At 29.3% G+C, this 116730-nt stretch overlaps 12 protein-coding genes across 13 annotated transcripts; 8 read left to right on the top strand and 4 right to left on the bottom strand.

The window, feature by feature from the left end:
- Window positions 1-13919: 13919 nt before the first annotated feature.
- On the top strand, window positions 13920-18663 carry LOC113869315 (alpha-xylosidase 1). Of its 2 annotated transcripts, XM_027505582.1 has the most exons (4): window positions 13933-14182; window positions 14345-15027; window positions 16410-16856; window positions 16992-18415. In XM_027505582.1, exons 1-4 carry the CDS (start codon window positions 13950-13952, stop codon window positions 18272-18274), a joined length of 2646 nt encoding a protein of 881 aa, XP_027361383.1. In that variant the 5' UTR covers window positions 13933-13949; the 3' UTR covers window positions 18275-18415. The 2 variants fall into 2 exon arrangements, with proteins under 2 accessions (XP_027361382.1, XP_027361383.1); XM_027505581.1 differs by having other exon boundaries at window positions 13920-14182; window positions 16410-18663.
- A 10193-nt stretch (window positions 18664-28856) lies between these two features.
- LOC113869446 (ethylene-responsive transcription factor ERF118-like) lies at window positions 28857-30936 on the top strand. Its single transcript, XM_027505768.1, has 2 exons — window positions 28857-29168; window positions 29260-30936. Exon 2 carries the CDS (start codon window positions 29473-29475, stop codon window positions 30472-30474), a length of 1002 nt encoding a protein of 333 aa, XP_027361569.1. The 5' UTR covers window positions 28857-29168; window positions 29260-29472; the 3' UTR covers window positions 30475-30936.
- Window positions 30937-33270: 2334 nt separating this feature from the next.
- LOC113869783 lies at window positions 33271-38215 on the top strand. The gene is made up of 3 exons (XM_027506255.1): window positions 33271-33444; window positions 37184-37389; window positions 37811-38215. Exons 1-3 carry the CDS (start codon window positions 33343-33345, stop codon window positions 38076-38078), a joined length of 576 nt encoding a protein of 191 aa, XP_027362056.1. The 5' UTR covers window positions 33271-33342; the 3' UTR covers window positions 38079-38215.
- Window positions 38216-56571: 18356 nt separating this feature from the next.
- Window positions 56572-57745, top strand: LOC113870349 (LOB domain-containing protein 40-like). Its single transcript, XM_027506943.1, has 2 exons — window positions 56572-56761; window positions 57267-57745. The coding sequence occupies exons 1-2, from the start codon at window positions 56572-56574 to the stop codon at window positions 57743-57745; spliced, it is 669 nt and encodes a 222-aa protein (XP_027362744.1).
- A 5945-nt stretch (window positions 57746-63690) lies between these two features.
- Window positions 63691-65762, bottom strand: LOC113870348 (zinc finger protein CONSTANS-LIKE 16-like). The gene is made up of 2 exons (XM_027506942.1): window positions 64914-65762; window positions 63691-63927 (listed from the first exon to the last, which is right to left on the bottom strand). The coding sequence occupies exons 1-2, from the start codon at window positions 65760-65762 to the stop codon at window positions 63691-63693; spliced, it is 1086 nt and encodes a 361-aa protein (XP_027362743.1).
- A 2781-nt stretch (window positions 65763-68543) lies between these two features.
- LOC113869761 (homocysteine S-methyltransferase 1) lies at window positions 68544-72494 on the bottom strand. The gene is made up of 7 exons (XM_027506225.1): window positions 72348-72494; window positions 72164-72220; window positions 71268-71473; window positions 71022-71151; window positions 68995-69198; window positions 68835-68906; window positions 68544-68687 (listed from the first exon to the last, which is right to left on the bottom strand). Exons 1-7 carry the CDS (start codon window positions 72492-72494, stop codon window positions 68544-68546), a joined length of 960 nt encoding a protein of 319 aa, XP_027362026.1.
- A 4046-nt stretch (window positions 72495-76540) lies between these two features.
- Window positions 76541-78919, bottom strand: LOC113870347 (3-ketoacyl-CoA synthase 6-like). The gene is made up of 2 exons (XM_027506941.1): window positions 78915-78919; window positions 76541-78161 (listed from the first exon to the last, which is right to left on the bottom strand). The coding sequence occupies exons 1-2, from the start codon at window positions 78917-78919 to the stop codon at window positions 76541-76543; spliced, it is 1626 nt and encodes a 541-aa protein (XP_027362742.1).
- Window positions 78920-80525: 1606 nt separating this feature from the next.
- On the top strand, window positions 80526-83991 carry LOC113868502 (tetraketide alpha-pyrone reductase 2-like). Its single transcript, XM_027504140.1, has 6 exons — window positions 80526-81701; window positions 81972-82144; window positions 82626-82811; window positions 82917-83079; window positions 83292-83481; window positions 83713-83991. The coding sequence occupies exons 1-6, from the start codon at window positions 81596-81598 to the stop codon at window positions 83852-83854; spliced, it is 960 nt and encodes a 319-aa protein (XP_027359941.1). The 5' UTR covers window positions 80526-81595; the 3' UTR covers window positions 83855-83991.
- Window positions 83992-86332: 2341 nt separating this feature from the next.
- Window positions 86333-89656, top strand: LOC113870346 (zinc finger protein JAGGED-like). The gene is made up of 5 exons (XM_027506940.1): window positions 86333-86394; window positions 87420-87511; window positions 87873-88004; window positions 88448-88535; window positions 89245-89656. Exons 1-5 carry the CDS (start codon window positions 86333-86335, stop codon window positions 89654-89656), a joined length of 786 nt encoding a protein of 261 aa, XP_027362741.1.
- Window positions 89657-94613: 4957 nt separating this feature from the next.
- Window positions 94614-100146, bottom strand: LOC113869455 (caffeoylshikimate esterase-like). The gene is made up of 8 exons (XM_027505778.1): window positions 99794-100146; window positions 99372-99401; window positions 99082-99211; window positions 98843-98989; window positions 98601-98731; window positions 96813-96950; window positions 95261-95359; window positions 94614-95074 (listed from the first exon to the last, which is right to left on the bottom strand). The coding sequence occupies exons 1-8, from the start codon at window positions 100139-100141 to the stop codon at window positions 94856-94858; spliced, it is 1242 nt and encodes a 413-aa protein (XP_027361579.1). The 5' UTR covers window positions 100142-100146; the 3' UTR covers window positions 94614-94855.
- A 3792-nt stretch (window positions 100147-103938) lies between these two features.
- On the top strand, window positions 103939-104946 carry LOC113870345 (adenylate isopentenyltransferase-like). The gene has a single exon (XM_027506939.1). It carries the CDS (start codon window positions 103939-103941, stop codon window positions 104944-104946), a length of 1008 nt encoding a protein of 335 aa, XP_027362740.1.
- A 7803-nt stretch (window positions 104947-112749) lies between these two features.
- LOC113870344 (VQ motif-containing protein 8, chloroplastic-like) lies at window positions 112750-113376 on the top strand. Its single transcript, XM_027506938.1, has 2 exons — window positions 112750-112899; window positions 112930-113376. Exons 1-2 carry the CDS (start codon window positions 112750-112752, stop codon window positions 113374-113376), a joined length of 597 nt encoding a protein of 198 aa, XP_027362739.1.
- The last annotated feature ends 3354 nt before the right edge of the window (window positions 113377-116730 follow it).

The following is a 116730-nucleotide window of genomic DNA, read 5'->3' as shown; positions in this document are numbered from 1 at the left end:
TAAGTATGAAAAGACAAAATACTTTCGTCGGTCAACGGTCAAAGATGGAGATCACCGACACTGTGTCAACAATTTCCTGCCTATGTATTATATTTTATCTTATTGCTCCTGCCGCTCACTCACATGTTTTTTTAATATAATTCTTTTTATTAATTAAAATTATAAAAATATTAAATAAAAAATAACCAATTCAAATTTTTATAATCATATATTTTTTATTTTAAATTAAAAATATATATTTTCTGTTAAAAATTGTAAAGTCTATCAGTTTTTTTTTCAAATTTTATGTTATTCTTAAATATTTATTTCATGATTTTTCAGTTAACTATGATAAATTTATTTTTGACAGTAAAATGCATTTTACTTTTTATCACAATCATATATGTAAAATATATTTTTTATATTTATTATTATATCATATTTAATTAATTATATAGGCATGTAAAAATGTATATTTTTTATTATGTATAATATATTTTGATATTTGTATTTATAAAATTTTATTTTTAAATTATTAAATATTATATATGTGTGTGTAAATTATATGGATTATTAACTTAATAAAGTTAAATTCAATTATTTTAAATATACATAAATTATTTTGTTATAATATTTAAAAAAAATTTAATCTATACTTAAAAAATATTATTATTGTTAAAAATTATAATATTTAATAATATTAATGCAAGAAAATTAATAAATTATATAACGAATGTGTCTATTACTTTCTGATGTCATGTGCATGACATTATTCTTTTTAAATATAATGTTCTACACGTTGATTTGACCGCGAAACGTTGATTACGGAAAGAAATAAAAAGAACAATAAACAATTTTACTTTCCAGATATTATTTTCATACAATAATAATAATAACCCATTGAGTTTGAGAAGCCATTATTTAAAAGATATTATTTTTACGTACATTACCTTTTTATTGATAATTTATATATGTGTAAATTTTTTATTTTTATAATACAAATTTATGCTATTATTATTATTATCTTTTGCAAGATTTTTATTTGAATGCAATTAAATATTTATTTTAACAATTTAAATTTTAATATATTGTAAATTTTATTTTATTTGAGGTTTTCCTGCTCGTGCCATGCTTATATTTGTCTTGACGAATAAAATATGTTTTAGATATTATTTATTTATTTATTTATTAATAATGCATTTACCTGTAATTTATATGTTAAGCAATATAATTCAATATGATTTTCCCTTGCGTCGTGAAAATATTAACTCGTGTGATTTGGATCTTGATATTCTCACTGAAAATGCTTTAGATAGGCGCATATTTATTTTTTAAAGCATAATTTTCTTAAAAATAAGATAATAATCTACTATTTAATATTTTTAATACAGTCTTAATTTTTAATTAAAATTTATAAAAAATTACCAATATATCATATGAATTTTACCTTTTTTCATTATTGATTTAATATTTATCTATTGTATTTTTGTATTTTTTAACAAAATTTTGCAAATGCTTTTTTATTATCTGATTTTTAAATAATTTGTGAATTTTAAGTGAACTCCTAAATTGTTCAAGGTTCGTTAAACTCAAATCTCTTACTTTATTTATGAAGACGATGATTTTTAGCTCCCAATCAATTAGACGACTCCCTAAAATATTGAAATTATTTTCTTTAATTAATTTTTTTAGGATTTGTTTTTTTCAAACCATATATTTGATGGCCTCTCTATTATTTATTTTCAATAATTCATCCTGAGTGACAGTGTTTGTTTGTTGGCATTGTTGACTTCTTCAAGTTCTAAATTATTACATTATGTGTTAATTTTAAATTATTCTATAATTAAGTAAAACATTTGTATAATACAACATCATTTTTAAGTTAATTAAAACATATTAAATAAATTCAGATATACGAGTAAATAGTATCTAATAAGTTGAACAAAAGGTATTAATCTTAGCTTATAAAAAAATGCATTTCAATTTACTATTTATTTTATATTTGTATAAGTATTTGTTGATAAATCTATCTAACTTAAGTTAATTTATAACTTATCTATTTATTCTAAATGTTTATTCGACTATAATAGATTTTTTTATTGTTTCACGCACCATTAAACACGTGTTATCTCGGTCACTTTCGAATTTGTTCACAACATAAAACTATCAAAATTATAATGTAAATATATTTTTAGTATCTTCATTTTAGTTAATAAAAAATGTAAAAATTGTCTAAAATTAAAATATATTATTCTATTGTTTAAAGTGAAAATTTTATTGAAATAAATAAAAACAAGAAAATATTAAATTTAAAAAATATATATATAATCACCAAATTTTAAAAAATGATACTAATTATTTATCATTCCATTTAACATACTTAAAAGAGCAGTTTCGTAAAACAGTGGTCTCCTCTCCACACGACCTTTTAAAATATAATATTTCATAAATAATTAGTAATTTTTCATATAATGCATTGATATTATTAAAACTGATTTTTTAAATAAAAAATTTAAAGATATATTATATGGCTAGTTTAATTTTGATAAATTTTACAAATTTAAAAAGAATAAATGTTTTTATTATTCATAATAAATATTCTGTTTCGTTAAGCATGACTAAATTAAGAGATGGAATTTTGAAAATTAAAAATGCATAAAAATTTAAATTTTAAATGAATAAACAGTAAAAAAAAGATGTAGCATGATAAAAATAGATAAATCTCAAAAATACTTTATTTAAAATAAAAACTTATATTTAATACATGCAAATATATATTCTTGTAACTTTTGTTTTTCACATCCTTAAGCAGGCGAAGTAAAGGGCAAACGGCTGAAACTTGGCAGTTTAACCCAAATTGGATAGTCTTCATAATATTTATATTTGCATCCCCAAAACCAAAGTGCTTTCAGCCAACTAAATATTAAGGGTGTGTTTGGATAAGTAACCGATTTAGTTTGCATTATATAAGAATTTATTACATAAACTTGATTATAAATATTTTTTAAAATGTATTTTTTATGAATTATATTAATAATTTAAAAATGATTAAAATTGTAAATTACTTTCATAAATTCTTCAAGTCACGTTAAGAATTTGAGAGAGAACATGAAGATAATTAATTTTGTATTTCAATTCAACCAAATTAACCACTCTTCCGGGCAATGATAAAAATACTAGTAAAGAGAGTGACCAATGAAATAAGAATCATACATAACAAAAATAATCAAACCTTCATATACGGGCATAATTGATGATCGTTAATTTGTTATTAGAAAAACAGCAACATTTAATCAAAATTAAAATCATGACATAAAATTGGTACTCAACACAAACCAAATGGGAAAGCAAGAAACAAAACACGCATATATGTATATGAACATTGTAAAGCGAAAAAAAAATGGATCACTCTTGTTGGGGACTCTCGTTCAGATCCAAATCCAAACTCCGAACATCCCCTTTGTCCTTCACCTGCCTCATGATCTGTTCCTCCAGCGACTCACGCCACCGTCCCCGCTCACCGCCGCGCTTGAAGTACTTCACCGTCGTGTTCATGCGGCGGAGGATGGCGGAGAATTCCTCAACCTCTTCATCCGTGACTTCCCGCGCTTGCTTTTTCTGGCTCCCCGAAACGGCGTCGTTGCCTGCGTGCTTCCTCTTCTCTCCCTCATTCGACATTGGCATTGTGGCTTGGTAGGTGCTCATAGCTTCCTTTAATCAGATACTTTCGAATGTCAAAATGGCCGGTGCCATTGCAGTGATGTTGGAATGTTTATGTCGGTAAAAAGAAATTCGATTCCCATTATTATTTTTTTATTGTTCATTATTTAAACAACTTTCGTCTCCCATTATACGACGCTTTAAATTTTATTAAATGTGTCCCGTAAGTTATTTTTTAATTTTAATTTCTAATTTTGACTTGAATTCTTATTTAACCAGCATATAACGGTTTCTTTATTTAGAATGTCAACTCACCTCTATCCAACGTTATTTTTATGTAAATTATAATTACTTAATCTAAAATGTAGTTGAAGCATTTGTCGTTAGAGATAATATTATACTTGTAATTTAGTTGAATATCTGCCTAATTAGTTACATAATATATGATATTATGTCTCTTATTTGATAGATGTTTCTTATTTTAAATTAAACGTTATAATTTTTTAAGTTTTAATAGATAAAACACTTAATTTATGTTAATTTCTCCTCTCTCTCTCTCTCTCTCCATATTCTCCCTTATTTCTAGTTTTTTTTAATATTTTAAAAAATAAAGGACTTAACCCCCTAAACAAACAATGTTATTTTCGTTTTTTATATATACTAATAAGTTTCATAGTCTAATTTATGATATATTTTTTTATACAATAAGTATTTATCAAGTAATATTTAATTAAATTATCATCCTAATGCATTTTTAATCTATTTAATTTATAAATATTTTAACAAAAACTGCGAGTTTGATAGTTTATGTAAAAGAAATTTAATTAGTAAATTTTAAAAGTAAATTGTCTCAAAAAAACAAACTTGACAAAATAAAGTCACTCGTAATTTAAATTAGAAGGACTAATATTTCCATTAAACTTAATAATTACGTATAATAATAAATTTAGCAAAAAAAATATCTTACATAATATAATATTATTCATATTTTTATTAATATTTTCAAAAAGGAAAAAAATATTTAAAACATATAACTCAACCATTTTGTAATAATTATTTAGTAAATTTCTTAACTTACCCCTTTATTGATGGATTTCTCTTTAATCTTTAAACTACTTAACTAGTTAAATGCTTTTATGTATATTTAAAATACATTAAAATAAATTAAATATAAAAAATAATATATCATAAATCTCACACATTAATAATATTATATGTTAAATTTTTAATAAAAATCGTTGCTGATTAATTTTGTAATAAGAATATTATTAATTAAATTTTCATTATATGTTCTTAATTTGTATTTTTTTTAAAAACTATGATATTATATTTGAAGAATATTTATGTCGGTAAATATATTCCTCAAGAAAATCGTCACGACTGCTTTAAATAGAGTCAATCACAAGACAATATCTGTTCGATTAATATGTGTTTAGTGTATTGAGCTGCTACGTAATAATTGACGGTCTCGTAATGTTTTATAAAATAAGATCAAAATCGACTTCATGTATGTGTATCGTGTAAACACATGTTTAAGCTTTTTTTTTTAGATATTCAACAGGGCTAAAAAGTCCAAGAAACAAAAAACAAACTAGGTAATTGTCCTAGGATATCAAGTATCAACAACATCTAAATGCAAAAAGAGAAGTAAAGATGGAGGAGTCTTGTCAAAACAAGAAAAAGGACTTTCACACACAATCCAACTTTAGCCGGCCAATTAGTAATATTAGTTGGCCTCCCTCAATGTATGGCTAAATCTAATAAAACGAATACATTTGACTAAGTTTCAATTTTCACTAATTATAGTATACAACGAATGATTATACTTAAGAAATTTAACAATTAAGGTAATAACTTCATTTAAATCACATTCAACCCAAACAGATTGAAGCTTATTAGTAATGACAAGATAGAGACACCAATAAACTCCTCAAAGTTCAGTAGCTAAATGAGAGCAAGAGTCCAAAATACTATAGTAACCTGCTATAAATCGACCTTAGTTATCCTTAAGGAGGCCTTCACAACTAGCTGAGTCATGACAAAGAGAACCAGCTCCATCCACATTCAATTTCAGTTAAGAATCTAGAGGTGAAATCCATCTAGTAAGGCACTAGACTTCCATTCCAGCCAAAACAACCTTTTGATTGGACCTGCCATAAAGGAGATAAAAATCAAAATCAAGTTTAATTCTATGAACCAGAGAGGCAGAATCTAAAGGAGAATTCTAGAAAATATCATGATTCCTATTCTTCCAAAGGTTCCAAATAACCATTCCAAATAGAATATTCCAGTGAGAGTAATTAAACTTATTATGTTTATCTAAATTAAATTCAAGCCAACTATCAAGGCTTCTACTAAAAAAAGAGGACCAAATTTCAGGGAGAACAAATTGATTCCAAATATGCTTTTGCGAACCAATAATACCTAAGAACATGCATCATAAATTCATCTCCATCCCTACACTTAGAACAAATAGAAGAGTTAGACATGCCACGAATACACCTTTTAGAATTAGTTAGCAGTCTATCATGAGTAACTTTTCATAAAACAAGATTAATTTTAGGGGGACCTTTCCAGTCCCAAACAAATTTAAACAAATTACTAGCAATATTATCATGATTGGACAAAAGGGAGTAAGCAGATTTTATTCAATATACTTAACATGTGTTAATTTTTAAATAATATCAATTATTTAAAAATAATAATCTATTAAAATAATAATAATAATTTATTATCAATTATGTACAGATGATATTGTTGCTAACAGGACTAAAAAAATACCAAATAGAAAATCAATTTTAAAAAACATTATTTTAAAAATTTATTTTAAAAAATATATTATTTAAGTAAAAAAATCTATTAAATAACTAAAATAAAAAGATGAGATAAAAAAATTTTCGAGTCCCACAGAATTTACCATCATTCGACTTGGTATAAAGAGATTAAAAGGGTGATATAGTTTTATTCTTTCTAATTTGTTTAGGGATAAAATTAGAGGAAATAATTTTAGTCAACTTGTGTCGTTCTTAGGCAAATATAACTGCTGATTATCTTTCGATAAAGACTTATTTTACGCTTTGTAAGATAGATGATTTGATTGTCGTAAAAAAACAGCCAATTATTGTCATTCATTAATAGCATATAAAGGATAATCAAATGTTCGTATAACATAATTAACTGATATTATATTAGAATTATTATTTATATAAAAAAGGTTGACATTAATTAATTAGTGAACTTTCTATACTTCACTAAGTATTATTAAACTAAAATAATTTAATTATTATTAAAACTTGTTTTATACGATTAAACTATCAAAACTTCTACTAAAAAAAGAGAACCAAATTTCAGGGAGAACAAATTGATTCCAAATATGCTTTTACGAACCAATAATCCCTAAGAACATGCATCCCAAATTCCTCTTCATTCCTGCACCTAGAACAAATAGAAGAGTTAGACATGCCACAAATACACCTTTTAGAATTAGTTAGCAGCCTACCATGAGTAACTTTTCATAAAATAAGATTAATTTTTGGGGGACCTTCCTAGTCCCAAACAAGTTTAAACAGATTACTAGCAATATTATCATGATTAGACAAAAGGGAGTAAGCAGATTTTATAGAGAAAATGCCATTATTCGAATACATCCAAAAAAATAAGTCCTGACCCCTTGTCCAATTAGGAGGGTTAATTTGGGCAATGGAGTCACACACGGATTCAGGTAACATATTCTTAATATGGGACCAGTCCGAACTATCATGTAGAGAAAAAAATGGCTACAGAATCATTCCAATTCTCTTCAGGGATAGAATCCAAGACTTGACTATGAAAATTTTGATGATTTATTATCCAATTGTCTTCTCAAAATCTAGTAAACATCCCATCTCTAATAATCCAACCTAAACCTTTAGAAAATGAATCCCAAACAGACAGAATATTTTTCCATAAGTGAGATTGGTTTTGACTATTACTAGGAGAATGAAATTTTCCAATAGAAAATTTATATTTATGGCAAACTACTTGAACCCAAAGGTTATTTAGAGAAGTTGTGAGTCTCCAACATAATTTTATAAAGTAAGCCTAATTAACCAATCTCAAAACCCTAAATCCTAGACCCTTATTTTCTTTAGGTTTGCAGATCTTCTCCCAACTAATTAAGTGGCATTTCTTGCCTCCTAGAGATCCCCAAATAAATTTTTTTAAATAGAATCAATTTCCTTACAAATAGATTTAGGGATAATAATAAATTGCATAAAGTAATTTGGGATACTCATAATACAGGACTATGCTAACATGACTCTACTAGCCATGGATAAAGAATGCATATTCCACAAAGATGATTTTTTCCTAATTTTGTCAATTATAAAGGAAAAATCTTTTGTAACAGGGCTCAAGTGGCTAATGTGAATACCTAGGCATTTATGAAAATTACTAGTCTATTTAATTCCAAAATAGCTGCAAATTTCTTTGGAATCGCAGGATCACAATTTTTTGAGAACAAAATAGAGGATTTCTCCTTGTTAATAGAGAGACCAAAAGCAGAACAAAACTCACTCAGGACAACACATATAACATCAGAGTTTTGCCTATTAGCTTTAGCAACTAGAACTAGATCATCAGCAAAAAATAGATGGGAAATTTTAGGACACTGATTGCCAAAAGAGAATGGGTTCCAGGTCTTATCAACCACTCTATCTTGGATTAAGTGAGCCAATCTTTCCATACACAAAACAAAAATATAAGGAGAAATTGAATCTCCTTGTCTTATGCCTCTACTAGGATAAAAAGTCTCTATTTTACTATTATTCCAATTAATAGCCATAGAAGGGGTAAATATACATTGATATATTAGATTTATTATCTTAGTACTGAACCCAATTTTATAAACTGTATCATTAATAAACTCCTAGCTTATTCTATCATAGGCTTTTTTTAAGACAAGTTTTATTGACATTTAACCATTCCTATTTTTCAGGTTATTCAAGGAGTGAACAAGTTCTTGAAGAATCACAATGTTATCTATCCTTTGCTTACCTTGAATGAAGGTAGTTTGGTTGGCTGAAGCTAAGTGGAGCATAACACTCCTAAATCTATTAGCAAGAAGCTTAGTTATAATTTTGTAGCTGATATTACATAAGGAGATAGACCTAAAGTGTTTTAAGTGTTCAAAGTTGGGAGTTTTAGGAATCAGAGAAATTGAAGTGTCATTCACAGCAACAATACTAGGAGGGTTATTAAAAATCTAAGAAACAAAATTAAAAATAAAAGGAATTAAGAATTCCTATTAATTTCTAAAAAACAAAGCATGAATTCCATCTGGACCAGGTGCCTTAAGGTTGCCTATACTAAAAATAGAAGCTTTAACCTCTTGTAAAGTTAAAACAGAATTTAAAATGGCCTTGTCAAAGTCCCTAAGAGGAGGAAAGGAGGAAATAATAAAGAAGTTAGGACTTATAGAGGAGGAGTCATAGTACAGGGACTTGAAATAGTTTATAGCAAGGGCTATAAGTTGAATATGATCATACACCCAGTTATTAGAATCACCCTTAAGGGCTTTAATTAAGTTATTTTGCCTGCGAATTAGAGCAGCTTTGTGAAAGAATTTATTATTTCTCTCCTAATTTAAGCAATTTAACTTTATACTATTGATACCAAAAAACCTCTTCATGATCCAGAATGGTTTGGTATTCGACCCAAAGAGATTTCATTAGCTTAATTAGATAAAGGTTATTCCCCAAGGCTAAATTACAAAAATACCCCTAATCTTATTCATAAGTCTTTTTTCTTATTAAAAATATTCTCAAAGGTATTTAAGTTCTAATCAGCCATAACTTTTTAGAAATTAGATATGTTTTTAGTCCAAAATCTCGAAATATTCCAAGACTTTTTAACTTGACTAAAGAAGTCACTATAGAAAATCCAATTGGCAAGTAATTTGAAGGGTTTACTAGGAGGGCTAAAGTTATTCTTGTCTCTAGTCTTTAACCAAAGGCCATTATGATCAAATTTAAGAAGGGAGAGGTGAATAAGTGTGTTGTTTTGAAATAACTCTGTCAAGCTTCTCTTTAATTTTTTCACTATGTCAAGTGAACGGATTTTCTTTAAAACTCAATCTGCAAATTATTGGATAAGCCACAATACATGTTTAAGCTTTGTTTTTTAACAAATAATAGTTGTTTATAAAAATAATTTTTACTTTTAGATCTAAATTTTTCATATTAATAACTTTAATTTTATGCTTTCTTATTAAAGACACTTTTAGTCTTCTGGTACACTTTTCCAACGTAAAAAGAATTAAGCATTAAATAAGTTTTTTTATTTAAATAATATATTTTTTAAAACAAATTTTTAAAATAATTTTTTAAAATTAATTGTTTGTTTAGTATTTTTTTAGCTATGTCAAGAGTAATATCACCTATACATGATTGAAAATAATTTATTATTATTATTATTTAAAAATTAACTCGTAATTTTTTTATTATTTTAATAAGTATCGGAACACGACGATAGTAAAATTTTTATTTTTTTTAATATATTATCGGTTAGGAAGATGCTGCTGATCCAGATAGCTAATCCTTTCAGGGGACGAAAGAAAGATGTAGCTGAGGCCACAGCCACGGTAAAACGGACTAATGATCCTGTCATTCTGAGAGAGTTGCTTACTATGTCGTTGCTGAGTGCATTGACTGTTCCCCCTCTCTAAGCGGAGCAATCAGAGTGAACCCGTGGAATATTGATGCAGTAGCTGAAGCAATGGACTCTGCGCTGGAAATAATTTACCATCATTCGACTTGGTATAGTATAAAGAGATTAAAAGGGTGATATAGTTTTATTCTTTCTGATTTGTTTAGGGATAAAAATTAGAGGAAATAATTTTAGTCAACTTGTGTCGTTAACTGCTGATTATCTTTCGATAAAGACTTATTTTACGCTTTGTAAGATAGATGATTTGATTGTCGTAAAAAAACAGCCAATTATTGTCATTCATTAATAGCATATAAAAGATAATCAAATGTTCGTATAACATAATTAACTGATATTATATTAGAATTATTATTTGTATAAAAAAGGTTACATTAATTAATCAGTGAACTTTCTATACTTCACTAAGTATTATTAAACTATAATAATTTTATTATTATTAGAACGTGTTTTATACGATTAAATAAAATTCAATTAAAAACTATAATTTTTTAATTTAAAATATAAAAATAAATAAATAATAAATGCAGGAGAATTTGCATGACATAAGAATGAAATACAGTAGATTTTAAAAGTGTTTTCATTTATAGAACTAATTATATTTTCTAATAACTGCTTTTAAAAATATAATTATTTATTATCTTTAAGTAGTTATGACTTTACTATTGAGTAATTACAATTCTTAAAATGAATATTAAAGAAAAAAAACTTATGTTGTGTAATAAAAAATTATCTTAAAATTATTTTGTAATTCTTACAAATTTTTTTATTTACATTATTTAAGAAAATTTGTTCATAATGGTGAAATTACTCTTATTAGTCAAAAACATTCTTCATTCTTTCCAAAACAAAATAAGTGTTTATAATTTTGAAATTATGTGTTACACAAAAATTAATAATATTTAACTTTTCAATATCAAAATGACTTATATTGAACCTTGTAAAATTTCATAAAGCATTGTTTTTAAAAGAACTTGTAAACTAACTTGTGGAGATACAAGTTACATGATGTATAGGGATGCACACTTACGTCATTCATTATAAATTTTATTTATTTTTTGGTTTTTTCATACTCCTGTCTACCGTCTTGATTTCTCGTTCTGTAAAAGTGTCTTTGCAATTGTTTATAAGAGATATTTTGACAGAAAATATATAAAACTATTTGTTTTATCTTCCGAAATATATTTTTTATTTTTAAATATTAAAAATAAATCATCAAATAAATTTGTTTCTAAAAACAGAAAATAACTTTTTTTAATTTTTAATTTTAAATAAAAATTAATATACTTTATATAATATTTATGATTAGACAGTAAATTAATAACGACACGATAAACTTTTAGACTTCTCAATGAAAAATAATTTAACTACGTATTTATTACTTTTAACTATTTATATAATAACAATTATTTTATTTTCTAATAACATTCTTACTTTTCATCCTCAATCTAAACAATCATATAAAATATTTATATAATATTTTTATTATAAATTATAAAATAGAATACTATCTATTAATCCTTTATTTTTTTTTTATAAATTTAGCACCACCGACACCTCCTTGCAGTGTAATGCTAGAGCCTAAAACCTAAAACCTAAAACCATGTAAAAGCAGTGTTGTTGGATCGGACACAACAATCAATGTGGCTACATTTATAAAATAACATATTACATTTAATGCATTATTTTTTAACGCCAATTATGTATTAATATAAACAAGTAAAAAATATTAATCTCAATCAGATATGTTAAAAGAATAGAATGATTATTATTTGTTTCATTATATTTATAGTAATTTTAAACGTACAAACGTATCTTATTTTACTTTTAGTATTAATTTTAATTTATTGGATGTCAAAGTTGAAAATAAAAATGATCTTTTTTTATGTTATTTTATTTTATCTATTCTTATGTTTTATCATATTTTATATATTAAAAGAGTTCTTAAAATTAATTTTAAACAATTAAAAATAAAATTTATTAAAAATATTTATTATATTATTAATATAAAACTATAATAAATATCGTTTTTAATATAGTTTTTAGATGCTAAAAGGTTAACAAAATCGAAAATTTTGTAGGACTATTTTTTCTCATGTTTAAGACTAGTTTTAGATATAAAAAATAATAAAATTTTATTAAAATAAAATTTATTATGTTTTAAATATAAACGTATAATAAATATTGTATTTTCAAACAATATTTTATTAATAAAATATCAAACTTTAAAAACCAGGTAAACACTTTTATTATCTTTAAATTTAACTTTAAAACTTAGGTAAACGCAGGAAGGACTCGGAACAGCTGACATGAGCCTATAAAAAAGTGACTTGTAGCATGCTTGAAAATTTTTAAAATTCATTTTAATAAATTTTATAAAAAAGTTCACTAAAAGTTTATTTTAAAAGTTATGATTTATAATTTTCTATTAAATAAAATAATTATTTAAACACACTTATTCAACATTGTTATTTTTATGTTAGATATTGTTATTTAATATTGTGAAATAAGATAATATGTGATTAGGTTAATGTGTGCGGACAGAGAAGAGTCCATAATCTACTTGGGAGACTGGAGTTTAGCCCAGGATTGGATCTGCCGAGAATCACGCTTCTTTTAATATTCCCAAACCCACAAACACTTCCACCGTCTAAATTTTAGCTACACAAACAACGTCTAGTTTACTCTATGTTCTATTTTTCAAATGTTAATAGCACACTTAATTGGTTTTTAACTCTAATAATAAATTTTATTTCATAAGATAGGATCAATTAATGATAAAGGATTGCATTTGGTGTGAATCTTCTTCCGTTGATCACATCTCACAGTAATCGATCCCCTGCATCACTGCATAAGATGCTAAACAAATGAAGAGACCAACGACGAGAAAAATCAGGGCTGCAAACGCAAAGTGGGTTCCACAGAGACATTAAAAAAAGAAACAAACAAATGATCCTAATGGGACCTGTTGGCCCACACACCATGAGAAGTTGCCTTGATCCCCCACACAATCACATGCATCTGATCACTCTCTCTATCTCTTCCTCGTTTGGTTAAGTCAAGATTGTCATTTCCTCAAAATTGTATAAAAGACAAGGTTTTATCTAAATTTTAATATTTTTTTTGGATGTTAACACGAGTATTCTATATTCTATAACACCAAACAGTAGAGACTAGAGTGTAGAGTAGTAGGATCATTGACAGATAGTTTAGTATTTAATTATATTTATATTTGAATAAAATGATAAACTCAAAATATGATTTGGTCCTAAATCATTGTAATTCGTGTTATTTTAGTTCCGAAGTGCATACATTTATATAAATTAATCTTCGACACTACTTGTTAATAAATTTATCTTATTAAATTGTTAACCTGGGAATTATAAATTATAAATAATTTATTACTCAAAAAGTTAATTTGTGCAAATGAAAAAAAATTCACCAAATACAAATAAGTTTTCTTAATTTATTTATTATCCTAGAAAAATGAAATATCTTAATGGGTATGAGAGTAATTTGTTTAGCTTGAACATCTATCTAGCTGGTTATTTATACCCCATTGCTCCCCTCACAGTACTACCCCTCACTGCATCACTCTATAGGGAGCTATGGTTTCTCCCAACCGTTTAGTTGCTTTATCTCTCTCTTTACTTCTTCTAACTCTGCTTCTGTATGCAGCTGGGGTTAGTTCTTCTTCCACAAACGCCACTAAAATTGGCCAGGGCTATCGCCTTATCTCCATTGAAGAATCTCCTGATGGTGGCCTTGTGGGTATCCTTCAAGTGAAGCAAAAGACCAAGATTTATGGCCCTGATATTCCCCTCCTACGCTTCTATGCCAAGTAATAAGTCCTAACTAGCATCACTGTACGCATGCATTTGCATTTTTAGTAGTGTCTTTTGTGTTTCAGTTAAAAAATTGATCTTTTTAATAAAGCATTTAGTGCCTTTTACTAAAAAAAAATGATTTTTTTAACGAAGCTTCTTCATTGTTGAATTTGTAGGCATGAGACAGATAACCGTTTGAGGGTACACATAAGTGATGCAGAGAAGCAAAGGTGGGAGGTTCCCTACAACCTTTTACCAAGGGAGCAACCACCACCTTTGACTCAGACCATTGGAAGGTCAAGGAAGAACCCAATTTCAGTGTCTGAGTACTCAGGTTCTGAGCTTCTGTTCAGCTACACTTCAGACCCTTTTAGCTTCGCAGTGAGAAGGAAGTCCAGTGGTGAGACCCTTTTCAATTCTGCCTCTGATGGTTCAGACCCTTTTAGTTCTCTTGTGTTTAAGGACCAGTACCTTGAGATTTCTACCAAATTGCCTAAAGATGCTTCTTTGTATGGTTTGGGAGAGAACACACAGCCACATGGGATTAAGTTGTACCCTAATGACCCTTACACTTTGTACACTACTGACATATCAGCCATTAATCTCAATGCTGATTTGTATGGATCACACCCTGTGTACATGGATCTCAGAAATGCAGGCGGCAAGGCTTCTGCACATGCTGTTCTGCTGCTGAATAGCAATGGAATGGATGTTTTCTACAGAGGAACTTCTCTGACATACAAGGTCATTGGAGGCGTATTGGATTTTTACTTCTTTTCTGGGCCTAGTCCTTTGAATGTTGTTGATCAGTACACTTCCCTCATTGGAAGACCAGCTCCAATGCCTTACTGGGCTTTTGGTATGATTCATTTGTCAATTTTTTTTATATTTTATTTATTCTGCTTGGTGTATGTGACATTGATTTGGTTGCTATTAATATTTCCCCTTTTGTGTTAAAAAATTATGGATTGAAGAGTTGTCAATTGTGAAAAATGGTGCTTACCAGATGCAAATGATTGATAAAATTTCCTTGCCTTGAATAAAAATGGAAGGAAATGTTGTCGAATCTGTGGTTTGTTTGCATTCACTGAATTTTGTGATGTATGATTCTGAGAACATTTTCTTGGTGTGCATAATGAATTTGCAATAAATGAGTCTTGGTTTTCCAATTAGCTGTCTTTTGCTTTAGATTACCTGTATATTGAATGATGGGGATGTTTTGATATTTTTCTAAAGTTAGGTCTGCAAAATTATTTTATTTATTTGTCACTGTTTGTGTGATTTGGATCTTTGTAAACTTTTGTACGTCCAATTTTAGTTGTTGAGTAATTTAATACCTTTTAGGTCCACATGGAAAGATAAGGTACCACATAAAAGTTGGAAACTTAACTTTACCATATAAAAAGGATCATCCTTTCTGATATACTTTTGAGTCAAGAATTTGACCTTTGTGACATGATTCTACAATGGAATCCATGGGTCCTTGTCAAGGACTATCATTGCGTACACGTGGTCTATCACTTTGTCTACTTTTCTAGGGAGAGAGATCATGTTCATATTTGTATTGGATTATGTGGTCAATAGCACTAACTTTGGGGAAGATTTTCCTGTCCTTTGTAAGATAAGCTTCTTTCATAGGTAATTAACTGATCAATTGTTACAATAGGGGTCGGTTGTGTTAAGAGTAAAACATTAATGTGAAAAATTCATGGATCAGTTTTAAATACAATTTTACTAAACCTGTTCCAAGGACTTTTCATCTTCATACCCAATGTCCTTCTGGCCCATGAGTTGGACTAATCTGAAATGGTCATTGGCACCTAATCTTCTTCGATATTGCTCTTGTTTCTGGTACTGCATTGGTTTAAGAGCGCTATACAGGATTATTTCCTAATTCCTATGCACAAATCATGGCTTCATGCTTTGGGTGTTATGTCTATATATGTTTTCTACGTGGAGAGAAGAGTGGTGCTGGGAGAAGATAACTTACGATGGATTTGGTGATAGCATGAAAGATTTCATCCTATAACTCCACTCTAGAATTTGCTTTTGAAATAATTTTTCCATGACATATATATTGTTTGGCTATAACTTTTACTTGCTCCATTCACATGATGCTACTTTATTGAATTGAAAGTGTGGGTAGCATTTGGTCCTTATGCTTCCAGAACTAAGTTTAAATGGTAGTGAGTTTTTCTAGACATTTTAACTGATATTCTTACTAATTTGGTGTTATTATAGGATTCCACCAATGCAGATGGGGATATCACAATCTATCAGTAGTAGAAGATGTTGTGGAGAACTACAAGAAGGCTCAAATCCCTCTTGACGTGATCTGGAACGATGATGATCACATGGATGGGCACAAGGATTTCACACTAAATCCAGTCAACTACTCTCGTCCAAAACTTTTAAACTTCCTGGACAGGATACACAGCATTGGCATGAAGTACATTGTCATTATTGACCCTGGAATTGATGTTAACTCCAGTTATGGTGTATATGAAAGAGGCATAGCGAGCGATGTTTTTATCAAGTATGAGGGCGAACCCTTCTTGGCTCAAGTTTGGCCAGGGGCAGTAAATTTTCCTGATTTTCTCAATCCAAAGACGGTTTCTTGGTGGGGTGATGAGATCCGTCGCTTCCATGAACTTGTCCCTGTTGATGGCCTGTGGATTGACATGAATGAAGCTTCAAATTTCTGTTCTGGAAAGTGCAAAATTCCTAAAGGAAAGCAGTGTCCAAGCGGAACAGGACCTGGATGGATATGCTGCTTGGATTGCAAGAACATTACCAAAACACGGTGGGATGATCCTCCATACAAAATCAATGCCTCAGGAATTCAAGCTCCAATTGGCTTCAAAACAATAGCCACTAGTGCCGTCCACTACAATGGCGTGTTGGAGTATGATGCTCACAGTATTTATGGTTTCTCTCAATCCATTGCAACTCACAAGGCCCTTCAAGGGCTTCAAGGCAAAAGGCCTTTTATTTTGTCTCGGTCAACCTATGTGGGTTCAGGCAAATATGCTGCACATTGGACTGGCGACAATAAGGGCACGTGGGAGGACTTGAAGTACTCAATATCTACAATGCTCAATTTTGGCATATTTGGGGTGCCAATGGTGGGTTCAGATATATGTGGGTTCTATCCACAACCTACTGAAGAACTATGCAATAGATGGATAGAAGTAGGGGCTTTCTACCCTTTCTCAAGGGATCATGCAAACTACTACTCCCCTAGACAGGAGCTTTACCAATGGCAAACAGTGGCTCAGTCTGCTAGAAATGCTTTAGGTATAAGGTATAAGCTACTCCCGTATCTTTACACCCTAAACTATGAGGCTCATGTTAGTGGAGCCCCAATTGCCAGACCTCTTTTTTTCTCATTTCCAACTTACACTGAATGTTACGGCCTCAGCACTCAGTTCTTGCTAGGAAGCAGTCTCATGATTTCTCCAGTGCTTGAGCAGGGAAAAACACAAGTGAAAGCACTCTTCCCTCCTGGTAGCTGGTACAGTTTGCTTGATTGGACACACACCATTACATCAAAGGATGGAATTTATGTTACCCTCGATGCTCCTCTACATGTGGTCAACGTGCATTTGTATCAGAATACCATTCTCCCAATGCAGCAAGGTGGAATGATCTCCAAGGATGCTAGAATGACACCCTTCAGCCTCATTGTAACCTTCCCCTCGGGTGCAACCGAAGGAGAGGCAAAAGGAAACCTTTTCCTAGACGACGATGAATTGCCAGAGATGAAGCTTGGAAGTGGCTATTCAACCTACATTGATTTCCAAGCAACTGTGAGTCAAGGAGCTGTGAAAGTTTGGTCACAAGTCCAAGAGGGCAAGTTCGCATTAGATAAAGGTTGGGTTATTGATTCTATTTCTGTCTTGGGATTAGAAGGAAGTGGAGCAGTGTCTGAACTTGAGATAGATGGAAAACCACTGATGAGTTTCTCAAATGTGAGGGTCAGCACATCAGAACATGAGCACTTGAATGGTGAGGCAGATGGAGAAAGGAAAACTGTGATGGTTGCGTTGAAGGGCTTGAACATCCCAGTGGGTAAAAACTTTGCCATGACCTGGAAAATGGGGTGATAGGTTGAGTGGTTTAATGTTATTTGTGATTTTGTAACTTTGTTGTGTTATTTTTTCTTTTCTACAATTCTTGTAGGCGTTGTGAGGGATAAGAGATGAGCTATAATTGTGCTCGTCCTTTTTCATTATGACAAGCCAAGGCAAGGCGATCTGAATGTTTTTATGTTAGTTTTTATGATAGTTAGATGAAACTTCTTCTCAAAAGTGATTTAGAATTATCCATTCCATGCCACCCTCCATGCTTCGCTCAATATACTAGTATATTAATTTACCCGAACGTGAAGAAGCTAATTATTATGCTTTTATATTTTAATGTGGATGCTTAGATATTTACATGATTTATCTTTCTCTTTCAATATAAATCTACAATAATAAGAAAAACTATTCTTCAATTATCAATTGTAAACGAGATTTTGTCCAAAAGACGATTGTTGGGTGTCTTTTCCTGGAAATTGGGTTGGCAGTTGAATCCCATTGAAGATAATATATTTCGTGCCTTGTTTTTTTGGTTCTATTGAATCAAATCTCTTGCTTTCACGTTAAAGAATGTATTTTCATACGTTTTTAAGATAATTATATGTGGTTGTGAGTTTTAATATTCTCAAAAAGTTATTTAAACTCTTCCAATGTGATTTTCACATTTGCAAACACTTCCTTAAATATTAAGTAAATTCATAACCTTTATATATCTTAATCCTAGATTAATTTGTTATAATAATAATTATTACTATTTAATAATCATTGAATAATAAGACTATTTTTTTATATGTTATCATAATGATCATAAATAAGATCAAACAAATAAGAGTATAAAAAATAAATTTATTAAATTTAATTAACTAATTGAAAGTTTAGGTGATAGATTAATCATCATAATTGATTAATTCAAAAATATCAATAATAATAAAAGATATTTTTAATTGACAAACTATTAATATCATAAAATTAAATTAGTGTTTAAAAAGAATTTCATCGCACAAATTTACCTCAACTTTATGACAATGAATGTTTAGTTAAGTATAATTATAGTAATAAAAATATAATAAATTAAACATAAAGCATTCATGACTCAAAATAATGAGGAAATAAAAATTTCCGTTAATGATATACTTTAGAAAAAACTCTTAATTCATCATGAAGAATACATCGCCACCTTAGAAATATTTTTTTAAGAGAACGATGAAAACGAAAAAAAGAGTTGATACAAAGGAAGTTGAGGAATAATTTAGAAATTTTTTTTGCCAGAGTAGAAAAAATACAATGATAAATTTTTTTTTTCAAATGTTTAATATTGATTATTATTAATGAACAAATTATAAACTTGAATTTTAAAAAGAATTAAAAACTCGAATTCAACTCTCCTTCTCATGTTTTCTGCTATTCCTTTTGGTTAATGTTAGAGTTCCACCTCTTGCTATTAAGAACCTAATAATGTTTTTAAAAATTTAAAGAAAAGATGACAAATGAATAAAATCAACTTATCTTAACTATATTAAAACCTTCATTATCTCAATTATATCAAAACCTTATTCATTTCTAGAGATAATTACTCCTTTTAGAAAATAAGATGGAGATATTCATCAAATTCATTCAGTTTAATCTTAAAAAAATTATATAAAATGAATACCATTCACAGGTGTAACAAAATTCAAAAGGTAAAGAATAATAAAATAATGCAAAAGTTAAATATTTTATTATTATTTTTTATTATTAACTATTAAATACAATAATGTCTTTAATTGAAATACAACAAAAAATAAAAATAAACAATATTCTAAAAGTGGCCTCATAAAAATTCAAACAATATTAAGACACATTTCTCAAGTATGGATGCCACCAGCTTGTGGTTTGTTAGCTTTGTTAGCCTGTGACATAATTTGTTTGTTTGTTTTGGATTTTTTAACTCTTTCTTATAGAAAAAAAAATAAAAAATTAAGATACCAAAATTAATATTTTCATATGTTAATACTAATTTTTATAGATTTTTTTTTATATTTGTCTGATAACAAGCTGTCATTAAGTAAAGAAAATATTTTAAATTTAAAAATTAAAAATAAAAAACTTGTTTGTTAATGTAAATTTAAAAAAAATTATTTTCAGTTTTTAAATTGAAACAAAATGTGTTTTAATTTTTATTTTTATTTTTGTTTTTCTTCTTACAACCAATGAAAATTAAGCTAAAATAGTTTAAAAAACCAAATTATCAAACAATTTTTTTTTATTTTTTCTACAAAATTTTATAAATCTATTTTAAAATGTAATTTTAAAAATTAAAAATAAAAACTAAAACAAGCCTAATCTTTTGTTTTCTTCTATTACTTTTAATGATTATTAGGTAACTATACCATTTAATTAAAAAATTTATTAACACTACTATGATACAAATATTTTTTTTAAATAAATTATAAATTAAAATCATTTTTTCTGAATAGTAGTTTATTTTTTTTAATATAATACATCCATACAAATAATATATATTATTTAATAATTTATTTTTACTTTTTTAAATTTTAATAGTTTTTTCCTTCAATATATCATTTAATTTAATGAAATATATATTTTTAATAATTTAATTAGATATATATTTATTTTCAAATAAAATATTTATATATTGCATATGCTATTAATAATATTTTTTTATATAATTTATTATTGAGCAGGTTGATCAATATTTAGATAATTTATAAATAGTAATTCTTAAAAAATAGTGTTTCTAAAAGTAATATTAAATGGAAATATTTTTAAGGATTAATTAATTTTTTATTATTATGATAAGTGGATTTTCTAAATTCTATATTTTTTAAAATTTTAATTTTTATATATTTTAATTTTATCTAATATAATAAAATATTTATTCTTTTTAAAATTTAATCAATTTTAGAAATATTCATATAATATTTTTTTCATTAACTATCTTAACAAGTGTAGTTATTAAAAAAAAAATTGTTATAAAAAATAAAATTAAATAAATAAGTTCTAAATTTAAAACAAATTTTAAAATTATATTAAAAAAATAGTTAATGTAAAAAATTACTTGGCACAATGAGGTAAAAAGTAACTTCTAAAAGTGATCTGGTTTAAAAATACTTAAAAAGAAACTCTTATTTATAAATTTATTTTCAAAATTATATATACAAGTGGAGAGGTTTATTTTTAATTGTTAGTTGATAAATTTAAAAAGAAGAACTAAAAATGTGTCGATAAACAATGTTTAATTTGATATAGAGTATTTTAGAAATGATTTAAGTATTTATTAATGTAATTTTGTACTATGCTTATTTTTTTTTTAAGAAGTATTTTTGTATTCTTTAAGTTAAGCTTTAAAAGTATTGAATATTGTATTTTTTTATTCATAATTTTATGATGATGTCCTTTTTATTTTTTTTGTTTTAAAATGGGACTAGAAGCCCAAAACAAACAAACTAAGTACTAGGCTTTTGCCACAAAGTACCTAACACATTAAGTCTAAGGAAAGGCAACAGAAAAATAGGAGTCCTATAAAAAACAGAAGCCTTGAATTCATGATCAAGGCTAGCTCTAGCTTAACAATCAGTGCACTGACCTCTCTAAAGACATGACTAAACCTAATAAACTTGATCTTTTTAAGAAAATTCCTAATATTAATAATAATAGGATAAAAGGGATGATTACAATTTTAGATATTAGCAACAAGCATTAAAGCATCTTTAGAGTCACATTATATCCAAACAGAATGGATACTCTTAGAAATAACTAACTTCAAACCCCCCAATATACTCCAAAGTTCAGCTGTTGTCGGATGACAATAATCCAAAACCTAATGGAAACCAGCAATGAAATCTCCCTTGTGATTTCTGATAAGACTCCCATAGCTAGTCATCCTCACATCCTGAGAAACTGACCCATCAACATTAAGCTTGAATTAGTTCTCCAAGGGCGGCTGCCATTTCACCTCACGAGTGCAACCACCAAAAGCAGAATAAGACTGATTAACAGGCCTACAAGCAAAGAGAAAATAATTAATATCCACTAAGATTTTATATAGCAGACCTTTATTATTCAAAGTACCATCTTGGAAGATGGCCTTATTTCTATTATTCCAGAGATTCCAGACAACATAACCAAAAACTATATGCCAAATAGGGTACTTTGGAAAATTCTGTTTAGATAAATTAAAAACTAGCCATCTATCCAAACCTAAACTAAAAAAGAAAGACCACATATCAGAAGGGAGAATTTGATTCCAAATATCATTGTCAGCCCAGCAGTCCCTAAGAACATGAACAATAGATTCAGGGGCTTCCATACAACAGGAACAAAGAGGAGAAGCTGTCATATTCCTATGAAATCTTTCCTCATTAGTCAAAAGCCGACCATGAGCAATTTTCCATAAAAAGGAAATTATTCTAGGAGGCCCTCCCCAATTCCAAACCAGATAAAAAATATTATCCTGATAAGTAACAGGAACAACATTATTAAAAATTAGATTATAAGCAGATTTTATAGAAAATAAACCATTGTTAGTCAATTTCTAATACACCTGATCCTGACCATCATTTAGAGATGGAGGGTTCAAAGAAGCAAACATATCCCAGCTAGACCTAGGGATGAGATTCCTAAATTTATTCCAATCCCAGTTATTCTAGGTGATAAATAGAGCCACCGGGTCATTAACCAAGCTCTCAGGAATAGACTGGACAGCAACATTAGACAGAACATTATTGTCAAGGATCCAGCTATCTTGCCAAAAGCTAGCAGTCATGCCATCCCCAATAATCCAACCTAGACCTTTATAAAAACAGTCCCAAATAGACCCTATACTCTTCCACAAAGGGGAAAAGTTATGGTTGATACTATGCTTTGGGTTTTTACCAAAAGAGAATTTATATTTACTACACAAAATTTTGGTCCAAAGATCATTTGGAGAAGTAAGTAGTCTCCAGCAAAGTTTCATAATGTAAGCTTGGTTAACCATACTAATGTTCCTAAAACCTAAGCCCCCATCACATTTAGGTTTGGAAATCTTATCCCAACCAACCAGGTGACATTTTCTATTCTTTAAAGAACCCCAAATAAATTTTTTACAAAGAGTATCAATATCATTACATATAACTTTAGGAAGAAGCATTGTTTGCATGAAGTAATTAGGAATATTCATAATACAGGATTGGGTGAGAGTGACTCTGCCAGCAAAAGAAAGAGTATTACAATTCCAGTTAGATAGCTTCTTTTTAATTTTGTCTGTGATTAAGGCTAGCTCTTCTCTAGAAAGCCTAGTAGAACTGACAGGAATGCCTAAATACTTACCAAACTGAGAAGAACTTTTAAACCCCAGGGCTAGGCTTATATTATTCCTAACAGTATAGTTACAGTTTTTGGAAAAATATATTGAAGATTTATTCTTATTAATAGAAAAACTAGAGGCTGAACAGAATTTATTTAAAATTTCTCATTAGCTTTGGCAACAAGAACAATATCATCTGCAAAAAAAAGATGGGACAATTTAGGCCCTGAATTATTAAACTGGAAAGGAGTCCAGTTGCCATTAACAACATGATCTTGAATTAAATGGGAAAGCCTTTCAACACACATTACAAAAAGACAAGGGAAAATAGGATCCCCTTGTCTAATGTCTCTTCCTGGATTAAAACTATCAGTCATATTACCATTCCAATTAATAGATAAGGAGGAGGAAGTCACACATGTGTTAATAATCTCAAAAAATTTATGATTAAAACCAATTAACTTCAAAGTATCATAAATAAAACTCCATCTTATCTTATCATAGGCTTTTTCTAGATTCAACTTGATGATCATGTATCAGAGCTACCTTTAAGTTTATCAACAGAATGAATAAGCTCTTGCAGAATTAGAACATTATCTATATCTTGTCGGCCAGGGATAAAACTAGTCTAATATTCAGATATAATATGGGGCAAAGCTCCCCTAATTCTATTAGCAAGGACTTTAGTGATTATCTTATAACTCACATTACACAAAGATATAGGTCTAAACTGCTTTATATGTTCAGGGTTACTAATTTTAGGAATAAGAGTTGTAATAGTGTCAATTATAGCAGCAATATTATTAGGGTTATTAAAGGCATCACGCACCAAATTAAAAATACAAGGACCTAACCTATCCCAATAATATTTTAAAAAGATGGAATGCAGGCCATCAGGGCTAGGGGCCTTATGGTTTCCTATACTAAACAGGCCAGCTTTTACTTCTTCCAAAGTGAGCTCAGAATCTATAGTATTTCTATCAATATCCTCAAGGGGAGGAAAACTAGACTCTGAAAATAGAAATTGGCCTTTAGGGTTATGATCAGTATATATATCTTTAAAGTACTCAACATCACGATTTTGAAGCCAAATGGGATATATTCCCAAACGTTATTATCATCCCTAAGGACCTCAATACTTCTAATTTGTCTTCTACTAATAACAGCCATATGAAAAAAAAGTAGTATTTCTATCCCCCTTGATTTATCCAACTAGATTTATATTGGTGAAACTAGTAATTTTCCTTCTGGTCCAAAATTTTCTGATATTCCATCCATAATGATTTCATAAGCTTACTAAGAAAAGGATTATCCTCATACTCAATCTTGCCATAAATGCCCCTAATTCTGTTTAAAATTCTTTGCTTCCTTTTAAAGATATTTCCAAAAATCATTACATTCCATTCAGAGATATTATTTTAAAAATTAGAAACATTCTCCACCCAAGTTTTAGAACTGACCCAAGATTTAGTGACCTGATTACTGAAATCCTCGTGAGATAACCAAGAGGAGAGAAATTTGAAATTTTTATTTCTGGGTTTAAAATTATCTTCATTCCTAATTTTAAGCCATAACCCCACATGGTCAGACTTCATAAGAGGAATATGAATCATTGAACTATTTTGAAAAGTCATTTTCCAAAGGTCATTAACCACTACTTTGTCTATCCTTTCTCTAATGTTTCCCCTTTGTCAAGTAAAAGGGTTTCCTTTACACCCCAAATCTTGTAAGCTACAAGCATTCAGACAATCAGCAAATTGATTCATTAAGGAAATATTGGCAGGTCTGCCACCCAATTTTTCTTTTTCAAATAAAATGGAATTAAAATCACCAGCAACACACCAGGGATCCTTAATAGTTAAACTAAATTCAACTAGTAATTTCCATACGCCAGCTCTATTATTTTCTTGAGGGCTAGCATATATAGATGAGAGGAACCACACTTTCTGGCCATTATTAATTTTAAGATGTATCATAAATTTATTCTTATTTATAATAGAGACCTGAACTTTCTTAGAATTCCAGCAACATCAAAATCCTTCAGAAAAACCTATAGCATCAACTCTAACAGTTTTATCAAAGTTAAATCTTTTAGTGACCAAAATAGCTTTATCAGCCCTGATCCTAGGTTCAAAAATAGAAATAAAATCCAAGTGATAAATTATGGAAAGGTCATTTATCATTTTGGGAAAGGATTTTCCCCCAGCACCTCTACAATTAAAAAACAAGCAGTTCATAAAAACAAAACTCAAGGATGTAGATTATCTAAAGGATACTCATCAAAACCTGTTCTAATAGGGCTATGCTCAGGAGAGATTATGTTCTTTATACCAGTTTTATCTACCTCCATTAATAAAGGTGGGTCTGGAGGTTTTTCTAAATGGGGTTGGAGAGATTCTTTCTGAATCTGCCAATTAATATAAGGATTAAGCCCTATAAGATTAAGTATATTATGATTCCTTTTACAATTTTTTTGAATGCTTTTCTGAATAATAGACATAAGTCTTAAGGTTTCCATATTTTCTTGGGAGGATCTATTAACATTTTCATTCTGAGTATTAGAAGAATTACTAAGGCTATCTACCTTAATACAAGAATCTTTTTCCTTCACTGAAATAGACAATTTATTAATAGACTTGGATTTGGGAAATTTCTTGCCAATATTACTTAATTTGGGACTGTTTGGAATTTTCCTATCCATGTTATACTTAAGGCCCTTATTACTAACCTTACTACTTACAGTTTGTTCATTGACCTTTAAGTCATTTGCTTCTACAACTTGGTCTACTTCCTTATCTGAATCACCTAGAATATCAAACCTAGACCTAGCTGGGTAATCTTTTACCTTTTCAAGTTTTGGAAGGGACCCTGTGATATTAGTGTAATTGGATTTTTTCCTAAATATTTTCTTAACTAACATCCACGGTCCAAATGGATCATCCATTTTCTCAACCTCCTGACTCTTAACAATCCTAGGACTATCCTTCCTATCATTTAAATTACCCCTAAGAGATTCCTTGTTATCTCTTTGATTTATAGGGTGAGGTCTATCCATATCCATTTCCTCATGGTTATTATCCTGGAGGGCCTCACAGGAATCCTACTTATGCCCATACTTCCCACATTTAAAGCAAATGAGGTGTAATCCCTCATATTCTACTCTGAAAGTCTGTCCGAAGACTTTGAAAGTTGGAATTAACTCCCTGTTTAGATTAATTTCTACACAAATTCTGGCAAATTTACCTCTAGACTGAAGGGATGTAAAAGGGTCTATTTTTAACATGGACCCAAGACAAGATCCAACTTGCCAAAGAAATTTGTTATTATAAAGTTCTAAGGGCAAGTCTGGAATCCGAACCCAAACCGCTATTTTCTTAAGGCTAAAGTCCTTAGTTCTAAACAGAGATTTCCACCTTTGCACAAGCAAATAATGATCAAGAATCATCCAAGGTCCTTCAAATAGAGCAAGTTTATAGTCTTCTTGTTTCTAAAATTTTATTAGAAAAAAATCATTATTCAAATCCAGAATTTGTAAATACCCATTTTTTTCCCCACAAATTAATTAGTCTTTGGCTTATATAGTTAAAGTTTACTGACTTACCTAACAATTTAACTATGAGAGAGAACTTCCAAGGTGAACACCAGACTTCATAGTCGTCAAGGGGTATTTTTAGTTCAGGACAAAGATTGGGCTTGTCTGAAATTGATTCTATAGCATCATCCGTTTCAAAGGGTATATTAAAGTCTTCAAGAACTGATTTTATTATTTCATCATTGTTCAGAGTCAGATCTAGGTCATTAGACCCTAACACCTTATCTTTATAAGAAACGGAATGATTAAAAATAGGATTTGAAGACACTTAGGATAAGATTTGGTCTACTGAACAATATCCTTCGTGTATGCTTCCCTGTTGCTCCATAAGTAGCGCCTGAGACTGTATTTCTTCATTGTCCTTAACCCACTCTTTCAGATCTGGATCAACTAGACCTCGATGTTCCCCTTCAGGATACTCCACCTCTTTGCTCTTTTGCTGAGTCAATATTACAAAATATTGAGCTCCATTCATGTTCTTGGAAGGTCCTTCCATGATAATCTCTGGACCCATCTTCACTTTCTTTGTACTCTGATTCATTTGGTCAAGCTCTTTAGTAGAGCGCTTCTCCACCTCGTGACGATCCATGATTAGAAAAAAATAAGAAAAAGACGCTGAGAACAAGAAATTCTCAGCCAAGATGAGAGTTGGTATCACAAAAAAGGAAGGTCTTGATCAATCTCGAAGACGGCCAGGAAGAGAAACCCTAGCAGCACTGCCTCCTTCTTTTCTTGAAAAGAAAAAATGAATCTTGGAAAAACCCTATCTTGTCAAAATGGAGAAACTTATTTTTACTAAAAAGATTCAGATGTCCTTTTTTAATTTTTTTATAGCATAAATCTAAAAATTTGACACATTATATTCAATTAAAGATATATTTCTATTTTGAATAAATCAAAATTTAAAATTATTATAACTTTAATTAATTTAAAATTAATTTAATTTTTTTAAAATAATGATGTTAACAGTTTTTATCTTTCAAAAATTCCTTCTCAATCACTTAAAAAAATTATATATATACATAGAAGATCATTTAATTAAAAAAGATAACGTCAGAATTTAATATTAAAAAAAAGATAACGTTAGAATTTAATTGCGTAACCTAAACATAATTAATTTTGCACTTTTTTCTAATTATTTATGAAAGTTTAATTAAAAGAACTAAAATAAAGTATGGCAAAAAAAAGAATAATAAGAAGAAAATATTTAAGTTTGTGATAAAAAAAATAATAAATCTGCATATTAAAAGCAAAGAAATAGTAAATACAGTTGTTGTAGAAGATATTGATTATTGACATAATGTAATGACGAAAACGGCGAGTACCCGAGAAGTCCATAGAAAAGAGAGGAGAGAGAGTGAGAGTGTGTTCAGTGTAAAACCACTGAAAAACTGAGAAAGAAAGAGACGAGGGAGAGAAAAATAGGGTGGGAGCCAGCCACCGTAACAGTGAATATTCGCAAACAAGACAAGGTATTAAAATTTTTACCATGAAAAAGTCTTGATTCTCGTCGACACATAAACAAGGTTGTGCTACTTTTTAAAATACAATTGGTCTGTTTAATGTTTTCATTGAGATTTGCGTCTGTTCAATCCGTGTACCAAAGTCGCCGCTTTTTACCTTTTGTTTTTTCTGTTAACCCAGCATAGGTAACAGATCGGTTATTAAAAATAATTGTAATACAAAATTAGTCATTTTGACAGAAAAATCCTAGCCATAGATTTATAATCTCTTCATCTCTAAATTCTTTGTTTACTGTGTTTCTCTATATATTGCCCAGACACTGTGTTTACCTTTCTCTTTTTTTGGCAATTGAAGAGACAGGGTTAGAGGGAGAGTGGCTTAGTTTTAATATTGGGATTTCTGTGAGGAATTCATTGAAGGAGGAAACGCAGAAGATTTATGTCGTCTGGTTTTTATCATTTGGAAGTAGTGATTGGAGCTCTGTTGCAGCTCTGGTTTGTTTATGCTTTTGCTTGCTGCATGCTTCTGTCTCTGGTGTTGAATACAGCCGTTTCGATGAGTTTGAGGCCCAAACGGTATGTCGTTTTTCTTGCTTGTGTTTTTGGATTCTCGGATGGATTTGTTGTTTGAATTTATATATATATTTTTTCATGTTTTTGTTTATAGGACTAGTTACGGAGTTGTGGTTTGCTACGGAGGCTTTCAAATAAAAAAATTTGCTGATTTCTTCCTCCTTCTGAGAGTGGATCTCACTTGATATTCTTGTAATTCTGAGCGTTATTTTTTATTTAAAAAAAAAAATTGGTTTTGTTTTGTTTTTGTTTTCTTAATTTTCTGGGTATTTTGAGGGGTTTTGTGGGTTTTAACCCAGTTTTCACCATGCTGGAGCCTCTCAATCAATCAACTAAAAAGTTGAAGAAGCTCAAGCACAAGTGTAATCCATGTCATGAATCCAAGATGATAAGAAAATTGCGCATCATTTGGGAAGATCCTGATGCCACTGACCCTTCATCAGATGAAGATGAGGGCGTTGAGAACAGCAAGAAGATGAAGAGAACCGTGCGTGAGCTTCCTCTTCCACTTGTTTCAGTTGACACTGTCACTGCACATGAGGCTAGTGCTGAGAGCTCAAGCAATGATGGGTTGAACAAGATAGCCAAAACCCCATCAATGAAGAGGCAATCTTGTGGCAAATACAAAGGTGTTAGAATGAGAAAATGGGGCAAATGGGCTGCAGAGATTCGTGACCCTTTCAGAGGTGCACGTCTCTGGTTGGGCACTTTCAACACTGCAGAAGAGGCTTCCCAAGCCTATGAGACCAAAAGGCTTGAATTTGAAGCCATGGCCAAGGCTTTATCTGATGTGAAGAGCAACAAGAATAGCAACCACAATGATGTTGTTTCTGTTGAAAACATGGATGCCCAAGAAAAGAACAACACTTCCGACTATTGTGTTTCTTCTGGTGCAGCTTCTGTTTCAGACTCCAAGTCTGTTACTTTGGATGACTCAGAGAGTGGTGTATTGTCACATACATCACCATATTCTGAGCGGGAATTGGAGGCCTCTGCTTCCAATTTGATTCGCGGTGCCAAGATACTGAGCAATGAAGTTGTTGAGACCAGTGATCTGGTGGCTGAATTTGCAGAGCTGGAAATACCCGATTTGAGTGTGTTGAATGTGCCATCACCATCTGCTGATTGGTTGGTGTTTGACGGTTTTGAGCAGAGCTATGATGATGATCTTGGTGGCTTGGAGGACATTCAGATTTGTGGTTTTGATGACAATGGGCATAGTGAGCTTCCTGATTTCGATTTTGATGACTTTGGTGCTGATGAGTTTGCTGGTTGGATTGAAGAACCCCTCAATATACCATGCGTATAAATTTTGCAGCTGTAGAGGAATGAGCTATCCTAGAGAGTCCTACTAGTACTACTATTATTACTACATTATAAGTTTTGGGCTATTGTTTAGAAGTGCTATAGCAGTGAGATCTCAGGACAAAACTAGTTCCTGAGAGAGTTGTTTTTGTAAGTTGAGTTTTAATTTATTTGTTTCTTGAGGGAGATGTATGTAGGATCAATGTGAGGTAAAAGGTGGAATGCCTTGGGTTTTCTTGTGCTACTGGAGCCGTCCAAGGGTTCTCCAAAATACTATTATCCATGAAAGTTGTTCTGTGGCAGAGTGTAGAAGACTGTCTACCCATAAAAAATGCTTTGATTGCAAATATGTGTGAACTTGTTTTTTTTCCGTGTTGGACGATTTGCATTAACCATTTTTTATCCCTTTCTCTTTTGTGGAATCTTTTGGCTTTCTTTGAAAAAAGTTGTTCCTCCCTACTTTTTTTTTATTATGTTTTTCTGTTCTCTGTACTTAAAATATTACTTTTGTTTTTATTCATATGTATTTATATATCTAGGGAAATGGCGAAAATTCTTTTATTATTTGTTTCAATAGTTTAAAAGTAAAAAAGGTGATTCTTATTATCGTTCATTGCATATAAACAGGGGTAATATTAGTTAAAAATAAAAAGTAAAAGTTTGTCGTTTAAATTATGATTGAAAAAAAGATTTTATTAACCTAAAGCTGAGTTTAAAAATTCATAAATAAATTTTTTTTATGAAAATATATATAATTATTGTATTAAAGTTATAAAAATATAATAAATATTTTTTTAATAAAATTTTATTATTATTAATTATTTATCTTCAGTTTTAGATAATAAAATCTTTAAAAAAAATAAAATTTATATAAAATAATGGTTAATATTGATAATTTTTAATAAAATTTATATAAAATAATAGTTAATATTGATAATTTTTAGTGTGGGGGAGAGTGAGACAGAGAGTTAAATTTTGAGAATGGTGGGAACAGAAAAGTAATAGAAATGCAGAAAGTGGGGCCAAAAGTATTGTGTTTTCACCAAAGAAAGGATATCGTCAACCACAGGCAGCCAAAGATGTATCCCAATTCAGGGAATTCTTTGCCAGCTGTATACCATTCCCCCTCCTCATTTATTAGGGAACCGTTACTGCTACTTTCACAAGTCAATTTTATATAATTTTAAATTATTTTAGTTAATAACAAATACTTTAGAAATTAATTTTTTATTCAAATTTGTAACATTTAATATTATTTTTATATTAAATTTTATGATATCTTTTTATTTATTATATATAATTTTTTTTTATCATGGAGGCTTACATCTACTTTATAAAAATTGTTTTTCTTACACCGGTCTAAAAATACAAGTTATTGAAAAGAGAATAATGTAAAACATAACATAAACGTAAAAAAATATTATTATTGTTATTAGTTAATATATTGAAAATATTAGTATAACAATAACACTTTAAATTTTTAAAAACAAGTTTTACAATAAACTGTTTAAATAATTGATATAATAGTATTTTTAACGAGAATGTTGCTTGATTAAACAGTTATAATTATTTGATATCCCCAAGTGTTATCGAAAGTGAGAATGTTGGTGGATTGAAAAATATGAAGAGAAGTAGTAACTGAAAAGTCATTAAATTATTTTCAGTCTTTTATTGTTTTATAATAGAAAAGATTTAAAACGAAAAAAAAAAAGGAGAGAACTAAAGATAATATATAAAGACTAAAAAAACTGAAAAAAGAGAGACGAGAATAGAAAAAAAGTACAAAAATTAGAAACTACAAATTTATTAAAGTGTAAAATAAATACGTTAACATAAAAAATATTTCTTTCAACATTTTTTACGAGACTCTTTCAATTTTTTTAATAAATTTTAATATAAGTCTCCTTATAAAATTTGTAAAATATTTTTTATTTTTATATTTTGATTTCCTAAATAATATTTTTAAATTTTAAACAATTATTATACTAATATTTAATTCTAAATAATAATAAAATTGAATCTTATGATTAATTTTATAATTAAGAACAAATTTTTAAACTGTATAATTTAATTATGAGTTTTTACCAACGAGTGTCTTAAGAATTAGTTAAACATAAAAATGAAAAATTATCAAAGGATAATATTTTAAAAATTACAAAAATATAAAAACTTTTTAAAAATCGTTAGTTCAGTAACATATTTTGGTATTTTAAATTTTTTATTATTCTTTAAAAATCGAATTTTTATTATATTTTTTATAAAATTGACTTTTTATTATTTTTCTATTATTACTTATAAATAAAAATTTGTTAGGGATAATTTTTGAATTTTTCTAATTTTTAAAAAATAGTATGTTTTGGTATATATATATATATTTTAAATTTTATATAAAAATTAAATTTAAATAAATAATATTTTTTATTAAAAATTATATAAAATATAAAATAATATTTTTTTGACCTTTTTAATAAAATGTTTTAATTTCTTAATCAAACTGAAGGTTTTAATGAAAGAAATTCGTGGTTGTCCACGTAAATGATAACACTCGAGGAGCGTGGAAAGCACCGGCATTTCTGTTTGCCTCTCTTCTCTTTTACACCGTTGGCTCCTTCCTCCCTACTACCTACCCATCGAACGGAACGTATAATACAATTTCCTTTTCGGCGCGTGGGTCCAACATTCTGCTATCTCTCCCCAACAGCTTTATCGTAAAATCAAACATAGCTTTAAAAAAAGTAGTCACTAAACACAGTCACACTTGTTGTACTGCACCCCTACGCTGTCCCTTTCTATCTCTCTACTCTACTCTTTAGCTCAACTCAACAACACAAAGAAACCCATTTTGCAGTGAAAGCTCTCGCCGCAGCTAGAGATGGCAGAGGGAAGAGGGTCCACTCTAGTTCACATTTTGGTTGTCCTTTTGAGTTTGGTTGCATTTGGCTTTGCCATTGCCGCCGAGAGAAGAAGAAGCGTCGTAAGTTTCTCACTCTTTCTCTGTTAATTTGCATTGCTGTGTTATGGTTATCTTTTTCACTCTTATTTCTCTTTCTCCTCGCTTCTGTTATTTGTGTGCTAAGAAAATTGCTAATAGCTTAGCAATTAGTCATAGATCTATTTTAGACTCTGTTTGAACATTAAGATAGGGACATTTACCTGTATTGTATGGAATCTTCTCGAACTTGTTTGGGAAACAAAGTGTGGGAGAGATGAAGATGAGGAGTGTTTGAGCGAAGAATTTTCTTCAAAATTAGATCCCATTCCGTAGAAATATAATTGTAAATTTCGCAGCTTACCTAAATTCTGTTAGTGGTGAACAATTATTGTGGAATTTCCTTTTTAACGTTCATTTTTCTGAAGACAATTGTTTCCTACATGGTCACTTGCATTCATCGCCCTTAACGTTTTTGCTCCTCAAAGAAGGTGGAAATAATGGTTTTGAATATTGAGCATTGTGTTTCTGAAATAACTAGTGTAGTAGAATGATAACTATTCAAAATGTTTTCTTAGTTCAGTGGTTAAGAAATTAAAAATAGAAACCATAAATGAAGGCACAAGCAGCTCTATAGCATGGGCATATCGTTTTGAGTTGTTAACTATTGGGGACAGGTTCATGCTGAGTATGCCCGGATACTTGTCAAAATTGGTTTATTTTATTCTATGTTTTTGAAAATGTAGCTACGCAACTTAGGTATGATTCTAAGGAGACTAGGTGTGAGTTAAGGTATGGCTAAGTAACTACTTTCTTCTTTTAGGAATAAGGGTAATTTAATAAAGAGCAATAAATGGTATTTTAATTCCTTAATTTGTTGACCAAAAATAAAATCCTTAATTTTCACACGGTAACAAAAACCATAGACAAAATGTAGTAACCTAGCACACGAAAGAAAATTAAAGTAACCTAATCTGTTTATTTGGAATTAATTGTCAAGTCAGTAGACCATAAATGACATTTTTGGGGTTGAGTGCATCTGGAACTGCTGTGCAGAAGTTGTTAGGAACCCAGAAACAGAAATGTAGATAGAATGCTACTGTTGTTGTGATAGGGGTTATATTATGAGCTTGACAGTAGAACAATTCCCTGCTTTAGAGGTCAGGAAAGGTACCTCCAGAAATTAAGGGGGAAACAGATTTTTGGAATAATTCTTCTTTGACCCTTTTCATTCATTCCATTCTCTTTATAGTAGTGCATACATATGAAGGAAACAATGGATACTGACAAAACAAAATAACAAACCCAGTCATTGGGTGGCAACACAGCTAATATATCAAATCTCAAAGAAATCACTAAAATCTTCCCAGGGAAGTGGGCGTTTAAGGATCCTCTTGAGGCTTGTCTCCCTCAGCAGAATCAATCTTTATCACCTCAGGTTCTTTTGGGGCAGAATTCATTGGGCTCAAGATGCTATCATATTGAATGACAAAAAAAATAGGAGAGAATTCTCTTCCACAGGGTTTCCCCTTCAGAAGTGTTAACTTTTTCTACAAAATAGCTCTTGCTCAATTCCCTGATGACAGTTTTGAATGGTTCCTCTTCTCTTACTACTATAACTGTTCATTACTACTTTTTCCCCTTCCCTTCTTTCCTAGCATAAGTAAATTTAAGTGTATCTTAAATAGAGGCATGATGAGTGAAATGGGAATCTGGTGTTATTTTCTAGAAAATTGATCATACTCAGCAAATCTTTTGAAATATTGTTGCTTTTGGTACAAACAATCATTGGGTAAATTTTATGATAATTGATAAGAACTTTTGGAGAACTACACCACAAAGGGTAACTGTTATAGTTGGAGAGTGTAAGACTTTATATACCCCACACTAGAATCCATTACTTCCAATTTAGGACCCAAGTCTCATACCTTGCAATTGAATTCTATCATCTTACCATCATTCTGTCAGTATGATATGGCACAGCTGTGAGCATAGTGTAACAAAGACTTTGGTTACTTAATTCATCATCATACTATAGAAAACTCATGCCTACTTGCAGCTGTGTAAATGATGACAAGATAATAGGAAAATCCACAGCTGGTTCCAGTCTTTATATTTTATTCAAATATTCTACATATAAGTGTTATCTTTTCCCTACTACACCCAGAATAGCTCCATGTAAAGGGGTGATGAGCATTTACTCTGCCTCTTGGCAAGTATTGCAACATCAGCAATGATCTTGTCTCTTAATGTCCGACGGTAAAAGTACTGTGCCTGTGATCCTTGGGCGTAGAGGTGCTACAGTACAGGGATTGGGCTCAATCTTTTATGTCTGAATCAATTACAGGCTTGTTTGCCCCAATTCATTTGAACTTTTCTTTGATCAAGTTTGGGCTTGGCTCTGTTGCACCAATTCTTGAACAAAGATTTAGATTGGCTGTTGTTTCGAGCCCTGAATAAGAAAGGATTTTTTTGCCTGGTCCAGTAGGGCCTGAAGCACAATTTGGGCTGGTTAGCCCATTTACTCCCATAATCTCCAAAAGCTTCATCTATCCGGAATTGATTGTGGCTACCTGCAGCTGTGACAGCAATGGTATATTCTTTCTGTTCCCACGAATATCTAACAGGGCAACTTAATTTCCGTGATTGTGGACTAAAGGCTGAGTTTGAGAGTTGGATTGTATCTAATTGACGAGACAGTTGCCCATCATCCAATCTTTTAATCTCAATAGCTATCTCTCTTAATGGCTTGAACTTGAACATATCATTTGCACTGGCAATCTTATTTTTGAGACCACCATTAAATCCACCGTCAAAGACCTTTTTGGCCATCCAATAGTTTAATCTCAATCTTGGTAGCTCTTGTAGCATTTGATGCAAGTGAGCTCTTTCGAAATATGGATTAGGTTCTCTTTGTAATCTCTATAGTCAATGCAACTGCTCTTGGAAAACAAGTCACCTTGAAACACTTGATGTTTCTTCTTGCCCTTCTGCTAGTGTGACCCTTCTTTGCCACTTCCGCTTCCATATGAACAGGGAGACCAATCTGAGGCTGCTAAAGGTACTTGTTGATCTATTGGTGTTACTTTCTAATGAAAGAATAACTTCAAGCAATGGATCCACTTAGTGGGCCTGGTGCCAGAATCACAAGAAATCATATCTCATGTCCCTTGTCCTGCACAAATACCTATGTTCCTTGCAATACCTCCCTGTTTTTGGTTGTCTTCTTAAGAGGGTACACACACACACACCCCTATCGAGTTTACTATATCTCCTATTTTTTCTCCCTCAGTCTCAATATGTCTATTGGTTTGAATGTGACTTTATTGTATCTTCTTGTGTTAAAAGCTGAATTCATTGAAGTGTTCAAGATGATATTCTGTAAGGTAGTTTTTTACATCCTTTTCGTGGATTAACATGCATTCAACACAACTTGCTGTCTTGTTTGTGGTTTGTTTGAACAGCTATGGATTCAAAATGAGAACAGATTTCAAAGGTAAATAAATTATAATATATAAAATGATAAAAAAACTCTGAAGAAAATTTCTACTGTCATAATTCCCAGTCATGGACATCGTGCATCTTTTGACCCTATAAATCACAGCCACACTTGCATAATTGGGAGAGGTTAGACTCAATTAACCACATATGCCTCCTATACCCATCAGCTAATATTTTTGCAGTCGATGTTGTTTCAAATGTGGTGTACTTTATTCATTTAGTCAACAATGTTCTTGTTAATGTGCATTGACTTGGGCCCCTTTTCTTTGCCCTTGCTTGACAGGGAATCATGCGCAAAAATGAAGCCACAAATGAAACATATTGTGTCTACAATTCAGATGTTGCTACTGGTTATGGAGTGGGGGCTTTCCTCTTTCTTCTTTCAGGTGAATCACTGCTTATGGGAGTGACAAAGTGCATGTGCTTTGGGAGGCCGTTAACACCTGGGGGAAATCGAGCATGGTCTATTATATATTTTATCTCTTCTTGGTAAGGATCTTAAATTCGTACATTGACAATTTTTATTTCATCTGAGCATACATACTGATATTGAAGAAGCTAAAATATTGTGTTAAGAATGATATATTCTTAAAATGTCTACTCTGTGACTCTAGTGAAAATAGTTATTGGAGATTTCATTATTTGGTTAATCTCTGATGGTTTAATTATTTGATTTATAAAGTAATCCCTCACCCTTTTTACCCTTAACTTTGGTTAAAGGTAGACTTTGAAATATTATTTTACTGCACAACATATGTTGTTTTTTTTTTTTTTTGTCTTTATTCATGTTAAGCTTCCAGTCCCGACGACTAACAAAAATATTACTCATTAAACACCACAATATTGTTGTGGTCATGCTCTTAAGCATTGAATCATTTGAGTTTCAACGTTGCATTTTGTGCATTCCCAGGGTCACTTTTCTGGTAGCAGAATCATGCTTGATAGCAGGTGCAACCAAGAATGCTTACCACACCAAATACCGTGGAATGATTTATGCTCAGAACTTCTCGTGTGAAGCCTTGAGGAAAGGTGTCTTTGTTGCTGGGGCAGTTTTTGTTGTTGCAACCATGATTCTTAACGTATACTATTACATGTACTTCACAAAGGCAACTACTAAACCAGTTTCTCATAAGGCGAATCGGGTGAGCTCCACGGTTGGAATGACTGGATATGCATGATGGACCTTGGGTGAAGGGGTATCAAATTTTGAGGCTTAATTTCAATGGATGTCTCTATAATCGTCACTAGTAAAACAGTGATTTTCAGTTTGGTTTTTGTTAGTTAATGGGTGTTTATATATTGTGGATGTTACTGATCAGAAACAAGTTATAGCCTATATCTATAAATACCAAATTTAGGTAAAAGAGGTTCTCGTCATTTTATCAGATTTCAGATAACCTTTGCATTCAAAGTGTGTTAACATATTTGAGCCTATTTTTACCTCAAATAGAATTGGGACTTTCGAAAGCCTTGGTATTGATTTGAGGATGAGCAGAATTGGAGGCTACTTTCACATAATCAAATCCGATGAAATAGATCTTGTTTTTCAAATATTTAGGGCAACAAATTAGGACATGTGACAACTCCCTATAATTTCTAAGATTGTTTCAACAACATTTAAGTATTTTTAGACAAAATTTAAATATTTTTAAATAGTATTAAATTATCTAATATTTTATATTATTAGTTTTTAAATTGTTTTAATAAAAATATAAACAAATTGTTTGCATAAAAATATTAAATTATTTATTTAGTATGCAAATATAGGGAAAAAATGATACATGACAAATTTATCATTTAATAATAGTCAGGTACGATCCAATCTAATGTAAATTGTAAAAATTAAATAAAAAAAGTAAAAAAATCGAATTAACCACAAATAAAATAAATTAAAAATCATAAAAGTTGATATTTTTAGGTTATACTAGATTTTGACTCCTGCTTTAAAAATCAATTTAATTTAAATCAAATATATGCTTAAATAAATAATATTTAATAAAATTAACATCTCACTTGTTTATTTAAGATCATATATTGATAAAATTATTATACCTAACCATTTTTTATAATTTTACTTTTAAATTTTTACCATATTATTTTTAGAAATACGATTTATTATTTTCATGATTATATAAATATATTTGTTTAGAGTAATTTAAAATTATTCTTATGTAATATAATGTTTTATATTATTTATTAAAACCTTATTTATTTTTAAAAAATATAAAACATAAAAAAAATGTGATGAAGTTTTTCTTCAATTAGTTGTGATATTTGATAATATAATATTCTTTTGTTGTAGAAACAAGTGGAGGGTAAATGCTTTGAAGATTGAATGAGTTGATTCTTTATAATTTATTTAGTATATAAAAATACAACACATTTCACATCTTGATATGCCTCTGTGCTTAGTTGAAACAGTAACAACATTAAAGAAATGATAGTTGGATCTCAGTTACCGTCAAACAAACAAAGACAACATCTTCCTCCCTACGTCAAACCCAACACAATTGCGCGATTCGCGGCATACACGGTTAATCAAAAATTTTATTAATCTATTTTTTAATATTATGCAGCTATTATAAATTTAAATAATTTTAAATAAAAATTATATCATTTTTTTAAATTTTACTAAATTAAATATAAATTCTTTATTTTCACTAATAAATATTCAAATATTCTATTCGTACCCATTAAAGTTTGCAAACATTTACCTATATTCAAACTCGTTTAACAAATATTTACCTTACTCGTCAATAATATTTTTTATGATGATTCAATAAATATATATATCATTGCCATTCCTAACATCTAAGTTTTGTAATTTTTTAACTTTATAAGTTGGAAACGTTATTGTTCATTGATATTTGATAATAGCCTTTTTCTTCATGATTAGTAATTAAAAATTAAATGGTATCTTTAGAATATTTATATTAGATCATAGAATCCCTCAAAAGGAGGGTCGGTGTGACCAATCTAATTTAGATTTTTGAATCAACGAATTACAAAAATGAAATGGAAATTAAGAAACGATTCACAGCTTCCCTAATTCACTTTCGAGTATGGCAAGTAGTCATTGATTCATAAAAGCAATAATAGAAATCAATTATCATTTAAGGTTAAGGCAACAAAAGAAACTAATTTATAAACTAAATCAAATCCTAACAAAAATATAAAAACATAAAATCTTAAAATAATTCAACCTATACTATATGTTTCTAACAAAAATCTGCCAAAGATAATATTTTAAGTAATTACAATATAAACAAGTAAATAAACTTATTCACCAAATATAGGATTAAAATAAAGTATAATAAGTTATCTTATCCACCAGATAAAATCTTAGATACAGAAATTCTCTATATATCCCCTTTATGTTTCAAATGATGTTGGTGGATACTCATCTATGTTTCCATCAACATTTGTTAAGTCTTACTAAGAATTGTATATTCTAAGCCATCATTGCATCAACAAGTAATATACATAATCAAAACGTCAGATTATTTCTTTTTATGTAAGAAACAACGTAAAATATACTTAAAATAAATATATATGCTATCTATTTATTTCTTCAAATGTTGTATTTGCTATTACATGATACGTTCTTTGAATTATTACAAGTGATTAACACATGTTGACAAACTTACATTCTAATATCACACAAATTTTGAATTATTGGAACCAATTAGGGTGACTTTTACTATTCTAATGATTTTAAATCAAGCAATACTAATACTTAAAAAAAAAAAAATTATCAAATGTTAGAATCTATCTATATCTATATTTCGATTTTACATGTAAAATTGACTGACACTATTTATTACGGTATATATTTATAATAAAATTTATAATTATTAAATTTTAGAATATTTATAGTTACTTATAATATTAGTAACTGCAATTACTTACTATTATGTATATTTATATCAAATTTTATTATTATAAAAATTTATATGAATAGTCAAAACAAATATTAATAATATTAAAAATAAAAATAACATATTGACTATAAACTATATTTAATAATCTACAAATAAAATTGACTGTCACTATTTATTATTGTATATATTTACAATAAAATTTATGATTATTAAACTTTAGAATACTTATAGTTACTTATAATATTGGTAAATACAACTACTTATTACTTTATATATTTATATCAAATTTTTTTATTATAAAAATTTAAAATATTTAGAATCAGTTATATTATTAGTGATACAAATGTTACATTATTAAAAATAAAATATTACCTTCCACCTACTTATTATTATATATATTTGTAATAAAAATTATAATTATTAAAATTTAAAATGTTTAGATTTATTTACATGGTTAATGATATAGATGGTCAAAACAAGTATTGTTAATGTCAAAAACGAAAATAACATATTGACTATAAATTATATTTAATAATTATTTATTAAAATTAATTATAATATTTTACATAACTTATGAATTAAAATTATCATTGATTAATAATTATTATCTTTAAATTGTATTTAAAGAAATTCTATTAGAATTGATTTTATATAAATATTTTATATGGATAGTTATACACTTAAAAATTTTTTTGCTATAAGTGATATTTAATAAAAATTATTTAAATTTCTTAAATATTAAAAATAAAATAAAATTCATTGTGAAATATTAAAAAAAGAAAAAAATATCAATTAAAGTACATAAAAAAATTTCATAAAAATCAAATGAAAATTTCAAGTGATATGTTTTTTTGTTTTTCCTCCAAAAACTCAACTGATATATTAATAGAAAATAAAATTGTATCTTATTTTCAAATTTGAATATATTGATTTAAATAATTATTTGATATTGTATATTATTAAATTATTATTTTATTTTATAAATTATTAAATTATATTTATGACAAAAAAATAAATAAATTATAATAAAAATGAAGCTTTTGAACTTTTTAAAAGTTCTTTCTATTATTTTACTTTATTTTTGAATTTTATAATTATATTAACGTTAAAAATTTTCTATCTAATTAAACATATATATTATTAATATTGATATTTTTTATTTTATTTTTATTAAATTATATTTATATATTATATTTTAATTTATTGAATACATATAAAACTGCATTATTTGTAAGTAATATTATATATTAAAATTTATTTTTAATCAATTAAATTATATCAAATCTATCAATATTTCTTTAACTAAATTAATCTACAATAGTATAAATTTATATTATCTAAAATTATATCATAGAGTTGACGTATTGTATATGTTATATTTTAAAATTTATAAATAAAAATAATTAAAAAATAATTAAAAATAATAATAAAATCTTATGTTATAAATATATTTCTTAAATTTTTTTAAATATACTAATAATAAATAAAATATAATTAATAAAATATAACATATTAAATTTAATTATCTTTATAGCACTTATAAAATTTTTTAATAATTAAATTTAATTAAAATATATAAATCAATTTATGTAAAATTGACTACACCTACTTATTATTATATATATTTACAACAAAATTTATATTTATTAAACTTTAAAATACTCAAAGTCATATAAAATATTAGTAATATGAATAATTAGTATAGATATTTAGACATGTTAAAAATAAAACCACAAATTAATTATGAATTGTGTTTAACAAAAATGTTTTCAAAACTTTAGAATACTTAAAATCACATTAAAAATAATTTATTTTAATGTGATTTTAAGTATTTTTATATATAATTTATTTTAAAAATAATCCAATTTTTTATTTTTCTGTCACATTAAAAATAATTATAATTTATTAATTATTTTACACGAATATATTTATTATTTTTTATTTTAAATTATAATTATTTTAAACTAAATTAACTAATAAAAAATATAAATATATTTTGTACAATTACGTGCACGGATATATTTTCTAGTATATTATGGAAGTTACCTCCAATTTTCGTCCTTCACTTCATGCCATTACAACCTTCTTCATAATTATCTCATGCTTAATCTCCTTTTCATGAGTTTCAACAGCATGACTATCATAAGAATTAACTTACTCACAATAAAACTAGAATACATAAGTCAAATACTAGTGAATAGAACAAGTACCATTTACAAACATGATAAATAAAGGTTTTAAACCAAAAATAATTTATACAAGAAAATCATAAATTTTATGTCAATTTTTTTCCTTTTTCTTCATCTAATTAAAACTTGTTTATCCCTTATGATTAACATAAATTAAGAGATTGACACCCTTCATCTTTCCATGATAATATTTCATATATACAAGCCATCATTTTTAGATGAATTGTTATTAAGTGACCAATGTCCTAAGCAAATTATCACTCTTAATAATAGTATTTTATTAGTGTCATGTTCATTAACATTATTTACATTCAAGAGGCCACTTTTACTCAACAGGATCAATGACTAAAAAAATACTTGTTCAATTAATGATACCAAAATAAAAAACTCCTTTTAATACCCATCTTATTAAGATTCACTTACAATAACTCTGCTAATCAATCTGAAAGTTATCGTTGCTATAACGCACTTAAAATATTGTTTAATCTAAAGTAGGAGACAAATTGACATATAAGAATTGTCTTTGGCATTTGATATATGCAATTGTACCCAATCCCTTCTCTCTCTAATTTCTCTTTCCAATTGATTAATGAAGTTTAAAATGGGAGAAACACTCAAGAAGAAAAAGGAAACAATAGTATTCTAATCACAATCACAAGAAGGAAAAGGAATCAATAGTGTTCAAGTTACGATACAACTTAAACTTTGGTTTGAATTTATTGAATTTTGATATTGATTATTTTATTATATCCTTTTTTCGGTGGTCTTTTTTAATTCTATTCAATTTGCCTTTGTTGCCTCAAATGAAGATATGTATTGCAATTTTAGAGTTTGGGTTCACTTTTTTAAAATGATATTTTGTTAAAAAATATACTATAGGAATCACTTAATTTCTCTTTTGGAAAATTTTGTTTGCAATATTCCTTTTTTTCAAATGTAATTTCAACTTTTATAATGATTCGAAAGTTCAAATCTATTCTCACGAGAGGTTTGACCACATTCAGTTATATTGGGCAACTTATTTACTTAAAGTTGCCATTTTTTTACATTTTTAAAAATTTCTTTATATGAGTAGTTTTTTTCATATTTATATCCATTGGGTATTTATATTTATATATGCTAAAAAAATTTCCATTGTACTTTGCATCTAGCTTTCTGGTTCACGTGCTTATGGAAGTTATACAGTGAAGAGGTACAATATACAGTGCAACATTTATAAAAAAATTAAACTTTTTAAAATCAAATAATACCCAATCGATAAAATATGCAGATTTTTATATGGATTAACACCGTAACTAATGTAAGAAGTAGGACTTATAAGATTAATTAAGACTTAACTGACTTAAAAAAATTAAACTTTTTAAACTGGCTAATACTATAACCAACAAAATAGGTGACTTTTTATTTTATATATATATATATATATATATATATATATATATAATAAAAATGCATAGTAGTGATGTTACTGTTTAGGTGTTTTTGGGTTATCATTTTTGCCATAGGCTTCGATATTGCATGTCCACTTAAGCAAGACGCAAATGATAAGAGTGAATGAATGGTCTTAAGTAGTTGTATTCATAATTAAATAAAATGTTATAGTGCTTGATGTTTAAATAAAGGAATATGATTGTTGAGAAAGAGTCTTATTATATTGCCGAACAGAAGAAATATATAAAATGAAACAGAATAAAATCTCATTGCAATTATCTTGATATTTCAATGCATTAACACAAAGCATGGATAGAAATCAATATTTTCACTCATTTTTAACAGTAAAAACTATATATATATATATATTCTAAAATTCTTGTTATGAATGATTTAAACATAAAAATATGTGTATACTGAATCTTACGACGAAGAACATAAGGCAAATGATAGCTGATGATTAATAATAATAAAAAAACTTAAATACGCTAATGATAGCTTGTTATGGAAAGGAGCAAATAATTTGGGAAAATTAATATATATAAAACTGTAGTACCGCGCAGTGCGCGTTTTTCTTCACGTGGGCCAGTGTGTGATGGCCACGTGCCACGACCGAGGCTTCATCTCTTCTCTCTCTAAAAATTGGTAGCCGTCAATTGACTCTTTTGATTTTGGGGGGCTCTCTCTCTCTCTCTCTCAAAGTCACTCTTTTACTCTTTCTTACATGAATGAATGAAAATCTCCACCACTCAGCCACTTCCAAACTCTCACAGACAAAGACACAACACAACACAGACACACCACTCTGCCAACACCCTTCCTCAAACTCAACTTCCCCCTTTGTTCTTTTCCTCAGAGCCACACCCTTACTCCAGTGGAGCCATTTTTCTTAGTGCCAACAATTTGAACAACTTTGAGTGTGTGCAATTTGGGAATTAAAACAAAAAAAAGGGTTCAAATTTTATGTGGCTTTTTCTCCAGCCATGTGGTTTGGTGGCAGCAGGAGAGTCCTCTACCTCTCTATGGTGGTGCTTATGGTATTCACGGTGTTTCACACGTGGGTCTGTTGCCACTCGTGCCAGGTTGGGGCCATTCGTGTGTTCCCATCACATGCAATGACCAAAGTGAAATTCAGCCACCCCATTATGGATAAGAAGGTCAAAGCGGATCTGTTGCATATGCACTTCAGTGGAAGGACTTTTGGTCGAAGCAATGGAACCCACAAAGGAGTATTTGTCGGAAACAAAAGAAGAGTACCCAGTTGCCCGGATCCTCTCCACAATTAACAAGTAGAATTCCCATTTCCCACTTCAATTTTTTCTTCTTTAATTATTTTTCTTTACATGTGTTCTTACTTTTAGTAGTTTATTTTATATTTATATATTTTCGTTGAAGCTCATCAACCAAAATACCCACGTTTTTCTCATCATTTTCTATCTAGTAACATGTATGCTTATTGTAGAATGTGAGGGAAAACCGGGGGTATTTTGGTAATATAAATACATAAAGGGAAATTTATTTATTTTTCCCATAAGGATCCAGTGATCATCATCAAGAATATGCTAGTGTTATATAGAAGCTGCTTAGAGAAATTCAATATTGGAGTGAATCTTTTGGTGAGGATTTTCTGTATTGCTGCCTAAAATCTCTGTTGGTGGTAGTACTGTGCTATTTGGATCCTTTAATTTGTTTTTGTTTTTTTTATTTCTAAGAACTGAGAAGGGGAAGCTGCAAAAGATTGGCAGATATGTGTAATAAGAAAAGCAGGGACTGGTGCCTTTTCAGCTGTACCTAGCTATAACAATGTCAATGCAATTACTTTTCAAAAATTCAGAAATAATAGTACTCTGCTTCCCTCACTGTCAATGACAAGAGTATGATGGTAGATAAAAAGTGGTAAAAGATAATCTTCCTTTACAGTGTACACAGTCTGCATTGCATTCTGGGTGTTGGTACTTTTAGCTGATTTCGGTGTTATTTTTATTTTTATTGATTGATTCTCTTGTATGTTTCCATTCACTTCCTTAGCAAATTGGGGATTAATATTTGTTCATATCTTAAGTATTTTCTTATTTAAAATAAAAATAAGACCTGTATCATATTTGGATTATAATCCGAACTTATTTTTATCAGAAAGATTTATCCATTGGTTTTTATGGACTAAATAGGCAATATTCATTTTTGCCCATACCAATCAACCGAATAGTGCTTTAATATCTCTGCCACTTGCGACAACATGGTTTGATAAAGTAGGGTTTTGATATTTTTTTTATGGCTATAAAAGTAGAGACATGGCAAAAGATAAGTTAAAGTTCACTTTTCCAATCCTCTTCTAGTGAGACGTATTGATTTTGTTTCAAAAAAGCACCGTACAGATGGTAACCTGACTTAGTAAATGAATATGTTTGGAAGATCCATTCCAGTTTTTAATAGTGATCAATTTAATCAACTTGGCCCATTTTGTCCAAGAAGGAAAATTATCCAAAGAAAAGTTAAGGTATTTATTTATTGTACTAATAATTAAGGTAATTTTAAAATGGGCATTAGTAATTTTCATTGTAAAACGGGATGTTGATGAATAATAATAATGTAATTATGTAATTAAGGGAAACAAAGGCAGAGGAGAAGAGATAGCTTGAAGCATTTGAATGTTACGTGGACGTTAGTGATTGTAAACTAGTGTATTTATAGAAAGCTAGGCGTCAGCTTTTAAATAATTACCATTTTGTCGCCTCGTAGCAAAAGGTTGTACGCAACACTGAAAAGGGAAAAAAGTTTGATTTGGTTGAATTGAATGGATGGGAATGGAATGGGGGAAAATTTGATAAGCATTTTAGTGTGAGGTTTGATTTATCTGTTGGAACCCAAATAAGAGTAAAACGGTTCTCGTATTCTGGTATTTTGGTGCTTATGAGAGGGACTTGAGGAAAAAGGCAGAGAAATCGATACGGGAAAGAGGCATATAATGTATTTTGTGGGGAAGAAGACATTTTAATAAAAAGTTGGCAGTGTGTTGTAGTCTGCAATTTTGTCTTCTAGTCTTTTGGATTTGGCATCAATTCCACTCTTCTTCCCCATTTTGCTCATGAAGACAATTCAGCTCATCGATGCATTTTTCTCACTGCTTCTCTTCAACTCTTTTCATTTTCAGCAATAATTTTTTTAACAAATATCAATTAAAGTCTTACTTTGATTAATTATTCTTAAATAAGGTACAAATAATTACCACCCAGCATAAATATGTATGTAGCTGGCCCATTCCTTAAATATTATTAAATTTAACCTATTTTTGCCGTCCCACAGACCACAATATAAGTCGACGCGATTTGGGTTGATTTTTGTGCTCCGAAAGGGACACTATTTTAATTTGATGCACTTCTTAACAAAACCCCGCCTGCAGTACATACGCAATTCTCTGTTCTTTATAACTGCAGTGAGGTAATGAAAAAGACAAGATCAATTAAAGGGGAATTATAATTTTTAATTAGCTCTATCTACACTTTGGGTTCATACTCACAATTAGTTAGCATTTCCAGCTTAAGAATAAAATAATAATATTGATACAAATAATCATTGCTATGATATCTAGCTACAACAACATATAACATATGTAAAACTAAGAAGAATTCACATAATGACTAGGACAACTAGGAATAATCATAGTTGTGGTCGTCTGGGCTTCCTATTGGCTGGTATGTTTGATTGACAAAGCCATTGCGATATGATATGCGTAGGACATAACGTGGGTAAACCTCCCATATACAACCTTTCTCGCAATAGGAACCACTCCGAAATCCCAAAAATTGACCAATTTCTTTTCCACGCTGTGTCAACAAGCAATTGTATCTTATCGTCGTTAGAAACTTGAGTTCAACATCAAATGTGAATGGCTCTGTGCTTGAAGAATTCAAGTATCCCCTCTTGATATCATTCTCGCTAGATATGCATTTAATCCGCACAACCCCACCAGGGATTTTAGATGTTATCTTAACACTTAGTTTTGGATGAAACAATTCATTCCATATGGAAGACGAAGCTTCAGAGAGGCTAGCAAAGATTAACATAAGAAGCAAGGAGAGATTGTAAAAGGGTTTTCCACCATACCTAACACCCATTGTCAAATAACAAAGCTAGAGGTTGCTAATGGGGTTTGCTATTTTCACCTGTATTTATTTTTGTGTAAGACGAAATAACATTGTTGTCGTTAAAAATAAAAACTAAGCGAAAGAAAGATTGGAGTTGTTGTTTGTTATATTGCCAAAAACATGTGGTTTCTTTCCTGTATTTTGCCCCCATGCCATTACAAATCTTCATGCTTCAATTTGTTGTTCCACGTTAGCTGCTAAAATTATCAGCCATCAGTTATTAAATGTAATTTTTCCTTTTAATACGAGAATAAACTGTTTTTTTTCTTTTTTATTTTTTATGTTGCCCCTCCTAGTAATGAGATGTTAGCATATATATTAAGTTTTTCTCACAATAAAATTTTTTAAATATTTTTATTGAAAAATTTTAATGCGATTAAAAATATAAAAAATCATTTGATGTTTGTTAACCTTTTAAGTATTTAAAATATTAATATTTTTAAATCATTTGTCTATAAATTGTTGGAAAATAAACTTGACTATTTTTTATTTGTTAGAAGGTGCTTGAAGTAATTAGTTTTGCCTTAAAGAGTAAAAAATTGTAACTTATTTTCAATGAATGAGTTGTATTTCATTAATTTCTAGTATTAAAGTAGTCTAATAATTATTATTTTGAATAGTCAAATTTACAGGTTGCATTAAGGTAGATTATGTTTGTATATGAGTTGTGTCTATAATTACTTAATATGTTAGTCTACTAGTTATATAATTAGCCTACAAAAATTGCTTTGAAAAGTTAAATTACACACGGATTGCACACGTGTGGCATAGTGTCATTCAATAAACTGATTTATAGAAATATCTTTATTTTAGTGGAAAAAAATATCCATAAACAACCACTTGATCACCTTACTTTTTATATATATAAAGATAAAGACTCCCGCTACAGGCCACATTACTCCATCTATTCCTTTAAACCTTTGCTATTTACATTTATTTATTTATTCTATGTCGATTTTATGTTTTTGTCTCTACTTTGAAAAATAGGAACTTTGGTGATTCAGCAGTGATGTTGACGTTTTGATGAAAATAAACAAACACATTTGATGAATAATTTATACAATACCACCCAGTTACTTTTAAGAATACATTATCTATAAATTTGGCAGGAACTTATCTATATAAAAGGTTAGTTGTCTCATACAATTGTTTTAAGAGTCATAAATCTCAGTCAATAGGTTGACAACTCCAAAAGTCCAAAGGAAGGATGTTTATCATCTAAAGATCCTTGCATCCTAAGATTTTCTAAATAGTTCAACAAGTGTTCTGCATAAGACAAAAACTTCTAATTTTTGACGTTAAAACAGTCCGGAGGAGTACGTACCATACTTGACATAAAAGTTGATACGCCAATTCAAGGTTTTAGATAAAAGTCATCTTATTGCAAACAAGAATGGAAAATTTTACCGACCTATATATCTTATCATTGTACTTTAGAAAAACAAACGAAACTCTTGTAATCTCAACGAGCTACAATAACGATCAAATGTATTCAATGCTCATTTAGTGAAGACCAGAATGTTTATATTGAAGTGATCTCACGTTGATGGTTTAATGCACATTAAAAAATATGATTCAAAGCAAACATATTTGAACATGGATATTTGTATTTGGGGGGCATATGACAAAGGAAATATTTTTAGGCTAAATGAGTTTAAATTTGTTGCTATTGAAAAAGGATGACCCGTTTCATGTTCTTGGGAAAATAATAATAATATTATAAATGGGATTATTTAGGTGAGTATAATGTGAGAGTCACTTTTAATGTTATTGATATTTTTCTCTTTAACACATAGGTGTAGATTGGATGATGTATCTGTTTATGGAGAGTAAAAATTAGGTAATTTAAGTTCTTATTATTTTGTTAATTTACAGCGTCAATTGCAAAAGTGTGATCTTATAAGATCAAAGAATATCAAATGAGTTTGTGTGAGAGTTTGAAAGATATATCGATTAAGAGTCCTGACACAGAGATAATAAAAAGTATATCTCAACTTCATAAGGTCATCTAAGCTTTAAAGGAAGAATTCACTGAAAGAATTATAACAAATTTTATTATGTATTAAAAAATTAATAAAATATTTTTCATGACATTAAAAATGTAAAAATTATTTTTTTTATATTTATTTTTTAATATACTTAAAAAATTTACTAAATAATATTAAACACGTTGATGATCAATATCTTAAATACTGCTTTGCAAGACTCTCTACTAGGACTAGCAAAATTAGCCCTACCAAAATAATCATTTATCGTTCTTATATGATCAAGATAACCATGGATAAAATATTTATTTAAATGCCACATAATACTAGTGGTGTTAAGCAAGTTAAGCAAGTTTTAATGGATTCTTAGATTTTACCTTCGAACACAGTTCTAATGCGGGTACAATAATTTGTCGATGTAGTAAATATAGTTTTAGAAAGTGTAAAGATCACTTATTGTTTCAATCATTTCCTCAAGATTATACAATTTGGTGTTGACCTGAGAAGTAAAGGGAATTTTATGTTTGCCTACCTATGATTCAAGAAAGCTTGGTAATTTGGTAAACAAAGATTGTTTGCCTAATACAATAAATGAAGATCTTATATAGATTATGATAAATGATGCATTTAGAATGTATAAAACGAACTAATAAAGAACCTTTTCGGCCATCAACCAATCATACAGAAACATCAACTGAACATATATACGGAGGTGATGGAAGTATGTCATAATTACATCATGGAGCATAATAATGCTAAAGAAAATTTATGATTTACTTAAAGATGGAGAGAAATAACTGTACAAAATAAAATTTATACTTTAGAGAAATTATATCAAATCAAGTATTTATGTTGAACTAATGATAAAATGATATCAATAATCATTGAATTATTACACAATTCATTTGAACATACAAATATTTTTACATCTAGTTACAAGATAAAATAGAAACTTTTTTCGATCCTTTTTATAAAAAATAAAAGGCTAAATCATCAAAACTAAGAAAAGTAATTAATTATATTATATTTTTTATAAATATAAATTTTATTCTAAAAATATCTATGATATTAAATAGTATATTTATTAATTTATATATTTAATTATACTAATAAAAGAAGGATATAAAAGAAATTTAGTAATTAATGCATCTTAAATCTATTATTTATTTTTTATAATAAAGATAAAAAAATGATTTATTTTATTTTTTATAAAAAGGACCAGAAGAAATAATTAACAAATTTAGTTTTAATTACACTAAGATACACACGTATCATTATGATTATATGTTAAATTAAGAGAAATTTGTAGGCGGAGAAATATTCAAAATATGTCAGTCACCTTAATAGAATACATGTAGAAAAAGAAATTTAAATTATTATAATTTGAATCCTACTAAGCCACGTAAAAAATAAAATACTAATTTTATGAATTATTTTTAGTAATTAAAATGGTTTATTGTTATCTATATTAGAATGATTATACTTTAAATTCTTACTTTTTGCTATTATGATTATTATTACTTTTTGGGTCAATTGGCATTTACACCATTGTTGTTGATTTAGCTCATTTTTTTAGGTCCCTATGATGTTAGATCATACTTAGCTTTATCATAAAAATGTTAATCATATTAATGTACAAGGATTTTTTTTCCTTTGGCCACAACCTTGATTAGGTATCTATTTGTTAACTTTTATATTTAAATGAAAAATAATTGTTTTATATGTATGTTCTTGATCCTTAATATATTCTAACAATGTCATCATCCATTACATAAGAACTAATTAGCTAATAATTACTTTTTTAATATTATAGTTAAATTTCTTATCAATCGTTTTAAAATATACAAAATAAAGGTAGTTGATGTAAAAAAGATATTGCTTACATTTGTGACAAGACCAGGTTTCAAATGGTTGATGTGATGTTGTCTTTCAAAGCGATAGATAGAAATAACAAAAAAACAAATGTTATCATAACAACAATTTAAAAACAATGTTAAGAAAACAATGTTGTCTTTTATTTTTAAATGTTACATGAACCCATATTTGCTTCTATAAAATTGAAAACATCACAGCCTTGTCCTCGACTTGTAGGTTCTATAACAGTAGCTAGAAAAGTGATCGATAACAGTGTCCATCACAAATATCTCAATAGAGTGCCCCAAACTCTACAACCACAACTTCAAAGATTCTAGCGACTCCTTCTTCCTAATTGTCTTCTTCACAGACTCGTTCAATTTGGACGACGACCCTCTCATCCTTAATTTTTCCATATCATTTTGTCAATAGGCGACCATCACTATATACACACGTCGTCCAATGAACAAAGGAACTACCATTGCAGTGAACTGTATTTAATAAAAAAAAGAAAGAAAAAGAAAATATGGACACTGAGAGGAAACACAAATGAAGATGTAATAATTTGACTAATTTCACAAAGGTCGTTAGGATTTATTTCCCTTATTTCATTTAATTACATTTTTAAGCTAGGTAAACCATCAGAATGCTTTAGTAATTTATAATACTTTAAAAGCCTGAAGTTGTGTTTGCATAAGAAAATTTAGAATTCATAAAAAATATAAAATCAATAATGAGACGATTTAAGGGAAAGTTAAAAATAAGAGGAGTTATTAATGACAATTACAAAAAAAGTTAAGTATAAGAACTTTTTAAAAATATCCTTTAAAAATATGTGATTTGAAATTTTTAAATTTAATATAAAATGTATTTAATTACGTATATATAATATTCTAAAAATACTCATTCTTACAACCTAAAATATATATAATCTAATAATTTAAAATTTCTTTATCAATTACATAACATAAATATAAGTAGCCTGGTGATGGTCATAAAATGTGGCATATGAAGGGTATCATAACAGTCTTAATTTGATGGGTACCGATGAATTCAACCTTTTTTTTTTTTAAATCTAATGTAACCAATTCTTTTTTATGCAAGTTGATGACCCTCTTATTTTGATCGACATCTCAAATACTGGCCTTCCTTTGTGTTGACAACCTTCTCAATTATCTCGACAAAAAAAAAAAAAAAAAAACTTCTCAATTTTTATAGTAGTTGATATTAGACTTAATTATATTTTTGATCTTATAAACATAGAACATTTTATAATAAGTTTTTATAAATTTTTTTGTTAGGATGTAGTCCCTGAAAAGTTAAAAATTTAGAATTTAGTTATTTTCATTAACTCTTTTTATGTTAAGTGCTAAATTGGCTAACAGAAAACTAGTTCAACATTCTCACGTGATATCACGTAGCATGTCATGTTATTTATTTATTATTTAAAATTAATATTTACAAATGAATCATTAACACATTTTTAATATTTACAAAAATGCTTTCTTATATTTTCCTTTCTCCTTCCTCTCTCTATTGTATACCCTTCCCCCTACCCCATCCTCATTCTAGTATTCTCCCTTTTATATCATCCCAACTCACACCTTCCTCCTAACTCCACTCCTATACATTCTCTTTTACCTTACTCTTCTCTCTCTCTCCTTTACCCCACCCCAGCCTCATTAATGTACCTTCCTCCCATTATCACCCCTCTTCCATATTTTGTACCCTCTCCAAACTCTCAACCTCTCTCCCAATCCCGTTTCCATGCCTCCCCTTACCCTAAATAAGTGTGAGCTGCAAAATAATTTGTAGATAAAGCTAAACTCCACAGTTAGCGCTTGCTAATGGAAGGGGTGTGGGTAGTGGGAGAGATGTGCATGTTAGAGTTGGGATGGATAGTGAAGAGGGAGATGAAAAAGGTATGAGAATTGGAGTTGGGGTTAGGATTAATATGTGAGAAAGGGTTGAGGTTTGCTAACAAAAAATATTACACTCGTTCAAGAGCCAAATTTAAATTGGGATGGATTATTCTAATCAAATTATACATTTTTTTTACTAATTGAATAGCATGTTAATATAGGAAAAGAGTAGGTAATAGTGATATGTACAAATGAACATGAAAATTGAGTTCTTAAGTGACATCTTCAAGGTCTGGGATGTAGGACTGGAGAACACGTTGGTGGGCTTGCTCGAATTTGACTTTGAGATAATCATTAAACTCACTAATGCCAGCCTTAAGGAATGAAATGGTAATGGCTAAAGTAACAAGAAGATTAAAGCAACCTTGATTGCACTTTCTACCATTATTTTTAAGACTTGTTTTTAATTCTTTATTCTTTTTTGCTATAACCTTAGCTGATTATGCCCCTTTTATATATATTTTTTAAATAAAAATCTTACCCGTGTAGATAGGGGAAAAGGTATAAAGGTTAGAGTTGAGGTGTATTATGGAAAGAGAAATGGAAGGAGTGTAAGGTGGAAGTAAGAGAAGAGTGGAAGTGAGAAATAGGTACTAGAAGAGGTGGGGTGGGGTGGGGTGTAAGAAAGAGGAAGAGGAAAATGTGCAAGTGAAAGTTAGGGAGAGAAAAAAGGTAAGGTTGGGAAAAAGGGAGAGTAGAGGTTGAAATTTGAGTAGGAGTTGGAGTGAAGAAGGTAGAAGTTAAGGTTGAGGGTTAGAAGTGGAATTGCTACTGAGGATAGGAGGTTGGGAGGAAGAAGAAGACTTTTTTACAAATAGATAAAATATGTATAAGGACTTTTTTATAAATAATTATTTTATATAATAAAATATTATTAAATATATGACGTGATATATTACGTGTCAATACTTTCAATTTAATATTTGACGGATTAAATTCAAAATTTTTAATTTTTAAGGATTCAATTTTAACAAATTTTTTTAATAAAAACTTATTACAAAATGATTCATATTTATAGAAAAAAAATATAATTAAGCTTTAATATTATGTCATTTGAATCAACAAACCTTTTATTTGGCTCTATAGTATTTTTCTTTCACAATAAAATAGATGTATTTTAATGTTTTTCTCTTTTTTTCATCTCAATTTTTATTTCTTTCACTTTATACTATTTCTAATAACAAAATAGGTGAATAATATTAATTATAAACAACATAATATCGTAACTTCTTTTTCAATAAAGAAAAATTATAAAATTTTAATAGAGTATTATAAACATTGTTTAATATTGTTTTTTAAAATAATTAAAAACGTGTACTAAATTGTAATAACCATTGATTGATGATGAATATTTTAAATATTTATTGGCAAGACTCACTGGTGGGAGTATTGTTGAAGAAGAAGAAAGAGGAAATATTCTTGTAGAAGAAGAAGAAAGATGAAATATATTAACTTGTGGGAAAAGGGACCATGGGGAGAACATAAGGCAACAAAGGGAAATGAAATCCAACTAAGCAGGATACTCAAAACAATGCCTTATTTGGCAAAGAAAAGCAGAAAAAAAAAAACACTTGGCTGGTTCATAAGGAAAGAACATCATATGTATTAATGAAGCCCCACGAAAACCATGGGCGTGTAATACATTCCCCCCATCCCTGCCCACAGCCACAGCCCCACACCCTCTTTCTTCACATTCATACTCAAAGCAAAACGAGAAAAACCAATGAATGATTTTGGAGCATTGGAGAGAGGAAGGGGTTGCTCCCCAATATAGGGAGCTCCATTGTTCTTTATCAGCACACACCTTCGTGTCCTCATTCGTCCATTTGCACGCGGTTTTCCTCCTCCAACAATGCCTTGTTTGTAATGAATAACACCATAGAAACGCCTACCCCTCACCTTTTTCATGTTTAGTTTCTTCCCTTTTAAGCTTATCTAATCCTCCTCATTGCTTTTACCTCTATACCCCTTCCTTTTATCACATACCACAAAACACCCGTCTCATGGTTCTCCTTGTAATTCATTTCTGCATGCAGGGCAATCATCCAACTCCAAGTACAGCCAAAATAATCCCCCCTCCTTTTCACCAAACCAAAATTACCAAAAGGGAAAAAAACAAGAAAAACCCACCACATTGCAAAACCACTGTTCTAGTGAGCAAACCAACGTTTTATTACCACCCTCAATATAATTACTTGGTGGCTTGGTTGGTGCTAATAAATACTCCTTACAATCACCACACTTCCACAGTGTATACAGCCACCATGAAACTGAGTTGCAATGGGTGTCGCATTCTCCGTAAAGGCTGCAGCGAAGACTGCATCATTAGGCCTTGCCTTGAGTGGATCAACTCTCCTGAGTCCCAAGCCAACGCCACCCTTTTCCTTGCCAAATTCTATGGCCGTGCTGGCTTGCTCAACCTCATCAATGCTGCACAGCCACACCTTCGCGCAGGTCATCATCACTCATATTCACCATCCTTCAAACAGTACTATTTACGATTCATTTACTCTTTTTTTAGTTTTACAAATTCCTATTTTTGAATGAAAATTCCAGTTCCATCCCCTCTTAGATTTCAATTTTTATAATTTTATTGTTTTAGATTACATAATCAGTTTTTTTTTTCAATCACGACCTTGTGGAATCCTTACCTCTCTTCCTCAAAGATCGATGTTGAATTTTGAATTAGTTGAACTTGTACTAATTAAAAATTGATCTAGAAACTCGTTGAAAAACGGTTCTTCTTTTCATTTTTTTATTGAAATATTATTTTTATTCCCAACAATGGACGGTCTCAAGATACAATTTCATCAATTGAATTAACTAATACTTTTTCACTTTTGCTTTTAATGAATACTCGTTTTCATTAAAATTCTTTGTGTACATATGTTTTCCAATTTTCATTTAATAATAATAATATTAAATATATTAATGAAATAATAAAATTGAAAATTTTCAGCTGTGTTCAAGTCACTGATGTATGAGGCATGTGGGAGAATTGTGAACCCAGCTTATGGGGCACTGGGTTTGTTCTGGACCGGGGAGTGGGCCCGATGTCAAACAGCGGTCGATGCAGTGCTGAATGGCTCCGAAATCATTACCGTGGAACCTTCTGATTGGGAGGGTATGAGGACACGTGGCAGTGAGCATGGTTCTCCTGTTCTTGACATTCGCCACGTGTCCAAGAGAACAGGGAATGTGATTCGGCCCAAGCCGCGAATCGGCTCAGTTGACTCGGCTGCGCTGTGGAATCCAGTCTGTGGGGAAGAGCAAAGAGGGCGCGAGAGATGTAGGAGCCGGGAAACGTACGAGGCCTCTTTGATTAGGCGAGACAAGCAGAGCCGAAACGGTGTAGCCGAGTTGAATTTGGAGCTCACTCTTGGCTCAGGCTTTTCAGCCAGCTCAGTGTCGAGCGTTAGAGGATACGGTCGTGTTTAATAGTTGTTTTATTGAGCTTTTATTTTTTGATGTTGGACATTAGAAACAAACGCAAATGTTGGAGGGGCTTTAATTAAGTGTATATTGGGGAGTCGAGCAAATACTCATATTAAATGTACCTTTTTTTTTATTTTTTATTTCAACTATAATAATATAAAGCTTCATGATTAGAACAGTCCACAATTTTTTTAAACTTTTTGTCTACGGATATTTTAATTGCTTATTTTATAATAAACATTTATGTAGTGGGAGGTTTTCTTTCTTTTTTCTTTTATCCAAATTAGGGTTAATTTTATACATTTGTTTTTTATATATAAAAACAATACAAAATATTTTAATTAATATTATTATCATTGTAATTCCTATAAATTTTGTCAAGTACAAAATAATTGACTATAATTAAGGAATTTATTAAAAGCAAGATATATAAGATATTTTTTTCTTGTTCAAAACTAATTAAGGATTAGTTTCGTAATTTTAATTTTATATTAAAATTATTATTTTATTGTTAAAAAATATTATCATAATCAACGTTGGCAGTATTGTTCCTGTAATTAATATTGTTATAATTGCTAATATAATTACCTTCATTAACATTATTATTATAATTAACATGACTATAGCTTGTTTGAACACATAACTATCATTATTGATTGTGTATAGAAAATGTTCGCTTCTAGAAATTCTCTTGTGTAAACTTTATTAGAGATATTAGGTGTCAAATTACTGTACAAAATTTATTTCCTATTTTCACTTTTTATTTTATTAGTTATCAATAATATATTTAATTCTTTAAATTTAATAGAGAGCTATAACCAAAATAAATGTATTATTAATTAATTGCAAATCACGAGAGAATTTTCGAAAGCTGCCATATCTTTTAATTTTTTTAACTCCTTAATTAATTAATTAATGTTTCACTCTTTAATTATATGTGGCATTGTTAATGTTAATTAAAGTAAATTTGTATAATAGAACTAAGAGAACTATCACGTATTTATTTATTATCTTTTTTCAGTATTCTATTTGTATTGAATAAAATAAATAAATAATTTATATTTACAGATAATACAAATTATTTAAATTATAGAATCATTTTATAGGAATATAAAATAAGTAATTTAATTAAAATGTTATTTCGCTATAAATATGGTTTTTTTAAGATATAAATAAGTTAACAAAATTTTATTAGTCAAATTTGGCTTCAATTTATTGTGGAAATTTTATTGTCTTCTTTTTAAAGAATAATGAATCTTTTATTAATTAATAATAAATATTAAATTTATATTTGATAATCATTAATTTTGTATAATAAATATTTTATATTTTATGTGATAAATTATCTATTATATAAATATATATTTTAAGTTAAAATTATTAATAAAATATTCATTATTACATAATAGATCAAATTTATTTAATTTATAATATTAAAAAATTATAAGTCATTTAAAAAATAATTGTTATATTTATATTATTAGCATAATTTTTTTTTATTTTATCATAAAATAAAAATGTTTACTTTAAAAATCATAATAATTTTATAATGAAATAAAGTTAATAACAACTTTTTAAATATTAGTAATATTGATGTATTTTTTTTAAATTTAATATAATTTGAAATAATTTATTAATTTAATTATTGAATAGCTTAATTTGTATATTATTTTAATAAATTAAATTTTAAAATTTAATATTATAAAATATTTTGTGCATTACACGCATGAGTCTAAAAACTAGTTTACTTCTAGAAATTTATTATAAAATATAATTAAAATAAATATGTTATTGATTGAATTAAAAAATTATTGAAGGAAAATTTTCAACTCTTAACATATCTTTTACTGTGTTTTGTTAACTATTTAATTCATTGATTAAATCTCTTTAATTATTTTTAATGTTATTAGTAATATTTGATAATTATAAAGTGTGTTATATGATCTTAAGCTAAATAAAATTTCATTATTAAATTAAAAAATCTATCATGTATTTATTTATTTTCTATTTTTAACATTCTCTTTGTGTCGTAGAAAATAAATAAAGAATTTAATATTTATATAACATATTTAATTTTTAAATTATAGATAAAATATTATAATAATGTGCAATAAATATATTAATTAAATTATTAATTTATTATAAATAATTTTATTTCTTTTTTTATAAGACATGAAAAATTTAGTGAAATATGACATAATGATATTTTAATATTTAAATCGTAGGGTAAAATTTTGAGTTACTAAGTGTTTTATATAATTATATTTTTCAATATATGTATATATATATATATATATATATATATATATATATTAAGTTACATAATTTTAAATATATAAATTATAAAAAAGATGCATTCATAATTTTTATTATTATACAATAAAAATAAAATTTTTGTTAAACTCAACTCTAAAGACTGAGTATAAGCAATTAATAATAATAAAAATTTATTAAAAATAAAATTATTTATTATATTTTTAAAACTTTAATACAATAACTGTATATTTTTTTATAAAACTTTTTTATTTGTAAATGTTTAAACTTAGTCCTAAAGTTAATAAAATTCTAAAAATAAATTATTAAATTAATAAAATTAACTTTTAAAAAATATTATTAGACTTATTTTTTTATTAAATTTGACTCATAACATTATTTAATGCTAATCCATTTTTAAATAAAATATAATATTACCATGTACATAGGAAAGGTCACCTCGTCAAATTTTATACATGGTTTTATTGTTAAGTGTCCTATTATATAGATGTTTTGTGGTATTTTTTTTTTTTTTTAATGTGTGTTATGTAGTACGTTTTCTTAGAAGTATTTAAGTAAAATAAAACATTAATTAATGAATTTTTTGTTTTAATATAATAAATAATAAAATAAATAGAATAGTATATTTATATTATTATGTTATTATATTAATCAATGTTATTATTTTTTTAACATCATTATTTCTTATAAAAATATAAATATAATAAAATAAAATATTTATATTAATTGAATAGTTTAAAGGATGAAAAATGATTCATTAATAGAAATGAAATTATAATGTTTATAAAATAATTTAAATAAAATATTTAGATTATTTAATTTATGTTTTTCTATTTTAAAAATTAAAAGTATTATTTTACTTGTTGTTAAATAAGATAGTAAATGTATGGTTATAGATCTTAGTAATTGTAAATTTTTAAACTACCCATTTTGCATAAATTTAGATGAATAAGTTGAATATATTCTATTCTAATGTTGGGGTCTTAATATCTTATCAATTAATATATAAAGAATTGAAAATTATAAAAGTTTAGGAAGTTTGAAAATGCTTTTAATAATTTTTTTTCTTTTCCAAATAATGATATTTTAGTAATGTTATCATGTTATTTAACACACACTAGAAATTAGGTGAAAAAAGTAGTTCTAAATTATTGTACCTCCTTATTAGGTGCATTGAATGACAATAATGATGAAAGTAATCTTAGAATATTAATAATAACTTTTAGATAAATAACTAAGTATAGCATAATTGTAAAATTAATAAAATGAAATGTTTTATTTTTCTTCTATTACACAATATTAGTGCAATTCTATTTTTTTTTTCAGTAAATTTAACTCTTTCAATTTTCGCACTTTGTAGCAAAGCACCCTAAAAATATACATAAATAAATTAAGATAGAACTCAGTTTTTTTATTATCCCTTACAAAGCAATAGAAAGTAGTTCTAGCATTAAAAATGACAATAAATGAGATTTTAATGGGGATATCTTTTGTTTACGAATACAACATGAAATATTGTATTTACAATGATTGGAAATTTATCATTTTTTAATATATCATAAAATAACTTATTTTACAGCAAATATTGTAAAACAAGAAAGAAACAGATATCTCCTCCCATTTTGCTTAATGTTGAGGCCATAAATTTTGTCAATGTTATTCTATCAAGTCTATCCAAGATTTTATGTTATTTTTGGATTTTGTTTTCAACTAAATTACTGTCTCAATAAATTGGGGAAAAAAAAACTTCTTCCATGTGTTTTTAATCACCCCATTTACTGCTAGACTCTTTTATTTATTTATTTATTATTATTATTAAAAATGACTTCATATATTTAACTTGATTTAGAATCAATGATTCAACTAATCGACAAGTTGTAAGTCATAATTCTTTAGTTTTGTGAAATAAGAAATGTTAATCACCCATATAAAAATATTATTTTCCAATATCATGTTTTAATTAAATGACGATATGGCAAGAAAGACGTACGTGTGAATTGACTACAAGTAACAAGTACATAATCTAAATAAAAAGCCAAATCCTAACCCACATAAAACATCTCTAATTTGAATATATTCTTAATAATGCATAATAAATTTTCACCCCATCCCATAAATTATCCAACTCTTCTTCTATACGAGATTTTTGAAAAAATATCAATATTATTTCTAGGTCATTATGGTCCAAGAATGAGAAAAAAAGACATAACGAAAAATTCTTGCTTAATTCACGGCCATGGTGGAAAATTATATGAAAAATTTAATTCTCACAATGAGTTGGGTTAACGTTACTTAACCTATTTAATTCTCTATATGTAGGTCATAAAGTAAAATTAAATTTTAACATGAATGCCACATGTTACAGAGAAAAGAAGTCTAAATTAATGAGACTTGATTAAATGTTATTAGGATCTATAGGGAGATTTCATGTTATAAGTATTAACAAAGAAAAAATGGTATATGATATCTTTCATTATAACAAATGAAATCATCTAAAATTTAGCAGAGAACTAGCCGTTTAATAGAACAATGAATTGAGTTACCTAACCAATTTAATTATGTAAGTGTAAACCATAAATCGCAACTAAATTGTACCCTCCAATACCACGTAGTGTGGAGAAGATTAAATGATTGATTACATGTTAGGATATAGAAATCTTATGTTTGAAGTAAAATAAGAAAAAAGGGTTATGATCAATTTTTCATATTTAACTAGTGAAAATACAGGGAAAAATTATTATTTATTTACTCCTTAGTCAATTTCAACAATTATTAAAAAATAATTATAAATAGATATTCAAATAAGGTTTAAAGAAAAATTAAATTTAAGGTCACACTTTGAATCTCTTATTTTGATTAATATGAAATTATGAAATTTTTTAATATATTACTCATAATAATATTTAAAGAAAATTTTCAATTAATTTTAAAAGAAATTTACAAGATACTTATTTAATTAGCTTTAAGTGAATTTTAATACTTATAAAAGAATTAACGTAAAAGTTAGACGACTATTAAATTTAAAAAAGTTAAATAATAATATTAAGATCAACGTTAAATTTTAAATATTAAAAAATACTAATTTTGTCTAATATCTAATTTCATTTAATGGTGCTGTTTGCTGCCTTCTTTGGACAAATCTCGTGTATCGTGGTCTTATAATCATTTCAAACATTGCTGAAGTGACAAGCGGAAATCTTAACTTTCGGTCTTACTAAGAAACGTCTTTGTTGACTTTTTAATATACTATTTTTAATTAATTAAAATTATAAAAGTATAATTTTTTAATTAAATTCCAAATAAAAAATAAAAATAAATATTTTTCATAATTTTTAATAATAAATAAGAATATGTTAAAAAAATATATTACTAATATTTTTTAAGTTAAATTTGTATATACATTCTGATATTAACAAATTAAAGAAACGTTGTTATCAAGTTTTGTCGTCTCAATATAATTGTTAATTATTAATTAAAATTTATTAAAAATTTAAAAATATGTAATTTTTAATTTAAAAAATTGTATCGATGATTATATAATTTATAATAAAATTTAATCGATAATTAAAAAATTAAAAGTATATTCTTAACACTAACAAGTTAATGATTTGAAGCAAAAAATGAAGGGTAAAGCAGTGCATGGTAGCTTATTTGTATTCATATATTTTAAATCGCTATTTGTTTGGCAAAGGAAGAGTTGGTGGTGGCACTGCCACAAAGGAAGCTGTCTTTACAAACCTCCCTTTCATTCTGGGTCTCTTCTCTGCATTCAATTTTCTAACCTCATACCTTATTTTCTTCGAGAACAACCTTGTACGTCGCTTTTCTCTATATCGTGATACTCTCGCTTCTCTTCCCCCGTCTTCCATTGCTGCACCATAAGGTCTGTGAAGCTCCATTCCCCATCTTCTCTGCTAAAATATTAGCATAAATTTCTTTGTCAAACATAATCAAAATCATCTACCTGCGTTTACTTCTTTACTCCTATATAGCTTTACTGAACTGTTCAAAATCAGATAAATTTCCACCCAAAATAAGATCAGATACAGGCCCTGTATTATACTAGGTCAAGGGTTGAAGTAACTTACAATTTTTTTTATATAATTTTATTATATCCATCTATTCATAATTTTACTAACTCCTTACTACTTTATAAAATATGTATTAAATAAAAAATTATACTTTTTATTTAATAATTAAAAGAATTTATAAGAATAAGAGGTTTTAAATATTAAAATAAGGATTTAATGCATATTATAAATGTTCTCAAAATAGTAATATTTTATGGTAGGACATTAATAAGCAAGCTTCTAAGGGGAAAAAAAGGAAAGAAGATTTGCTCTTGCAACGCGAGCCGACCTCATAGACAAAGTAAATATATAATTTAAAAGAAAGGTTAATTGTATTTTAGTTTTCATATGTACATTTATGTATAATTTTAATTATTTAAATTTTAGTCTTCTTAATTTTTAAATTTTTAAATTAATTTATAATTTCTAAATTTCATTTTTAATAATAACAAAAATACAGTATATGTAACTTAATATAAATTAAAATATAAAATGCTTAAATTAAAAGTAACTAACATGTATAAATTTAATTGAAACATTATATATATATATATATATATATATATATATAAATTATTTTTTAAACATTTTTAAAAAGTATATACATATTAACAATATATCATATTTTTGTTAGGTTTTTATTAACTATTAGATAAAATCTCGAAATAAGAAAATTAATTTAAACAGTTAAAATATTATAAAAACAAAATATGAATTATTAAAGATAAAGGAAATAAAACTGTACATAACTTAAACTAAGAAGCCTAAAAATAGACATTTTAAGTCTGAAGAATGAAAAACAAAGCATAAAGGGTGAACTCAAATACCATGCTGTGATCCGAAACCAAGTGTGGTTTATCCGCAGAAGTCCACGGAGATTTTTGGGTTGCCCAAGCAGTGATTACAGCTTCATAATCCAACTGCAGCAATAGTATCTTCTTTGTCGTTTCTTCGTCATTAATCTCTTTGAGTTCCCCACCATTATTGATCTCATCCAAACCAATCTTCTCCTTCACCTCTTCACATGTTAAAGGAGCATCGTCACAATCAAATCCCAATTCAAATGCTTCCTCTGTCCCCATCATCATCATCTCCACCTTCACTTTTCCACTATCCTCACAACACTCCCACGAAGAATGTTCATATTCATATTCTTTGCCATCAGCTAGCCCCAACCCTTCCATTCCCACGCACTCATTCTCCACTCCTTTACCCAACAAAATCTCAACATCAGGATCAAACTCAGCAACTTCAATCTCCGATGAAACAAACAAACCATGATTATTGTCACAAACGGGCACTCTATAAAGAACCTGTTCCACGCCCTCTTCGTGGGAATTCATATCATCGTAACCCACTTCAGGTACCACATCGAATGGGTTCTTCAAAGTGTGCTTTCCGTCTCCACGTGGCGTCTGAGGTTTCTTGGCGAATCCTTTGTGCCACGACGGAGCACAGTTAATATTATTGAGTGACTTAAACGACGTCGTTTTCAAGCGAACCCGTCCATGTCTACGCGCTAACGGGTTAGCCGTGTGAACGGAATAGTCGCAGTGTTGGCAGAGGAAAGCATCGTCGGCGGCACAGTACCAACATGCTCGCTTTCTGGCGCAGAAATCGCACGCTCTTGCCGTTTTGGCGCTAACAGCGTTTGCCTCGGTCTTGGTGAAAATCATTATTAGAAGAGTGGTGGTTGAAAAACTGGGTTTTGAAATGAAACGAGTTTATAAGATGGTAGTTAGCGAAACAAACGATCGAGAATGGAAAGTAGAGTCTTGAGCTAGATGGGTGTTATGTTATTGGGGTCCTTCTGAATGAAATGGTGTTGGGTATGGATTGGTTTATGGAGACTTTTGCTAGCAGCATATGCAGAAAAAGTGAAATGGTAGAGAGTAGTTTAAGAAACTTGTACCAGACCACCAGTACAATAATTTTAGGGTGGAATGGGTTAGGGATGGCGTGTACATGTGTGTCCGTGTGACCCACACGCAGCACTTTTGCAGGGGTAGATATTTAACACAATCTAAATAAGATATATATATATATATATATATATATATATATATATATATATATATATATATATATATGCACAGTTGAGAAATTACTAAATAATATTTTTATAAAAATTATACTAAAATTATAAATGAAATGATTATTATAATTCATAATAAAAAAATTATTCTTAAGTAAAATTTTTAGGATATTGATTAATATTTTTTAAATAATTTTATAAATACTAAGAAATTTTATATTGACTGAATATAATTAAGATGTTTTTTAAGGCTTAACTAATCTTTCTTACGTGAAAAAATTTATTGATATGAGCTTTTGTTGTAATATAGTTATTTGTATTTTGCAAAATTAGTTTTTTACATGAGAAAATAGTCTAAAAAGGCATTTATTTAAAAACAAGAGAAAATATGATAAAAATATGAACTTTTTAGACATCGTATTATGGAATAATTGAAAATGTTATGATCGTTTAACACATATTTCACATTGTTCACATTCTATTTACTAGCTAATTACATGGGCATAAAAGTGCTTGGCCTAGAGTTTGCACTTTTGGGAGGTTTTCCACAGTAGAGGTTGTGCTTTTGGGTCCACAAGAATGCCTTATCTGGTTTTTAATTGGTGGATCTTATAAACTTGATCCAAATCTCTGCCATCTTATTGGTTGGGCCACTAAGCAGAGGGATTTCTAGTGGTGACCCACGTTGGCTGTGGATGAACATTAGCTTCCTTTGATCCCACATTACAAATTTTCTCTTGCTTGCTAGAAATTTGAATGACACTCACCGTAGGCTACCCCGAACTTTTTCTCAGTGGTCCCTCATCCTATTCCTTCTCTCTTCCCTTCTGCATCCGTTTCAACTTTCTGCGACAGCATCGTCAATTGAACCGTGGCAGCTAAAAGTTGAAAATTTGTTACTTAGAAGCCTTCCTAGATGTATACGTTCAGAGAAAAAAGAAGAGAAGGGAGAGATATAATAAATATAGCAAGTGACATAACATAATAAAAGAAAAAAATATTGACATTGTTGAGTCATATAAAAATTAAATTCTTCGGTTCGTCTTATATAATTTTGAGATATTAACGTGGATATAAATATAAATATGCAGGAAGATACTCAGACCAATGTGGCTTGATTATTTTTCAGGCAATTCAAACACTATCACGAATAATAGTTACTTCATCCTATTATTTGATTTTTGCATATAATATATTTTTATAAATGTTAAATTTTGAATAATATTATCTATAAATATTTAAATCATGTTAACTTTAATATATAAGATCATAAAAATAAAAATAAGGTAAGATAGTTATGATTAAATTAACGTTACTTCTGGGTTATATTCAAAGAACGCTATGCTTTGACAAACACCAACAAAGAGTAGGTGCAATGTTGACCAGGTTGGGTCTTTACAAGGATGAATATAGTTTAATTCTTCAATAAAGCAATTGTTGAAAGGGTCTTTTGGTTAAAAGAAAAATTAGTCTCACGTATAGTATACCTTAGAAGTTAAACATGTACCTGGTGGGTCCATTTTTTTCACTCAATCTAAATATACCTTATTGCTAAAGCTCACATGATTGATGCAAAGGTATCTCTACCCGTGGTTGTAAGCTCTTAAACTCAAATCTGATTACAGTCTTGATGCTCATCTTTTTCACTCTATTGTAGGTGACATTTAATTTGCTACTCTCACTCAGCTAGAAATAGTTTATGCTGTAAACAAGGTTTTCCAGTTTCTTTCCCAACTATTACAGACTCATTGGTGTGTTGTCAAATGTATTCTTTGATATCAAAGGAACTATTTCTCAGCGCTACTTCTTCAACCTGCTCAACATCACAATTTTCACGCTATTTGTGCTTACTATAACAATGGTTGGGCCACTAATCCAAATAATCACCGCTCTAAATCTAGATCCGACATCATCTAAGGATCGAATCTGATTATTGGTGATCAAAGAAATAAACATTGGCTGTAGAACACATGTCTATCGTTAATTAGCCTATTTGCGCAAAACCAAACATGCAGATTAAAATTAGCCTATTTACATTTTCTCTCTCTTTCTGTCTGTTTTCTCTCTTTCCTATTTTGTGAGAATCGTCATTGTAACAATGATTTAATTAATCTATAGTGGTCTGGACTTCTCAATACTAGAACTAAGTTGAGAATAAAAATATTCCCATTCATGACATAACTGATTAATAGGAATGCTTATGAACATGAACAAATTGTTGACCTGTGTTGATTTATCGAAGGAATGAGGCTTATACCAAGCTTTTGTGTTACGTATGAAGTTATCTTTCAATTCCTATGGAAAAGAAACGACACACTTTCAACTGAATCAATAAGCTTCAAAAAACTAAAAATTTTAAACTAAAGAAATACAGACAATGCCTTGTGGTAGTTCGTCAAAAACAATTACATCTACAGCACAATTAAGATTTTTCTCTTAAAGCATTTGATATAATTTGAATGGTGGATGGTGTAGTCCTGCAACAACCACCTATTATTTTGGCTCCCAAATCACGCCACTTTGTTGCATGAAATCCAAAATCATCATCGTGAAAACACTTAGATGGCTGTCAATTAAAACAAACAGGAAAATAAAGTCTAATTACTTATGAAACATAGCAATTAACGAACATGTCACAGGTGAGACGGTATGTCTTTGAGTGTGCATGTCTGTGTGAAAAAGAGAAAGAGAGACCGAGAGAAGCATTACTTACTAGCCATTTCTTGGCTTTACCATCCCATACTTCCCCACTATTGGGATAAACAATGATGGCCTTCTTTGTCAACTGGAAATATAAGATTATAAACTTTTACTCTCTGATCATAAAAACTAATTCTAGTATTCAAATTAATGACATGAGATTCAACAGTTACCTGCTTAAATTTGCAGATGAGATTTTCCATAAAATGGGGAGGTGCACAGTTTATACCAACTGCTTCTACTTTATTACTCTTATTTATTACTTCAAGACAGTCTTCGAAACTCTCTCCTGAGGGAGCATTTTCACCATCTACAGTGGTAAAACAGATCCAACATGGGATTTGAACACTTTCTTCTTCAAGCAATTCGACACAAGCCTGCAATAGGATAATTTGATAATGAATACCACAAAAGATTTCTAAACTGTAAAAATTAGTTAAACTAGAATTGAAAAAGTGGAAAGTAAAACGTTCAGCTTGGTAGTAAAAGAATTAGAAACAGTACATTAGCAATCATACTAGGGATTGGTTAATTAAAACATTAGGCCTAAATTTAATTTAAAAATCTTAATGAACATATAAAAAAAACGAAAAAATAAAAACACATCTTAATGATGGAATTAGCTTACACACATTTACATGAACATGATGACTTCTGTTTCAGGCAAGATGAATGACTATCAGGTGATTAGAAAGCCAAGATACAACTTTCCTTTCCATACATAAATATAAATGTCTCGTCTCAACATTATCAATAGTACCTATGCACAATAATTGTGAGACTAATTGAATTGTGGGAAGAAAATGTGAGGAAATGGTTCAGGCATTGGAACATGAGAAATGCTAGCAAAACACTATTTATAATCGGTCCATTTTTTAAAAAGTCAAAACACTGGCTTCATAAATTGATCACTTTTTAAAAAATGCTTTGACTTTTTACAAAATTGAACAATCACAAAAAGTATGTTGCTAGCATTTCTCTGGAACAATTTAGAAATGATCATGGTTTGATATTTTCTAAGAATAACTTAACTCCCAAATAAGATAATACTCATAATAGTCCTTAAATATATGCTGCTTCATTCTGTTTTCTACTATGGAAGCAACTTCCAAAACTAAAAATTCTATTTTGGGTCCACCTTCATAGATTGTAGACTGAGATATCCAAATTCTAACAAATCAAGGATTCTTAAGGCATTAGCAAAGTTGACGTTAACGTATGACACACTGTTGATAGGAAAGATGCTGTCACGTGAAATCAATGCTCTGAAATGATTAAGTTTGAAAAAAGAAATTAGTCATGGTTTTGGTGCTGTTTTATTAGATAAATTATTAGTATAAATCGTTATTAGCCTGCTGGTTTGGCTGCTCATAGCCTGTTGTTTATTTTATCATACGCTCCTGATATCAACCAACAAGGGCAGGGTCAAGGTTTGTGTGAATATTTCTTTCTCCTGGGCATTGCTAATTTCAGGTAGTTTCACACTGACATTCTTGTGGGTTTTACTAATCAGGAATTTCTCAAAGTTAGGATTAAAATGGCATCCTATGTTTCTTGTAAATTAATTATTAAGAATTTACCTTAAGAACAGATTCCAATCTCTATATCATCTTTCACCTTTTAGATAGAAAAAAATCGGTCTCAAGATATAAAAGAGGTTTAAACAAGAAGAGAGAGATACTTCAGTGTTTTAGAATTTAGATGAGGATGAAAAAGATCAATGTAAGAGGTAATTTTCAATTTTGGTTTTGATGCTTTCTCTATTATCAAGGAATTTAAAAATTTTGGTATCAAATATTTTGTGTTTGGTGTTTCTTTAATTGATTACAGTGCAGCATAAAGGACTACCATTACAACAGTGCCAAAGGCAAAGAGATTACAGTAAGCAAAAAAGAACAAATTTTACAACTCAAACAAAACTCAGTGTTTATGTTCAGTGGATTTAAAGAAACAAAAGCAGGACTGTAAGAGATTTGATCAAACACTACTCATTTTGAAAACAAAGTGTCATTAGAGAATTGAGAGAAGTGGAAAAACAACAGAATTGAAAATTTCCAGTTTCGTGGTGTTCCTAAAATTTATAATGTGGTGCAAGAAAGATAAGAGTTGTCTAGGTTTGCAGTAACTTAAGAAATTACAGCAAGGTATACTTATCTATGAAACACGCTTATTGGAAAATGGAAAAAGAAAACAACAAGACCTTAGCTTCAAGTTTGTTTGGAATGGTCTCAAAAGCAAGCAAATCCGGACCCGCTTCAACAAGAACTTGCAATCTGCGGCGATGAAAATTCTTCAACTTCTCCAAATTCACATTGGGTCCATATAAGCCTCTACAAAAAGATATTAATACCAATAAACTCAGTGTACACACTAAAACTATACAAAGCAGTTCCACCGCAAGATGGATAGGTACCAAACCATCAAATTTTGGGGAGTGTAGAAGCACCTGTATTCCGAGCCATCAGCAAGGTAAGCTCCATAGCTTCCGATGGAGGCTGCAACCAAAGCTCTTCTGTATTTATTCCCTGGATTTCTTTTAGCTGAATTCCAGAAACTATCACGAGCTTCAACTGCCAATTTGACACTCCTCCCTAATAGTGATTCCCCTTCTTCAATGGATAGCCCTTTGGACAAAAATCCAGGCAGTGTAGCCTATAATTATAGAATTTTCTATAAGCAAACAATAAAATTGCAGACAATGCATGAGTATATGTATGAACAACCAAATGTTCTGAACTTTTCTGCTGCAATATTAAGATTTCATCCTAAGTATATAGATCCAAAATGTCATCACCGGAAGCCATGAAATTTGTAAACCACAAGCAAATGCTTCACAAGTCAGGTTAATTGGCAGGATAGAAGGTAACCCTTCTGTTTATTCCAAATTGTCTATGGCTCAATCATTTCATTTATAGAGTGCAGAGCACTATTTTTTTTTAATCCACGGTCAGAAACCACGAGATGTCCTCAAGCCCAAGAGCCCAAAACTAATCCCCGCTCATGGTTCGTGGCTAACCTAAAAAAAGTAACGTGATAATAAATAACATAATAATAACAGGAAAGAAGGACCCTCTAGTTCATTCCAAATTGTCTAAGGTTCAATCTTATAGACCACAGAGGATTATTTATTTAACCACAAATTTCCCTATACATCCAATTCACATGATAGCAACACACTTTTTTTTTATCGAGTCCATTGCAATTATTCATTTTGTGTATAAAAAGCATAGATCTAAACTAAACTCCCAGCATTAGATTACATAATAAGAATGAAGAAGCAAAGCAAGTATAAAAAATTATAAGTGCATGACTGCAGGCTATGTGCAAAATCACATACTTTACCTGGTATGATGAAGTAACCAATATATTAGCACCAGCCTCCAAGTATTCCAAGTGGACCTAAAAATAAACAGATAAAATCCAAGCGAGATTTATTATCCGAAGAGGAAAATATAATAATGAATGTAAAGCAAGGACAGGGGAAGGACACAGAAAATGATAATTAATTTTAAAAAAAAAAAAAAACCTTTTTGATAAGATGTGGGTCTTTAATCAAAAAGAGAGCACTCCAAAGAGGGTCATTGATGGAGGCGCCATGAGTTTCGAGCTGCGTGGCGAATCCTCCGTCAATGACAGCACAACCTCCACCATTCTCAATCAGATCATGAAGCATTTGCATCGTCTCGCTCTTCATTTTCTTCGACGACGCGGTTTCTGTGAGGCCGTGATTTCAACTGAACAGAACAGAGCACGTTAGAACGGGAGAGACGGGTGGGAGTTGTTGGGAGTTGTAGGTATGAATACGGACGAAATAGCATTCAGGTTCTTCTTCTTCTTCTTCTCCTTTCTTTTTCTTCTATAAATAAATTAAGATTCACGTAATCTACCGGCACACCTTCTATAATTTATTATTTATCCATTTTTCAAACGGCTATACAATCAAATTTATTTATAATAAGTTTTTATTGACTTTCGTCATTTTACATTTTAAGAATGAAGTTAAACATATAAAATTTAAAACTTTTATTAGTATAAAAATAATTTATTACATTTTTATAATTTTTAATTATTACCTTTTTTTTAATATAAGTTATTGATGTATTTAGAAAACTCATGGCATAAGTTAGTTGAACTTGAAAGCTTAAAAATTAGCTGAACAAGTCGAAAAGTTAGTTGATTGAATTAAAAATGTTTGATAATATTAGCTATTGAACTAGTTAATAAATATAAAATGACAAATTAAGGAAAGCAATAATTAAGTTTAATTTTTTAAGATAATAAAGGCATGCATTTTTTATTTAATATTTAACTAATACATATTTTTTAGTTGGTAATCTCTAAAATTATTTCTTGAACAAAGACTTCGAGCTTCCATAATTATAAGAAATCAATATTTTAGTTTTCAAAATTATTATTAAGATAAAAAGGTTAAAATCAAGATAAAAAGTTTAAAATCAAGAGAAGAAAGGTTATATTTGTTTTCAAAATAAAATTCTTAACTTCTTAAATGAAATTCTTTTAGAACGTGTAAAAGAAGAAAATTAAAAATATGACATATAAGATTTATACATACTTATCCTTAAAATAATAGTCTATATTTAATTCTTGGTATCAGTTAAGATTTTTACTTTATTAAAAATTTGTATATAAGTAATTTTATAACTTAAATATTCTTATACAATTTTTTGTAGTTTAAATAAACTTTAAGTAGTTTTTTATATACTAACTTTCCGGACAAACAATCACTTTTTAAGTATTATGACTCACAATTTTTGGCTAATACTCATTTTATACAAGAAAGAAAAAATTATTCACAAAAAGAAAGTTGAATGAATAATTTTGTTTTTTATTGTATATTTTGCTCTCTTTTTTTTTTTTTTGTATGGACTTGTCTCTAATTTGTAGTAAATTTATTCAAACTTTATGTTAAATATTATCCTATGTTCATTAAACTTAATAAACTTATATGCTAAAAGATTTTGTTGATGGGTGCAAAGACTTTTTAGAATTTGTAATACTTTCTATGTTTTTTCTTTTTGTTATTTCATAAGGTAGAAGGAAGAGAAAAGATGTGTTTTTGTCATTCATAAATAAAAATAATGTTGATGTTCTTCTTTACAATAGTTCTGCATTTATAGTCAACTTTTTAAATTTTAGTGATTTTTTTAAAAACTTTTGAACTTTGCACTTGCAGCTCTTTACTTGAATATACTTCCTTTTGAGTTAGTCTTGATTTTTAAATTGTCTTTCACATAATATAATTTTTATATATTGATTACTCAAATTTTGAATTTAACCTCAATTAATATAATAAAAAAATTAAAATTTAAACTTTAATTTTAAATTTTTGTTAAAGCAAAAAAAGTTTTCAAACTTTAATTTTGAAGTTTAGTTAAAATGAAAGAAAAATCTAAATTTAATGTTTAAAATTTAATTTTCTTAGAAGGAAAAAGAAAATTTCAAACTTCAAAGTAAAATTTTAATTTCAAATATTGGTCAACTTAAAAGGAAACAATAATTTAAATTTCTAATATTTGGATTAAAATAAAAGGAGAATAACACTAAAACATATCATATTTTACTTTTAAACGTAATTGCTCACACTAAAAAATATCACACACTAAAAATGTAAGATATGTTGCTTTCTAATTTGTAGTACTTGTTTATTTTATTTTACATTTCTTTAACAATATTGAATTCACTTAATTTATTAATTAATTTTTAAATGATATTATATATATATATCTATATTTCAAATGATATTAGTTTGTTAAATAGGTTTTCAATTTGTATAATTATTGTATGATAAGGTTGACTTATTTTCAGTATAGGTAATGTAGATGAATAATAATAAAAAAAAAATTAAATTGATTAAAAAATTACATTAATATTATATATATATATATATATATATATATATATATATATATATATATATGTAGAAGTCCGTACTTTTTCCCGATTATACAAATATTCTAAATTGTAAATCTTAAACTATATAATTAAGTCATTTGTTTTTATAAAAATATATTATTCAATCGGTTGATCACATAGTTTTGGATCATTAAGTCACAAGATATAATATTTAATTAGTACCCATTTTATCAAATATTTTAAGTTAAAATTAGATAATCTCATTTTGAAAATGTGCCAAAGTACTTTTGGAACCTTATCAGCAAAACGATCCTTGTTTTATTTTATAAAATCAATTAAAGATTTGAAGTTAGTGAGATACTATGGTCAATATTACAATTTAAATAGAAAAAAAAAACTACTTGAAATCCATATATTTGAACATATACTAAATCTAAATCTATTTAGTATCATTGTAATCTACATGTTAATAATTTTTATAAATAGTAATATTAGAGAGTAATTATTTAGTAATTATTTTTTATATAATTTTCAAATAACAGTTTTTGAATTATCAGAAAAAGTAGATATTAGAAAATATTTCAATGTTAATCGCTCTTTTAATATATTATTATAAAGTTATTTATATTAAATGTTCTATAAACTCATTTTTAACGTAATGATTTTAAGATAATTTTAATATTTTGTAATTTATTTTTTTCTTTATAAAAAAATGTCATCATTATCTACGTAAATCATATGCTATATATCTGTATCTATATATTTGAAAAATATTTATTTTAGTTGATATATACAATGCTTAAATGTATTTTAAAATAAAAATTTAAATAATTTTTTATTATTGAACTTGTCAATTAATTGACATGAGATTATTTTAATTTATTTATGATTTTGAATTTGAATTGACTTAAATAATATTATTTCTTGTAAAAAAATATTTTAGGTTTAGGTTAAAAGAAACATAATAATTGTTAGAATTAATTCTTAAAAACAGCTTTAAGATATAATTCCTAAGAAATCAAATCAGTGAAAAATTAGTCTGTATAATTAATATTTGTTAATCGCTAAGTTGAATAATAATATTCTAACTTACATTACATTAATTTTTTATTTGTTTAATTTGTTAGGAAGTAAATTTTAACAAAAAGGATTAAAAAATATAACAATTTTATAAAGACCAAAAGTATATTTAAACTAATATTTAATTTAATAGTAACTAATAACCAAAACAAATGATAAAATGGTGTTTATTCTTCACATTACATTAACATGACATTAAATGTATTCTTTTTGCTAATTCATTAAAAAATCCTAATTCAATCAACTAGTTACAAAGCTGTAAGCCTCAGTTACGCAGGATATAAATTTTGAGCTAATTTGACATAGCTGCTAGTTGCAAACTCATAATTTTCAATTAATTATATTCCACAAAGCCTTTATATTTATTTATTTTTTCTTTTTGGTGTGTAAAAGGAACAGAGGACGAAAAAATTGAGTTTCTTCGGTGTTTTTACAAGGTAAATGTAAAATCATTTGTGACTAAAGTACGAACTAGAGTTCTATTTCCCTTACATGATGCACATCTAAGAAATCACATGAGCCCCGATGGGGATTTCTATATGCAAATTGCAAATTCACAACAAGGTCTTTTGATTGTTAACGAAAAAAAAAAAATACAAATACATCGAAAATACAAACAAACTTGAGTAAAGAGTATGAAAAAGGAAGAGAAATATTGTATGGCCACCTCGCTGGAGGGTGAAGAGGCAAGTAAATGATCCTTAGATACTCTTTTTCAGAAGATAACTGAAATCAAAGTAACCCATTAACCGATGAACCTTGAGCCTATAGCTTAACAATCTCAGGAATATGAACTGGGTAGCGATCAATGCAATCATCCCAAGGTCCATCAACAGGTATCTTAATGCTTCTGTTACACTTCCACACAGCACTGTTGCATTTAAACCCACTTCCAAAAGCTATCTGCCATATTCTATCTCCTCTCTTCATTCTCCCTTTGGTCTCTATATAGTTCAATTCATACCACAATGATGAAGAAGAAGTGTTTCCAAACCGATGAAGGGTCATCCTGGAAGCCTCAACATGCTCAGCAGAAAGCTGAAGATTCTTTTGCAACTCATCAATCACAGCACGCCCACCAGCATGTATGCAAAAATGCTCAAAGGCTTGTTTGAAATTAGGGATGTAAGGTTTCCATTTTGGGTTAAAAATTTTCCTTCCAATAAGCGTCATAAGGAAGAGTAACTGTTCTGAAGCAGGAAGCACAAGAGGACCAATTGTAGTTATATTGGATTTTAATGCTTCACCAGCTATGGCCATAAGGTCCTTGGAAAGTGAAATCCCCACTTTCCCTTCTCTGTCTTCCTCTTCAAACACACAATGATACGCTTTGTCATCAGCACCTTTGTGGGTTCGAACCACATGAACTAACCTATACTTTGCTCTCTTACTTTCTGATTTTTTGTTTGATAATAGAATAGCAGCACCACCCATTCTGAATAAACAATTTGGAAGAAGCATGGCTCTTTCATTGCCTTGGTAATAGTTAGGGGTTATGATCTCTGTGCTCACAACGACAGCGTTTGAATTTGGGTGAATTTGAAGAAGGTCACGTGCCAAGTCAATGGAAATAAGGCCTGCACTACAACCCATTCCTGAGAGGTTGAAGCTCTTGATGTTGCTTCTTAGTTTGTACTTATTAATCACCATGGCAGATAAAGATGGGGTTGGAGAAAAGAGGCTACAATTCACTATGAGAATGTCTATGTCATTTGGCTTAAGACTTGTTTTCTTGAACAATGAGTCCATGGTTGAGAAGATAACAAGTTCTGCTTCTTTTCTTGCTGCTTCCGTGGTGGGTTTTGGTGGGATGTAATGGATTGCTGGGGGTAAACATGTTTCTTCTCCCAGGCCAGATCTTTCTAGAATCCTCATTTGAAAGTCTACGCTCTTTGGGTTGTTTTTGAGTATGAGCTTTGAGTGTTCCATGAAGGTGGCGAAAGGTACACGGCATGTGACCGGTGGCTTGAAGCATGCATAATCCACAAGGTAGATTGTGCGTGGCTTTGACATGAAGTAGATGGTAGCTATGATGATGAAGAGGAAGGATGAAGAGAGGATTTGGATGAGGTCAAAGTGAAGGGAGTTCCAAAGCTTGAGGATTTCATTAGGGCCTAAGCGTAGTACCTCTATGATGATGCCAAGCATGATGGGTATGAGGGTGAGGGTTATGATGTGGTTCACAAGGTATTGGTAGCCAAGTTTCACATACTTGAGTCTCACGGAGTTTGAGAAATTGGGCAAGATGGGAGGCATTTTAGCACTTTTGAGGGGAACAAGATGGGTTATTGGCAAGAATATGGGATGTGGTGGGATTCCAGAACGAGGATGAAGAAAATGGTTTGTGATTGGGTAATTGGTAAGAAGTGTGGAGCGGGGAGGTGAGCTTTTAAAGGCATAAGGGGCAATGCAATGAAGGTTGCAGATGAGGGAATTAAATGAAAGAGTCCAAATCCCTCAATGCCCATTTAAGTTGGCATTGATTTTTGTAACTCCCCCTTCCATTTCTAACTAGACCATGAGACATTTTCTCACGGATGAAACTTTTTCAGCTTAATACAGTTATCCTTGATTACTATTTATTTACTTATTTATTCATGGTCATGTTCATATATCATTAGAATGTGGGGTAGTTTGAATTTCACCTAAGGAGATATGTAGCCTTGTTTGCAACAAAGTGACATCAGAAACACATGCACCAAAAATGCACTAAGTACTCTTGGATCCAACCAAATATGAGAGAAAAGATAAAGAAAATAAACTCTTGGATTTGGGTATGTAGATTCATTAGTCTCAAAATGGGTGCAACAAAAATCCAAATAAATGAAATTTGTAGACTCTGAAGAATATGTAGAAAAATGGTTTGTCATTTCATAAGATTTATTGATGTATAAATGGCACGAGCAGAATTAGGTTGCGTTTGATCTCTTTGCAAATGGGGCCCCATACTTTGGATTAGTATGAGGCTATGGCACCAATGATTAGATAACATTGACTTATAGTAATTTGTCAATTTTTGCAAAGCATGAATGAAACTATGTGTATAACCCTTGCACGTGTCCTTCATATACAGTTATTTGTCTGTATGCCAATAACGAGGCTCTGGTTACAACGTTCCAGAAGAAAACTATTTTATTGCCCCATTTTGACGTGTGTCAAAATATGATAACATATTCAGTACGCAAGAAGAAAAATATTTATGATTTCTATAACACTTTTCTTTTATCAACTTTTAATATTTTTTCATTCCTTTCTTTTCACAACATCACATGAAAAATGAATGATTTAGGATCAATTTGATGTTAAATTGTAATTAATAAATAAAAATATTATTAATCTATTTATGATTCATTAAAAATATATTTAAAATATTTTCACTTCCTCATGACATTTTAAGTACTTATTTTTTTTTTCTTAATGCAATTCAATACATTGATATTAAATATTAAATTTTTAATAAAAATTTATCATCTTATATAATATTACATATGTTAAAAATTATTATAAAAAATAATTAAAAATATTTTATTAATTTTTGTAAATATTTAAAAATATAAAAAAATTGTGTAATTAAAAAAATGCTTCTAAAAATTAAATAGAGCCTAATTTTTAATTTTTAATTTATTTTTTCAAAAAATTTTTCTTCCTAATTTTTATCTCTCTAATATTTGTTTATAAGTTTTTCTATTTCTAATTTTTCTGTCTCTCTCAGTTTTTATTTCTTTATAAATTTTTGTATCTCATTTTTTCTCTCTAAATTTCTCTTTCTAATCTTCATTATCTAATTTTTTTTATTTCTATTTTTTCCTTTAAACAATTTTGTTTTCAAATTTTCTCTCTAATTTCTTCTCTATCTTTCTAATTTCTCTTTCTATAACTCTCTTTCTCTCTCTCTCTAGTCTTTCTAACTGATTATCTCTCTATTTTTAAATTATTTTCTTTCTAAATTCTTTTATCTCAATATTTTTAATATTTTCCTTACTCTCTCTCTCTAATTTTGTTTCTAATTCTCTATCTATAATTTTTCTCTTTAAATTGTTTCTTTCTAGTTCTTCCTCTCCTTAAATATTTTCCTTTTTAATTTAATTTTTCTATTTTTTCTCTGTAAAGTTTTTAATTTTTTCATCTTACAAGATTTTTCTCTAAATTTTTACTTTTTATAATTTCTCTCTCTCAAAATTTACTCCTTTGTATGATTTTATCAATTAAAGTATTTTTTTTAATTTTGATTCATATTTTTTTCTGTTCCTAATTTTTCTCTTTCTGAATTTCTCCAAGTTTTTCTCTTTTCATTTTTTTTTTCAAATTTTGCTCTCTCTACTTTTTCAAGTTGTATGCGAGTTGGAAACTTTAAGACAGTGGAGAGGAAAGAAAGATAGTTTGCGTGTGGATAAAATTTTTGTCTTAACTTTACTTAAAAGATTAAAATGTATAAAATATAACACTTAAATATTAATATGAGAGTAAAAATATATATTTAACTTAAGTAACCCACACATGCAAGAAACTTAAGATTGTAAATTAGCATAAAATGTAAGGCCCTTAAAATTTGAGAGGTTTGGATACACCTCTTACTTAGCATAAGATAAGTTGTTTGATTGAGGTACAAATACTAAATAATTATTCAAAATTTTTAACCATCAACTTTTTATATTTTAGTCTATTTTATATTAAATTTTGTAATATACTCCTTTCATTAATTCTACCAAAGGTTTTCACCATATTCATAAGCTCACAACCCCTTATCTTCATTGCTTTCCAAGCCAAGAATCTCTCTGGTTCCTCTCTCTCTCTTATAACCACTATTAACCCCATCTCCAATGCCCCCTCTCAGTCATTTTTCATTCTTCTTGTTCTTCCTCTCTCTCTCATCATATGACTCCTTCTTCAGATATCAATAATCTTTCTCATCTCTGTATATATATGGTATTATTACTATTTTTTTCTTCCAAAATTTGACCTACAGACCTATTCAAAGCAAACCCCATGAAGCTGTTATTTGAACTTTTTTTGTGTTGATTTTATTAAATGGGTATTCTCAAAGTTTCGAAATTTACTTCCTGGTCATGTTGTTCCTGGTTTGGTACTATAACTTGAGCTTTTGGGGGTTCTAATTTAACTTATTCAATCATGAAACTTTTTAGTGGCAAGGAGATTATGTTTCTTCATCGTCAGAGAGAAAGTCTAGTCTTTTGAAATGGCTCAGCAAGCTTTTCAAAGGTGAGTACAATAGAATAAGGGGTGATCGTCCTCTGCATGAGCCAGCAGAGGAAAGCAGGGTTTGGGGTGCTCCATCTAAAGCACCTGTAAAATGCAACACTGGCTTTTAATGTCGTTTGGGTGCAAAAGGGATTTTGTATGGGTGGGACATGAAAGATGGAGATGGTAAGTAGAAAATGATTATTTTGTAAACTTTTGTTGGACTAAATTAAAAATATAAAAATAAAAAAAATATTATGATATAGCACTATTAAAACATATGTCTCTGTTTTATTGGCAGTTAAGCAGGGGTTCATAAACCCCCCTAAACTATGTGCGTAGCTGAGAATTTTCCATTAATAAATCAAGTAAGATAACCTAGATCATGATGGTCCAATTTTTTTTTGAGTGATGTCAATTTAAAAATATACATCTTAAGATTCGCGTGAACTCTCTGTCACCCACCAAACAAGGATAGGCATTTTCATGTGACTCTCCTGCTTCTACCAGTTTTCGAGTTTGTGGATTCATTCCCAGATCTAAATAAGACCAGCGCAGCTGTTGAGAGCTATAAACCCAAGACTCAACGACCCATATAACTTGGAAAAGCAAAAAATAAATATGCCTGAGTTCTGCGTCACAGGGGGTACTGGGTTCATAGCATCTTACCTTGTGAAGGCCTTACTAGAAAAGGGTCACACAGTGAGGACCACAGTGAGAAACCCAGGTATTGCACACATGATGGTTGTTGACTTGTAGTATCTTCATATAGCCTTTTAATTCTTGTAAGAGTTGATACTTTTAATGCTTTAGTTTCATTTAATTGTCCATTAACTCTTATTTTACTTTTTATTTCAATGAATCCGTCTTTTTTAATATTTTTTATAATTATATTATTAGTAATACTATTTTACATTTAAAAAAAAAAATCTAAACAGCAACGCAACACACTCCCTGTGTTAATCATTTTGTGTTTACTCTTCCAAAATTTTGTTAGAGGATGTGGAGAAGGTTGGTTTTCTGACGGAACTAAGTGGAGCCAAAGAGCGGCTGAAGATTTTGAAAGCAGATCTATTGCTTGAAGGAAGCTTTGATGAGGCAGTGACTGGGGTTGATGGTGTCTTTCATACAGCTTCTCCAGTCTTTGTTCCTTATGATGAAAACGTTCAGGTGTGCTTCCCCTTTATACCCACTATCACTTATTAGTTCAGTGACTTCGCTCCGTTTAAGAAAGGCTTCACATGTTGCATCCTTAATAATTGAGTAATAGTATTTCTAAATAATTTTCTCACAATTATGTTTATAATAAGAAAGGAAATAAAAATTATGTATATAGTAAGCTAATGCTGGTTGATACAAATGACTAGGAATCTATAAGAAAACCTTTTCTTTCTCATGGTTAAGGATTTTCTTTAAGCCATTCAAAATTTTGTTTGATGGACTTCGTTTTCGACCAAGATCCTTTGGCACACAAAATCTAATCTAAGTAGCTTAAAAACAGAAATTAGAAACAATGCAATCAATTATACAATTGATTTTAATATGGTTTTACACAAGAATCTCTGTACAAATTAAGCCACGTAAGAAGCACATATTTCTTATTAAAAGGGCTATAATACCGAAATTTCATATGATTTCAAATATGTTGCAGGCAAATTTGATTGATCCGTGTGTAAAAGGAACCCTGAATGTGCTAAACTCCTGCGTACAAGCAAATGTGAAACGTGTGGTGCTCACCTCATCTTGCTCTTCCATAAGATACCGTGATGATGTGCAAGAAGTGTCTCCTCTAAATGAATCTCATTGGACTGATCCAGAGTATTGCAAACGATATAACGTGATAACACTTACTAGTTTGTACCATATTTTATGCATAAACGATTTGCCGAATTATATTTCAGTGAAAAATGCCACCTTGTGTAGTTGACATGCTATTATGCAGCTGTGGTATGCATATGCAAAGACAACAGCGGAGAGAGAGGCTTGGAAGACTGCACAGGATAATGGCATGGATCTAGTGGTTGTTAATCCCTCTTTCGTTGTGGGTCCTCTGCTTTCACCACAGCCAACCAGCACACTGCTCTTGATTCTAAGCATCGTTAAAGGTTAGATCTCCTTTATATATATATATATATATAATGGGTTAGATTCCCTTAAATATAATAATACCTTTTTTTTAATTTTCAATATGTTCATAACATAATTTTGAATAAAAGCCTTTATTTCTTGATTCTTTAATCCATTTTCGAAGCACACTTGTTAGCAGGATTGCCCCAATTGCTACATTTTAATTTTAGGGTGACACATCTTTGAACAGGTCTGAAAGGAGAATACCCAAACACGACAGTGGGATTTGTACACATAAACGATGTTGTAGCTGCTCACTTGGTGGCTATGGAGGATCCCAAGGCATCTGGCAGGCTTGTTTGTTCGAGCACAGTAGCTCACTGGTCACAGATCATTGAAATGCTTCGGGCCAAATATCCTTCCTATCCATATGAAAACATGTCAGTGAAGTTCTGATATCGATCCATTATCTCTACAGGAAAAAAAAAGATTTCCATTATATTATTTTCAACCTTAAATTAAAAGGCTTCATTCCCATTAATGTTTTAAAGTTCAAATTTTGCATAAGAAAAAGTAATTATGATATAACTAGCTCCACTATTCATGTTGTGAATATTCCAAACTTATTTGTACCTACTTTGAGTAAGCTAAGTTTGAGTGCGGTGTTACAGATGCAGCAGCCAAGAAGGAGATAATAACACACATAGTATGGACACCACCAAAATTACTCAGTTGGGGTTTCCTCCATTCGAAAGCCTTGAACAAATGTTTGATGACTGCATCAAAAGTTTTCAAGACAAGGGCTTCCTATGATATCATCTGTTATAGATTAATGTTCGTGCGAAAAATGTGTGCGTCATATTACCAAAAATAAAGAAGCCATGCAAACCAAATAAAACGAATTTAACACTATTTTTTATCTTTGTTTAATTTGCTTCAATTTTTTTTTCTTGTTTCAAGACCTTGCTATATTTGCGTCGTTGATTCATGCACCTAAAGGCTATTTTCGGTCAAACTTCAGATAATAACCAATACACCTAATAAATAATAATGTTGATATGTATTTGATATATATCTATGAATTAATATAAGCTATTTATTCTTATTGGAACATAAATTTTTCAACTTCAACGTTTTTTCATTAAAAATCTAAACTACAAACAAACCCTTAGCCAAGTCGAAGAAACAGGGGATTAATGTTCGGAATCAAATTTGTATTCGTTGGAATAAGTGAAAAATACAATATGGAATGCGTTTATATGTGGCATTTTTAAGCATATTAGTTGCAACTTAGGTGAGTTGCATAAATTAATAAACATAAATTTTAATGAACATTTTTATTTTTTAATAAATATTTCAATTATTTTATCACCACTATATTAAAGATTTTTTCGAAACCGATTAAAAAGATATTTTCAAATCAGGCTTTTAACTGATGTAAACCTAAATGGTATAGGATAAGGAAATATTTTACATCAGTCATAGAATCGAGAATTTCCACATCAATCATAGAATTGATGTAAAACGTTACTTTTTAAGTTAGTTACAAACATTAATCAATTTAAAAAGTTAGACAATTTAAAGTGATTGTGCATTCAGGCGATCCAAAAAGTTATAATAGCAACAACCGATTCACTTTTAAAAAATGTTGCACCAATAACAGAGTTAAAAAGTGTCTTTTTAAATAAGATATTGTTGAAACAAATTAAAAAGTATGTGGCAATGTTCAAAACATTCTGCAAATTACAATCATAGGAGCACTGGTTGCTTATATCAAACAAGCATCTCATACAAGACGTGACCTTCAATAGGAAGGCATGAGTTTGCATGAAAATTAGAATTCTTAGCTTCTCTCCTTTGGTGCTCTGATACCATTGGCAAGACGGGGAACTGCACTAAAAGCAAGTCCATTTTCAGCATACGACAAATGATATTGTCTTCGGGATGTGCAAGTGGTGGAATTGGCATGTGGAGATTTTCAGCAACACGCTCCAAGACTGGGAAGTGAGGCAAATGATGATGTCAACTATGAAGGTGGTTGTGACGGTACTATAAACAACGATCCCAAGCTTCCCTAAAGCTTCCGTCTTGTTAGGAGCATCATTCCTCAATGTGGCTGTCAGGGTTGGACCTCTATCTCCTAAAAATGAAGGTGGTTGACGATTATTGATCACCATGATAGTAGCAAACAAAGTTCATGGGAACAAATTTATCATTTTCCACAAATATCAGGGCGATATGTTTGATATATCTCTGATGAGCAAGATAATATCTGGCTCAATGCAGAAGTAATACCATACAGGCAACCTTGAGAATTTAACTTAAGTAAGTTATCCAAATATTAAATTCATTTACCATCCAACAATTTTACAAACACATGAGAACAAATACCCAAGTGTGTATATATATAAACTATATGGTTATCAATTTTTTAAGTTACTCGAGTACAATCGCTTTCATCCATTTATGATATAATATATCAACGGTCCATTTGGAGTGAGATGCTAGTACATCATCGAATAACAATTCACCGTAGATAGAGTCAAATTAATAAACCCTATTACTAATGCACTCTCTTAGCTGAACTTGGCTGAAGATTATTTAACTACTTTAATTTACTCGTAATCCATCCCCAAAGCCCCAATTCCTCTTTTTTCCTCTTAACAACTGAAAATTTTGCTAGGAAATTCAATATAGATAACACTTTTGTATGATTACGATGTACATACATTATACTTCGAAAAAAGTTATATACTGTTGTTAGTACAGTTTATTATTTAAAGTTTTATTTTAATAAAATATTTGTATTTCGTGTTATCGTAAATTGTTAAAACAGTTAAAATTTAAATAATAAATAGCACCAACGTGGCATAAAAACTGCATTTAAGTGTTGTCTTTACATAGTGTAATAATAAATGCAAATCTGATTAATAATTAGTCAATAGTATATGTAAAATTTGTAATGAATCTTAATGCATTTTAATTAGAATCTGAAGCAAACAGCGTGTAAAATGAAGAATGTGTTAAATTAAGAAAATTTAAACCCTCTTGTTTATTTTGATAACCACTGACTGAAAAGGATTATGTATAGGCAATTTATGAGATATCGCAACTTTAAGAGAATAAAAAAACATATGTGGGGTTGCGCTTATCAACTTAGATTGCGAAAACCCTAATGATAGATACTGATAGCAACCCTTCCTTGATACAAGTCGAAGTCCACTGGATTGAATTTGAAACTCAATAGGAGGCATTGAGCAATTGTGGACCATACTTGGCATGTTCTCAGACATGCGCCCTTCTTTGAGCACAACGACCACGCAAAATCTCTATGAACCCTATGTCTTGTCTTGGTTTCTTTCTTGTATAGATGTCATCTTTCATTCTTAAGGCAGCCTTTAATACTCAAAGATGTGTACAGTACATTTGATTGCCATCCTTTGTGGGAAAAAGGCTCTCTTTTGTGCTATTAATTTATTAATTTTTTATGCATCATTTCATTTATATAGTTTCAATATTTGACCACTTGTTAGTAGCTCTAGGGCAAAAAGGGCCATGTAGAGCCAGATGTAGTGGGTGTAGAGGAGAATCGGTTGTGTTCTACTCAAAATAATTAACATAAAAGCAACGTCTTCGGTAGTCCTCAATCTTTTTTTTTCTGAGTCCATACTTCTCTTTCTTTTTCCTAGTCAAAAACAAACCAGACGAAACTAGCAATTAGCATTTACGTGTTTAATTCTACTCCTTATATTTGAAATATATGTTTTTACAATTTTTTTTTTATCAATCTTCAGAATTTCTTACAAAATAACTATTAATCAAAAAAATTATTTAATATGTTAAGAATATAATATATATATATATATATATATATAATATTTATTTTAAAAATAAGATTTGTGAAAAGATTTACAATTATTTTTTATGTCTTGCTAAATAGTATATTAAAATATATATTAATAGCGTTTTTAATTCTTTATTTAGTACTCTTAATACACTTGTTACGAGATCCTTTGCCCCTTTTTGTTCGTTTCATTTTATGTTAGTGATAAGGGAGGGAGAGAGAGACGTGGCAGAGGAACTGATAGAGAAGTTTCAAAGCTTTTATCACCCACCATCTCTCAAATATCATCTATAAATCACAGTCTGAAACTGAAGTGTTTAAAATGCTTTAGTTTTATCTTCCAATCTGAAAAGAAGTGTTTGCCCCACTCAACTACTACTACACATTCATTTTATCTTTCCTGTGGGTACCATGTAGGTCGTCTTCCACTTCACCTTGTACACCTTCTTCTCATTGATTATCAGAACTCTCTCTCGTTCTCTAACTCTTGAATACACATACTCTCTCTCTCTCGATTTTGTTGTTCCTTTACAGGAGACCAGAAGAGAACCCATTGGATCTCAACAATTTGCCTGATGAGTACTCTAGAGATGGTAAACAAGCCTTCCAAGACAATTCCTCTTCTGGTAAACCTTTTTTTAATTAATGATCATACCACATATATATTACTATAAAAGTTCAAAGCAACATAAAAGTTGCATTTTTTTTTTTTTGTTTTCTTTTTTGGGGAAACTTCCACGCACACCATATTAATTCATGGCTTTTTCATTTTTCACCATTTATTAGGAAACAAAATCGAGTAAGCGCCTGGTTCATCATATTTTAAACCTCGTTACTTGTTTCTTCTATCGGTTTTTTCCTTGTTTATTTTCCAATTTTCCCTTGTCCTTCTCTTCCTCAGCCTCCTATCCTTCGAAGTTTAAAGCAAGATATGAAAGCGTAGTGGAATATGCATATGAAAGAAAGGGTAACAATTTTGTTTTTCAGGGGGCAGGAAAAAGAAAAGCAGCTTGAAGGACGCAAAAGAGGAGTGTGGGAAGGTCTACGAGTGTAGATTTTGTTCCCTTAAGTTCTGCAAGTCACAGGCTCTTGGGGGACACATGAACCGCCACCGCCAAGGCCAGATATTCTTCTTAACTTTTGTTGTACCATTTTTTTTCCTTTCCCAAAAATGTTAGCCTAAATTCAATAAAATGATAAAAAAAAAAAAGTATTTACATTATGCCATAAAACTAAATAACTCCCTACTAAACACATTAATCATGTTAACATATCATATTAAAAATAATATCAATATTTTATTTAATTTTTATAAATAAAATTTTATTAATCCATCAAAATGAGTTAAATAAACTCAAAAATCATAATAATAACTGTTCATTATTCCCCCATAAAATAAATATTTAAGAAAATGGAAATACTGCATGGTTATTAAGGCGTGGTCATTTCAATCACACAAAATTGTAGGATTGCTGAAATTCTTGACATCCCAAGATGCTGTGCTTAATAAAAATATTGCTTTTCTGTTCTCAATTGATTTGATGTGTGTGTCTGTGATGCAGAAAGGGAAACAGAGACGCTGAACCATGCTCGTCAGCTGGTCTACCGTAACGATCATAGCCTATCCACTCAAGCTTCCCCTCATCTAGGGTATGTACTAAGCATCACTTTGGTTTAAACTTATAGTGAATAATTAAATTATAACTTTTTATTAAATATATTATCTATATGTTTTAATGATATTTTTAACCAAAAACCTTTTAAAACATAATCTTTAGAGTGCTAAATATGATAAAAGTGTATATTTGAGTTAATTTTAACAAATTACTTTTATTAAAAATTTGTAAGAATTATTTTTTAACTTTAAAATAAGAGTTAAGATCTTTTATATATAATATAATCTTTAAAATAATACAAAATAATTCAACAATTGAATTATTTAATCTTATAACGTATAAAGAATTATTAAATCATGTAAGTTCTAGTTTCACACCACGAATCTTATTCTAATCTTATTCTTACAGTCTAATTTTATAATTTTATTAATTTTGTCACTTAAAATTGACTTTAATTATTTAAAAATAATTCTTTTTAATTGCAAATATAAGATTTATTATAATTTAATTTAATAAATATATTTTTAAAACTTTATGTACCCACAATTCTTGTATCGGTCCTATCTATTTTTAATCTCTGCTTCTTCTGTAATTGTAGTATCAGTTACATGGTTAAGTGCATTAATTAATTGATTCAAATCATAGGTTTTAAAACCCATGACACTTTCCATTAGTCTCTCTGTCCATCTTTTATGTGTTGTTTTTTATTTTGAAGTACACTAAAGTAAGCTCAACTGTTTCAGATGCTGTCAACCAATAGCATCAGGTGGGAGCTACCACCCTGCAAGCAACATGGGAGACCCAACGATGCGTCTCAGACTCCCAAGAAACATGTCTGCAAGTTCATCCTCAGTCCACATGCTCCCACCACGACCTCTTGCTTCACCACAACATCATCAACCATCTCAGCATTTTTTATACGCTTCACCTGCACACTACTCTCACACGCATCCAATGAAGGATTACTATGTGGGTCATGTTCTGAGTGGTGGCGTGACAAAGCAACACAACCTCAACGACTACACTTGCATTGGGGCACCTGTGGGACAACCATTTGGGGGTGGTGGTAAGGACATGTCACTACAGAATCAGGAGGATGGATTGAGTTGGGGAAGGAGCTCTTCAGCGATCAATCGGTTTCAAGATGGGTTCTAATGAGATTCTATGAGGGATGGTAGTCTTTTGTATCATTAAAGACAGAGAGAGATATGAGAAACCGACAAATGGTTTTTTGTTTGTTTGTTTGTTTAAGTTAAAATGGGGACAGCTTTAGCTCATGGACACGCTCAGCTAGTTTGGCCTCAAGCAGCGAGGGTGGAATTTGAACTCTGGCTTTCTTATATTAGTGTGTATTGTGTCTTCTAACTATGAAAAGGGAGAACAAGTAGCTCATAGCCTGATAGAACAGACAAGTTACATATCAACTATAAGTTTTCATCCCAAAGCCCCCACCTTTTTCCTTTCTCTCTCTCTTTTATATATATATATAAAATTCTTTTATGCATCCTTTGAATACTTTTTTAACCTATTTTAAATTGCACTTGTCGGAATTGTACAATCATAAAAAAAATTAATATTATAGAAACTTGTAGGCTAATGCAGCCACAATTGCAATTGTAATGTTAACTCAAAAACCTAAACGATGTTTATGATCCCAATTCAGAAGCATGATATATTTTACGAGGATATATACTGTGAAAATATTTTTTATTTAACTTCAAAAGTTATGATTCATTCTTTTTATTTTGATTATTTAAATAAAATTAATGGTCTATGTTTATCATTCTAATTTTTATAACTAAGTTTTCTCATACAAGTCATTTTTATGTGTTCGCATGTGTGTACTCGTGACGTGTGTGTATATGTTTGTGCATGTGTCCATACATGTTGGGGTAGAACATGTATAATAAGAAGATTTTTTAATATTAAAATAATAAGTTTTGATAATATAATTGCATTTAGATTATTAAAATTTAAAAATTTTAAATAATCATATAGTTATTTAAAAATATTATATAACTTAATATTTTAATTTTAATTATTTATAGTTATATTTAATGATAATTAATATTTATCTCTTTCATGTAACAACGTCCTCGCTCAATATGTCTTTACGCACCAAGGCATTAGCATCATTTATGATCTAACATGCAAGATCTACTATATATGTACAGGATATGACTAAAGCAAACAATAACATTTATTTGATTAAAAAAATACCATTTTAATTAGATGAGTAGTACATAAATTTATCACAAAATAAGATGATAAAATTACGCCAAAACTAAAAACAAAAAAACCAAAACATCTCAAATGGTGACTTTAGTTTATGTGAAGGAATAGAAGATATATGGTAAAACTTCATAAAACATATTCTCATTCTCTTGTGTTAAAAAGGTAAATGTTTACTAAAGCCCCATGACGAAATTTGCACTATCATAATCTTGCTCATCTTCTACCTCTACTACTTACTACACAGATTTTATTAAAGAAATGATATAATATAGAAAAATTAACAAAGAAAATAAAAAATGAAAGTTGAATCAGTGCAACGAGCATTGAAATTAAATCCCAATTAACTTGTGTACAGTGCCTTGCATTTCTCTCTTCATCACATTCTTCTTTTCAGTTATGTTTTCCTTTTACAGCATTTTTATTTTTTGTATATTTTTCTATTTTTATTTTGTTTACATAGACAATTTTTTTATTTTGTTTACATCCACGTGTCTTGCTTTTAATTGGCCACCTTTTCCTTTCCACTAAGCGATTGACACATTATATAGAGTACCTTAATTCATAACTGTTTTATAACTCATTCGAAAAAAAACATACTGATATATATATGTGTGTGTGTGTGAAAAAAATCATATTGAAATTCATAGGGTTATATCGAAACAGGCAGTCCGTTGAAACATCTTTGATAACCCTAGATGTGTGCACACATAGGAGTAGCTCTAGTGATTGATAGAACGCAAAGGTTATCGAGACATCTGAGGAGGCCTAAGAGGGTTGAGTTTATAGGCCAAATCCATTTATGGGCAAAGCATCGGCGTGAATGTGCAGAGCGATGTTAGGTTTCAGGTGTTTAAAAGTGCAAGACACTGAGAGGCATTAATAGGTATTAGCTGTATACCTACCAGACATAATACAGACAGATTGAGATTGTTGATGAAAAAGGCAGTCAGAGCAGCTGCATCTCGTCTGTAATTAACTTTTGTTATCTTATATTAATTATTATTTTTTAAACAAATTTACTAAAAAATGCGTGTTAATAAATTGCAAAATAATAATTTTTAATTAAAAATGAGTGTCTAATTTTTATTATATAGCCTAAGTTGCCATGTGATGGATGATCTTGAGAATTGATTAGAGGAGCTACAGCTAGGGTGAGCTGTGACATGAGAGTAGGTATACAGCATGTTAGGCGACCACTTGACTTCAAATCAGATGTTATCAGTTAATTTATCTGATGTGTGTGTGCATGAAAGTGTGACCAGTGATTGACATCTCAATTTGTTTCATACATCTGATATGAAAGCGTAGTTGAAACAACTGCACAACCAATTGTGATAATACGAAGGAGCTTAGTAGAAGCAACTACAAGGCAACGATGAACCAATGGCATCAAAGCCGAATGAATCATTACAGACAAAATGAATAATAAAAATAAGTATATGTTTTGTAGGATTTGTAATTAATTTGATGTTTATTATTGTACGAAAGAAAGAGTGAGTGTTTATGGGCACGAATCAGACTTTAGTAAAATAGTCACCAAGTCCCCCACGGGTCCCATTCCTTTTTCTCTGAGCATTTTGTTTTAGCGCAAACAACGTACACTGATAGTGTCTTTGACGAAACATATTCAGACTTACAATGATAAAAAGACAGTACCAAAGATCAAATTGAAGCACTAATCCCCAGTAAAACTACCTTCCCTTCTCATACAACATTCCTTTCTCAACGCCAAATCCAACCCTGTTCTTATTTACTTGAAAATGTTTCTCAGATAACATGTCAAACAAAAATACCCTTAAAAAACTTTTTATTTTTAAGTTATGAACAATTAACTTCAAAACTTAATTTTAAATTATTAAATATAAAATTATATTTTTCGCTTAATCTTAACCATTAATTTTTTAATAAAATATATTGTTAAAAAATTAAAGTAAATTATATTTTCCTCCCATAAAAGATACATATATTATTAAACTATTTTTTATTTTAAAATATTATATCTCTTAAAAAATTTCATTATTTAATTTATTTTAATATTTTCCTTAAAGTGTGATTAAATATTGTTTGACATTTTTTTTAGCAAAATAAGATCTTTTTATTAAATTTATATATTTTATTAAAGTTTTTAATAAGTTCAACAAGCTTAAATTGTTATTCAAGAAAAAATAAACATTTTTTTATTAAAATATCTATTAAAAAGTGTTTATATTGTCAATTGTTTTAATAACTTATTTATATTTTTTAAAATAAATTAAAACATTGTTTAATATATTATATTAACAATCTTATTAAAATAAGTAAAAAAAAATGTATTTTCGGATAGAAAAGAAAGGAAGGAAAAATTTAACCGTGAGCTAAAATTTTTATAAATCTTCTAAAAATTTGTGTAAATTCATATTCTTAAACTCTCCCAAAATGAAAGGTTTTTTTAAACTTCACTTATGTACTAACCACGACATTTTATAGTACAAGAGTTAATATTTTTGTTATATATACTAAACGTATCTTTAGTTAATTATTAGATACCAACTTCTTTTAAGACATATATATACTAAAACAAATACAACTTTCCACACATATAATCAGTATATTTAAAATTTTTAACTATCCATTAATTAAATTAATCTTATAAATATACATTATTATATTACAAAATTATATAACTACATATATTTTTACTTTTTAAAAAAATTCTTTATCTATATAATTCTGAATGAGTAATAAAACAATATTTGAATGCATAATCACTTCACCTGCATCCCGAAGAAAAAGTTGATGATAGCCATCACATTATTATATTGTAATGCATATCTTGTTTATTACTTTAAACTTTAAATATTAAAAAATAAAAGGAAAAAATGTGGACTTGAAAAACACGTATAATATAGCAGCTTTGACAGTTGTTGTGTGCTCTGTCGCAAACTCCATGCCTGGCCGTGTCTTAATTATCTCTTTCGTTTGTGTTGCGCTAACCAGTCCATGTCTCAGCTGATGAAAAAGAAACGCTAACTTTTTCTTTAATGGAACGGAGCATTTTTGGATTTTGTACTATTCAACAAAGTAAATTAGGGAACATCAACTTGAACACCGTACTACTCGATATTAATGTGAAAATGAGATTTAACAAATTACATTAATAACATATTTTGATTTATGTTTCAACCAATATCACTTTTAGTTTAGTGTTATTAGTTATAGTTTCAGTATTACATTCACATTTACAGATTTTTTAATGTATTTATAAACACACTTTAACACATAATATAGACTTCATTAATTTTTTTTTATAAATTTTATGTTTTTTATGTTATTACTTTTTTAACCTTTTTAAAATAAGATTTTTCCTGAAATGTTTTTTTTGTATATATTAAATGACCCTTTCATTTTTTTTTTGTTTTTTGGTCTTCACTTATTTCTCAAGTTTTCCCAGAGCTTATTATATTTTTTTTTCGATCTTTGAATTTTTTTTCGAGTTGACTGAAAAGTGAAAAAAAAAACTATTTTATTTTAGAATAAAAGACTGATCTTAATTCCCTAAAAAGGATTGTTTTTCCTATCTCTTATAAGTAACATTGAAAATGATATTATCGCTTGAACAAAATTTAGTAAATATTATTCCAATTGAATAAATTGAAGAATGAAAAATCACCATAAATTTACCAATGAAATTTAACCTTCCTTTCTCAAATCAAAATTATAAAACACTCGTCAGATGTTCAATACAGTGCTTTTTTGTGTAGCGCACTAGACAATATTTTATAAGCTGCTTTGTGAGCAACGAAACTCGCTAGATGTTTCGATACAGTGCTAATCTGACCTCATGTTTTCACATTAAAGGAGAACTTTTATTTGATAATTACATCTACATACGGTCAACATTAGTGGTTATACATTACCAGTTAAAAAAGTCATTGACATTTTATTTTAATCTTTTGACTATTCGAAAATAAGATTCAATGGTCAATATTCATTGTTCTTATTTTCACAATAATCAAGTATTATTACCTAATGCTATAAGTAATGCCTGAGAGAACATTTAGCAACTGGAAAGTCTTGGAAATCTTGTTTGACTCTAAGAAAGAGGACATGAACACAGGAACAATATTCAATGTATAGACCTCACTTAATAGAACACCTAAAATCAAGCCACGAGACAATATCATCGTGTACTGCAAATATTCTGTCATCAGGTTCCCCTTCCAAAATGCAGTGGTAACCATCTTCATAGATCCTCAATGTCTTATCCTTGCTAGATGCTTTCTCATAAAGAAATTGGCTCACTAATGGATCAGTCACCTTATCTTCTGCCCCATGAAGAATCAACAGTGGTGCTGAGACCTGCAATCCACCACTCCACCAACAATTAACGGTTCAATGTTTTTTTGTTGTTGTAGATACAACAATTATTGCTTATGTGAAAAGAGAAATAACCATAGCCTAAATCAAACTTACACTCTGGAGAAAACACACAACAAAAAGAAAGAAGGAAGGAAAAAAAGAGAGAGAGAAAAAGGAAAAACTAACCTTGTGTACTTGTGACTCAATTTCTTTTGTGACCCTTAATAGTTCCATGCCAGTTCTCAACCGTGGATGATCATCATAACAAATAACATTGTAAACAGCCTAAAAAGAATAACACTTGGAATGAAAAAGTTTGTCAACAGAATAGTCAATAACATTTTAGCTTTTTTTGGGCTTCATTCAATAAGAAACCCAAATAAAGGTGCGGAATTGCACATTCACAAAGCATGGCTAATCATTAATAGATGTTGCAAAGCAGTACAGTATTGGCTGAGTTGAGCGTCTTGCAAGGAAAAACTAATAAATCACATATCTAAAGATGACGTTAACTAATATTTTCCATGAAATGGCAATCAACACCTATCTTTTCATCTTTTTATGGAAGAAACTAAATGAGATTGTGAATGTGAATGTCAAGTTAAGCATCAATGTTTGACAAACTCAATGATTAGTTTATGTCGGAGCTTAGCAATGCTTTCAAAGCAACAAACAGAAGAATGAACCGTGTTTCACTCTGGCATTTCCCTCATAAATACAAACACTATGGTTGATTGGTGCCCCTGCAAAAGAAGCAGCTTGCAGAAAGACACTTAAGGTGCGGATGGGATAAATGGCACCCCATAAATGGAGATACGTAAAAAGTCATGTAAAGCATACCAGTAAAAAGTTGAGCATCAAATTCCGATCTATTGATCTAATATAAAAAAAGAAGTGTCATATGTCATATATACGGTTGTCTCTTTAGTCATGAACTTTTGCTGTCAAGGTTGGTGATCCTTGTTATGCATGAACAAAAGATACATGCTCACAGAAACCACCATTTCTAATGGCATACCTGGCTACAAGTCATTTTATCATGCAGAAAATATGGATCTCTAAGTGGAGCATGAATTTAAATTGTTTCCTCAACTATAATTGCAGCCACAATATAGCAGTTTTCAAAATTTCTGCAATTGCAATTGTGGCAGTAATTTCCTGCAATTCCAGTAATTGCAATATGTTGCAAACCACACAAACGCGAATACAAATATAGGGACAGGAACAAAAAAAGGCTGCAAATATAGGGAGAATATTGTTTAAAATAAGTAACGGAAACGAACGGAATAAAATGCACTAGAAGAGCAAAATCTCCTAATACCCCAGAGCTAGGCTCCTAATAGAGCAATCGCTGCTCTATCCTGCAATAGCGAAAGAACAGAATCAACATAATATTCTACCCGTCTCATCGTGCCTAAATAATGGAATATTATTCTTTCTCCCTAACTAACTTTGCCAGCACAACATTTCATTTGTCATTTTCTGATTTCTTCTTTCTTCTCACATAGACAAGCCATTCTTTGGGCCGTGTAACTGCTTCTTGGACTAACATTTCCTCTGGCCCAACATTGCCTTTTGGGTCCCCATCACAATACAACTACGACAACAATTTACAAGTGATGACTTTTGAAACAATTAGGAAGTGCAAGATATTTTGTTAAAGAAAGCTTGACATGGAAGGGAAGCAATTATTAATTTCATTCTACAAGGACGAAAGAATGATTACAAAGTTACCAACCAATTTTCTTTTGCTTGGTTCCCTGAAAGCCAGCTCAGCTAGATCTTGGTTTGGGAATAGTTTTGCTTTTGGTATCACTTTAGACAAGAGAGTTAATACCTTCATAACTGCATCTGATGGTAACACGTCATCTGCAATCTTGCCAGTAACAGAAGATCAGCAAGTTATGCTTTATCTAACTGTTAAGGTAATTACAACTGCAATATAAGGGAACATACAAATACCATTTTTTATTTAGCTTAAAATGATTTATTAATTATCACCTTATTGTGATATTTATTGCATCTAGCTCTTTATAATGTTTATATGAAGAATAATGTCATATGAATCAACAAGCTATGCATATTCCAATTCAAGTGATGTCCGTGGTACCTAATGAATGTCCAAAAGCATCAAATCCAAAGTGATTTGATAGTTAATCCTAAAAAGATCTCCAACTTCAAGAGGTTATCTCAAGTAAATATTGCAATCAGATCAGACTAAGCATCCTTTTTATTTCTATTTTTAATGAATACCCAAGGGTCAAAGCCAGTTAATATGATTTCCCTGAACAGGGGAATCAGTCAAATAAGGCATCATCAGTTCCAAAAGACTTGATCTACGAAGACCACACATTACAGACAATTACAACCAGTAAAGATAAAGAGCCAACATAGTAGACTTCTTCCTTTTTTTGGGTTGCTTTCTAGGAAACAAGGTTTAGCACCCTCCCAGATGGAGTTTATTCTAGAAGGAACAAACATAACCAGTAGTTAGTTAGGAAATTGAGAAGACAGAGTTTCAATAGACAGTGCATAGAATTAATGCTGTTGAGAATAATAATGGCAAACTGAGTCCTCTTGGTTGTAAAGGGATTTCACCTCATAAAGGATACATTCTCCTTGTTCTCTTTCTCTCTATAACAGAATAACAGAAACAGTTTCCATTTTTCTTCCACTGCTTTCTCTCTATATTTCTACCCATCTTTCACTTGGGCTACCTAACATAAAACCTAGTAAGATTCTTCAATCTACAGTCATCAAATCTAGCAAAATCCAGCAAAGCAGGAAATTGTCCCAAAGTTGATGCCGCAAGGTTTCTTTATTTGTATAATTTCATGCCATAATTTTCAAATATGTACTCAGGACAACCTAACAAAATATGTGCAATGTGGGTAAAACTACTAGAATTAATTTGAAAATGAAGTAATACCAATCAATACGGAATTAGAATTTCAAACAACATTCACTAGGAAAATACAGTATTAAATCAGGTCCATTCAAAGTAAATTGCAAACTTCTATGAAATATACTGATTTTTTATTTATATTTCACCAGACATTGCTCATTGCATTATAGTTTAGTAGTCCCTCATCTCTATTAAAGAATATGAAGGCTCCATGTTGCATTTTTGAAATTAACTATAGTTATATCTTTTACTTGGCAATGCAAGTAAACAGAGATTGATTTGTATTAATGTTTAATATCTTAATATCACTGTTTTAAATCGTGGCACCCAACTGCAATTGTTCTTACAGTATTGGAGATTTTGAGGTCTTTATAACTATATAGCAAATTGCAATTGTGGCTGCATTGGCCACATTTGCCTGTAATTTCAGTAATTGCTATACAACTGCACCATGACTGCAATAAAAAATCTTGAGCATTACCAATGTACAATTTTGAGATAGACATCCTTTATAGTTTGCAATAATTCATTGATAAAAGAAATTAAGCAGAATCATGAGTTTGAAAAATAAAAAAGAAGCACTTGGTGAGCATCAAGTGCAATACAGAGGAATGTGCTTACTTTACACATTGGTGCCACAAGTATCATTCCATCCCAACTATTTGGCTCCTTCAGATGAACTTTAAGAGTAACTGCTCCACCCATTGACTGTCCCAATATAAATCGAGGTAACTCTCTCAGATCAGGCCTTGCTGTCAATTTGAAATACAAAGCATGATCAACAACAGCAAACTTTTCACATGAAAAATACTACACGAGCGGTCAACACAACACCGGGGATACTGAAAACTGAATAATCACACCTTTAATTTTTGTATAATGCTCTATAACATCATCAACCAGATCATCAAAGTTCGGTACATAACCATGCAATCCTTCTGAAAGACCAAAACCTGGATAGTCCATTGCGAAGACACCATACCCAGATGCAGCAATTCTTCTGGCTATACCTGAACACAAAAATTCAAATCCTTCCCCAATCACACACCATGAACCTCTAGCTTTCTTAGAAACATATAACACAACATAGACTACGACAAACCTTCAAAGAAGAAGGTGCAAGTGTCGCCATATCCATGACAGAAACACACAGTGGCCTTAATTGGAATGCCATGCTTTGGCATCCAGCTTTTACAGAAAATTTCCAATCCCCTCGAGTTCCTTTCGTACCACTACTTATCAAACAAATAAAAAGTAAAAACTATAGATCAATTTAACCAAGATTACAAACTATTAATAGGCACGCACCCACACACAGAAGAAAAATAAAAGCTCAGAACATCAACACACTCCAAGATTTTTGGAAATAATAAGGTAAAGCAGAAAACATACTTCTTCAGTTCTGATCCCAGCAGGAGCATTCTAGCAAGAGAGAATAAAACATCGGTGAGTCACGTATTCTTGAACAAAGAACGAATCACATCCAGTGAAGGAAAATTAAAATTATATTAAAAGGACATTTAAATTATAGTGATTAGTGAAAATTCATTAATAATATTTTTTAATCAAATTATTTTGTTTTTAATTCCTTCGTTACTGTCTTAAAAATTGTTTAGCATTTGTTGTATATAATTTAGTGCCAGAAAGTGACACCCTCACAGAACAAATTTGTATAAATGAAAGTTTTCAGATCAAAGTAATTGCCATTTTCATATACCAAATAATACTTAAACTCAAAACTAAAGTAAAAATAAATAAATATTGAAACTTAGGAAACGAAGGATTCCAATAATAATGATAAAAGCTGAACTGACCTTAAACAAGCAATGATCTAGCTGCAGCTGGACCTCAGCAAAAGCAGCGCGAACCCTTCTTCGAGAGTAAGCAAAGTCAAGGTTATAAGAAGCAATAGCGTTCAACTTGTCGCTCACACCTTCAATGGGAGTCTTGTTCTTCGCTGACACCGTGAGTGTGGTTGGGGTGTTGGGCTTGGGCTTTTTGATGAACTCAGTTGAAAAGGGTGATGGATGCTTCAAATGGCGGTGGAGGGGTATGTGTGTAAAGGGCGAGAGGAGGTTCTGTGATCGGAACCTAAGGGTCGCAGATGGCTCCATGGTCAACGAGCTTAGTGCGATCACAAGAACAATCCACGAAATTAGCATTCGGTTCGTTTTATATTAGTTTTGGGAACACTAACATCAACAGTATGCTGTCATTAAGAAAAAATATATTTGCTATAATTTATATTTTGAATATAATAAAAAATTGAAATAAAATTATTTGAAAAAGGTAAAAAAATTAGCGGTGGTAGAGGAGAGTGGACGGTGGGCAGCATAGCACGTGTCTAACGTGCAGGCATTGTTATAGTAAATTCCATTTTGGTCCCTAAGGTTAGAAGTTTTGAGTTTAGAATGAATTAAAATGGGAACCTAACCTTACCTTACCAATTACAAAACCTCACTCTTTCACTTCAACAATCAACAATGTATCAATCATTATTTTAATGAATTAATGTTGAAATTAGTGTATTCTTTCAATAACCCTAAAAATAGCTGTAACACAATGCCATGCTATAAAGGGGCCTCATCATGATTCCAAATCTGTGCTATCTTTCCTTTTCTTTTTTTAATATATAACTTTTAACTCTTTAATAATCATTTATCTCCATTTTCACTACCTTAATTGTCAAAAACAATCCAAATGTATATATCCAGATATTTAATACATAAAGTATTAAGACACTGTAACTATCTATTTTTTATATCATAACTACCTTATACTTTTACACGGTATTAAGACACTTTTCGTAAATATTATTTATTTTAAAAATGAATCAAACACCTCAAATAATTCCTTCTTATAAGATCATATGTCTTTTAATTTAAATATTTTTCTAAAAATATTTTTTCTGATATCAGAACTTCTTATAGATAAAAGCATTGACACATATAATACCTCAAATAATTATCTTATAAGATCATATGTCTTTTAATTTAAATAAATATAGTGGGACAATGTAATTATTTATAAATTTAATTTTTGAAATAAATTTACAGCGGAATTATGAACACTAAAACAAATAGTTTTATGAGTAAAAATAATTTGTTCTAATAAAAATTAATTTCACTTAATTATTAACATTAAAATAATTTATTTAATATTTTCATAATTATTAATTGAATAAATACTGATTGAATTCATAAAACATTTAAATAATTATTTTAAATTTAATAAATATTCACTATTTTATAAACTGGAGGTAAATATTTCTTCTTCTCATTATAAATTAGTCCACTAGATTAATAATATTTTTAAGAAAATAGAATTTACAAACTTTCATAAAAAAATTTATTTAACATAAATCTTATAAAACAAAGTAAGTATTCAAGTAAAATAGTATTACTTGTTTTATCCTTTTTAATAAAATAAATTTTTTATTTTATTAAAAATAGATAGTTAAAGTTTCAAATTTAAAATGAACAAAAAATTAAATTATAATCCTTTAAATTTATTTTATTTCACTTTAATTTTATTAATAATTTTTTAATTTTATTTAATCATCTAAAACAAAGTTAGAGAATCGATATGAAATATAAAAAATTAAAAGATAAATAAAACTAAAATTTTAAACGGTTAAATTAAAACATAAATCAAAATTAGAAGAATCAACATTTATATTATAAGTAAGAGTATATTATTGGGGAAGTTCAAAATTAATAAAATTATTCTTTTCATATTGTAATAGTTTTATTTTTTATTTTCATCTTTATTAATTTAATTCTAAATTTTAGAAATTAAAATTATTACTTAATTTTTCTTATTACTTTATAAAAATGTTTAATTTTATAAATTAAAATATTTACTTATAAAAAATTTTAATTTTTTAATTTATTTAAATTTGAAATTTATTTTTAAGAGTTTACCTCTTAAATTTATGGTTATTAATATATATATATATATATATATATAATTAATATTTAATTAAATTTTTTAATACTAAACAATAAAAATATTAATTTAAAATAAATTAATTGAAATTATTAAATTTTATTAAAGTTTTATCATTTTGATGTATACTATTCGTAATTATAGAGTTAGGCCTAAATAACTTTTTAAAATATTATATAAAATAATAATATATAATAATTTATAAAATATAAACTTTATTCTTCAATTATTAAATTATTTATTTATTCTAAGATAAAATAGCAATGTTACATACACTAGTAAAGTAATAAAGTATTAAATTTGCCTTCTAAATTACGTGTTCTTTGAGGAAATTGTGCTCTAAACAAGATATTTCGTAGATATGATAGAAGAAAATGTCTTTGCTGAGATTTTTCCATTTTTCCAATTCTTCTCTTTCATTATTAACGTTGATTATGTCCCAAGACAAAGGAAAAATGGTTGAAATCGATCCTTTGAATTAATGTCATTTTGACTGCAATCAACCTATTTCCAAAATGACTATTGTTTTAAATTATTCAATTTATTTCAAATTAAATATCATTTCAAAAGTTAAAAAAAAAAACACTAATGGCTGATTCTATTATTATTTTATATTTCCTTAAAATTATATTAATCAATATCTTTATTAATCTGAAGATAAAATTTCACAAAGCTATTATTATTTTTCAATAATTGATCAGATAACATCCTGCTGATAGTATGGTTGATATTCGATAACCCTTTTCTCTATTCTATGTAGCGTGAAATTAAATATTTAAATTAATCAAATATAAGCAGGACGCATACTGCTTTTTTTTTTCTTCCTGTTTCCTTGTTAATTACATTTTACTTATACACATGTTTTTATAACATATATTTTAGGGTAGGATTAAGTAATTTGAGATGTAACTGTTGTCATAGTCTTGTTTAATAATTTTCAGGAGTATTAGATTTTAATAATTCAACTATTATATTTAAATTTATTTTTAAATACTAGATCAAGTCTACAAAAATATATAAAACTAAAAAATTAATTAAAATTTGTTGAAGTATAACATCCTTTTTTAAAATATAAATAAATATTAAATAAAAAGTTACATGTTTAAAAACATTTTATTTATCAAGAACTAACATATTACATATATAATAATTAAATGATGAAATTGTGTTAATAAAAAAATATTAAACAAAATAATTTTAATAAAAAATTATAAAATAATTTTAAAATTACTCTTAGGATAAATTAATTTATACCAAATTTTGCTATCTTTTTATGTCTTTTATTATGTCTGCTTATCTTATTTTCATTTTTCTGTTGGTCTTCATTAACACGGCACAGCCTCAAACTTTTTGAGTGTACGAATGAAAAGAATTTGATTGTCGGTGTGTGCGTTGAAGTATGAACGAAGCTTGTCTTGAGCGCAGTGGTGTTTTAAATAGGACCTTCACATCCCATCCTCTACTCAACACTCTCTAATCACATTTCATCAGAAAGAAAGAAATATAAGATCATGAGAGGTAGGAGCCAATACCAACAAAACTCCAATGAAAGCCAAAACTTTGATGCAACCTTAGATTGCAGACGATAATCAGCACGTTACCTCCCAACAACACTTGCTCAGAAAGCAAAACTAACTCCTCACTACCAAAACCCGAAACACAGATAGTTCCCAAAACCAAAGTATTGTTGAGTTCAATTTGGCCAAAACCTCATTTGCTAAAATGCATCATGCAAAACCAGAGAGTTTTCCTGCCTCAACTCGACCCAATCCTATTTTTTTTAATACAATAAGTCTCACTTACTTGTATTACATCATATGCACACGTTCCCTAAAGGCCTAAACCCACACCACTCACACGCACACCGACTCCCTACCTTTTCACGAAAATGTTCCCGTCTTGTGTCTCTCTAATTCCATATCTCTTTCAACCAATAACCACACCACATAATTAAAATTTTACATTTTTTTTTCTTTTTTCTTTTTCTCCATTTCTTTCTCTTTTTTATATCATGGGGCTGCTCTATTTCTCAATCAATCAACATCTTTATACACCACCTCGTTCCAACTTAGCCAACGTGCCACGGTGGCGGCGGATGGATGCCATCGCAGCTTTCCATTGCCGGAAAGACAAGGTGGTCGTGATCATGGGGGCCACCGGCACTGGAAAATCGCGCCTCTCCGTCGACCTCGCTTCCCGCTTCCCCTTTTCTGAAATCATAAACTATGATAAAATGCAACTCTACAGTGGCCTCGACATCACCACTAACAAGATCCCCATCAGAGAGCAAAACGGCGTGCCTCACCACCTTCTCGACGAGTTTGACCCTTCCAATGACGAGTTCACGGCATCAGAGTTTCGCCAGCGTGCCAGCAAACTGGTCGCTGACATCTCATCCCGGAGGAAGCTCCCAATCCTTGTGGGAGGGTCGAACTCGTTCATTCACGCCCTTCTCGTGGAACGATTCGACCCTGTGTTGAATGTCTTTGATGACTCACGGCCAACAATCCCATCCGAGTTGACTGGGTTGAGGTACCAGTGCTGCTTTCTCTGGTTGGATGTTTCGTTGCCTGTGTTGACGGAATATTTGCTTAAGCGAGTGGATGACATGCTTGACTCGGGGATGGTGGACGAGTTGGCCGAGTTTTATAAATCGAGCGGTGACTCGACGAGTGAGAACGGGTTGAGGAAGGCAATTGGAGTGGTCGAGTTTGAGCGTTATTTTAAGGAATATCCTCCAACGTTGGAGATGGGAGGATTTTGTTTGGAGGATGGGGGCGGGGATGGCATGCGGAAAGGTGCATACGAGAGTGCTGTGAGGGCAATGAAGGACAACACGTGTCAATTGGCGAAAAGGCAGATAAGGAAGATTTTGCGGCTACAAAGGGTGGGGTGGGACCTGCAAAGAGTGGATGCCACGGCGGTGTTGAGGGGCGGAGGAAGGTGCTCGGAGATTTGGGAGAAGGATGTTTTGGAACCCAGTTACACGATTGTTAAGCATTTCTTGGAGGATGTTTAGCTCTTCTTCTTTCTTTCAATCTTTCAAATCCTTTCCACTTATTTTTCAAACTCCATCAAATCTTATAGCAGCTTCGCTTTTCACACTTGGCGTCTTCAGGCTCCCTCCATTTTTTCCATTAAAACTGCCAAAAGACACAAATCTTCAAATACGCAGGTTTAGCTATCGAATCATTCAACAATGTATAAATCAGTCGGTGAAACCTTCCGATTTTGCTGATGATCGCCTTTTAACTTTTGGCGGCAATTTTGCAGAAAAAAATAAAATAAAAGTCGTAACTTCACGTATTCAAAGGTGAGATCCGTCTATACAATCATGTTAATGTTATTTAATACAAACAAATTAATTTTATAAATTTTTATATAAAAATAAAGATGAACAGATGCTTCATTTTATTGTTTTGTTTTTATGTGCAATAATTTTTTAAAATATAAATAAATAACAAAATTTGAATAACATATCTATGAGTATTTGAATTATATAAAATTTGATATATATAATTATAGAAAAAATGTAAAATAACTTATCGGTTGAATTTATTTATTTTATATTTATAAAATATTCTTAACTAATATAAATATTTAAATTTGATATTTAATATGAACAAAAGTGAACTCGAACATTTAAATAGAACTCAACACACGTAATTTTACGTTGGAATCTAATAAAATACTCCAACTTATTTTTTATAACTTAAATTTGAAGATGTAAATTATTTAGACTATTTTGGTGTTATTAATCCCCTTGCAAGCATTGACTGAAAGAATGGCCATTATTAAAATTCTTAAGATATTTTATCATGCAACAAAAACTTTTTCTACTTTTGTTGATGTCATTGTACATTTGCATTTCACCAAAGTTAATCCTTTAGTCATAATACTATTAAATCTCATAAAAAAAAATCCATTTTTGAATAAGGTTTTCTTAACCCCTTAACTTTGTGTGTAAATCATCAAATACAAGGGGTTTTGGGACAAGTATCATATGTTCACAATGACTAAATTTCTAAAGAAACTTGATTAATTATTATCAAAATATGGAGGCTTCATAATTAAAGCAGAATAAGTCTTGAATGACCCAATTGCATCTCTAAATTTTATAAATAAAATTAAGTAAATATTTTATATGCCGAGTGTAACTCTATGTCTAGAAGAACTCTTTAATCAATGTTAATAATGATTAAAAAGAAAAAAAATTAAAAAATATAAGTGTTTACAATTTAAATTTGATGAAAATAATGACTATATATTTATGTTTTAATATTTTAGTTTAACAGATAAAATAATTCATTTTTTTATATTAAAATAAAGAAGTTGAAAATAAAATAAGAAGTGAATCTATTTTAAAAAAAATATTTTCATAAATCTCTCAATCAATTTTAACAAGCACTAAAAAGATTCAATTTTCGATGAGATTTCAATGATAATGATATTATAACATAATGACTAACTTGAGATAAAAATAAACCACTACTAAAAAGTCTGTATATACAGACGGATTTTTAAATCATTACAGACAATTTTTAAAATTATAGACGAATTTAGAGACGGACATAAACTATCTGTGATATTGTCGTCAGTAAAAAATTACAGATGGATTTCACAATCTGTCTGTAAATTACAGATAAAAAAAGCTGTCTATAACTTATAGACGGAAAAATCTGTCTGTAATATATTTTACTATTATTGATATTTTTTGTTTATATAGATAGTTATTTCTGACTGTTCCTAATTATCACAATTTATAAACATAATAACAACTATAAATTAGGCATCTAAACATTTAAAAATGATTTATAAAATATAAAATTTAAATGTTATTACAAAGGAAGACAAAAGCATCCAAATAAATATATTTAAAAATAAAATACAAGTCTTCATCATGAATAATCTGTATGATTATCATCCGAAGGAGCATCATCATCAGTAGACGAGGAGTCAGAGGAATGATGCATGGAGGTGAAAACTGGTGGTACTAGAGCTGGTGGAGGAGGAGGAAGAGGTGTAGAGTTACTTGCTCTCATGAACTCAAAATAAGCATGCATCTACTACATCTGCATATGTTATTGTTTCATCTGCTGCTGAACCTCCCTTTGCATTCTCGATGCCACATTCTTCTCTATTTTCTTTGCCCACTTCTTCTTCCATGCACTTTCCTTACTCTTCCACATCTCCTCATTCTGCTTTTGGAGTTCTTCATTGAGGGCATGGACCTGAGTGCGGACTATGTCCTCCACTTCCTCAGGTGGAAGAGAAGGGACATCTTCAGTAATAGATGCAGGGGACATGGAGTCTGCAAAGTAGCCCCCATGCCATAAATTCGACCTTTATAAAGGTCACCCATTGTTTGTGACTACATAACATCCTCATCTACTGACTCTAGATTCTGAGAAGATGTCTCCTCAAGCCTTTGAGCATAATCATCCTACAGTTCAGTTCAGATAATTAGATATTAGTATCAATATATTAATGACTTACATATGTGGCCTGAGATCGTGTATCAATCCACAGGTTTTTGTCCTGCCTGCGAGTGTGTGTCTCTTTAAACAACTCTCCAGTCGTAGGTGGCCTCTTCAACGACTTCTCCTGCAATTCGAAATAAATCACAATATCAAATATGAAATTATAGATAGAGTAAACTAAATTTTAAAATCACATACCAAGTTCGCCTTAGTGTCAGCCGAAGTCGTAGACTCACCAGTGTGCAATGACTCCCTTATTAGATGCCCTGTTTGTCTTGTTCTTTACGGAGAGATTTTTGAACTCATCTGTACCCCAATACTCCTGCAAGGCACGAAGAAAGTTGGGTGCTATCCAATCAGCAGTAGAAGGATCCTAACGAGCCTCAGTGTATATCTGTCTTAGTCGCTTTGCAGTGCGACTCTTTCAGGCCTTAAAAATCATCTTTTCGTCTTGGAGAGAATGGAGAAGTTGCTCTACAAAAACACAATTCCATTAGAGAGGTACAAAAAATCAGATGTAATTACACTTAGTTAAAACTAATACACTATTATTACCTATATTTGGCATATTTTGAAGGAAACTTACCAAGTGTTCTGGTAGATCTTCAACCCTAAGAGTAGGTGAATACAGGTCCCTAAAGTACTCACTTAACTCAGTCAATGACTTCCAAACATGGTCTGGTAGTTCCCTAAATGCAGCAGGTAGAAGATACTCCATGAATATGTGGTAATCATGACTTTTCATCCAAAAAAATCTTCCTTGTTTAACATTCACACAACGACTGAGGTTTGAAGCGTAGCTGTCAGACATTTTTAAGTCCTTCACCCACTTACATACATCTTGCCTTTGTGGTAAAGTCAGAGTATAACTTGCCTTTGGCTTTGACCATTGACCATCTGCAAGTTGTTCTAACTTCAATTCTAGACGCGTACAATATTCTTCTAAATCTTGCCTTGTCTTTACATTATTTTTAGTTCGATCAGTGTCCATTACAATATTCATGATATTGTCAAATACATTCTTTTCCACATGCATCACATCTAAATAATGACGAACTAAGTTATCCTTCCAATATAAGAGCTCTTAGAATATACTTTGTTTATTCCAATTATGTGTCATTCCATAACCAGGAAACCTAATAGATTTTCCTACTTCTGTTATTTTTGGGAAGTGTCTAACTCTATCCCATACTTGATGACCATTTAAACGGATGGGAAGGTCCTCATTCTCAATAGTTGCTTTCCTAAATTTGTAGGCTTGACGCCTATAAGGATGTTCCATATCTAAAAATCTTCTATGACAATCAAACTATAAATTTTTTCCTCTATGTTTTAAAGTAAATGCCTCTGTATCCTCCATACAAATTGGGCATGCTAACTTCCCTTAAGTCATCCATCCAAACAACATTCCATAAGCAGAAAAATCATTTATCGTCCACATCAGTGCTGCTTTCATGATAAAATTTTGCTTCCTTGATAGGTCATAAGTTACTACACCCTCACACCATAACTCTTTCAACTCATCAATCAAAGGTTGAAGGTATACATCAATTTTAGCCTTTGAATTTTCTGGACCAGGAATTATACAAGTCAATAATAAATATGGATTTTTCATGCTCATTTCATGAGGAAGATTAAAAGGTGTAACCACAATAGGCCAACAAGAATATGGTTTTGTTACATTGATTGTTTGGAGTGAACCCATCAGCACATAACCCTAACCTTACATTTCTAAGATCGGATGCAAACTCAAGATACACTTGATCAAAATGTTGCCAAGCCTCACCATGAGATAAATGAGTCATTATACCATCACTCCTTTTATTTTTAGCATGCCACGTCATGTGAGGAGCTAAAGTTATAGATGCATACAACTTTTTTAGCCTAGGAATCAAAGGCAAATAATGCATACATCTTTATGTTTACCACTTCTACCACCTCTTCTTGGTTTAAACCTAGGCTCTCCACAAAATTTGCAATTGGTCAAAACAACATCATCTTTGTAATACAACATGCAGCCTTTCAAACAACAATCAATTTTGACTTCTTTTAATCCAAGTTTGGAAACTAATTTTTTTGCTTGGTAAAAGTTCTTTGGGATGGAGTCAGGTTGGGGACTAAGCTCACTAATTAATGTAGCTTATTAATTAAATGAACTCTGATTTTGATTGCCTTCTGACTTTTTGCTTAACATTCTTATTGCTAAAGAGAACTCTGAATGCACACACCTATCCCATAAAAGGCTTGTTTGTTGCTTCTAAAATATTATAAAACTTTGCAGCCTTCCATTAGGTTCTTGTTAAGCTTCAAAATCACGAAAAAAATTCAAATTAAGGATCAACAACATCATAAATCATTTCTTGATAACGACTATTGTTTTCTTTCCAACTTACATTACCTACATCCTCACCTAATTGCAATATATTTGAATTACCTATTTGATTTTCCAAATTAACTACTTCTCCATGCTCAGTCCATATCCAATAATCATGTTTAAATCCAAACTTATACAAATCATATCTAATTGAATCAATATCTAAAAACTTTTTACACTTGCACTTAGAACATGGATACCTAACTTTTTGGTTGGTGATGAATTGCTGCGAATTACAACAGACACGTATGAATTCCTTTACACCCTAAAAAAATTCAAGTTTTATTCTCCCCCGACTTGGGTGCAACCTATCATGCATCCACTGACGATTTCTAAGAAACATCTTCCTCAAGAACTATATAAACCTAATACAAATATACAATGTAGTATCAACCCTCTATTATAGGTTACACTGAATTTTAATATAAATTTTGGCAGAATCTCCCCTAATACATGTCAATTTCCTTACATTTCTTTACCAGTATTTTACAAAAATTAAAATTTCACCACACATAACTAATATATTATATAATAATATATTAATCGATACATCAAACACAAACACATTACAATCCTAAACCGTTCTAGAACACATCCCCTTGTAACTCCACAACATGCATATTCTACAAACTCCACAAACACAAACAATCACACAACACACAATAATCAGGTTCGGAGAAGGACCTCTACGTCCTTCCTTCCAGTCATACAATCTTCAATCCTACAACTCTATCTTAGAAATTTTAAGTCTCTAAAAAACATAAAAAATTAAAAAATTAAACCGATTAAAAGTTAGAGTATCGTATCAGGAATATAATGATGCAACAAACCTTTCAAATAGATGTCCTAATCATTCGCAAAGGCCAAAACACTGAGCTCCTAGAGAGAGAGAGAGGCGCGAGAGAGAGTTATGAAAAAATGAGGAAAGGGAAGGGGGAGGCACCATTTTATGGGTTTCAGTCATTATAAATAGAAAAATCTGTCTGTAAAGGATTTAATGAAACGGTGCATTTCAGGTGGCAAATTACAGACAGTTTTTTCTGTCTGTAAATTTGTCAAGTCCATTTACAGACAAAAAAATCTGTTTGTAATTTGTTGCCTGAAAAGTCGGTTAAAAATGACCATATTTACAGACGGATAAATCCATATGTAACTCTCGCTATAAAATTTTCTCATATTTTCAAATTACAGACAGAAAAATCCGTCTATAATTTCTGTCTATACCATTTCACGCCAAATGGTGGGCAAACTACAATCTGTTTGTAAAATCCATCTGTAAATAGCGATTTTCTAGTAGTGAACGTTATAGTTTTAAATTGAATAAAACAAATAAAGGATAAGTTTAAAACAAAAAGTTAGAAAATTAAATTACTAAATTTATTGAAATAAAAAAGAAACCTTTCACAAATTATGTTTGTTAAGTGTATGATCTCACAATATCTCATGTATGCCTAAAACATTTAGAATTTTAATTTTTAAACTTATATCTCTTCATGTATATACTTTTACAAAACTGTTAACTTGATAATAATTTTTATTCGATCCATGTGAATAAATAAATACTTTTAAGAAGAAAAATAACACAAATAATATCTCTTAAAAATAAAATTAGATAGTTACTCTTTAAATAATGATGAAGGGTTGATATTTGCGCGGTGGCTACTCTGAAACAAGTAAACGAAAAACGCCAAGTGAGATGCCCACTTGATAGTCAACGCGGCACGACACATTAATCTTCCATTTACATTTCAACTCTTTTTTCTTCTCCTACGTCTTACGTTATATAAAAGCACACAAACCATATTACTATTATTAAACCAAAACAACAATAGAGAATTATGTGATAGCTTTAGTATTTTATTTTTGTTTTTATATCTTCTTACTTTTAAGCCATCCCCCAATCTCCATGTATTAACACATAAAATATAGCTCCGATTAACTACCATTTTGAAAACGATCAATTTGATTCATCACCTACATAATGACCTAAAACGATCAATCAAATGACCAAATATTAATAAATTAAGAAAGTAAGAAAGTGTACAAAAGTCTTCATCCTGACCTAAAACGGCGCCTAATATATAATATACAGGACCATAATCTAATAAAACGATTACATAACACTAATATTACTAACTTTCCGAAATTATCACAATTAGAAAATAGTTTCAACAATTGTCTATTCCACACTTCAAATAGATATTTTCTTTGAAAGTGTAGTTCAGTTACTATTACACTAAATCCCTATAAGTTTGAAAGTGAAAAGATCAACATACCTACATACAAATTTAGCTAGTAAGTTTTTCAGTAATTCGCTTAAAATATTTAGGTTTAATTTTTATGCCTTTGCACGAGAATAAAATACTTACACAAATTATGCTTGTTACTTGTATGATCTCATAATATTTAATAAATGACATGAAAATATTTAGAGTTTCTAATTTTTATATGCTTGAATAGTATTTTTAATATTTCTTTTGCCTCATTTTATTTATGTCGCTCCTTTTATCTATGACATCAATCGCTTTTCTTTGAGTGCTATAATCCACCATTGTGTATCAAACATTTATTAAATACGAAGTGTGTATGCATAAGTCTTTGTAAATATCTTTTTTTATCCAAAATGTAACCCTCCAAAACTTTGACAGTAGCAATAGCCTTCCACCAAGACAACCCTCTCTACCTTTGTCAACATGAAACAAAGAAACCCCACGTTTGATATATATATATATATATACTCACCCTACATGAAAAGTGGTTGAGATTAAATTAATGTGTGAACGTTTTGCTTTATTTTATTTACTTTACCTTCTTCCCTTTTGGTCTATTTTGAATAAAATCAAAGTAAACGGTCAGAATAGTTGGCTAAAACACTTGTCAATATATATATCAAACGTGGGGTTTCTTCATAAACCACTTCATCTCTTTTAGCATTGGTGTGTTACGCAGAACTTGTGAGTTCTGAGATATGAGAACTGCAACGGCGAGGTTCCACTCCCTTCACGAGCATTCAGAGAAGGTTGTAATCAATGATTCACGTCCTTCCCCATTGATGATCAACAAACACTCCCATTTGATTCGCAAGCCTCCTTCTTCATCTTCATCTTTCAAATCTTTTGTTACATTAACCAAACCCCACAAACAGAAGGAGAACCCTATCATCATCTACACCGAATCACCAAAGGTTTTCCACACCAAACCCCGAGATTTCATGGCCCTTGTTCAAAGACTAACCGGCATCACACACTCCAACCAAGATGACAACCTCAACCCACAATTTGATGCATCTGAGAATTACGAGCCTTTTTTGTTTGATAGGTCTAAGCCCAACATCAGTGTGAAGGCCCAAGCTAAGGAGCAGAATGTTTCTTGTGCTGGTGATAAAACAAACTCAGCTTTAAGGGAAAGTGATGATGAAATTTGTGTTAAGCAAGAGCCGTTTGTTCAACATAGTTATTGTAATCTGGGCTTTGCTGATGTGCCACTTTTCACACCAACTTCCGTATATAAATATTCTGATACTCCATTTGGGTTTTTGGGTAGTTTGCTATCTCCTTCCGGATTGGAAGTCTTGAGAGAATTGCCTGAATATTAATGACCTCAATTGATGGGGTGTTTCTCTTCGTTTTTTCTTTTCTTTCTATTTCTTTTGTTAACTAAGTTATGACCAGCTGGAGTTTTGGATAAGATCAAGTTAATGTATTTTATAAGGAGATTTAATTGATTCTTTCTGGGCATTAGAGTTTCAGGTTTGTCTATATGATTTGATTCTGTAACCATAGGCAAAGAGCAGTTAGAAATTTCCAGCTTGGGGTACCTAACTTGTGAGTTGTGAAAGACATTGGACCAATTTTCGATTACCTATTAAATTGTGTTTCCACTTGTTTTTAATATATTTTCTTTTCTCTTGTTTCGTAAAAGCTGTTATTCTCTTTGTTGTAATGTTTCCTTCTATGCATTATTGTTTCCTCAAATATGGCATGTCCTTGCATTATTAATTCATCTTTGCATTCATCAATGATTTAATATACCTCGAGTCTACATTTTCAGGTTTGTTGATATGATTGGATTATGTAAGTAGTTTTCAATTCCCTGTTTAATGACATGCTAGTTTGATTAAGAATGGAGACCTGCTGAGAGTGTACGAAAGTATTTTTTTTTAAAATTACTTTTACGAGAATGGATTAAAGTTTTCCACTTTTTTTCTTGATCCAGTTGATGAAACCCCCACGAATTGGGGTTTTAAAACAATGCGATGGGAGCAAGTTCTATAAATTGGAGTCATGGCAATTATAAAAAGTAGCATACATCGAATGCGATTTCAGGTAAAAGGTTAATTAAAAATCTATACCGTCCATTAAAATATTTATAATTTACAATATTAATAATATCAATAAATTAAATATATTAAATTTTATAATTTTTAATAAAATTTTAGTGTATATTAATATAAAAATGATATTTATAATATATTTGAATTAGTTAATTGTGTAAGTTTTTTTACAAAGAGAGTATAAACATTAAACTAAAAAACTATTTTTTTTAAATAGTTAAAAATATTTAATATTTGTCCATCAGTGCTTCTGGAGATTGATTAACGAGAATCACAATGTTTTAATAATTAGATATATTTCTTAAGTTAAGTTGATGATATAAAGTTTTGATATGTTTCTAACACTTGGAGGCAACCATTTATTGATTGAATAAGGGATAATCAATAATTGGCCCTTATCACATATACTTTACATCCATATTTTACGACATTAGGCACACCAACCAAACTTTATAATTAATTTTATGGGCCTTGGAATCGTTTATCTTCACCCACCCTACCTCTGATTTATGTACATATTATCCAAATTTTGAAGTAATCGGCATCTTTTCGTTTCTCAAATCATGGGTAAGACGAAAGAATATGTTTCGTCAGCTTTCACGTCAATCGAAATTAAGTTTTTTGTTGATATTTTAGTTGTATGAAATTATAAAATGTAATAATTATAAAACATTAGTTATCATTCTAATATTAATAAAATATTTTCACATTTTGAAAAACTTGAAATATAAATGAAACTAAAAAGTATATATTAGTACAATTAAAAAAATAACAGAATTACTTGAATCAAGAAGAAATTGATAAAGTATAATCAAAATTTTCCTGTTGTAAAAAATAATAATTTAATTGTATTATATGAGAATAAATTAAAGATTTGTGACTTTCTAAATTGAGGCGTGAATTTTTAAAATGAATTTAATGAATTGTTTATCAATTTAACAATGTCGAATTTTAAATTTGCAAACTTCAAATTTAGAAATATGAAATATGTCCAATGCTGTTAACAGCTGAATAAATTTATAGTGTTTAAATTTGATCTAAAATATATGACAAAATATTCAAAAGAAGTGAGATATTGTAGAAAATGTGGCATATATGCCGGAATGACAAAAAAGTAATTCAGCCAAGTCTTTAGTTTAAAAACAGTACGCAAATTTAATATATATCAATAAATTCATATATCAATATATAATTTAAATTTTTAAAAAATCATAAAAATACTTTATTCTTTTTAACAATAATTTTATACTTTTTGTTTTCATTCAGTCTAATCCAAATTCGACACAAATCACTTAACTAGATGTATTAAGTCAGTCTATTACTAGAAAATTTTTTCGTATACAAAAATTTAAATTCAAGACTTTACTTAAATAATATCAAGTCATTTATTGTTGGATCAAGCTCTGTTAATTTTTAACAATAATATTTTAGTCAAAAGAGTTAATAAATTAGTATAATTAATATATTTTAATAAATATGTGTATTAAGTTAAATGATATATAATTTAAAATGAAAAAAATACATTTTATTTTCTTAAGTTTTTTTATTCACCTTTTTATTACAACGTTAATAATTTCAGGAGCACAAGGAAACATCTATTTTTTAATCTCATCAATTATCGTGAGGATGCTGTCTACTAAATTTGAAAAGTGATGAAGGATGCGAATTGGGGAAACGATCAAAGTTCTACTCAGTTTAATTTTGAAAAATTAAATTTTAAAAAATGAAAATATAAAAAATAATCTATATTTGAATACAGTATCTCAAAATTAAATTTAGAAAAACAGTTTTTTAAATAAAAATTAAATTACTTTAAAATTATTTTTCACTTATGTTTGAAAATTAATTTTACTCACTAGATAATTGATTTTGAAAAGACTATAAATTATTTAAAAATTATAAAGTACAGTTGAAACCAAAATTGCGGATCACAAATATAATTGATAACATTGAAAATGGAAAACCTGAAACTTGGGTTAGCTGAATGCAGCAATTCAGTCAATAATTAATTTTAACACTAATGGAGTGAAGAAAATTATTTTTAACACGTTTTTTTAAACACTTTGAACTAAAATAAGATTTGAATGCAATTTTTTAGAGTATTGTTATTGTTATTAACTAATTAAAATTTGAATTTTATCTTAATAATTTTTTATAAAATTAAAATATTTATTAAATTAAAACTTAAATTTTAATTGACAAATAATATTAATAATACTTAAAATTTGATTGAAAGAATATTAAATTACGAGTGAGAATTATTCAATTAAAAGTGAAACTTATATAAGTTATATATATATATATATATATATCTTAATTAATAATTAAAAGTATGTTATAAAAAGTTCGTTCAAAATTGTTAATATTTTCTTAATAAAGTTTAATAATTATAAAAATTTATTAAGAGAAGTAACTGTAAAATTATTCTAAATAGCTCAATATTTGTTCATATTTTAAAATTTTATTTTATTTTAATTCAGTCTTAAAGTTTATTGTTATTAGAAAATACATTCTATTATTAATTTAGGAATTCAAACAGTATTTTATAATTTTGATAGAGATTAGTTTCCACATTAGACCCAACTTCTATTGGTTAACTAAACAACCATGGAGCTT

Source organism: Abrus precatorius, unplaced genomic scaffold (assembly GCF_003935025.1).
Source record: "Abrus precatorius isolate BTA unplaced genomic scaffold, Abrus_2018 Scaffold6, whole genome shotgun sequence".
Lineage (NCBI taxonomy): Eukaryota > Viridiplantae > Streptophyta > Magnoliopsida > Fabales > Fabaceae > Abrus > Abrus precatorius.
The sequence above is the reverse complement of the archived record's forward strand: the minus strand, read 5'-3'. Positions and strand labels throughout refer to the sequence as shown.

What these genes read in the sequence shown, in the direction of transcription:
- LOC113869315 (XM_027505581.1), top strand. Translation starts at nt 13,950, where the DNA reads ATGGTTTCTCCCAACCGTTTAGTTGCTTTATCTCTCTCTTTACTTCTT. An exon ending in CTCCTACGCTTCTATGCCAA is followed by an intron (nt 14,183 to 14,344) that starts GTAATAAGTCCT and finishes TTGAATTTGTAG; the next exon opens with GCATGAGACAGATAACCGTT. An exon ending in AATGCCTTACTGGGCTTTTG is followed by an intron (nt 15,028 to 16,409) that starts GTATGATTCATT and finishes GTGTTATTATAG; the next exon opens with GATTCCACCAATGCAGATGG.
- LOC113869446 (XM_027505768.1), top strand. Translation starts at nt 29,473, where the DNA reads ATGCTGGAGCCTCTCAATCAATCAACTAAAAAGTTGAAGAAGCTCAAG.
- LOC113869783 (XM_027506255.1), top strand. Translation starts at nt 33,343, where the DNA reads ATGGCAGAGGGAAGAGGGTCCACTCTAGTTCACATTTTGGTTGTCCTT. An exon ending in CCGAGAGAAGAAGAAGCGTC is followed by an intron (nt 33,445 to 37,183) that starts GTAAGTTTCTCA and finishes CTTGCTTGACAG; the next exon opens with GGAATCATGCGCAAAAATGA. An exon ending in ATATATTTTATCTCTTCTTG is followed by an intron (nt 37,390 to 37,810) that starts GTAAGGATCTTA and finishes GTGCATTCCCAG; the next exon opens with GGTCACTTTTCTGGTAGCAG.
- LOC113870349 (XM_027506943.1), top strand. Translation starts at nt 56,572, where the DNA reads ATGAAACTGAGTTGCAATGGGTGTCGCATTCTCCGTAAAGGCTGCAGC. An exon ending in ACAGCCACACCTTCGCGCAG is followed by an intron (nt 56,762 to 57,266) that starts GTCATCATCACT and finishes GAAAATTTTCAG; the next exon opens with CTGTGTTCAAGTCACTGATG.
- LOC113870348 (XM_027506942.1), bottom strand. Translation starts at nt 65,762, where the DNA reads ATGATTTTCACCAAGACCGAGGCAAACGCTGTTAGCGCCAAAACGGCA. An exon ending in TGGTTTCGGATCACAGCATG is followed by an intron (nt 63,928 to 64,913) that starts GTATTTGAGTTC and finishes ATATTTTAGCAG; the next exon opens with AGAAGATGGGGAATGGAGCT.
- LOC113869761 (XM_027506225.1), bottom strand. Translation starts at nt 72,494, where the DNA reads ATGCTTCATGATCTGATTGAGAATGGTGGAGGTTGTGCTGTCATTGAC. An exon ending in CAAACAAACTTGAAGCTAAG is followed by an intron (nt 69,199 to 71,021) that starts GTCTTGTTGTTT and finishes ATCCTATTGCAG; the next exon opens with GCTTGTGTCGAATTGCTTGA. An exon ending in GTAAAGCCAAGAAATGGCTA is followed by an intron (nt 68,688 to 68,834) that starts GTAAGTAATGCT and finishes TTTAATTGACAG; the next exon opens with CCATCTAAGTGTTTTCACGA.
- LOC113868502 (XM_027504140.1), top strand. Translation starts at nt 81,596, where the DNA reads ATGCCTGAGTTCTGCGTCACAGGGGGTACTGGGTTCATAGCATCTTAC. An exon ending in CTTATGATGAAAACGTTCAG is followed by an intron (nt 82,145 to 82,625) that starts GTGTGCTTCCCC and finishes AATATGTTGCAG; the next exon opens with GCAAATTTGATTGATCCGTG. An exon ending in AGTATTGCAAACGATATAAC is followed by an intron (nt 82,812 to 82,916) that starts GTGATAACACTT and finishes GCTATTATGCAG; the next exon opens with CTGTGGTATGCATATGCAAA.
- LOC113870346 (XM_027506940.1), top strand. Translation starts at nt 86,333, where the DNA reads ATGCGCCCTTCTTTGAGCACAACGACCACGCAAAATCTCTATGAACCC. An exon ending in CATGAACCGCCACCGCCAAG is followed by an intron (nt 88,005 to 88,447) that starts GCCAGATATTCT and finishes TCTGTGATGCAG; the next exon opens with AAAGGGAAACAGAGACGCTG. An exon ending in CAAGCTTCCCCTCATCTAGG is followed by an intron (nt 88,536 to 89,244) that starts GTATGTACTAAG and finishes CAACTGTTTCAG; the next exon opens with ATGCTGTCAACCAATAGCAT.
- LOC113869455 (XM_027505778.1), bottom strand. Translation starts at nt 100,141, where the DNA reads ATGCTAATTTCGTGGATTGTTCTTGTGATCGCACTAAGCTCGTTGACC. An exon ending in GCATTATACAAAAATTAAAG is followed by an intron (nt 98,732 to 98,842) that starts GTGTGATTATTC and finishes TCAAATTGACAG; the next exon opens with CAAGGCCTGATCTGAGAGAG. An exon ending in TTGTGGCACCAATGTGTAAA is followed by an intron (nt 96,951 to 98,600) that starts GTAAGCACATTC and finishes GTTACTGGCAAG; the next exon opens with ATTGCAGATGACGTGTTACC.
- LOC113870345 (XM_027506939.1), top strand. Translation starts at nt 103,939, where the DNA reads ATGGGGCTGCTCTATTTCTCAATCAATCAACATCTTTATACACCACCT.
- LOC113870344 (XM_027506938.1), top strand. Translation starts at nt 112,750, where the DNA reads ATGAGAACTGCAACGGCGAGGTTCCACTCCCTTCACGAGCATTCAGAG. An exon ending in CTTCATCTTTCAAATCTTTT is followed by an intron (nt 112,900 to 112,929) that starts GTTACATTAACC and finishes CACAAACAGAAG; the next exon opens with GAGAACCCTATCATCATCTA.